This window comes from Mobula birostris, chromosome 16 (genome assembly GCF_030028105.1).
Source record: "Mobula birostris isolate sMobBir1 chromosome 16, sMobBir1.hap1, whole genome shotgun sequence".
NCBI lineage: Eukaryota > Metazoa > Chordata > Chondrichthyes > Myliobatiformes > Myliobatidae > Mobula > Mobula birostris.
Genome location: NC_092385.1, coordinates 17,020,127 through 17,164,305, shown reverse-complemented (window position 1 = coordinate 17,164,305; position 144,179 = coordinate 17,020,127). Strand labels below are relative to the sequence as shown.

Below are 144,179 nucleotides of genomic sequence, written 5' to 3'. Positions count from 1 at the left end.
AAAAAGTGGAGGAAAAGGATGTTAGAAATATATAATGTATCTAAATTCAGGGATTAGCTTTTTGGTATCATGCCAATGTCCTGTAGATACCAGATGGATATTGAATCAGGCTCTACTTATTATCTTACTATTTGCTGGATTCTAAATACTTCTAAGATATTTTTAAATTATTTCATTTTGCCTATATCTCACTGGAACTCATGTGTTCTACAGATGTACCATGGAGAGCATTCAAACCGGCTACATCACCCTCCGGTATGCGGGGGATCACAGCACAGGATTGAAACAAGCTGCAGTTTCATTATGGCCACCAGCCTCTGTAGTATCCGGGACATCTTCAAGGGGCGATGCTTCAAAAAAGCAGCATCCATCATTAAGGACATGCCTTGTTCACATTGCTACCGTCAGGAAGGAGGTACAGAACCTGAAGGCACACACTCAGTGATTCAGGAACAGCTCCTTTCCCTCTGCCGTCCTATTTCTAAATGGACATTGAACCCACAAACACTACCTCACTACTTTTTTATTTCTATTTTTGCATTACTTATTTAATTTAACTATTTAATATATATATTTACCGTAATTCACAGTTTTAAAATCAATTATTATGTACTGCAGACCTGGCTGGTGGCGTAGTGACATCAGTGCCGGACTTCAGAATGAAAGGTCCCGAGTTCAAATCCAGCCGGCTCCCCTGCATGTTTTCCATCCGTGCAGGGTTATGAGCTGGTGATCTCTTTGGAAACTCACCCAGCGGAAGGCAGTGGCAAACCACTGCCGTAACTTGCCTCGCACACGGTTGCCCACTAAGTCAGAGAGGTGTAGAGGGAAATCGCCCGCTAACTGGAGAAACTCCGGATGCGACATACCTTTTTTTTAAATTATGTACTGCATTGTACAGCTGCCAAAACAGTACAAATATCATGACATATGCCAGTGATATTAAACCTGATTCTGATTACTTAGCTTTACTTTGGGAGTATCATTTTGTCCTGTGATTTGTGATGTGAATTTGAATAACATGATTATTTCTTAACTTTCTATATAAACAACTTGGCTTTACGGGAAAATCGACCTGTTTATCCAGGACCAGTGCATCATTTAGTTCCCAGCTTCCCAAAGATAATCCATAATTGATCACATTTTCTATGCTGTTGTGGAAGTTAGAAATTTGCGGGATCAGTGAATCTACATCATTCTAACAAGAACTTGCACCGTTTTATATTGCAAAATCTTAGTGGGCACTTTATAGGAGCTTAAAATATTACAAAACACTTAATAGGAGTATTATCAGAGTATAAATAGGAGTATCAACTAAAAATTGATGGGTTTATAAACTATACTTTAAGACACATACCAAAAACGTGCTTAAGTAGATTTTAAGGCATGTCTTAAAGTTCAAGAGAGAAGTGGGGAAGTTTTGGGAAGTAATTTCAGAATTTTGGAATAACTGAAGACATTACTGTCAATAATGATTGTGGAGAATGTACAGAAATACAGAACAAGTATTTTTCCATTTTTAAGGGAGGCATATTGGAGTAGTGGTTAGGGCAATGCTGATATAGACCAGTGACAGGGGTTCATTTCCCGCCACTGTGTAAGGACTTTCTATCTTCTCCCCATGATCTTGTGGGTTCCCGCCAGGTACTCCGGTTTCCTGCCACACTCCAAGGGCCTATGCATTAGTAGGATATGAGTGTGGTTGGGTGGCGCAGGCTTGTTGGGCCAGAGGGGCCTCTAAATTTATATTCATTCACCATCTGTTCGCTTAAACTCTACAAGTCTTTGAAACTTCTCTGTATCCTCACAGCCCGGTGTGCCACATAGCTTTACAGTAACTCCAAACCTGTATATACTCTACTTGGATCTCTTATCCAGTTCATTTGTTATGGATTGTACACAGCTGGAAACCCCACCCAATCCCTGCAACACTGTGGTAGTCGGAATCCCACATGATTGAGTCCTGGGATGGCAGGACTTTTGTATGATGAAAGACTGGATCGACTAGGCTTGTACTCTGGAATTTAGAAGATTGAGGGGGGATCTGATTGAAACGTATAAAATTCTAAAGGGATTGGACAGGCTAGATGCAGGAAGATTGTTCCCGATGATGGGGAAGTCCAAAACGAGGGATCACCGTTTGAGGATAAAGGGGAAGCCTTTTAGGACCGAGATGAGGAAAAACTTCTTCACACAGAGAGTGGTGAATTTGTGGAATTCTCTGCCACAGGAAACAGTTGAGGCCAGTTCATTGGCTATATTTAAGAGGGAGTTAGATATGGCCCTTGTGGCTAAAGGGATCAGTGGGTATAGAGAGAAGGCAGGTACAGGGTTCTGAGTTGGATGATCAACCATGATCGCACTGAATGGCGGTGCAGGCTCGAAGGGCCGAATGGCGTACTCCTGCACCTATTTTCTATGTTTCTATGAAAATAAGATGAAGGTAATTCTTACTCTTTTCGGACAGTCCTTAATACAGGCTGGTTTATTACTGCGTAAACTAATTTTGTTGAGTGATATTTTACGTCAAAGGCCTTCTGAAGGTCTAAATCCATAATGTTAACCAGTTCGACCTGACCTATTCTGGTAGTTAAAACCTCAAATAGTTATAACAGATTTGTCACACATGAATTCCCTTGCATACATCTATGCTAACTGCCCAATCCTATTATTTTCTAAATACCTTGTTGCCACTTTCTCAATAATAGATTCAATATGCTCATATTAATTTCAGGTAATTGTTCCTTTTACATGCAACTCTTACAATTGTGTTTCTGTTTCTCATTAGCCTACTACACGCCCTTTCTTTATCGATGATGTGGATCTTTGCTGAATTATGAAAATTTCTCAACCTTCTGGTTGGCGGGGAGGTTGTTTGTTTCTTTCTGCTACGTCAGTTTTAACTTCTCTCTATACCGGGACTGAACTGCTTGTCCATTTTTTTTTTGGCTTAAAGGCATATACAGGTTTCCCAGTTTACAAACATACGAGAGAACTGTGGTATCAAGCTGCTGGCTGCTCTAGGCATCCTCTGCTGTCTGGGAACCTGGTTGGGGACTCCTTTTCCAGCTTTAAGTCAGAATCAGAATCAGGCTTATTATCACTGGGATGCGTTGTGAAATTTGTTAACTTAGGAGTTATGAATAGTTCACAGGTATGGAACTCTTCCATAACCTGGGGACAACCTGTATACTCCAAATTAAGCCATTTCATGCTTTGAACTTCCTTTGCTTTGTTTGGATTTAATCTGTTTTCGATTTGAACTAAATAATTAGGGATGTTCAAATAAAATTCTGTCATAATATAATTCTTGTTTCCTAAAAGCCTCTTAATTACCAGAACTTCAGTGAACTCTTTCACACTACACAATACTAGATCTAAAATAGCCTTTCTTGGATGAGTTCCTCTTCTCACTCTCTTCTCACTGCTGCCATCATGAAAAAGGTCCAGGAGCCTCAGGACTCTCACCACCAGGTTCAGGAACAGTTATCACCCCTCAACCATCAGGCTTTTGAACCAAAGGGGATAACTTCACTCACCCCCATCACTGAAATGTTCCCACAATCAATGGACTCAAGGACTCTTCATCTCATGCTCTTGATATTTAATGCTTATTTATTTATTTATTCATTCAGTCATTCACTCATTCATTCTTTTTATATTTGCACAGTTTATTGTCTTCTGCAGTCTGGTTGAACGCCCTAGTTGGGGACTCTTTCGTTGATTCTGTTATGGTTATTTTTCTATAGATTTATTGAGTACGTCTACAAGAAAATGTCTCTGAGGGTTTTATATGGTGACATAAATGTACCTTGATAATAAAATTACTTTGAACTTCGAACATACTGATCTGGAAAATTATCACTCCTTTATATTATTCCTAATTTGGTTTGCACCATCTTTATATGTAGTTTAAAGTCTTCCATGACTATTTGAATTATCATTGTTAATACAGTGTATAATATTGTGCCCTGCACTTTTACCACAGTTTGGGGGCCTTGAGACAAAATGATTGTTCTTCTATGTGACAATCACAACTGACCTACACTCTTTTCCAAGCGTTGCTGCATTTGGTTTATTGACATTTCTTACCCAGGATATTTTACCACTTGTCATCTTCTAATGATGAGCAGAAACCGGATATCTGACCTGGAAGCTGCCTGGGTTGCATGGCACTTAACTGCGTTCGATGAAGGTAGATGACTTGGCAGAGGTGCATGCTGATCAAGGGAGTAGCAACCTTTCGGTGGGTCCATGCATCAATCAAACTGGTCATTTCTGGGGCATTGAATTCCTGTGTAGCTTAGCATCCTGGTGGAATCAACAGCCCATGGTCCCTACTTCCATCTGTCCTCGTAATTCCAGTACAAGTCAACATTTGGAGAGCAAGACAAATGTGAAGATTATTATGCTGCTGTTTTGTAATTTCAACTGCACTTGATACTATAAAATTGGTCATTTCTTTGTTCTATTTATATAAAACTGAGTTTATAGTAATTATTTTTATCAGGGACAAATTTATTTCGACACTTACTTATAATCTTGCACTTAACTACTTGAAAAATAAAGCTTTCTAGTGTGTTATTTTGGATCTGCCAGCTTCCAATTTTAGTCCTAATGCAGAGTTAATTGGAAGCTATGAAGTTAATTATAATGGGTGTTGCCTGCTACTGTGCATAATATTAAAAGCTATAATTTAAAGATGAGTAGGCATGAAAGATAATATTCAGTGTAAGAATCCGAGTATATAACAATGGGTTATTTAAGCATTTAACCTGTTGGTTCATTTGGGAGACCCATGGAAGGCTAGAAAAGAAATTCTGGGAGCCCAGAGATGTTTTATTTGCATCATTGTCAGCCGCAGGTGAGGTTCCTACAGCCTGGAGGGTAGCAAGTGTTGTACTTTTATTCAAGAAGTGTGGCAAAGAAAATCTGAGGATCAATAAGTCTAACACCTTTGTTAGAGGATTCAGAGCAATAAGACAGTCATATGCCCAGTGGCCATGTTGTTAGATACACCAGTACGCCTTGTTAATACAAATATCTAATCAGCCAATCATGTGGCAGCAACTCAGTGCATAAAAGCATGCAGACATGGTCAAGAGGTTCAGTCATTGTTCAGACCAAACATCTGAATGGGGTTCTACGTGACTTTGATCGTGGGAGGATTGCTGGTGCCGGGTGCAGTGGTTTGAACATTTCAGAAACTGCTGATCTCCTGGGATTTTCACGCACAATGATCTCTAGAATTTACAGAGAATGGTGCAAGAAACATAAAACACCCTGTAAGCGGCAGTTCTGTGGGCAAAGTTACCTTGTTATTGAGAGGTCAGAGGAGAGTGACCAGACTGGTTCAAGCTGGCAGGAAGGCAATAGTAACTCAAATAACCACACATTACAACAGTGGTGTGCAGAAGAGCATCACTAAACGCACAACCTTGAAGTTGATGGGTTACAGCAGTAAAAGACCATGAACAGATGAAGTGATCACTGACTGTATATCTGGAAAGACAGGAGATGATGAGGGGTAGTCTGCATGGTTTTGTCCATGTGAGATCATGTCTTACAAAATTATAATGACATGACCAAGAAAGTCAATGAGACTAGGGTGGTAGACGTTATTTATATGAACATCAGTAAGGCCTTTGATAAGGTTCAGCATGATTGGCTGAAAGGCATGGAATCCAGTGGACAATGAAGAAGGTTAACAAAGATTACAGGAGTAGTTTAATCAGCTGAATACATGGGCTGAGGAATAGCAAATGGAGTTTAATTCAGGAAAGTGTGAGGTGTTGCTGTTGGAAGGTCAAATCCAAGTCGAACTTTCACAATAAATGACAGGGCCCCGAAGGCGTATTGTACAGCAGAGGGATCTTGGAGTGCAAGTGCATGGTTCCCTGAGTGTGGGGAGAAGGCTTTTGGCACACTGCCCTTCATAATTCAGGGCGTTGAGTATAGAAGCTGGGAAGTGATGACGCAGTTGTTCAGGATGCTGGTGAGGCCGCACTTGCGGTATTGTGTTTAGTTTTGTTATAGGAAAGATGCCATTAAACTGAAAAGAGTGAAGGTATACAAGGATGTTGCCAAGACTTGAGGAACTGAATTAGGGAGAGTTTGGAAGGGCAGGAACGTTATTCCTTAGAGCATAGGAGACTATGAGGTATCTCACAGAGGTTTATATAATTACGAGGGACTTAGACAGGGTGAACACACTAAGTCTTATTCCCCAGGTTGGGGGATTAAAAACTGCAGGGCACAAGTTTAAGGTGAGAGAGGAAAGATTTAATAGGAGCTTGAGGGGCAACTTTTTTTTACACAAACAGTGGTGTCTATGTAGAATGAGCTGCCAGAGTAAGTGGTTGAGGTAGGCACAATAACAATTTCTAAAAGGTGTTTGACAGTACATGGATTGGAAAGGTTTAAAAGGTTACTGGCCAAATGCCGGAAAATGGAACTAACTTGGATGGGGATCTCGCCATGGACCATTTGGGTCAGTTTCTGAGGTATATAACTCAATTTTCACTATACCATATACCAAACCAATTCCATATATTGAGCGTTATCCCCCATGTCACATTAAATACATCCCGTATGTTCCCCATGTCACAGTAAATATATGACTAGCATACATTTATTAATCTCAGATTTACAATAACTAATTGGTTTAATGTCAATTACCATTTGTGGTAGTTGCCTAGAATCTGCTGCCAGGGAAAGTGATGAAGCAGGTAACAACAGCAACTGCTGAAAGTCATTTTGACAAACCCTTGGATGGACGGGGATTGGGGTGATCTTGACCACAGACAGACAGATGTGCAGTTTAAATTGGTGTCACAGTTGGCACAGACACATTTTAGACCGAAGGACTTGTTCATGTACCGCACTGTTCCATGTTCTCCCCCATCCTGGACACCCTCACCAGTAGAGGTAGTGTCTTTCCATCCAAAGCGTTCCTCTTAATTTCTGAAAACTTCAGTAAAGACACTGTTCACTTCATTGGATCATCTGAATATGAAAAAATATCATTGAATTCCAAAGCAACACATAAAACGCCGGAGGAACGCAGCAAATCAGGCAGCATCCATGGAAACGAGTAAACAGTCGACGTTTCGGGCCGAGACCCCTCATCAGGACCAGAGAGGAAGGAGGAGGGAGTAAGAAGGTGAGGGGAGGGGAGGAAGTAGTACAAGGTGGCAGGTGATAGGTGAAACTGGGAGAGGGAGAGAGGGTGAAGTAAAAAGCTGTAAAGATGATTGTTGAAAGAGATAAAGGGCCGGAGAAGGGGGGACCTGATAGGAGAGGGTAGAAGACCACGGAAGAAAGGGAAGCTGGAGGAGGACCAGAGGCAGGGGATGGGCAGGTAAGGTGATAAGGTGAGGGAAACAGGAATGGGGAATGACGAAGGGGGCGGGGCAATTAATGGAAGTGTGCTTAAGACATTGCCTAATATCGTGTTAAATGAACTAGTGAAAGGATGTAAGTTTGATTTGGTGTTGTTTTTGTTACTGAACTTCATAATGTGCTTAATGCAGTACTATCATCAAACCATGACCTAATATGGGTTTGAATTTAACCTGCACTGATTTGTTTGAATTGACTAAAATACTTAGAACCTCAGAGAGACAATACTGATGTTCACAGGAGATGGAGGTGGTGCAGGTAAGTTCAAAATGACCAAAGAAGATCAAGGCAAAAAAATGAGATTACAGAAAAACAACGAATGAATGCCAAAATTGCAGAGGAAATGGTTTATTTATTTATAGGCACAGGCCTAACATGATAGTATGCCAACAGTTTATTTATAGTCAGAAAGCTGATAGCAAATGAAGAGATGATTGGGAACATTAATGATCCTCTTATCTGTACTTTCAGTCTAGAAGCCTCAGCTCCAATGTATGCCTTTATTGTCTCCCTTCTTCCATGTAAACTGAACAGCTTCTTTTCCTCCTTAAGTGAGAAGAAGTAAACCTTTGCTACATTCAAGTGCTTTGGAGCATATTTGAGTATACGTACAGTATATTTTACACTTCACACCTCCACTCACTGTAGGATCTTCACTGAAGACAGCTTGTATTGTTTTAAAAAAAAGCCAGCATTTTTTTTTGAGAGGATGTCCTATGGTTCAGCTCTCAGATTTAAGCCCCACACCTTTAATCCTTGATACCCACCCTCTATTTCCCTCTCTGACCTTTTAGTTCTTCTCAGTTGCCTATTACTTCCCCCCCGAGTCCCCTCCTCCTACGGTCCACTCTCCTTTCCTGTCAGATTATTTCCTCACCAGCCCTCGGCCTTTCCCCACCCACTTGGCTTCGCTTATCACCTTCCAGCTAGCCTCCTTCCCCTCCCCCCTACCTTTTTATTCTGGCACCTTCCCCCTTCTTACCCGGTACTGGCCTGAAAAGTCAACTATTTACTCTTTTCCATAGCTACTGCATGACCAGCTGGCTTCCTCCAGCATCTTGCGTGTGTTGCTTTGATTTTTTGTTGTTGTTGTCAGAATTGCACATTTTTGTTGTTTTTAAAATTTAGGGCATCGGCCTATATGAAACTTATTCCTTGGCACATAGCGATGATAAGTGATATATTCCAAGTTCCTCTCAATCTTATGGGAGTGTCATGGGGGAGGGGCAGCAAGGGGCAAAGGAATGGCATTGCTTTATTATGGTCACGTGTACCAAGATCCAGGGAAAAGCTTGTCTTGCATACTGTTCGTACAGATCAAATCATTACACAGTGCATTGAGCTAGAATAAGGTAAAAAAAATAATAATGCAGAATAAAGTATAAAAGCTATTGAAAAAAGTGCAGGGCAGGTAGATGATAAAGGGCAAAACCATAATGAGATGGATTGTGAGTCCAAGATGTCTTAATGTTCAAGGGTCTGCTAACTGTGGATAGAAACTATCCTTGATCTTGGTGGTATTGCCCGATGGGAGGGGATAGCATGTCCAGGATGGGTAGAGTCTTTGATTACGCTGGCTGCTTTACTGAGGCAGTGAGAAGTACAGACAGTCTATAGAGGGGAGACGTAACATGCTGAGCTGTGTCCATGACCATCTGCAATTTTTTGTGGTCACGTGCAAAGCAGCTGCCATACCAAGCTGCTATGCATCTAGACAGAGTGCTTTCTTTGGTGCATCAATAAAAATTGGTAAGAATCGGCAACAGGGATATGCCCAATTTCCTCAGCCTCCTGAGGGAAGCAGAGGTGTTGCTGAGCTCCTTGGCCTTGGCTCTCTATCCCTTTCCTGCTGTTATTTGAGATCTGGTCCACTACACTGGTATCATTTGCAAACTTGTAGATGGTGTGCACTCTGGGGACAAATGTCTAGAGTATATCTGGCAAGTGCTGGGTCAGGTTGCTGGCCAAGACTTTTACACTCCTTGATACCCTGGACCTCCGAGAGGACCACTACTTTGTCGTGGTTTGGAGGCTTGCATGCCTCAGTGACCGGGAGAGGAATATTGGCTGGAGTCAGGGCTTTATGCTTTGGCTCTTGGTAGAGTCACCCATGCTAAACACGTCAACAGGCAGAGAACAGACTAAGAGTGGTCCACCGGTCCTCCAGGCTAGGGGGTTCAGCTCAGGGCTGACAACCCTGACTGGTAAAACAAATTTATTACAGAAACAGCAACGAAGATTCCTTCTACATCTGAGTGCGACAGTTTTCCTGAGTCTCCACCCAGGTCTTGCAGGGCTGACAGTAGTGGAAACTGAGAGGAAGCTTCTGACGTGATGAAGGAAGCCCTGAACACTGCCAGAGACGGAGGACCTTCATTGCTGCCCTAAACACCAGCGGTGTAACAGGCAGGAAGTGATATCCTGGAGAAGGTGGGACACTATCAAATCTTCAAGTGTATCAACAGGAGAGATGTGGAGGTGATGTAGGTTCTCATGACAGTACCTAGGACTTGGTATTAAAAATAAGGGATAATCATTTAATATGGAGATAAGGGAATGTTATTTTTGAAAAGATCATGAGCCTTTAGAACATTTTCTCAGAGACAAGTGGAATCAGAGTCTATAAACGGGTAGAAAGATTCTTGATGTTAGACTTAAAATTTCACTGTGGGTAGACAGGACTTCATGGCTGAAGTCATAATGATTTCAGCCGTGATCCTATTAAATAGCAGAGTGGATCTGAGGAGCTGAATCGCCTCTCACTTTATATCTTCATATGTAACAAAAATTAATTAGCGGAAGGGTGGGGCAAGAGCTGGCAAGCAGTAGGTCATTCCTGGTAACACACATCAAAGCTGCTGGTGAACGCAGCAGGCCAGGCAGCATCTCTAGGAAGAGGTACAGTCGATGTTTCAGGCTGAGACCCTTTGTCAGGACTAACTGAAGGAAGAGTGAGTAAGAGATTTGAAAGTTGGAGGGGGAGGGGGAGATCCAAAGCAGGTCTTTCCTGGTGATGGGTGGGTTGGCAGGCAGAGTCAGGTTGGAGTGGGAAGGGTAGAGATCGTGATGGAGTGGGAGGTCACAGATGAAGGCGAGAAAGGGCTGCAGGTTATGGAATAAGATAAGAAAGGAAGTTGAGGAGTAGAACCAAATAAGGGGTGTCTGGGCAGATGGGAACAGTGGGGGAGGGGACACAGTGGGAGGAGTGGGCAGATGGAGCAGGAGGGGGAGAGTAAAGAAACTGGGTGATATGTGTCTGTGGTGGTTGAAGAGAGAAGTGTGTGCGAGGAGAGCTGGACAGATCAGAAGGGGGGAGAGAGAGAGAGAGAGAATGGGACAGAAGGGGAACAGTTTAATTCAAATTAAGTTTTTGGATTACCCAGGTAGAATGTGAAGTGCTGTTTCAGTTTGCATTTGGCTTCACCCTGGTAAAAGAGGAGACCAAGATCAGACGTGTGGGTGTGAGAATGAGAAGGGGAATTAAAATGGCTGGAAACCATGAGCTCCAGATGACAATTCCAGGCAGAGCACAGGTGCTCAGTTAAGTGCTTGCCAAACCGGCAATGTAGGACATGGAACACAGAACATTACAGCACAGTAGAGGCTCTTCAGCCACAATGTTGTTCCAACCCTTTAACCTACTGTGTGATCAGTCTAACCCCTCCCTCCCGCATAGCCCTCCAGTTTTCTATCATCCATGGACCCATCTAAGAGTTTCTTAATTATTCCCAATGTATCTGCCTCCACCAGGCCCTCCAACAGTGCGTTCCACATACCCACCACGCTCTACTACCTCTGACATCTCACCAATACTTCCCTCCAATCACCTTAAAATTATGGCCTCCCATACTCGCCATTACTGTAAAAGGAAAAAGGCGCTGGCTGCCATAAAGCACTAACCACAGAGACCATCTAGTTCTGGCTCGACCCCATCGACCCGCATCCAGATCATAGCCCTCCATACCCCTCGCATCCAGGTACTTATCCAAGCTTTGCTTAAATATTGCAATCAAACCCACTTCCACCACTCCTGCTGGCAGCTCATTCCACACTTGCACCACCCCCTGAGTGAAGACGTTCCCCCTCAGTTCTTCTTAAACATTTCACCCCCAACCTGCAACCTCCAGTTCTAGTCTCACCAACATGCTTGCATTTACCCTTCGTTATGTGCCATGTTGTATGACACAGGCAATCGTGGTCTTTCCAGGACCAGGATTGTCTTGCCATTTTTTCCCGACATAAATGGTTTACCATTGCCTTCTTCTGGGCAGTGTCTTTACAAGACAGGTGACCGTTCCCATTATGAATACTCTTCAGGGATTGGCTGCCTGGCGTCAGTGGTTATAACCAGGGCTTGTGATATGCACCAGTTGCTCATATGACCATCCACCACCTGGTCCCCTGAGATCACCTGACCCTGATCGGGGCAGGAGGGTAGTTAAGCGGGTGCTATACCTTGCCCTATGGTGACCTGCAGGCTAGTGGAGGGAAGGACCACCTTACACCTTATTTGGTAGAGATGTATCTCCACCCCACCATCCATAATCTATCTATACCCTTATAATCCTGTCTGCTCTGTCAATGCACCTTACCCTCTTTTACACCTCTATCAAGTCACATTTCATCGTCCTTCGTTCCAAAGAGAAAAGTTCTAACTTGCTCAACTTTTCCTCTTAAGACTTGTAGTGGTGGATTTCAGTGAGAACGTTCTTCTGAAGACATGGATGTTTCACACATCTTTCTTTATTTCGGGTACTTATTTACTTACTGTCCGTTACACCACTGGTGTTTAGGGCAGCAATGAAGATCCTCCATCTCTGGCGGTGTTCAGAGCTTCCTTCATTGTGTCAGCAGCTCCCTCTCGGTTTTGACTACCATCAGTCATGCAAGTCCCGGGTGGAGACTCAGGAATAACGTCACAGGGAAGGATTCTTCATTGCTGATTCTGTAACTATTTTGTTTTACCAGTCAGGGTTGTTAGCTCTGAACTGAAGCACCGAAGTTGGAGTAATTTAGGTTATTTGCTCCACAAATTTTGTGAGTAGATTTGGTACTCTGTTCCCTCTCTCCTCCTTCCTTCTGTGCCTTCCTCCATTTTTCTGGTAGTTTGTCTTGTTCTGCTCAATTTCACCATCAAACTGTGTTGTAAGACAATCTGCCCTCTGGCACCCTTGCCAGAGAGCAACAGGCTTGCAAAGTCAGAATTAGAAACACTGCATCTGCCGTTCCCTGTAGGTTATCTAGAACTTGAAAATATCAAACACAGAACTGCAGTGAGAACCAGAAGAAAGCAATCTGCAACTAACTTTTGTGTAATTGATAGTCATTTAATTAAGGATAGTGAGAGGGACTTCTTGAAGGTAAGAACACATTCTGCCATGCCCACCAAAAAGAGGACGTGAATCGGAGCATTAGACCTCAAAGTCACAGCGCTGTTTCGAAATCGGATTGCTTGCTAGTTAACAAATTAGGATGCACAGAAATCTTAGCATGATATTTACAGAATTCTTATATTCACAATAGTGTATAGTTAACAAAAAGCTCTGTGATGGGAGTATTAACACTGGTTAAAATATTCAAAATAAAAGGAACTTTTTAATCACTTCTCTGCTTAAAAATATTCCTATGACGTGTGTTTGTTGAGCATTTGTCATGATAAAAGTATTAGCACTGTTTTCCATTGTAGGCATGTTGCTGGCAGTCGAATTGACTATTGATTTGCTGAATGAGTAATACAGCAATTCCAAGCCTCAGCTGCAGGCCGTTCCGCTCAGTGAAATGGTCCTCAGACTCACCCAGATAATCCATTTTCTCATTACCGTTGCCTCCTTTCTTCCGCTGTCCAAGAAAAACCTTTGACTTAACCGCTTTGAGAATGCAAGTTAGTGCTGTTGTGCATCTTTTTACATTTTTACTTAACTCTGCATTTCCCGTCTATTTGCGATGTGAAGGAAGCTAATGTCTTTGGCAGCCACTATGTTTTTGTAGGCAGCACAGAAATGTAGTGGTTAGTGCATTGCTTCACAGGCCGAGCTTTTACCGACTGGGGTTCAATTCCCGCCACAGCCTGTAGGGAGTTTGGACCTTCTCCCCGTGGCTGTATGGGTTTCCTCCGGTTTTTCTCCTCATTCCGAAGATGTACGGGTTAAGGTTAGTGAGTTGTGGGCATGCTGTGTTGCTGCCAGAAACCTGGCGACACTTGCTTTTACTTGATGCAAATGCAGCATTCATTGTATATTACGACGTACACGTGACAAATAGAGCTAATCTTTAAATCCTTTCTAAACTCAGCAAGGCATAAATATGTATGTCAAGTGGATTGATTTTGAATGTTTTTCACACAATTGCTTGAAACAAAAATGCATGTAACTATCACATAAGAGATAGGAGCAAAATTAGGCCATTCAGTCCATCAATTCCATTCTGCCATTTCATCATGGCTGATCCCGTATCCCATTCAACCCACACACCTGCTCTCTCAACATATCCCTTGATTGAATTGAATTGACTTTATTACTTACATCCTTCATATACATGAGGAGTAAAAATCTTTATGTTACGTCTCTGTCTATATGTGCAATGTGCAAATTATAGTAATTTATGATAAATAGTATGTACATTTATAATAAATAGTATGTATTCTCATGATGCCCCATCATGAGGCATCGGGAGAAACAAAGGGGCAAGTTACACTGGCTCACACCTTGGGCATGGAAGGCAGGGGGAGTGCTCACATTGTCAGCTAAAGTCCTCGTATGATACTAAGCTGTTTGGTTAGTTCTGAATGGCTGTGTATGAATGTTCGTACAAGCTTGCTGGCTTGTTGGAAGGAGCCTGAGCTGCCACTGAGATCACAATGAATGGGGAAACAGTCTTAGCGTTGGTGCGGCAGTGCCCAGAAAGATTTCATTTTCCCTAACCCTTACAAATCCTTCCAAGCCTTGCTTGACTTGCGTTGTCTGTGCTGAGCGGTCTGCTCAACGTCCAGTACCCAATGGCAATCCCAAATCGTATTGCGATCTTTGCAAGGCCTCAGTTAGAATATCAGGATGGAATATTGTCTGAAACAACCTGAGGCACTCACTGAAAAGGCTGGGCGAAAATGGCAGCAGCTGTACTGGGAACGGGGTTGCCACAGTAAGTGGTGTTTATGATATTCTGCTGCACTGTTCCTGCAGGTTAGTCAGAGATAAAAAATCTGAACTGAGCAGAATGGTTATTACGAGGAAATCTGCAGATGCTGGAATTTCAAGCAACACACATAAAAGTTGCTGGTGAACGCAGCAGGCCAGGCAGCATCTCTAGGAAGAGGTACAGTCAACGTTTCGGGCTGAGACCCTTCGTCAGGACTAACTGAAAGAACAGATAGTATTTGAAAGTGGGAAGGGGAGGGGGAGATCCAAAATGATAGGAGGAGGAGGAGGGATGGAACCAAGAGCTGGACCATTGATTGGCAAAAGGGATATGAGAGGATAATGGGACGGGAGGCCGAGGGAGAAAGAAAAGGGGAGGGGTGAAGCCCAGAGGATGGGCAAGGAGTATAGTGAGAGGGACAGAGGGAGAAAAAGGAGAGAGAAAAAGAATATACATATTTTTATATATATATATATATATAAATAACGGATGGGGTACGAGGGGGAAGAGAGGCATTAACAGAAGTTAGAGAAGTCAATGTTCATGCTGTCAGGTTGGAGGCTACCCAGACAGAATATAAGGTGTTGTTCCTCCAACCTGAGTGTGGCTTCACCTTGACAGTAGTGGAGGCCGTGGACAGACATATCAGAATGGGAATGGAACGTGAATTAAAATGTGTGGCCACTGGGTGATCCTGCTTTCTCTGGCGGACAGAGTGTAGGCGTTCAGCGAAATGGTCTCCCAGTCTGCGCCGGGTCTCGCCAATATATATAAGGCTGCATCGGGAGCACTCGATGCAGTATATCACCCCAGCCAACTCACAGGTGAAGTGTCGCCTCACCTGGAAGGACTGTCTGGGGCCCTGAACGGTTATTAGTTCGAGCTACACAAAACAATGGCCAGCTCTCCCGGGAGCTGATGGGCAGACGAGCCTCCTCCAATATCATAGAGATTTCAGATAAGTTATGATATCATTAGGTTATGGGAGACAATTAATTTTTGTATGGGCATTTCTCAAATGTACCTATTCAGCCACTTTAGTAACCCAACCAGAACAAACATACCTTTGCAAACAATTATTCAACAACAGAAGCTGAGAGAGACTATAGAACTTAGTAAGTGTTAAAAAAAATTAATACTCAATCTGTTTTCTGTACTTGCTTTTGCAAGATACTGTCATTATCCTCTCCCTGATGTTAGGAAACATTTCTATTTTGAATATTCGTCAACTTACATTCAGTCCAATAGATGGCAGTGTGGCACAGTATTATGGAGTTCATGAACTGAACTCAATTCACATAAATATTGGCTCAAGGTAACTTCTTACATTTTGTTCTGGTTTCTATCCAACCTGGTTTTTTTTTGTGCTCTTAGATGGTTTAATACCCATTCCCTACTTCCAATAAAACGTATCTAAAATTCTACTGTCCATATCCTAACTCGCACCTGTTCCAGTTCACACATCTCCCAGCTCTCAATACCCCAGTCAGGCAAAATCCTGATTTTAAAATTCTCATGCTTGCTTACAATTCTGTTCAGAACCAAACTCTTCCACTTGTCTGTAATATCCAACCGCCACTAAACACCTCTCATTTTGTCATTTTAACTAGCTGCTCCATCATTGTCAGGAGTAAATTTAGGCCTCAAAGCCCAGACCCATGGAATTTGTTCCCTAAGGTTCCCTGCCTCTCCATCGCTTTCTCCTTCCTTAAGATGTTCTCCAAAACCAGTCATTTTGCACAATCTTTGTCTGTGAAGCACCTGCTCAAGTTGCTCCTTGACAAATTTTGTTTGGGAGATCTCAATATTTTAAATATTCTCTTTAAAAAGAAAACAACAGTACATTTAACAAATGTTAAAATATCAGTATTATTTTCTTTTAATATATAATTAGATGGATAACTTCCTCTGTAAATATGTGATTCTATTAATGTATTTTTATTTTTTATTTATTTAGAGATATTGCACAGTTACAGACCCTTCCCACCAAACGAGCCCACACCGACCAATTACACCCATGTGACCAATTAGCCTACTAACCCGTAGGGCCTTTGGAAAGTCGGAGGAAACCTGCGTACATGGTCATAGCGAGGACATGCAAATTTCTTGTGGGCAGCCCCGGAATTGAACCCGGGTTGTTGATGCTGTGTTAGTGTTACGCTAAATGCTACACTACTGTGAAAATTGCATGTTAACAGTTAAAACTTCTAAGTACTCACATTAATTCCATTGTGCGTCCTTTGTTAAAATCACCATTTATAAATTATGAATCACACTTGCATGACTGAGCTGTTCTATCTTTTACATAGCACCAAAGAAGCTATTTTAAAAAGCTCGAATCATCATTCCTTTTCGAATAGTAAATGTTATCACTATAATTCCTATTCCCGCAGAACATGGATAATAATCTGTCAACTTGGAAAACACTGGAGCAATTCAGTTTGAAGGTAGCAACAGAACTGATAAGATATAGGCAACAGGTGTCTAAAGCAGGGAAGAGGCATAACATATATGGATGGAAGTCTGAATAACACACACAAAATGCTGGAGGAACTCAGCAGATCAGGCAGCACCTATGAAAAGGAATGAAGAGTTGACATTTTAGGCCAAGACCCTTCATCAGGTCTCTTAATCTGATGGAGGGTCTCAGACCCCAATGTTGACTCTTTATTTCTTTTCTGTAGACGCTGCCTGACCTGCTGAATTCCTCCAGCATTTTGTACGTGTTACTCTGGATTTCCAGCATCTGCAAAATCTGTTGTGTTCAGAGGAAAGTCAGTGTTCTTTCTGATGTACCACGTTCAATTTGGGTTTGAATAGATAATCAAGGATACAAATAGTCTGGTCTAACTTAAGGACTTGGTGGAGAGAAAGCTGGAAGATCATTTTGGTTTTCCAAGCATAAGTTGTGAGTCATCTATGCAGAACAAAAAAAATCTGATATCATGTCCGCTATGGAAAAAAAGTGGGATGGTTGAGCCATGTGGACATTGACCTCTGTTCATAAATGATATCCCAAAGGGTCATCACACAGTAATAGGACAACTTGGCACAGCGGGCCCTTTCAGCCCAGTGGGCATGGACCAGCTCTCCGAAAGAGTGAGTCAGTTTGACCATTCAAATTCGCTCTGGCGGGTAATTATTGATTATAATTTAAGGCAATGTATTCCAGATTATTCCAACACACTGTGTACAAAAGCAACTCTCATCCCCATTTAAAAGTTGCTGGGGGAACGCAGCAGGCCAGGCAGCATCTCTAGGAAGAGGTACAGTCGACGTTTCAGGCTGAGACCCTTCGTCAGGACTAACTGAAGGAAGAGCTAGTAAGAGATTTGAAAGTGGGAGGGGGAGGGGGAGATCCAAAATGATAGGAGAAGACAGGAGGGGGAGGGATGGAGCCAAGAGCTGGACAAGTGATTGGCAAAAGGGATATGAGAGGATCATGGGACAGGAGGCCCAGGGAGAAAGACGGGGGGGGGGGAGGGGGGGAAACCCAGAGGATGGGCAAGGGGTATAGAGGAGTATAGTGAGAGGGACAGAGGGAGAAAAAGGAGAGAGAGAAAAAGAGTATATATATATTTAAATTACGGATGGGGTATGAGGGGAAGGAGGGGCATTAATGGAAGTTAGAGAAGTCAATGTTCATACCATCAGGTTGGAGGCTGCCCAGACGGAATATAAGGTGTTGTTCCTCCAACCTGAGTGTGGCTTCATCTTGACAGTAGAGGAGGCCGTGGATAGACATATCAGAATGGGAATGGGACGTCGAATTAAAATGTGTGGCCGCTGGGAATGTAAATGTGTGCCCGGCCTGCTGCATTCCCCCAGCAACTTTTATGTGCATTGCTTGAAATTCCAGCATCTGCAGATTTCCTCGTGTTTTTGTTCTCATCCCCATTTTGTTATTTCCAGTACTTTAAAACTGTCACTTAGTTAACTGTTTCCTTTGGTTCTCCTTTCACACGTCTTCTATATTTGATCATGACCTCCCTTTACTTCTCAGGGGATAAAGCTAGTCACCATGACCCATTAGAAGGATCTGAGAACTCTCCTCCCGTCCTTCTTCCACTCCTGCTTCTTTGATAACTTCGTTCAGTTCTGCCTGTTTCTTCATCCCTGCCATAACTGTTCGGAAGGCAAGAATTTTTACATTACAATTGGATGCAATTTGACCACAGAGGTTCAATCCGAGTAGTAGGCTGAAAGATCACATAGCTTTGTTATTTTCTGCTTCAGCTATTTAGTGCGATGAATACGACCAATATTCCAGCTATTTCTGGCTGGTATCTCATCACTTTCAGATATACATGATGCTGCTTCTGATATATCCTTCTCCACTCCTTATTGTTCCAGGAATGATCCCCTGGTGTGAGATGGTAGAACAAGGGATGTGCCAAGCCTTGAGGTGAGAGATGGTGTAGCGTACGTTCTTTTACCGATACTGATGGTCCATAGCATCGCACGGATGCCCGGTTTTGAGATGTCGAATCCATTTTGAGTCCATCCCATTTATCACTTTTGTTGTGTCAAGTAACATGATATACAGTAAGCAGGGTGTCCTCACAGTGTGAACACAGGGCTTTAGAAACATAGGAACATGGGAAACCTACCCTCATGTCAGTCTATTCACTTGCTACAAACCCATTGTGGCAGCTACATACTTCAGGACACTGAAGCCTGCTCAATTTGTGGGTGTGCTACCAAGCAACTCTTGGTGATGGATATCGATATCCCCCCATCTAGCCTGTGCGCTACATTCTGTCTGAATATAGCATTAATGGTGCAGTTGTGTGGCTTGCCAAGAATTTACTAATCTGAAGTCATATATTGTCAGATGGCAGGTTTCCTCCTCTGAAGAGCATTAGTGAACAAGAAGAGTTCTCGTGATGTTCCAGCGGTTTTCTTGGCCATCATTACTAAGGGTTTAAATTCTATGGTTGCGTTTGCAGGATTTGAGCTCAGTCTCTGTATCATTAATTCAGTTCTCTGGGTTATTAGCCTTGTAATCTAATCATTGTGCCATCACACTATCACTTCATCAGAGGCTTATTTCAATCCACAACCATCGGAGACATAGCAGAGTTACAAGTATGACATGAGGAATTGAAGTGTGAAAGCAGTAGTCATGATTACATTTTGTTGCATTATCCAGGCATATGTATCAAGTTCAAAGTCAAAGCAACACATTGCAAACCTTGGCCTGTGCCATATTTCAGGTGGAAGAGGAGCTACATAATCTTCAACACAACGGATTCTCAGTGAAATGCTTGAAAGTGAATGAGGTACCCCAGTTAGGATGGCTCCAGATGAAAGGTCTCGGCCTGTAGCATTGACTGTCCATTTCTTCTGTAGGTGCTGCCTGATCTGTTGTGTTTCCTCCAGCAGTTGGCATTTTTATTTGCGGAGGATTATATTGATAGATTTATATGAGAAAAAGATGCAAAGAAAATCAGATCATGTTGAACTACAGCATGAACTGTTTTAACTGTATGGTCTGTTTCTGTCCCATATGTGTGATTGTGTATGTAAGTGAAACTCTCCCTCAGAGGGCAAGAAGTGTGGTACATTTGTAGGTAACAACATTAATGAATCATGTGTGCAAGTAATATAATATCTTGTGGTTAACCTGTAACAGTTATACATCCATGTTCTGAAACTCCTGCGAACAACAGGAGATCATCACAGATTCCATCATGGGTGAAGCTTGGCTCACAGGACATCCAAAAACTCCGCCGTTCTGAAAGAAAAATCATGGACAATGCAACTCATAATAAGTCCTAATTTCTTGTTTTGAATGATTTTTTTTATATTGAAAATTGAAACAAAATTAAATGATTGGTTAATAGGCAGGAAATAAAGAGTAGGAACAAATTGGTTATTTTTACGTTGGCTCTCTGTTTCTGGCAGGATGTCACAGAATCAATGGCAGGCTATCAGCTATTTACCATCTATAAAAATAGATGAAAGGGCTGAGTGCATTGTTTCCACGTTTGCTGCTGATACAAAGCTAAGTAGGTATGAAAACTGGGAGGAGGATGCAAGGTCTGCGAAGGAAATAAGACAGGTTAAGTGAGTGGGCAAGAAGGCGGCTGGTAGAATATAATGTGAAATAATCCTGAATCTAATGCAGAAAACTCATAAACTATTCCGTCTGGGTAGCCTCCAACCTGATGGCATGAATATTGACTCCTCAAACTTCCGCTAATGCCCCACCTCCCCCTCAAACCCCATCCACTGTTTATTTATATACACACATTCTTTCTCTCTCTCTCCTTTTTCTCCCTCTGTCCCTCTGACTATACCCCTTGCCCATCCTCTGGGCTTTTCTCCCCCCTCCCCCTTTTCCTTCTCCCTGGGCCTCCTGTCCCATGATCCTCTCATATCCCTTTTGCCAATCACCTGTCCAGCTCTTGGCTCCATCCCTCCCCCTCCTGTCTTCTCCTATCATTTTGGATCCCCCCCTCCCACTTTCAAATCTCTTACTAGCTCTTCCTTCCGTTAGTCCTGACGAAGGGTCTCGGCCCGAAACGTCGATTGTACCTCTTCCTGGAGATGCTGCCTGGCCTGCTGCATTCACCAGCAACTTTTATGTGTGTTGCTTGAAATTCCAGCATCTGCAGATTTCCTTGTGTTTGCGTTTTTAAACTATTAGAAACCTTCCTAGGATGATGAAAAGCTAATAAACCCACGTGTACAGAAGGGTCTTGGAATAGAGCAGGGGTTTCCAACCTTTTTATGCCATGGACACCTCCCCATTAATCAAGGGGTTCGTGGACCCCAGGATGGAAACCCCTGGAATAGAAGTTTGTAAAAAAACAATAAATTGACGTGTGGGTACCACAGGGAAGTAAAATAATGTGTATTAGATATGCATTTAATTCTAAACTGTTTGGAATATATGCTGATGCTGTCCAGGACCCTTCATAAACCCTCACCCATCTACTTCTTGACATCTAATTGGAGACATCATAGATGAGGTACTTAATAAGGAGAGAGTGAGAAGAACTGGCCAATAAGAATTAGAGATTGTTTCAAATGGAACATTCTGAGGAGGGTTGACAGGATTGATATGATAAGGTTAAAATTTCTGGCAAGAGAGCCATGGGGTGGGGATGTGGGACCATGGTTTCAGAACAATGGAAAGGATATGAACAAGGGAACAAGGGAATGTGAATGAGAAATCTGTGAATCTTGGAATTTTCGATCCTGGAGGCTCGGCATATCTTGGTTCTGGAGGGTTGAGCGTATTTAGTGCTGAGATTGTCAGATTTTTGGTCACTAAATCAGCCAAGGAATTTGGGGATTGGGAGAGAATGTAAACTAGTAGATAAAAATCCATTATCTGTTTGATTGAGAAGGAGATTTATGAGTCAAGTAGCTAACTCTTGTATTTGTGTCTCGTAAGATCATAACACATAGGAGCAGAATTAGGCCATTTGGCTCATGAAGTCTGCTCCTCCGTTCCATCGTGGCTGATTTATTATCTCTCTCAACCCCATTCTTCAGCCTTCTTCCCGAGACCTTTGACACCCTTACTAATCAAGAACCTATCAACTTCCACTTTAAATATATCCAATGACTTGACCTCCACAGCCATCTGTGATAGCGAATTCCACATATTGGCCACCCACTGACTAAAGAAATTCCTGCTCCTCTCAGTTCGAAAAAGGACGTCCTCCTATTTTGATGCTGTGCCCTCTCGTCCTAGAGTCCCCCACTATTGGAAGCATCCTCTTCATGTCAAGCTTGTTATGGGACTTACACACTGACTGGAGTTATTCCCTGATCATAGGCAACCCTAACATGTACCGCCTGATAAATCAGAATCTGTAAGTAGCTGCTGTAATTTCTTCTACAGTTTATTATCAGCAACTGCTATGTGAGAAGTTCCAAAAATCTAGAGACCACCTGTGATCAGTGCAGGAGAGGAAATCAAGGATGTGGGTGAGATTCATTCAGAGTTAATTAGGAAAAGCAGAGGCATGGGGCTTTAATTCCAGCAGTAATCACAAAATACCCACTGCAAAAACTTGTAACTCTAAGAATCCTCTTAATCCACAATAACAAATGATATCACAGATAGTTCATCGAGACAGAGATGTCACATTATCCACCTTGCTACAGTGACATTGTAACCAGCCAAAGCACCTCAGATGTGGCTTTCATCTAATTTGGTGGGAGGTGTGAAGGGCTTGAGGCTACACTAGCAGTGCAGCAGGCGGGAAGATTTGTCTCAAATGTAGACGATAAATCCAGTGAGCAGAACAAACGCAGGCAATTCGGAGAGTATGGGAAGGATCAGCTGCATTTACTTTAATGCAAGGAGCCTGACGGGTAAGTCCGCTGAGCTCAGCACATGCAATTACGGTATCATTGTAATCGCCGCCATGTAGTGGTAAAGAGAAGGGCAGAACTGGCAATAAAAAGTTCTGGGGTGAAGAAGCTTCAGGTGTGGCAGAGGGAGATGCAAATGAATAGGAAGAACATTACAGTGGCGCTTAGAAAGGATTTTCTGGAGAGATCATCCAAGTCTATTTGCAAACAAGAGAAGGACAATCAGTTTGCTGGGACAGCGTTCATCCCAGTGGTCGGCAGGAATTAGAGAAACATTTATGCAAGCAAATCACGGCAAAGTATAAATGCAATGGGGTTGTAGTGGGAGGGGATTTTAACTTCCCCAGTATTAGCTTGATTGCCCCAGTGCAAAGAGTTTGGATGGGTTGGACTGTGTTAAGTGCATCAAAGAGAGTTTGGAGACAACATGTAGACAGTGCTACTACTAGAGATGTTGCTGTATGGGCTTCACCTTGGGAAATGAAATTGGGCAGAAGGGTCAAGTGTCAGTGAGGGATCATTTTGCAAATAGTGACCATAATTCTGGACAGTTCAAAGGTAATTGTGAAAAAGGACAAGGTTGTCCCTTAAGAGTGAAGGTCCTAAATTGTTGATATTAATACATAAGAGAGGTCCAGACACAAGTGGAATTGGAGCAGGCGCTTGTGGGTAAAGCAATGTTTGACAAGTGCAAGTCATTTAAAAGATACTTATTAAGCATTCAGGGATAGAATGTTCTGGGAAGGCTGAAAGAAAAGGTGTCAATATTAAGGAACTCCAGGTGGCAAAGGATACTGAATACACAAGAGACTACAGAATCTAGACTACAGAATTGTTATATTAATAGCAAAAGGATAGTGAAGGATAAAATTGGTCCCTTAGAGAATCAGAGTGGACGGCTATGTGCAGAGCCAAAAGAGATGGGGGAGATTTTGAACAATTTCCTTTCTTCGGTATTCACTAAGGAGAAGGATATTGAATTGTGTAAGGTAAAGGAACAAAGAAAGGTAGTTATGGAAAGTATGACGATTAATGAAGAGGAAGTACTGGTGCTTTTAAGGAATATAAAAGTGGATAAGTCTCCGGTTCTGGACAAGATATTCCCTAGGACCTTGAAGGAAGTTAGTGTGGAAATAGCAGGGGCTCTGACAGAAATATTTCAAATGTCATTAGAAATGGGGATGGTGCCGGAGGATTGGCGTATTGCTCATGTGGTTCCATTGTTTAAAAAGGGTTCTAAGAGTAAACCTAGCAATTATCAGCCTGTAAGTTTGATGTCAGTGGTGGGTAAATTGATTTAAAGTATTCTTAGAGATGGTATATATAATTATCTGGATAGACAGGTCTGATTAGGAACAGTCAACATGGATTTGTGCATGGAAGGTCATGTTTGACAAATCTTATTGAATTTTTTGATGAGGTTACTAGGAAAGTTGACGAGGGTAAAGCGGTGGATGTTGTCTATATGGACTTCAGTAAGGCCTTTGACAAGGTTCCACATGGAAAGTTAGTTAGGAAGGTTCAATCGTTAGGCATTAATATCGAAGTAGTAAAATGGATTCAGCAGTGGCTGGATGGGAGACGCCAGAGAGTAGTGGTGGATAACTGTGTGCCAGATTGGATGGTGACTAGTGGTGTGCCTCAGGGATCTGTATTGATCCAATGTTGTTTGTCATATACATTAATGATCTGGATGATGGGGTGGTAAATTGGATTAGTAAGTATGCAGATAGGTGGCGTTGTTTACAAAGCTTGCAGGGAGATTTAGGCCAGTTAGAAAAGTGGTCTGAAAGATGGCAGATGGAGTTTAATGCTGATAAATGTGAGGTGCTACATTTTGGTAGGATTAATCAAAATAGGACATACATGGTAAATGGTAGGGCATTGAAGAATGCAGTAGAACAGAGAGATCTAGGAACAATGGTGCATAGTTCCCTGAAGGTGGAATCTCATGCAGTTAGGGTGGTGAAGAAAGCTTTTGGTACGCTGGCCTTTATTAATCAGAGCATTGAGTATAGGAGCTGGGATGTAATGTTGAAATTGTATAAGGCATTAGTGAGGCCAAATTTGGAGTATTATGTACAGTTCTGGTCACCGAATTATAGGAAAGATGTCAATAAAATTGAGAGAGTACAGAGGAGGTTTACTAAAATGTTGCCTGGGTTTTATCTGCTAAGTTACAGAGAAAGGTTGAACAAGTTAGGTCTTTATTCTTTGGAGCATAGAAGGTTGAGGGGGGACTTGATAGAGGTATTTAAGATTATGAGGGGGATAGATAGAGATGACATGGATAGGCATTTTCCATTGAGAGTGGGGGAGATTCAAACAAGAGGACAGGAGTTGAGAATTAAAGGGCAAAAGTTTAGGGGTAACATGAGGGGAAACTTCTTTACTCAGAGAGTGATAGCTGTGTGGAACGAGCTTCCAGCAGAAGTGGTTGAGGCAGGTTTAATGTTGTTGTTTAAAGTTAAATTGGATAGATATATGGACAGGAAGGGAATGGATGGTTATGGGCTGAGTGCAGGTCGGTGGGACCAGGTGAGAGTAAGAGTTCGGCACCGACTAGAATGGCCGAGATGGCCTGTTTCCGTGCTGTAATTGTTATATGGTTATAGAATCAGAATCAGGTTTAACATCACTGGCATATGTTGTGAAATTTGTTAACTTTGCATCAGCAGTACAATGCAATACATCATAATAGAGAGAAAAAATACCTGTGAATAACAGTAAGTATATCTATTAAATAATTAAGTTCGATAAGTAGGGCAAAACGAAATAGAAATAAAAGAGTAGTGAGGTAGACTTCATGATGCTTATGCTGGAATCTGAATCAAAAGATAAATTCCTAGAAGTTCTCAGTGGGTCAAACAGCATCCGTGGAGGCAAAGAAACAGTAATAACTTGAGGAAGGCATGTCCGGGGTGACTGGGGTCTTTGATGATGGATGCCACCTTCTTGCAGAATGTCCTCAGTGGTGGAGAACGTTGTTCCCATGTTGGACCTGAATGAGTCCATAACCCTCTACAGCCCCTTGCTATCCTGTGCATTGAAGACTCCCTTCCAGGCTGTGATGCAACCAATCAGAATGCTCTTTGCTCTACACGGATAGAAATTTGTGAGAGTCTTTGGTGGCATACCAACCTCTGAAAACTGCTAATGAAGTAGAGTCACCGGCATGCCTTCTTCGTGATTACATCAACGTGCTGGCTCAGGATAGAGCCTCTGAGATGTTGATGCTCAAGAACTTGAAGTTGCTCACCCTTTCAAAGCATGCATAAAGGGCATTGAACTTACCAGGGAGAGCATCAATGGGCTCAGCCCCAGTACTCCCGACTCAGTGCTCCAGTTCAGGGGCTTTACCATCCGTCATCGACTGGATGGTCACATCTGATGAAGGCAGAGGCGTTTGCTTTGTGATTAACTCTTCACGGTACACAGATGTGGTGGTTCTGTCTCACTCCTGTTCTGTTGACCCGGAACATTTGGCAGGAAAGTGTGATCCATTCTACCTGCCAAGGTTCTCCACTGTGATCCTGGTAATGGTGTGTATTCTATCGCTGGCAGGTGTCAGGCTGGCACAGGAGGAGCTGATCATATGGTCAACAGTCACAACACAGTGCACCCTGATGCCTTCTCAATCATGGCAGGAGACTTCAACCAGGCTAACCTGAGGAAGTCTCTGACTAACTACCAATATGTCACATGCAGAACCAGAGGAGCAAACACACTCGATCACAGTTACACCACCATCAAGTACACTTACCATGCCGTCCCACACCCGTACTTTACCGAGTCCAGTCACCTAGCTGATGTACCACTCCTGGTACATAGGCAAAGACTCAGGACTACAGTACCAGTGGAAGGTCATGAAGGTCTGGTTAAGGGAGACAGAGGAGTGTTTACAGGACTGCTTTGAAATAGTGGGCTGGACTATATTCAAGGATTCACCTTCTGATATGAATGAGTATGCCACTGACTTCATCAAGACCTGTGTGGAGAGTTATATCTTTAAGAATATAACAGGTCTTCCTAACCAGAAGCCCTGGATGAACCAGGAGATTCACTGTTGGCTTAGGGCTAGATCTGTGGTGTTCAGAATCAGGATCAGAAGCAAGTTTAATATCACTGATATATGTCATGAAATTTGTTGCTTTGGGACAGCACTACAGTGCAATACATAAAAAACTATAAATTACAATAAGAAATATATAGAAAAATTGAATTAAATAAGTAGTGCAACAATAGAGCTTTATGGGAGAAGCCAGAGAATGGTAGTAGATGGTCGCCTCTCTGACTGGAGGCCTGTGACTAGTGGAGTGCCACAGGGATCGGTGCTGGGTCCATTGTTGTTTGTCATCTTTATCAACGATCTGGATGATAATGTAGTTACCTGGATAACAAATTTCATGACACCAAGTTTGAGGATGTAGGGGACAGCAAGGAGGGCTATCATTGTTTCCAGTGGGATCTGGACCGGCTGGAAAAATTGGCTGAAAGACGGCAGATGGAATTGAATGCAGACAAGTGCGAGGGGGAGGCATTGCACCTTGGTAGAACCAACCAGGGTAGGTCCTGTACACTGAAGAGTGTGGTAGAACAAAAGGGTTCAGGAGTACAGGTGCATAGTTAGTTGAAAGTGGCATCATATGTAGATAGGGTCATAAAGAAAGCTTTTGGCACATTAGCCTTCATAAATCAAAGTATTGAGTTTAGGAGATGGGATGTTACTGTATTTTGAAGTCGTATAAGACATTAGTGATACCTAATTTGGAGTATTGTGTGTAGTTTTGGTCACCTACCTACAGGAAGGATATAAATAAGATTGAAAGACTACAGAAAAAATTTACAAGAATTTACCTACCATGCACAAAGCCATGTTGACTCTCCCTAATAAGTCCCTGTCTATCCAAATACTTGTAGATCCTATCTCTTAGTACTCCTTCCAATAATTTACCTACTACCAACGTACTATAATTTCCGGGATTACTTTTAGAGCCTTTTTTAAATAACGGAACAACATGAGCTATCCTCCAATCCTCCGGCACCTCACCCGTAGATACCGACATTTTAAATATATCTGCCAGGGCTCCTGCAATTTCAACACTAGTCTCCTTCAAGGTCTGAGGGAATACCCTGTCAGTCCTGGGGATTTATCTACTCTGATTTGCCTCAAGATAGCAAACACCTCCTCCTCCTCAATCTGTATAGGTTCCATGACCTCACTACTTGTTTGCCTTATTTCCATTGACTCCATGCCAGTTTCCTTAGTAAATATAGACGCAAAAAACCCATTTAAGATCTCCCCCATTTCTTTTGGTTCCATACATAGTCGGCCACTCTGATCTTCAAGAGGACCAATTTTATCTGTTACTATCCTTTTGCTCTTAATATTCCTGTAGAAGCTCTTTGGATTATCCTTCACCCTGACTGCCAAAACAACCTCATGTCTTCTTTTAGCCCTCCTGATTTCTTTCTTAAGTAACTTTTTGCACTTTTTTATACTCCTCAAGCACCTTATTTGCTCCCTGTTTCCTAAACATGTCATATATCTCTCTCTTCTTCTTTATCAGAGTTCCAGTATCCCTTGAGAACAAAGGTTCCTTATTCTTATTCACTTTGCCTTTAATCCTGACAGGAACATACAAACTCGGCACTCTCAAAATTTCTCCTTTGAAGGCCTCCAACTTACCAATCACATCCTTGCCAGAGAACAACCTGTCCCAATCCACACTTTTTAGATCCTTTCTCATTTCTTCAAGTTTGGACTTTTTCCAGTTTAGAACCTCAACCCAAGGACCAGATCTATCTTTATCCATGATCAAGTTGAAACTAATGATGTTATGATCACTGGAACCAAAGTGTTCCCCTACACACACTGCCATCACCTGTCCTAACTCATTTCCTAATAGGAGATCTAATATTGCATCCTCTCTAGTTGGTACCTCTATATATTGATTTAGGAAACTTCCCTGAACACATTTTACAAACTCTAACCCATCCAGACCTTTAACAGTATGGGAATCCCAATTGATATGTGGCAAATAAAAATCCCCTACTATCACAACTTTATGTTTCTTGCAGTTGCCTGCTATCTCTCTGCAGATTTGCTCCTCCAATTCTCGCCGACTATTGGGTGATCTTTAATACAACCCCATTAATGTGGTCATACCTTTCCTGTTTTTCAGCTCCACCCATATAGCCTTGGTAAACAAGCCCTCTAATCTGTCCTGCCTGAGCACTGCTGTAACATTTTCCCTGACTAGCAATGCCACCCCCTCCACCCTTCATTCCTCTGCCTCTATCACTTCTGAAACATTGGAAACCTGGAACATTAAGCTGCCAGTCCTGCCCTTCCTGCAGCCAAGTTTCACTAATGGCTATAATGATGTAATTAGGTTAGGAATTTATTCCTTGGAACATAGAAGATTGAGACGAGATTTGATAGAGATTTACAAAATTATGAGGTGTATAGATAGGGTAAATGCAAGCATGCTTTTTCCACTGAGGTTGGGTGGGACTACAACCAGAGGTCATGGGTTAAAGGGTGAAAGGTGAAAAGCTTAAGAGGAAAATGAGGGGAAATTTCTTCACACAGAGGGTTGTGAGAGTGTGGTATGAGCTGCCAGAACAAGTGGTGCCCGTGAGCTCTATTTCAACGTTTAAGTGAAATTTGGATTGGTACATGGGTGGTAGAGATATGGAGGGCTATGGTCCCAGTGCGGGTCAATGGGAGAAGGCAGTTTAAATGATTCGGCATGGACTAGATGGGCTGAAGGGCCTGTTTCTGTCCTGTACTTTTCTAAGACTCTAAAAGTGAGGCAGTCTTTATGGGTCGGTTCTTTGTCCTTTCAGAAATCTGATGGTGGAGGGGTTGAGGCTGTTCCTAAAACATTGAGAATGCATCTTCAGGTTCCTGTACCTCCTCCCTGATGATAGCAATGAGAAGAGAACAAGTCCTGCATTCAACACTGGCAATCCAGCAACCAACAAGAAGTCCTACAAGAATCCTACAACCCATGGAGGACCATTGTGGAGATTGAAAACATATTCTGAGTGACAACAGACAGAATCAGATGTATAATAGTTTTATGTGCCATTACTGTCTAAACCCAACAGCATAAATTAAGGGCAGTGAATGAAAACTTAAAGGAAGTGACAAAGCCGGGAAATAGGACATTGAAGAAGGCCAATGCCATGCTTCCCTTCATTGGTCAGGAAATAGAATATAACATTTGTAACATCAGGCCACTGTATAACTGATGATTATGTTGGGGGAGCAGCATCAGCGCTGGTGATGCAAAAAGACTAAATAAACTCATCCTTGGCTACAACCCGGACTCTTCTGAGTGAGTGGTGGAGAGTCATAGTCATAGTCATACTTTATTGATCCTGGGGGAAAATAGTTTTCGTTACACTTGCACCATAAATAATAAATAGTAATAAAACCATAAATAGTTAAATAGTAATATGTAAATTAAGTTCAGGACCAGCCTATTGGGTCAGGGTGTCTGACCCTCCAAGGGAGGAGTTGTAAAGTTTGATGGCCACAGGCAGGAATGACTTCCTATGACGCTCTGTGTTGCATCTCGGTGGAATGAGTCTCTGGCTGAATGTACTCCTGTGCCCACCCAGTACATTATGTAGTGGATGGGAGACATTGTCCAAGATGGCATGCAACTTGCACAGCATCCTCTTTTCAGACACCACCGTGAGAGAGTCCAGTTCCATCCCCACAAATTCACTGGCCTTACGAATGAGTTTGTTGATTCTGTTGGTGTCTGCTACCCTCCGCCTGCTGCCCCAGCACACAACGCAACAGGAGGTCACTAAGCAAACTGTGATCCATTATGGACAATCTGGTACATCCTCTCCATGACCTACTGAATAAGCAGCGGAGCACCCTCTCCTATAGACTCATTCAGCTCCGCTGTCACAACAATCGTTAAAGAAAATCTTTCCTACCAAATGCAATAAGCATATACAACAGTTCATCTCTGTGCGACGGGAGAACACACACCATAGTACAATAGTCTCTGTTTTATTATTTTGTACATTACTATTGCATAATGGTAAATTATTATTGTGTATATTATTATTCTGTATTTTATTATTAGGTAAGTGCACACTGCTGAATGTGTTTTTAAATGTTGCTGCTATAACGAAAGAATTTCCCACTCGGGATTAATAAAGTCTTATTATTATTATTTATTAAATAAAACTGAGGTACTGAAAGAACCATACTCATAAGAGTAATAATAAAAGTATCAAATTTCTTTCTCACCCGGGAACCAGAAAGGAGAATCTGGGTATCCGAGGAGTTGACCCACAGCACATATCAAATTCACTTTAAAAGTACTGGAAATGTTCCACAGAACAAAGGAGCAGCGTTAACTTGGCTGTTCTCCCCCCATAGATGCTGACTGACCTAGTAAATGTTTTCTCTCCCAGAATTTTCTACTTTTGTTTCTGAAAATTTTTTTGCAGTACATGTACTTCGGTTCAATTGACGAAGTGAGTGTTCATCGGTTCTATTGAACTCACCGGACATTCTTACAAGCATTCAAAGACCGATATTAGATGTTATGGTGTGGTCTGGATATTACCGAATATTCTGCAACGCTTCTTTGGGTAACTAACAGACGTGGTTCGTCAAATGACCTTAGTGGAATCTCACTCACTATTTGCAGTGTGCCCGCTAACGTGCTGATCATGGCTGTAATTCCCGACCATCAAGAATCGGTATCTTGTTTCAATCGCTTGGCGTCACGAAGGCGCTAGTCTTTCAACACTGGGAGAACAAACAAAAGCTTTTAATTTTTTTTACACTTAGCAATACAGCCACCCAATAATATTAGATTTGGTTTTCTTTGATGGTTTTTTTTCCTACGATTTATTTTTTTTAATAGAGCAGTTTATTCTCAGCGAAGCTTTAAAACGAGAAACAAATCCGTTCCGGGGAGCAACACCAGCATGAAGACTGGCGTCCTTGCTTTATTTTCAAAGTTTTAAACTCGGTGTGATTCGATATTTCCGTGCGCGCGTGTGTTACAGCGCTGCAGGTATCTGCAGAAAGAGTGTGGCGAGCCTGCACCGGGGCAAATTCAAATTCACGCACGTAGCTTCAAAATGAATTTTCTTTTATTTAATCGCCAGCGTTTTCGTCCCAGCATCCCACGCAGAGTGCAATGTGAACGAGTTGTGATCACAACAGTTGCCAGAGTCTGTGAGCACAGCTCGCGTGGGGAATATGATGATGTCACCGGGCGACAACTTTTTCGTTTAGTTATGGCGGAGGTTAAGTTTTAGAAAGTTCCCTGGGCAAGCTCCGAATCTGCAGTGCTGCACGGTGAACGGCTGCTGAGAGATCGCCCAGTCCTGTCCTCGTCTTCAGAGGGCGACGGACGCGGGGCAATCGCCCAGAGGCAGAGTGAGTGCCATTTGTGGTTTGGGAAAGGGTTAAAGAGTTCCAATTTGTTGTTGTTGTTGTTGTTGTTGTTGCTGTTGCTGTGGGTCTGTCCCTTCCCGGGGTTTAGCGGCGGCACCAGGGCCCGAAGCGTTCAGCTTTCAGTCTCCTTTATGCTGGCATTGAGTATATATATTTTTGGCTTCCGCACGCTCCAGCCCCCCGAATTCCTAGGGAAAGGATTATTGACGTCAAGACATTTTTCCCCCGGCGGAATTCAAAGCGACCATTGCATTAGTGTAAAAATAGTGCGAGCATTTGAGAGGCTCTGGTGTTGGAGGGGTTCGGGAGAATTGCTTCTTTATGCAGCTTTCTCTCTCTCAAACTTGCAAAGTAAACCATGAGCGAACTTCCCACTTCGAAATAAATTCTGTTCTTTACACGAATTTTCCGGAGGTGGAAAGAGACTGGAATTAGTTTTATTTTGTAAGGCGGAGCGAATGCCTGGTTCCAGCGGAACAGATCGCTGTTTATAGCAGGGATACCGCCAGCGAACCAAGTTTACCCGTGCTTCGTTCGGCTAAAAATAACATCGACAAGTGACTCCGGTCAATGGTTGACGCTGTGTGGGGAGCCGGTAACGCTGGCTACGATGCGAGGTTTGTCGTTTCGGTGACTATAGAAGATTAATAAATCACACGTTGTGACTCCAAACATTTAATTACACCCGGGAAATTGTGAATTTTCTCTCAATTATTTAGGCAGGAGATGGCATGAGATTTCTAAAAGTGGAAACAGCCATTAAAGTTCCAGATGTACAGTTCTGTTTCGTGATTGATAATTTAGGATTTTATCGGTGTAAAGTTTGAGATATGAATGGAAATATTTAGAGGTTGTACGATGACATCCGTGGCAGTCAAAACTCTAACTGAAAATACAGTCAGATGTCACAGGACCCTTGGACCAAACCCAAGTGTTAGTATTACATTGTTCCCCCCCCCCTCCCATTTTGGAAGAATCATGACTATTTGGCGCTGAATCCATTTTGGTACCTTTTTAAAGGATGCTTTAAAATGGTGTGTTAATAATTGGTTATTAGCAGTTCGTTGTGGCGGAACAGCTGGTTGCAATCCCATATTTGTATAAATACTTTTTTTTAGTAGTTTGTAAAACTACTGCTGATGTAAAAAGTAGTATAAACTCTACTAGTTATGAATAGTAAAGAGGGAGGAATAAGTGGATAAATCTGGCGGCCTTGGACAGAGGAAAAATATACGAGTTTTTGAATAGCAGATGGTCTAAATATAGATCTTACAGCACTGACCTTACAGCGCCCTTAGTTACTCAGGAGAACCATACTGATAAGTCTTTTTCATGACTCGCCTGGGGGGTATCAGAGTAAAGTATGGTGTCATGTGACTAGCACATCTGACCATTCCAGATTTTGCCTGTAATGATCCCCAGAGGGAATTTTTCTAAATGGGGTGGGAATATTGTGTGTACACAAGACCTCCACTCTCCTTCCAACATGCTGTGCATGGAACTTGTATAAAAGCAGCAATTTATAAGTGGGACATTGTACTTGCGATCTGTATAAAGGCCAAACAATATTGGAGCCTCACAAAGAACGGTTCATCCCTGCAAACAAACTGGTGATGAATATTTTATGCAACAGTCTAAAAACACACCCACCAATCCAGTGCTATGCATTTTTAAATATGTATGCAAATGAAACTGTACAAAATAGTATTTCTTTATATAACCTTTTGACTAGGAGTTAAATAAATTTGCATTAACTAACTGTTAAATGAATAATGACAATAGCATTCACTGTTTGTGTTTGTGTAGCCTTGCCTGCAATTAAATAAAATCACATTGAATTAGACTCTTATCTGGGTACTAATGCATAAGCAAACACTGCTGGATCTTTAATGCAGGTTTCTTGGATTCGAGACAACCAATTAATTTCCTCACAATTCAAAAACTTAACCTAATGTTCAAAATTAATTTTTAGTTTAGTGGGCTACGTTGTTTGTCTCTGATGCAAAAGTTATTTGTAATCATGTGTTCTAGAGAGATTACAGTGGTAGTGAAAAAGATCTTTAGGATTCCCTCTAGAGAGCTGTTGTGCCCAAGTTACTGATTGCATTCAAACCTGAGATCAACGTGATTCTGTGTATTGAGCAATATGATGACAGGGCATAACATTTGAAGTAGATTGGCTGTGATTTTGGTGATTGAGGGGCTGATGGGCCCACTCCTGATAACAACCAAAATCTTTGATAATGGTCATCATGAGTTATAATCATCATTACGTGCTGTGTCGTATGACATCATCATTACGTGCTGTGCCCAATGACGTGGGTGATCATGGTCTTTGACAATGATGGTTCTGGGCAAATTTTTCTACAGAAGTGGTTTGCCCTTGCCCTCTTCTGGGCAGGGTCTTTACAAGACGGGTGACTCCAGCCATTATCAATCCTCTGCAGAGATTTTCTGCCTGGTGTCAGTGGTGGCATAACCAGGACTTGTGATGTGCACCAGCTGCTCATACGGCCGTCCACCACCTGCTCCCATGGCCTCACGAGACCCTGATAGGGGGGCTGAGCAGGTGCTACTCCTTGCCCAAGGGTGGCACAGACCTAGATTGGGAAAAAAAATAGGTTCTCAATCCGAGGTGCTGCCCAAGAACCCAAGAAGCTGGTTTTTGGACAGTCCCTTGGCATTTATAATGACTTGCTTTCACTTTAGTTCTGAGGAGGCTTCATAGATGGTGAAGGAGGTACCTGACAGGCAGATGGGTAGGTCGTTTATGAGTTGGTGTTCTCCACTAGCTGCCTTTGAAGGAACTTTATTGCCTTCTTGATACATGAACTCAAAGCTCTCAATGTCATTTCCAAATGTTCCTCCACAATTGTGATTATAGGCTATAGATGCCCAGAGCACTGCATTACTTCAAGACGGCTTGAGCATGTTCTTCAGAACTTCTCTCTGTTTGATAACCTTTTCATGATGGGGTAATGTGAGGGGATCCAGAAGTGCCCCTATTAACTGTTTGAAGAGAGACAGAGAGAGACATTTATCATTGATGGTTTGTTTGGAAAGGAGAGAGAGACAGAGTTATTTACCACCGATATGTTGCATTTGAAAAGAGAGAGAGAGAGAGAGAGAGACGAAGATTAATGGTTGGACTGTCACTTTAAGGCATTGGAAGTAACTTTGGATTTCTACTGAGTTTGGAGTTGGAGACAGCACCGAGCAGCTCGTAAGTTGCTATGGTGACCAAAGGCGGTGTTATTTAACGGACACTCGATGTTATGATTTTCAGCAGGTTGTTGATATTTCTTCAAGGACTTGTTGCCTGCTTGTGCATTTCCTTTACAGACAAAGGAAGGAGGGACTCTTTGAATGACAGGTGATGCTCAGCACAGAGAAATAAATGGGAGGTCAGATGATACAGAACTCAGACACATGATCTGGACACTGAATGAGCACTGTTGTGCCTGCAGAGAAAGTGAGTTCTGGAGGACCGATCAGGCGGATCGATCCAATTTGCTATTCCAGTGGTGAAGAAGGTGACTGGTGGGGAGTTGTCTAGGTGTTCACCCTTGCCGGGGTGATAGCTCCACCGCAGGAAAACCGGTCTCCCTGGTTAAAGTGACAGTCGGTGACTTGTAAAGGATTTCGAAGGACGACGAGGAGATCGACGGCATCAGCTTACCTGAAGACTCAACTCACTCTCTCTCTCTCTCCCCATCGCTATTCAACTAAATACCACGAACTGAACTTTACTTAACATCGTAAGACTATCTTTTTACCCCTAGACTTAAGGAAGCTTGGTTTTCATACATATATATTCCACACTTACTTTTATATATAATCATTGCTAACCTGTGTGATTTATTTACATTGATATTACTGTATTGCGTAGTTACTAATAAATATTAGTAGTTTATAGCAATACGGGACTCCAAAGTGTTTTCCATCTCTGCTGGTTTCTTTATCCCCATCACGGGGTACGTGACACTAGAATGTCTCAGGAGTTTGACCAAGGCTGCCCAGTATGGCCAGGTGAGTATACCCAGATGTTGAACTGGGAGAAGATGCTAACACTCATTTGTATCTTTTTCCAGTTGCAGGATCAATAGGATTTGCATTTTCTGGTGGTAGTTTTCTACTGCCTTTAGGTGCCCAGTGTTGGTAGCTCAGGTCTTGGCAACGTATGGAAGGGCAAAATGGAGAGAGAATGGTAAGTTTGAGACTTGGGAGACTCCATTGTTGGAATCTGAAGCGAAAAATTGAAGGACAGGAACACTGATACTCAGTAAACCTCGCGTTTTGTCCTAGGTTTGCAGTCTTGATTTTCAAGTACCCTTTCCTTCGATCAACCAAGAATGTGCTGACAACTGAAATCTTTATGGTCAGAGGGCAACAGTTGGTTGTGTATTGTGGAAACTGTGTGACTGCTGTCATTTCTTTTGTGCGCATGAGTCAATCATCGCCTGGATGTTGGTCTCTCAAACACGCACAAGTACAGACGTAGCTTGCATATTGCTGGCTGACTGCGGAGGTAGGGGTGGATTTTGTTCTGGGGTGTAGTTACTGTAAGCTGTATGCTTTCTCATGAACTCCGAAGACTAGCTCCATTCAGTCCGTAGTGTGTACCTGTAAAGGGAAACAGGTTAAAATTTCAGGGTAAAGGCCTTCACTACAACAGTTCTGATGAAATGACATACACGAAGTGCTGGAGGAACTCAGCAGGTCAGGCAAAACCTATGGAAATTAACAGTCAGCATTTTGAGCCGAGAGCCGCCTTCAGGACTGAAGAACAGTAATTCTGATTCTCTTTCCACAGTCATTGCCTGACCTGTTGAATGTTTCCAACATTTTTTTTTCCCTGTTTTTACTTCAGCATCTTTTTTTAATGAAGAATTTTTAATGATGTACAATTTTAAAACTCTGTTTAGTATTTCAAGATTGTTGTCATTTGTCAGTACACCAATGTATAGAAGAATGAAATGATTCTTAATCCAGATCTGATACAGTATAAGACAAAACAGAAAAAGCATAAAGAGCACAATAAAAAGATAAATATAAATACATAATATTAGTTTATATACATAGACTGATAGTATTTGCATATAGGCACAGGAGTGTCTGTACACAAGGTGATTCTGACAGGAAATTAACAAGTAGTGGTGGTGGGGTGGATTAATGGCTGGAGGTGGTGATCATTCTGTCAGTTTAGGGGAAGTAACTATTTTTGAGTCTGCTGGTCCTGGCGGCGATGAATGGCACCATTACTGGATCTTTCCCTAATCTTGCATCCCCTGAGATATCTGTGTGTTCTTTCAGTTCAAACCTCTTGAGCAACCATGATTAATCATTGCACAAATTGCTGTCAATCTTTCGTCTGAAAAGGCAATTTCGACCATGAAGGTCTTCTGTTTAAATATGTTCTTTAAGACTCTTTTGAAATCTATTTCCAGTCACCAATTTTGTGGCCATCTTTCCTAATAACAACTTATGTGGTGAGGTAGTAAATCCCATAAAGCAACTTGGCAGTGTTTTATTCACTGGTTGACAACCACAAATCCGGAATGATTGGGACCTGTGTAGTGCTGGATTAGTGATTTTACCAAGTCACAGGTGATTAGGTTGGGATTAAATAAATATCTTTCTTTGCTTTCCTAATGCACATTTTTTTTTTTGATTTGCTGTTAGCAAAGACCTGAAGCAACTTTTTGTTTTGTTTCTTGATAATCATAAGCTGGACGAGCCAATACTATACAAATTGCACATACTTTTCATAGACGCATCAGTGGCAAGTTTTTTCAGAACTAACTCTTTCTTGAAAGCATCCAGAGAATTGGCCTCCACTGCCTTCTGAGGCAGAGCATTCCACAGATCCACAACTCTCTGTGTGAAAAAATTTTTCCCCAACTCCATTCTAAATGGCCTACCCCTTATTCTTAAACTGTGGCCTCTGGTTCTGGACTCCCCCAACATCGGGAACATGTTTCCTGCCTCTAGCGTGTCCAATCCCTTAATAATCTTGTATGTTTCAATCAGATCCCCTCTTATCCTTCTAAATTCCAGTGTATGTAACCCCAGTCGCTCCAATCTTTCAACATATGACAGTCCCGCCATCCCGGGAATTAACCTTGTGAACCTACGCGGCATTCCCTCAATATCAAGAATGTCCTTCCTCAAATTTGGAGACCAAAACAGAAAAAAAATGCAGGTAATGTGAAATTAGGTGGGCGAATATTATGTCTGAGCCAGCGGTGGAACCGGATTACTGATTGCCAGATTCGAGGTGGTTGACCTGTACTAACTAACGCTTTTGTGGTTGACTAGTATTGTGATAGCGAGCACGTGCAGGGAATAAGCGCTCTCTGAACAAGGAAGCATCATCATCATCATTCTGTGCTGTGTCATGTGACATGTGATCATGATCTTTCTGTGACCATGATTCTTCTTGGCAAAATTTTCCGCAGAAGTGGTTTGCCATTGCCGCCTTCTGGGCGGTGCCTTTACAAGACAGGTGACCCCAGCCATTATCAATACTCTTCCAAGATTGTCTGCCTGGCGTCAGTTGTCGCATAACCAGGACTTGTGATATGCACTGGCTGCTCATACGACCATCCACCTCCTGCTCCCTGATCGGGGGGCTAAGCAGGTGCTACACCTTACCCAATATTGACCTGCAGGCTAGCGAGGAAAGGAGCGCCTTACACCCCTTTGGTAGAGATGTATCTCCACCCCACCACCGCACAGGCACGAGGTGGATGTCGTCGCCATGGCAGCGGTGGAATTTTGCAGGAAGGATGTTTAGTACAGTTTAAACTAAACTGTACTAAAGATCAATGCCCTCCAGAATATTGAATATTTGATTGTCTGCACATAGCTAGTACAAGTCTGTAGTAAACAATTTAGTGAATACTGTACCATGATGTCAAGACTTTTACATCTAATGGTATGTTGCCATGTAACAAGATATGATAAGGGAGTTGACCATCATTAGTCTTTACAGGGAGTACATTGGAAAATGTAGCATGTGATTATGATTCCTACCAAATTTCAGTGAAGTGTTTCGGCCCGAAACCTCAGCTGTTTATTAGTTTCCATAGTTGCTGGCTGACCTGTTGAGTTCCCTCAGCATTTTGTGTGTGTGGTTTTGGGTTTCCAGCATCTGCAGACTCTCTCGTGTCGGTAATAGAACTGGTTTTGTGAATATTGCTTTGTTCATTTTGGCGCATGGTGTGATATAGTTTTAGTGCTGCATTGTATATGATGTCACCCATTGACAGTTCAAAGGATATTGTGTATTTTATAGTAGTGTCAACCACCACTGTGATAAAAGTTTTGTTTTCAGGTTAAGTTCCTCCTTTCACTTTTTTTGGTGTCTAATTATCACACTTGATAAGGGTATTTTGAAGTAATTGTAAAATTTTAGGAGTAAACTTGCATTTTCATACATTCATCACCCTTCATAAGCTTCAGTTCACTCAACACACTACTTTTCATGCACTAATCTGCATTTAGTCATTTTCATCTATGAACTACAATGCTTTCTAAAAGTATTCAGCCCCAACCCTTTTCTCACATAAATGAGTACTACAAGGGATTTTCATCAATTAACTGAGAATTTTTATCTGTGAACCACAAGCTTCTTTTTTCACAGTAGAGGTCAAAAAAACAGGGAAAATTGAAAAGCATGAAAAACTAAAAATGCAATAACCGAAATGTCAGAAGTTCCAAAGTATTCATTCCCCCTTGCTCAGTACTTATTTGGACCACCTCTCGCAACTATTCCAGCCGGTAGTCTCTATTAGCTTTGCACAACGTGATGGAACAAGATCTGTCCGTTCCTCTTTGCAAAATTGCCTATGCTGTGACAGGTTAGTTGGGGAGTGGGTGCAGACAGCAATCTTGAGGTCTAGCCAAAGATGTTCGATTGGGTTAAGGTCAGGACTCAGGACCACTCAAGGACTTCGGGCTTCTTCATTTGAAGCCACCTCATGGTTGCTCTGGCAGTGAGCTTTGTGTCGTTGTTCTGCTGAAAGATGGACTTCCTCCCCAGTTTCAGCTTTCTAGCAGAGGCTAACAGGTTTTTATCCAAAGATCTCTCTGTATTTAGTAGCATTCACCTTCCCTTCGATCCTGACCAGGTTTCCAGTCCCTGCTACTGTAAAGCATCCCATAGCATGATGCTATCTCCACTATATTTTACAGTAGGGATGGTGTTATAACAAAATAACAATATAACCATATAACAATTACAGCACGGAAACAGGCCATCTCGGCCTTTCTAGTCCGGGCCGAACTCTTACCCTATCCTAGTCCCATTGACCAGCACTCAGCCCATAACCCTCCATTCCTTTCCTGTCCGTATATCTATCCAATTTAACTTTAAATGACAACATCGAACCTGCCTCAACCACTTCTGCTGGAAGCTCATTCCACATAGCTACCACTCTCTGAGTAAAGAAGTTCCCCCTCATGTTACCCCTAAACTTTTGTCCTTTAACTGGCAACTCATGTCCTCTTGTTTGAATCTCCCCCACTTTCAATGGAAAAAGCCTATCCACGTCAACTCTATCTATCCTCCTCATAATTTTAAATGCCTCTATCCAGTCCCCCCTCAACCTTCTACGCGCCAAAGAATAAAGACCCAACTTGTTCAACTTTTCTCTGTAACTGAGGAGTTGAAACCCAGGTAACATAACCCATAACAAAAGAAAGCTTTTGGTTTGCTGGCCTTTTACTAATCAGAGCATTGAGTATAGGAGTTGGGATGTAATGTTGAATTTGTATAAGGCGTTGGTAAGGCCAAATCTGGAGCATTGTGTACAGTTCTGGTCACTGAATTATAGGAAAGATGTCAATAAAATTGAGACAGTACAGAGGAGGTTTACTAAAATGTTGCCTGGGTTTCACCTCCTAAGTTACAGAGAAAGGTTGAACAAGTTAGGTCTTTATTCTTTGGAGCGTAGATGGTTGAGGGGAGACTTGATAGAGGTGTTTAAAATTATGAGAGGGATTGATAGAGTTGACGTGGTTAGACTTTTTCTATTGAGAGTGGGGAAGATTCAAACAAGAGGGCATGGGTTGAGAATTAGAGGACAAAAGTTTAGGGGTAACATGAGGGGGAACTTCTTTAATCAGAGAGTGATAGCTGTGTGGAATGAGCTTCCAGCAGAAGTGGTTGAGGCAGGTTCTATGTTGTCATTTAAAGTTAAATTGGATAGATATATGGACAGGAAAGGAATGGAGGGTTATGGGCTGAGTTCAGGTCGGTGGGAATAGGATAGGGTAAGAGTTCGGCACGGACTAGAAGGGCTGAGATGGCCTGTTTCCATGCTGTAATTGTTATATGGTTAACATTCTAGTAAATATCTGTACTCTCTCCTATAATTCAGTGACCAGAACTGTACACAATAATCCAAATTTGGCCTTACCAATGCCTTGTACAATTTCAACATTACATCCCAACGCCTATACTCAATGCTCTGATTTATAAAGGCCAGCATACCAACAGCTTTCTTCACCACCCTAACCACATGAGATTCCACCTTCAGGGAGCTATGCACCATTATTCCTAGATCCCTCTGTTCTACTGCATCCTTCAATGCCCTACCATTTACCATGTATCTCCTATTTTGATTAGTCCTACCAAAATGTAGCACCTCACATTTATCAGCATTAAACTCCATCTGCCATCTTTCAGCCCACTCTTTTAACTGGCCTAAATCTTTCTGCAAGCTTTGAAAACCTACTTCATTATCCACAACTCCACCTATCTTAGTATCATCTGCATACTTACTAATCCAATTTACGACCCCATCATCCAGATCATTAATAACTTGTGTTACCTGGCTGATGCGCAGTATTAGATTTATGCCACGGGTACCGCTTCGTGTTGAGGTCAAAAAGTTCCACTTTAGTCTCATTCGACCGCAAGACCTTCTTCCACATCTCTACAGTATCTTCTAAGTGATGCTTTGGAATTTCTTTACAGGCAAGGATGTACCTTTTTTTTAGCTAGGTCTTCTTTCTTGCCATTCCTCCATAAATACCCTTTTTGTGCAAGGCTTTAGAGACTGTGGAGCCATGAATCTCATCTCCATTTGCAGCCACTGACTTCTGCAGCTCATTCAGAGTGACTGCTGGCATCACAGTAGCCTTGATTACAAGTGCCAATCTTCTCCAGTGAGTAAGTTTATAAGGGTTGTCTGACCTGGGCAGCATGGCTGTAGTTTCATATTTTTCCCACTTTTATATGATGCACTATACTGAGCTGCGGGGTATATTCAATGTCTTTGAAATGGTGTTGTATCGTTCCCCAGATTTGTGCTTCATTTTTCTGACTTGTCTTGAATGCTCTTTTGTCTTAATTTTGGTTTGGTCTGTTGAAAATCTACCATACTGTTGGACCTTACAGAGAGGAGAGTATTTATTCGTATGAATTTTTTGAAAATAGGTGATCCTCCAATTTTCTACATCAACAGTTTGGGTGAGTTGGTAAGGTATGGTAATATGTATATTGCACCTGAGGACAGTTAGGCTACTAATTACAAAAGGGATAAATACTTTTTCAGCTTCACAATTTTGGTTTTGATTTTTAGTAAATTGTTGAGGTTTTGGAAATTTTCTTTTGATTTGACATAATGCACAATGTTTTGCAGATCAGCTCAAAAATCCTCCTTCAATATATTTTAGAAAATGAGACAGTAAAATGTGAAAGTAGTTGTGGGGATTGAATACTTCTTCAAGGCACTGTGCAGTGGCTAACCGGCCACAAATTTTAGAATTAAAAATGTTTCTTCCCGTATTTAGATTTATTTTTCTTCACTGTTATCTATCTCTAACTTGCATTAATCCTCAAAACTCAAATTTCTCTAGCTTTAGATTTTTCCCCATCTCCTCCTCTGTCATTCACTTGTGGTGGCCAGATCTTCAGCTTCTTAGACCATAAGTTCAGGAATTCCTTCCTTAAGTAATTTTGTTTCTCTATGTCCTCTATCTTCTGCCCAGACTCTTCAAACTGCCTTTGTCCAAGATTCTCTGTTTCCATTTTTGTTTGGTTATCAATATCTGCCTGGGTACAGTTCTATGAAGTCCCTTGGAATGTTTTACTGTATTAATGTTGCTTAACAGAGGTTTTTGTTGAACTTGTGCACGTTGCAACTGCTCTTGTTTCAGCATTGTTTTTTTTAAAAAAAGCAACAAGCTAATTTGTGTATGTTAATGTTTTATAAATGTGTTCATGCACATAGAGGGAATGTTGGGGACTGGAAAGGGATACAGTATATTTGTAACCAATAGAAGCTTGCATTGCAAGATTGAACTTTTACATGTTCCCCTTTTGCCATTGTATTTAGGGGGTGTGAGTGAGTGTGTGTGTCCATACAAAAATGAATGAGATGAGCTGCTGCAGTCAGCAAAGTTTGTTGGCCAGGCTGCACTAAAACATTCCAAATGGCCCCTTGTGAAAGTTGTGAAGATTGTGCAGTTTTTCGGCAGTTGACGGCAGAGGAAGTTCCCATGGTGATGTGTGATTTAGGAAGCTTGAATATGGCCTCCTCTTTTACGGTTTTCACGTGTGAAGTACACTTAAGTTGCAATTTCTTAAAATTTCAGTTTCTCAACTTTTTCTTGTACTATTCTATTTACTTGCAGGCTGAATCTGACCTTGAGATAATTTGCACTTTGAGATTGAAATTAAGAGCGTATCACTTCAGCACTGAAATGTAGAACACAGTGTAGTTGATGTTTATTCTAATGAAGAAGTATTATTATTTTGTGTGTTGTACAGATCATGGGTTTATAGTTTTTAATTATATTGATGGAAGTTTGATGGAGGTACAGTACCCCCTGGCAGTGGGTTTGACCAGAAATCATTTATTTTAGCCAATTCACTAGGATGAAATACTTTTTGGAAAATGAGAATTTTCTTCACCATTTTCATTGTCTGGAATGTACTTCCCAAATGAATAATGGAAGCAAATTCTGTAGGTACTCTCAAAATTAATTGAAGAGGACTGGCTTTTAGGTCAGGTGGGGGGGGGGTGTGGTTTATGGGGCAGAAGGAATGAATGGATGTGTGACCATATTGACCTCTCTTTAAAAGACCTGCTGGAGCTTTGAGCCAGAACTAGTCAGTAGTACAATAGGACACATTTTCTTGTGTGACAAATGGCTACATTTACAATGCAAACCACTTCTGAGGGCCATTCGTATGAAATATGTTTTATTTTATCTGCACTTCAATATGAATTAAGTTTCAGTATTTGTGGTTATTTTCCTAAATTTAAATGTATGTTGAGGTTTGGAAAGAAAATGTTTTAAGAATGAGTAACACACCTCAAAGTTGCTGGTGAATGCAGCAGGCCAGGCAGCATCTCTAGGAAGAGGTACAGTCGACGTTTCAGGCCGAGACCCTTCGTCAGGGCTAACTGAAGGAAGAGCTAGCTGCCTGGCCTGCTGCGTTCACCAGCAACTTTGATGTGTGTTGCTTGAATTTCCAGCATCTGCAGAATTCCTCGTGTTTGCGTTGAAAATGAGTATCTTGGCTCCCAAGATCCTCTAACCTTGTATGCAACATTAATTTGTTTAGTTTTGTTAAGTCAGATGACTGACCACATTCTTTGTTATTGTGACAAACTTCCAAACCAGACTTCAGATAAATAACCCAAACTTGTGAATTTCTGTGTTTTTGATATGCTGCATAGATAGTCTCCACAAATACCTTTGTCTTATCAACATACAGGTATGTTTTCTAAACTTAGCCCAGCAAATTAAGCTAAGATTGTCAGAAGGGTTAGAGAGATCAAAATTAGTAAAGGCACCCTCCTGGAAATGCCCAACTACAATAAATCAACTTTTCCCAGCAGTGGGGGAATATGATCATCTTTACTCATCCCTATGCCTCCCGAGAGACTTTGGGTTGGACATGTGTGTAGTTTTTCCACGTGACTATCCTGAATGCATATTTTAGAAGTAAATTTGAGTAGTAGGTTACTTGATCAATAAGTTATGCTGCTGCAAATATTTCTGCTAGAAGATCAGCATGATATTTTTGGCTAATCAGTCCCCGAGATGCTTGAATACTACTTTCATCACTTCTGCAGCCCTGATGTTGCCTAACTTGGCACTAATTTTGCTTCAAACCTAAAACTTCCCCATACCGTTCATGACAGCCTTTGTTAATATCCTGTTTCTAGTGCGATAACATCTTGCAAGCTGCTCCGTGGGACAAAAATTGAGACCGCTCCAAAATAGTTTTCATCAGGAAAATTACCAACCAAGATGATGTAGGCTTTAAGAACCTCTTCAGGGGAAAAGAGAGGTGCAAGGTTGTTTAGGAAGATAATTCCCAAGTAAGATCGAGAAGCTAAATAAGACACATACTCGGAGAAAATGCATACTGACATATTGGTTCCTGTTGTGGCACATTCGAATGAACTCTGTGAAGACATAATGCCATGTGCATTTTGCTTCTGTCTTTTCGAGAGCCTCATGACCCATCTGCTGGCCACTTGTGTCAGTCAGTACTTTGTTAATTAAAGGCATTTCTTTGTGTAGTGCTGGAAGGAGAATTTGGGTATGGCTTCCTCTGGTAATTTAGATTTTATTATCTGTCTCTCCTTCAATGGGGCCTCCACTTGACAATCTCCCTTCAACCCCCTTAAGCAGTAGCAACACTCACTCCATTCCCCTCCACCCCTAATTTGTGCCAACCTCTCGAAGCATGCTAATCCAGTGAGACCAGCACCCCCACTACAGTGAACAGTACCTATCAACCACACACTTCCACCTCACTGGCTATACATAGCAAACCTTCCCACCTTTCTTCACACCCCCCCCCCCCCCAGCCCCACCAAACAACCAGCTACGTACTCAGAACTCGTAGCAGTTAGTCGCTGACTCCTACTATAGCGGCTCCTGGAAACACAAACCACAATGGCTAGGATCCAATCACAAACAAGAGAAAGTCTGCAGATGCTGGCAGTCCGAGCAACACACACACACACACACACACACACACACACACACACACACACACACACACACACACACACACACACACACACACACACACACACACACACACACACACACACACACAAAATGGTGGAGGGACACAGCAGGCCAGGCAGCAACTTTATAAAAGAGTACAGTTGAAGTTTCGGGCCGAGACCCTTCGGCAGGTCTGGAGAAAAAAAGATGAGTAGATTTAAAAGGTGGGTGGAGGGGAGATAGAAACACCAGGTGATGGGTGAAATTGGGAGGGGGAGAGATGAAGTAAAGAGCTGGAGAAGAATTGGGATCTCCCAGTGGCCATCCATTTTAATTCCACTTCCCATTCCCATTCCCATATGTCAATCCATGGCCTCCTCTACTGTTGTGATGAGGCCTCACTCAGGTTGGAGGACCAACACCTATCATCTGTTTATTCTGTCTGAGAAGCCTCCAACCTGATAGCATGAACATTGATTTCTTGAACTTCTGGTAAAGCCCCCCCTCCCCCACCATTCCCCATCCTCTTTTCCCTCTCTCATCTTACTCTCACCTTATCTTCTTGCCTGCCCATCACCTCCTCCTGGTGCTCTTCCCCCACCTCTTCTTTCTTCCATGGCCTTCTCTCCTCTCCTATCAGAATCTGTCCCCCCCTTCTCCAGCCCTGTATCTCTTTCATCAATCAACTTCCCAGTGCTTTACTTCACTCCTCCCCCTCCCAGTTTCACCTTTCACCTTGTGTTTCTCCCTCCCCTCCCCCCAGCTTCTAACTCAGGTGACTCCTCATCTTTTTTTCTCCAGTCTTGATGAAGGGTCTCGGCCCAAGACGCCGACTGTGCTCTTTTCCATGGGTGCTGCCTGGCCTGCTGAGTTCCTCCACCATTTTGCGTGTGATGCAAAGCTGCTGAGAGACGGAGTGAGGGAATTAATATTGTGTGGCCCGCTCCCAAATAACTCAGTTTCAAGTTGAAAAGGGTATGTTCGATCCTCTATTACAGAACCAGCAAAGACCAACGATCAGAAATAGCAATCACGAAATTAGCGATATTAAGGAAGTTTGCAAAATTAGTGATATTAAGGAAGTTTGCAAAATTAACGATAGAAACAGAGATAGCACTCTACAAGATGTTCGTCCCCGGCTCCGTCTGTCTCTAACTAAACTGTTGGCACAAAGGGGAACTAGGCGACAACACTCATGCACTTCAACCACACCCAAACCCACGTGACAAGTTACTGTAACCTGAATAAATGCACAACACAGAATACAGTACAGACTGGCAGAAAATAGCTACGCGGCTCCTGCACTTAGCCTTGGATTTTTTTTTCTCTCCCAACTCTGTTCTCTATTCTCCACATCTCCCCCCACCACCAGAAGCTAAATCTGGCCACAGACCCAGGCTTCTGGATTTCCTTCACCTGAGATTAGAAAACCTTTCCTTGCATGAAGTTAATCCAGTAGCACAAGACACCTATGGTGCGGTGAGCTCCTCAATCTGCCAGCAGTGGTCCCGCACAAAATGCTTCTGGGCATGTCGTGTACCAACCGACTCGTGTGCTTTTGCAGGCTTTGATCAATTATTCAGGGGTTTCTGGTGTTGAAGGTTATGGGGACGACCTGGGCTCCAGAGGGATGTGAATGTACTGACGTCTGCATTGTTGTTCACCAGACAGTTGCAGGGCACCAGACAAAGGGATTTTGCAACTTGGGTAAAGCAGCTGAGTTTTTTTATGAGTTTAAGATTTTAGGTGACAGAGCATGGTAGCAATTAGAAGAGGAAAAAACACATTGGAATAGGTACGTGGAAGGTGCAAGGACATGGTTCTGTTGAGGTTGGAATCATAATCCTGATGAGTATACAAATAGTCTGGTTTGAACTGATAAAGTGAGGAGAAGATTGGAGTTTGTAATGACAGCTGGTCAATCAAAGGGAAAATTTTGGTTTATTTACGAATGGATATCAGCAAATATTCTAACCACAGTATCAGTGGTAGAATCAACAAAGCTAAATATACCAGTCAGTTGTTTACAGCTGATCCACACAGATCTATGGATTAAATGGTATCCTGCAACTTCACTCATTTATTCACAAGCAGTTCAAACCCTGAATCCTCTTTGGGCCTTTTGAGCAATTCTCCAGCTTCCTTTTCTAGGCCTCACTTCAAAGAGATCTGATTTTTCTTGCAACCTTCTCCACCTACCCACAAACATCCTATTGTCCACTCTGGTTATAGACATCACATTTAAACTTCCTTTTGTTTTTCTGGTTGCATTCACTGCCAACTTTTTTAACCTGCAGGTTATAGATTTAAAAACTTGGGTTTTATAAAAAATAAAGTTCTTGATTGTTATAGAACGTTCTGTATTCTGAAAGGGATCTGTTCTGGGACTCCTGCTCTTTGTGATTTTTATAAATGGCTTGGATGAGGAAGTGGAAGGGTGGGTTAGGAGGTTTGCAGCTGACATGAGGTTTGGTGTAGTTGTGGACAGTGTGGAGGGTTGTTGTAGATGGATGGCACAGGACATTGACAGGATGCACAGCTGAGCGCACTTGGAAGGTCGAATTTAAAGACTGAATACAGGGTTAATGGTAGGATTCTTTTTTAAAATATTTTTTATTTTACTTAATACAAACAAACGAAAAAAACAGCACGTCCACAAAAACCACAACCATAACAAAATCAAATTAAATATTGAGCAGCAAAAGGGAGAAAAATATGAAGGCAAAAGTAAACATACGCAGCAGAGGTGCACCCCACCAAAAAACCTCAGTCCTCGCCCCGTAAGAAAGTCCAATACAGGGCCCCATATCCTTTCAAAGATGTCCCCTCTGTCCTCATTACATAGTCTCAGTCTCTCCAAATGTAAAGTATTTGCCCCGTTCTCTCAGCCACAGATTGCGTGTAGGCACAGAGTCCATTTTCCACATTTTCAGGATTAACTTCTTAGCTATCACCATTCCAAACAATGGTAGAATTCTTAACAGTGTGGAGGAACAGAGGTATCTTGGAGGTTCACATTCATAGTTCCCTCAATGTTGCGGCACAAGTTGATAGGGCTGTTAGGAAGGTGTTTGGTGTGTTGGCATTCATTAGTTGGGGGATTGAATTCAAGAGACGTGAGGTAATGTTGCATCTCTGTAAAGCCCTGGTTAGACTGTGCTTGGAGTATTGTGTTCAGCTCTGGTTGTCTCAATATAGGAAGGATGTGGAAACTTTAGAGAGTGTGCAGAGATGCTGGCTGGACCAGGGAGCATGTCTTTTCAGGATACATTGAGCGTGCTGGGGCTTTTCTTTTTGACGTAGTGACATTATAGAAGTGTACAAGATAAGAGGCATAGATCATGTGGACAGCCAGAGACTTTATCCCAGAAATGGCTTATACCAGAGGACATAATTTTAATGTGATTAGAGGAAAGGTGTGGGCACGTGGCCAAGTGGTTAAGGCATTGGTCTAGCAACCTGAAGGTCATGAGTTTGAGCCCCAGCCGAGGCAGCATGTTGTGTCCTTGAGCAAGGCACTTAATCACACATTGCTCTGCGGTGACACTGGTGCCAAGCTGTATGGGTCCTAATGCCCTTCCCTTGGACAACATCAGTGTCATGGAGATAGGAGACCTGCAGCATTGGCAACTGCCGGTCTTCCATACAACCTTGCCCAGGCCTGCACCCTGGAGAGTGAAGACTTTCCAGGTGCAGATCCATGGTCTCGCAAGACTAACGGATGCCTTTATTTAGAGGAAGGGTAGGTTTTTTTTTACACAGATTGATGGGTGCGTGGAAGGTACTGCCGGGGGTGGTAGTAAGGAAATTAAGGATTATGGGGGAAAAAGGCAGGTAGGCGGAGATGAGTCCGTGGTCAGATCAGCCATGATCTTATCGAGTGGTGGAGCAGGCTCGACGGGCCAGATGGCCTACTCCTGCTCTGATTTCTTAATGTTTCTTATGTAGATCCAGGATACATTAGGAGCATTAAGAAATACTTACACATGGATGATAGAAAAATGGAACTCTGTGTAGGAGGGAAGGGTTAGATTGATCTTGGAGTAGTGTAAAAGGTCTGCGCAATATTGTGGGCCAAAGGGCCTGTACTGGGCAGTAATGCTCTATGTTAATTTTAAAATAATTTAGTAATTGATTTGCAGCTTGAGGTAAATATCGAGGTCTTTATAAATTTGGAGCTTTAAAGGCAATTTATCAGGTATTTAGGGTGATTATTCATTAGTGGAAAATAGTTACATGAAGCAAATATTAATAGTTCACAAAACTAGACAGACAGTGAAGTTCAGATCCCTTCATATAAAACTTGTTGATGCAGCTACACAGAGCTCTTATTCACTAGCTTTCTAGCCATACGAAAATATATTTAGCCACATAAAGGCCAGTGTTAGTAATTTGCAAATTGGAGAATGGCCAGAGCAATCGCTGCATTAGATTAACTGAATACCCTGCAGAGCTCTGCTGAGAACTGACTTGGCTCCTGTTAAGTTCTAATGACATCAACTGAAAATAGAATGGTTTAAAGTCTGCATTGAACCCTGAAGGAGCTCTGCTGGGCAGATTGAAAAGCTGATTGTTTGGTACAGTTGCTTTGCTGTCCACTTAATTACAGGTGCCTTTGGATTGTCTGATATTTTATTCCAAGTTTTAAGTCCAGTTTGTTTTAAAAGAAATGGTCTTTGCCAGCTCCCTACTTTGACCTCCGCTAAAATGGGCATAAGTTTTTAAAGTTTAAAAATACTAATTCCATGGCTGACTCCATCACTGTTGTAGTGATTGACTTATTGAGGTACAGCGTGGAATAGCCCTGCCGGCCCTTCGAGCTGCGCCACCCCGTAACCCCCAGTTTAATCCTGGCCTAATCACGGGACAATTTGCAACGACCAATTAACCTACCAACCAGTACGTGTTTGGACTGTGGGAGGAAACTCATGCGGTCACGGGCGGAACCTACAAACTCCTTACAGGCAGCTGCGGGAATTGAACCCGGGTCGCTGGAACTGTAAAGCGCTGTGCTAATCACTACGCTACCATACCACCCCATGGTGGTGAAGCACCGAGCAGAGCTTGGAGAGCAGTTCCCCTAACTACAGGTACTGTATAAGGAAGGGGGCAAGTGTCTTAACGGGTACTTTTGTTGATACTGATAGACCATTAAGCTTCTACATATCTGCCCAATGGTTCATAGCATTCCTTGTTTACTTGAATGCCTGTGAACTGTGACAAGTATTCAGTTATTCATGGACAGTATTAAACCATTGGTATTTCAGAAGTCTGAAATAACTTGACCCGTGTAATCCCCATAATGCTTGTTCGAAGGTCTTGATAGGCATGTTTCTTTCTAGAATTAAACAAAGATGAAGTGTTGGGGATGCTCCTGCTTTAAGCATTGTATCATGGAAGTGGTTCCTCACCATCAGTGTAGGGTCTAACATCTGAGAACCAGCAGCTTGCAGTATGTCAAATTATACACACAAGATACTGCAGATGCTGGAAATCATAGAACCATAGAACATTACAGCACAGAAACAGGCCTTTTGGCCCTTCTTGGCTGTGCCGAACCATTTTTCTGCCTAGTCTCACTGACCTGCACCTGGAAATCTTGAGTGTTGCTTATGTCAGACAATCTCAAACAATCTATTGAAGTTGCTGTAGCATTGAACTAGGATTTTGAAAATAACTTGGAAATTGTGTAGCTGAGGTGGTTGATGGTTGGGTTGAGTTGTTCTCCAATCTTGGTGGTTCATTTGCAAATATTTGTAAACAGACATGTAGACCTCGGTTCTTTTTATAAATGCGGGCAAAATTCCAGACCGTAGTGCATAGAGTTCGCTGTGCAACCAATCAGCAACGAGGACCCACCCCTCAACATCACAATTGAGTTTCCGTTATGACCAATCAGCTGATTGATGTATATAAAGGCCAAGCATTTGGACACGCCGCAGATTACCAGCACACTGACGATGTCTCCTTGCACAGTGACAGAACGTTTGCAAATGAACTGTCACGATCACAGAGCAGCCCAACTCAACCAAACTGGGATTTCTTCTGGGATTTGTTTTTTTTTTAAACACTTTACCAGCCATGATTATTTTCCTTTCCTTCATCCCACATTGCATCTCCAAAATACATCAATTTCTGCTGGGGACCATCATACCAAAAGAATAGATAAGCTTTATTCTGCCTATGAGTGAATAGCTGGTTCTCTTTGTCTGGGATTTTGAGGCATCTTCTGTAGGATTTGTCAAATTCCAGTGCAGTTTATTGTCATTCAGTCATATACATGTACGTATACTGCTAAATGAACCAATGTTCTGGACCAAGGTACACAGAACAGTACATATAACATACAGACTCAGCTGGAGACACAGACACACACAGTAAGATGTATTTATGACACTGGTTAAAAAAATAAACAGTATAACGCTTCTGGTACTTCATATGTGACGAGACCTGGATGGTGGCAGGGAGTTCAGTAGTCTCGTGGTCTGAGGGAAGAAACTGTTTCCCGCCCTAGCAGTTCTTGTCTTAATACTGTGGTACCTCCTGTCTGAAGCTAGGGGGTCAAAGAGATGATGGGAGGGATTATTGATAATGTTCTGGCCCTCTGAATGCAGTGCTGCTGATAAACATCTCAAATATGTGAAAGAGAGACCCTGATAATCCTCTCAGCTGTCCTCGCAGTCCTTTGTGGGGATTTGTGGTCAGATGCCTCGCAATTTCCGTGCTAGATGGCCAGTATGCTCCTGATGGTGCTCTTGTAAAAATTAGTTAGTATGGGAATCAATCCTCAATTGAATCAGTTCTCCTCCTCACAGCTTTTACAGCGGTAAATGGCATGACGAGAACCAATATTCTTTGGATACTTATTAAATATTCACAGTGACATTCTTTAACTTGATCAAATTTAATATTCTGTTGCAGTTACAGACTCGTAGACTATAGAAACAGGCCCTTTGGCCCAACATGTCTGTGCTGACCATCCAGTGTATATATCTATGTTGATCCCATTGACCCACACTTGTCCACACTGTACTGCACCTCAGCAATTCAGGTATGCATTCAGGTGCCTCTTAATCTTGTAAGAATACCTGCTGTCCACCAAGTTCTTGGGCAGTGCATTGCAGCTTCCAACCACTTTATAAGTTGAAGTATTTTTTTCTATCTAAACCAGGTGTTAATTACCTAGGGTCCCAGGACCCCTCAGGTAATGGTAAGGCTCCATGGTGTTAAAAACATTGGGAACCTCTGACCTAAACCTTATTCCGTATAAACCTCTGCATGCTTCTCCCACGTTAGTCATCTGATTACTTCAGTGCACCTTCTTTCTCTGTTGATTTTGGTCTCCCAGAGGCAGTTTCCAGTCACCACCAAAGTGGGCTATAAGATTATTTCAAACAGCTACCACTCTGTCTGTCTGAGATAATCTTTGAATATATTTTTCACTGATATTGGTGCTCATTCCCTAGATCTACGTTTATGTCTTGATTTAAAATGGTTTTGCTATATAGCATAAACTGTTCAGGAACAGCTTCTTTCCTGCCGCCGTCCGATTCCTAAATGGACATTGAACCCATGAACACTACCTCACTTCTTAAAATATTATTTTTGTTTTTGCACTGTTTTAAATTTATTATCATGTATGGCATTGCACTGCTGTCATTAAGTTAACAAATTTCGCGATGTATGCCAGTGATATTAAACCCGATTCTGAAGTTTTGTTCCAAAGTGTGGATACAATGCCTTCAAAGTTTACAGTAAGCTTTACTATCAAAGTACACAAATGTCACCATATACAACCATGAGATTAATTTACTCAGCAAATCTATAGAATAGTAACTATAACAGGATCAACCAGAGTGCAGAAGACAAAAAAAGCAGTACAAACGCAAATATAAATAAATAGCAATAAGTAATGGGAACTTGAGATAAAGAGTCCTTAAGGTGAGATCATTGGTTGTGGGAACATCTCAGTAGATGGGCAAATGAATGTAGTTATCCCCTTTTGTTCAAGAGCCTGATGGTTAAGGGGTAGTAACCGTTCTTGAACCTGGTGGTGCAAGTCCTGAGGTTCTTGTACCTTCTACCTGATGGTAGCAGTGAGAAAAGAGCATGGCCTGGGTGGTGAGGATCTTTGATGATGGATGCTGCTTTTCTACAGCAGCATTTCATGCAGTTGTGCTCAATGGTACCCATGACGTACTGGGCCAAATCCACCACCTTTTGTTGGAATTTCCATTCAAAGGCATTGGTGTTCCCATACCAGGCCACAATGCAGCCAGTCAGTACATTCTCCATTACACATCGATAGAAGCTTGTCAAAGTTTTAATATCATGCTGAATCTCCACAAACTCGTAAGGTAGAAGAAGCACTGCTGTGCAGTGGTTTCACTGTGAATTAGTTTGAATTTCATTATTGAAAACTATAGTTTATATGGACACCATTTTGTACAGACCCTGTCAATTTAGCAGTGACCCAAATTCCAACATTTAATATCTTTGGCATTTTCAAGAGCAGACATGTAATACAACCTTGAATTTGTTACAGTTGGCTCTTTTGACATTGTTTTAAAACAGTTTGCACAGGATAATTATCATGATCTGAAACTACATGTAGACAAGCTTAACGTACATTTCAATGTATCATTCTTTGATGTGAGAGCACTTTACCGTAAAACCTTGCATATTTACCCAAGATACCTGTATTTTGGTTAGTGAATTCAGTGCTTCTATAAATAAGATATTTATTTGTAGGAGGAGGTGCTGGCGGTGGGTAATGTTAACACAGCAACACACATCAAAGTTGCTGGTGAATGCAGCAGGCCAGGCAGCATCTGTAGGAAGAGGTGCAGTCGACGTTTCAGGCCGAGACCCTTCGTCAGGACTAACTGAAGGAAGAGTGAGTAAGGGATTTGAAAGTTGGAGGGGGAGGGGGAGATCCAAAATGATAGGAGAAGACAGGAGGGGGAGGGATGGAGCCAAGAGCTGGACAGGTGATAGGCAAAAGGGATACGAGAGGATCATGGGACAGGAGGTCCAGGAAGAAAGACGGGGGGGGGGGGGACCCAGAGGATGGGCAAGGGGTATATTCAGAGGGACAGAGGGAGAAAAAGGAGAGTGAGAGAAAGAATGTGTGTATAAAAATAAGTAACAGATGGGGTATGAATGTTAACACAGTCCTGGAGTCAGGTTATATAATTAGTTTCATTTTATCTGTAGCGCAGTAATTGTAAGACAAATTGAAACTTTTACAGTTTGTTTATGAATATTTAACAATGTCTAATTGGGGTAGGCACATTTTATTTCTAAATAAAATGCAACCTTGTTACAAGGATTTCATCAGTGATTTTTTTTGCAGTAATGTAAATTTGTGGTGATTTGTGCTACATGTGTAAATTTTGAAAGAAACCAAGGTTGCTATTAATAGTGAAATTATTTGCTCCGGTTTCAGCAAAACCTAAATGTATTTTTCACATGTAAATGTTTTTCCCTGATGATGGGTCTCTGCCTGAAACGTGGACGATTTATTCCTCTCCATAGATGCTGCCTGACCAACTGAGTTCCTCCAGTATACTGTGTGTGTTGCTCTAGATTTCCAACATTTGCAGAATCTCTTGTGGTTATGTATTCTTTTACAATACAGTGTTTAAGATTGTTACAGATAATAAAACAACGTTCTTTATGTTAAATGTCACATAAAATAGTGATACAAAAGTGAGTCAGAAGTGTAAGAGCGGAACATGTTTAATATTTCATTATGCCTTTGGAATTTTTACTAATTATGGAAGGTAGGCTGTGGTGGCCATTTTATGTGGTGGCATATCTCATTGGACAATTTATTTCATCAGAATCAGGTTTTTGTCATGAAATTTGTTGTTTTGTGACAATACAGAGCAAGACATAAAAAAAATTCTATAAATCAATAAAAATTAAATAGTGCAGGAAGGGAATGTTGAGGTGGTATTCATGGACTGTTCAGATATATGATGGCAGAGGGGAAGAAGCTGTCCCCAAAACATTGAGTGTGGGTCTTTAGGCTCCTGTACCTCCTCCCTGAAGGTGGTAATGAGAATTCACCCATTAGCTTTTGAGATTGGGATTGTCGGGCAGTCAACTATTCTAGCTTGGTTAAATGAAACTATCTGCACCATGTTAAACCAATCTGTTTCACTAAAATAATTCTGCAAATGCTTTTAATATGGAATCAGGTAATAGTCAAACAGCATCTCAGAGTAACATTTCTAGTTGCATACCTTTCATGAGAACTGGGAAAGGATAGAGGTGAAGCAGGGAAAGGGAGATAGACGGGGGACGGGGGAGCTGAAGGGCTGTGATAGGTGAAGGGCAGGAGAGATGGAATAGCTAAGATGGTGATGGAGAAATGAAAGTAGGTGCTAGGCATCCAAAAGAAGGGAGAAAACTCTACAAATGATAGAGATAATAAACGGGGTTGTCACCTCAAACTTTGAGTTAGCTATCACTATGAGTTTTCCATCCTATTCCTAATTTGACTCTGTTTCAAAGTAAATTTATTATTGAAGAGCATATATGTCCCCATATGCCACCTTTGCAGTTCGCTTACTCGTGGGCATACTCAGTAAATCTAATAACCATAATAGAATCAATGGAAGACTGTGCCCAACACAGGTGTGACCAGTGTGCAAAAGACAACAAAATGCAAATACGAAAGAAAAAACTGAAATAGTGATGATAAATAAATAAGCATTAAATGCAGAGAACATGAGATGAAAAGTCTTTGAAAGTGAGTCCATAGGTTGTGGGAACAATTCAGTGATGGGACAGTTGAAGTTATCCCCGCTGGTTCAAGAGTCTGATGGTTGAGGGGTAATAACTGCTTCTGAACCTGGTGGTTAAGTCCTGAGGTTCCCGTTGCCACCTCCTTGATGGCACAGCAAAACGAGGGTATGACCTTGGTATTGGGGTCTCAGATGGTGAATGCTGCTTCCCTGTGACAACAGTCCATTGAGACGAGCTCAGTGGTGGGGAGAGCTCTACCGCTGATGGACTGGGCCGTATCTGTTACTCTTTGTCGGATTTTCCATTCGAGAGCACTGGTGTTTCCATACCAGGCTGTGATGCAGTCAGTCCATATACTTTTTACCAGCTATCCTGATGGATACAGCCTGACCTGCAATGTACTTCCATTTATTTTTGATTTGTTTCAGATTTCCACCATTTATAATATTTTGCGTTTGGAATTTATTAAAGTGTTTCCTGAAAAGTCACCTAGAATAGAACCAGCGCAATTTAAAGAAAAACACTTGTACGTTTCAATTGTATTTCAGAAATGTAAACACATAACGACATCATTTCCTCCTGGCCTTTTTGAGCATTGAATTTTGCTGGGGTACTAGTGTTGCTGTGTGGGACGAGCCAAGTAGTAGAGAGGGAAGTATTGGATTTTTTTTCAGTCCTCTCTTTGGTCGTCATCTAGCTGTGTACATTTGTTAGTGTGATCAGTATACTGTTGTCATTTGCTTGAGAAAATGTGGTCGGGGTGAGGAAGAGTATCAGTTTGGATGTTATGCACCCCCATCATAAATAAATAACTCACAATATCTAATCTTGCTGCAGGGTCAGGGCCACTGTGTATGAAATATTCCCTCTTATTGATATTTTGTCAGTCTCTCCCCCAGGGTAAGAGAACCTAAAACTAGAGGGCATGGGTTTAGGTGAGCAGGTACGATTTAAAAGGGCATATTTTTTGTACAGAAGGGGTGGTGAGCAAATGGAATAAGCTACCAGAGGAAATTGTAGAGGCAGGAGCAATTAAACCAGCTGAAACACGAGGAATTCTGCAGATGCTGGAAATTCAAGCAACACACATCAAATTTGCTGGTGAACGCAGCAGGCCAGGCAGCATCTCTAGGAAGAGGTACAGTCGACGTTTCGGGTCAAGACCCTTCGTCAGGGCTAACTGAAAGAAGAGTTAGTAAGAGATTTCCTCCCGCTCCCACTTTCAAATCTCTTACTAACTCTTCCTTCAGTTAGTCCTGATGAAGGGTCTCGGCCGGAAATGTCGACTGTACCTCTTCCTAGAGATGCTGCCTGGCCTGCTGCGTTCACCAGCAAATTTGATGTGTGTTGCTTAAACCAGCTGAAAGACATTTGGATAGGTAGATGGATATGAAGGGTTTAGAGCAGGGGTCCACAAACCCCTTACTTAATGGTATTGATCCATGACATGGAAAAAAAAGGTTGGGAACCACTGGTTTAGAGGGATTTGGGCCAACACAGGCAAGTGGGACTAGGTTAGATATCCATCTTGGTCGGCATGGACTAGTTGAGTCAATGAACCCATTTCCATGAAGCACAAGGCTATGATTCTCAGAAGAAGGCCAAAGAAGTATTTTGGTTTTGTTCGTGACCCTGACGACAGCTGCCTTTGCTGCATCATGCAGGCTGCTGTCGACTTGCATTTTATTTAGACTGTTGTCGGCGTTTAAGCAACGTTTAGATAAGCAGCAAGGAATTATATGGAAGTGTTTTGTAAGGTCCTGCAGGAGATGATTATCACAACTGAAAACATGCTGAAGTGGAGGTAACGTTAGTGCAGCTGGGTTGAAATACTAAACCAGGGTGCTGTCCTGAAGACCGGCAGCATAACGGGCAGTAGATAAGCTCATACTAAACAGGGAGTATAACGAGAAATGCATTAGAAATGTATTATTGATATGGTATATGGAATCGAGTTTTCTAGGGATTTGTGATGGGACCTCAGCATTGCACTTAGTATATTAATGAGCTGGATGAAGATATTGATGTATCCAGGTTTGCAGATGACATTTATTTAGAAGGCACAGCAAGCTTTGTGGATGGGAGTGTAAAATTCGGCAGATCTACGGTAAGGTAAGGATTTTCTCGTGCCTTTCATGCCCTTGGTACGTAACAGCCATTGATTTGTGTTGTAATTTGGTCTCTTGCAACATAGAAAATATGACAGTCACTTGCACACAAGAGGTTCCTATAATAAACAGTGGGATAATAACCAGATAATTTGTTTTAATCTTGTTGGTTGAGAGATAAATGAGGGATAATATTTAACCTAGCAAGGATACTATGAATAACTTGTCTGTCCTTTGAACAGAATGAGTTCTCTATCATCATGGAACATAGAAAACCTACAGCACAGTACAGGCCCTTCGGCCCACAAAGCTGTGCTGAACATGCCCGTACCTTAGAAATTACCTGGGGTATCATCTGGAATCAGGTTTATTATCACCGACATATGTTGTGAAATCTGTTGTTTTGTGGCAGCAGTTATGTGCAAGACTTCAGATCTTGTATGTCACAAGGTGATGGTGAAATGGAGGGGGGGAGGGATGAAGTAAAGAGCTGAGAAGTCGATTGGTGAAAGAGATACAGGGCTGGAGAAGGAGGAATCTGATAGGAGATGACAGAGGCTATGGAAGAAAGAAGAGGGGAGCACCAGAGGGAGGTGGTAGGCAGGTGAGCGAGACAAATGGGAATGGGGAATGGTGAAGGAGGGGGTGAGAGTCATTACTGGAAGTTTGAGGAATCGATATTCATGCCATCAGGTTGGAGGCTACCCAGATGGAATATAAGGTGTTGTTCCTCAAACCTGAGTGTGGCCTCATTGCAGCAGTAGAGCAGGCCATGGATTGACATATGGGAATGGGAAGTGGAATTAAAATGGGTGGCCACTGGGAGATCCAGATCCTTCTGGCGGATGGAGCGTAGGTGCTCAGAGAAGCAGTCTCCCAGTGTACGTCAGATCTCACTGATATACAGGAGGCCACACTGGGAGCACCAGGCACAGTTTACGACCCCAACAGACTCACAGGTGAAGTGTCACCTTGCCTCGAAGGACTGTTTGGGGTCCTGAACGGTAGCGAGGGAGAAGGTGTAGGAGCAGGTGTAGCACTTGTTCCGCATAGGGAGTGATCCCTGCAGAAAGTTTGGGGGAGGGAAGGTGTGCTTGGTGGTGTGATTCCACCAAGATGGGAGTGATGCCTTGAAAAGGTGCCATCATCATTAACGACCCTCGTCACCCAGGGCATGCCCTCTTCTCATTGCAACCATCAGGAAGGAGATACAGGACCCTGAAGGAACATACTCAACAATTCAGGAGCAGCTTCCGTCCCTCTGCCATCCGATTCCTGAGTGGACATGGAACCTCACTACTTTTTCACTACCTATATAAATTAACTGTATATATCCTAGACTGTTCAGAGATCTGATGGTAGAAGAGAAGAAGCTGTTCCTAAAGCATTGAGTGTGGGTGTTCAGCTTCTGTACCACCTCCTCGATGGTGGCAATGAGAAGATGGCCTGGGCGTTGAGGGTCCTTGATGATGGATGCTGCCGTCTTGAGCCACCTCCTTTTGAAGATGCCCTCGATTGTGGGGAGGGTTGTGGCCATGTTGGAGCTTGGTGTGTCTCCAACCCTCCACAGCCTCTTTTAATCCTGCACACTGGAGCTTCCATAACAGGCGGTGATGCGACCGGTCAGAATGATCCCCACCGTACATCCGCAGAAATTTGTGAAAGTCTGTGGTGACATTCCAAACCTCCTCAAGTTCCTTATGAGGAGAGCAACTTCTCTGATTGCATCCATGTGCTGTGCCCAAGACCTTGAAGCTGCTCACACTTTCCACTGCTGACCCCTCGACGACGACCGGTTTGTGTCCTCCCAATTCCCCCTTCCTGAAGTCCTTGGTCTTGCTCATGTTGAGTGTGTGAGACCATTGTTAAAGACACGCATTCCGCCAGACAATCTATCTCACTCTGGGCTACCACCTTATTTATTTTATGGTTCCATCTGAAAGTGCACCTTGGCAGTGCAGCACTTCCTGCGTAATGCAGTAAATGCCTAGATCTTACTTGTGTGTCTCTGAAATTCAATTTGTTTCTACGACGTTCAGATGTGTGAATGCTAGAGATGACATTGAAAACGGGGGTGGGGGGTATCTTACCTTAGATGTGAGATGGACATCAGAAAAGTTTCCAAATGGGGAAAGACTAGGCGTCATGGAAGAGCAAAGAAACTTGTGCATTTGCATAAGGTTCAGTAAAATCTAGATCCCCTGCACAATTTGTGATTCAAATTGGTGTTGGGATTTTGGTCTTTCCATCTGTGGGTTGGGTTTCAAAATATCATGATGTTTCATTTGTGCCAAGTTTTGCTTTGAATCCCAGTTAGAGTACTGCGTTGAGTTTTGTGCAAAGATCCCATGGGGGAGGGGCGCAGGCAGAGGCCATGGCAAAATAAAATGCAGCCTTGCTGCAGTGATAACCTGTTTTACAAGTTTAAATTATGAGAGCAAGTTGCATGACTCCAGTTACCAATTCCCGTGAGTTTAGAAGTTTGAGTTTAATATTATAGTTGCACTCAAATGCATAAGGATTTTATACTGTATTCCCTCTCACAGTGTAGTTCTCAACACTGAGCTCGAATCTTCAGAAAAGGGGTAGGCCAATTGAAAGTGAAATCACAAATACTTTTCTACACAGAGAGACTTAGAACATAGAAATTTATGGCACATTACAGGCCCTTCGGCCCACAATTTTCTTCTGACCATGTAACCAACTGTAGAGACTGCCTAAAATTTCTGCCTAGACCTGGACATCTGGTTGAACTCCCCAAGCAAACATGGCTTGTTAGTCAATTTAAAATCACCAAGATATGATCAATATAATTTTGTGCTAGTTAATAATATCCACAGGTCGTGATGCAAAGAAAGACGAAATGGGGTTGATCTATATCTTGATGAGTGCTGAAACCTACTCAAACATTTGATCACTTTAAGTTCCTTTATATCAGGGGTTCCCATCCTAGGGTCCACTGATCCCTTGGTTAGTGGTAGTTGTCCACGACATAACTAAGGTTGGAAACCCTTGCTTTGTATGAACTGGGTTTACCCGAAACATTTCAGAAACGATCAGGCAAGGCTCATAAAGATTATGTTATTTAAAATTCTGCATTGAATGTGTGGGTCATTTTCGGTCAGTCTAGAACGGAGGGCTCATTCCCCTGTCACTTAACCTTTTTGTTCTGCATAATGTGGACTCGGAAACACTGATGATTAGCTGGTAATAGACTTCATTCTGATGAGCACCGTTATAGAAATCACAGAAGTGTTCATACCATTGTGGCGTCACGGTAGCATAGTGGTTAGTGTGACGCTATTACAGCTCGGAACATTGGAGTTCATTTCCAGCGTTATCTGTAAGGAGTCTGTCGTCCTCGCAGTGGAACATGTGGGTTTTCTCCGGGTTCTCCAGTTTCCTCCCACAAGACCCCTGGTTAGCAGCCTAATTGGTGGTTGTAAATTGTCCTGTGATTGGACTGGGGTTAAGTTGGTGAGTTGCTGGGTGGTGCGGCTGGAAGGGTCTGTTCTGCGCTGTTTCTCAATAAATGGGCACTCTTGCTGAATCATCGAGTATACCTTTTCCTTTCATTGTAATCGGTGCCTACTTAATGCTTCAGGGGCTAATTACGTTTCAGGATGCATTTGAAAGCTGACATCTATTGTCCATCCTTAACGACTCTTGAGAAGTTTTTGGGGTGAACCAGTACTTTGAATTGGTTCAGTCCTTCTGGTGAAGGTGCTCCCATGAATCTGTTGGGCAGAGGATTCGGTTAAAATGACAATGAAAGCACAGGGATAGATGAGCAAGTCAGGACTGTGTGTGACTGAAGGAGACCGTGTAAGGCCAGGGGTTCCCAACTTTTTTTATGCCATGGACCCTGCCATTAACTGGGGAGTCCATGAACCCCAGGTTGGGAAACCCTGACATAGACGGTGATGTTTATGTGCACTTGCAGCTCTTGTTTTCCTTGGTGGTAGAGTGTAGGTATGGGAGATAGTGTTGGAATAGATAAGGTGATTAGTTGTTGGTGCATTTTTAGATGGTGGACACTGCAGCCAGTGTGCATTGATGGTGGAATGAATGAATATTGAAGGTGGTGTATGGTGAAATAATTAAGCGAGCTGCTTTGTGCTGGGTGCTTCTTGAGTGCTATAGGAACGGCACTTGATTAATTGACACTCCATCTCAATAATTTGTACATTATTAATGGTGGTAAGAGGCGAGTTCCTCCAGTAGGACCACAACCTTGTCGTTGGGTTTGGAGGCTTGCGTGCCTCAATGACCCAGAGAGCTGTGTTGTCTGGAGTCAGTCGAGGCTTTATACTCTGGCTCTTGGTAGGGTCACCCATGCCAAACGGGTCATAGGGTGGGGGCCAGGCTGGTCCTCCGGGTTTGGGGGTTCAGCTCAGGGCTAACAACCCTGAATGGTAAAACAAAATTGTTATGGAAACTGTCATGAAGAATCTTTCTACATCTGAGTGTGGCAATATTCCTGAATCTCCACATGACTGACAGTCATGAAAGCCTACTGACATGAGGGGGAGGAGAAGATGGCGGTGCGACGCAGTGCGCTTGGCCGCTCCAAAATGATATCGGTATTTGTTAAGTAGGGGCCGTGCACAATCCTGATTTGATGGAGACAGACGTGAGAAGCATGGAGGAACATCTGGAGAAACTTCTGAAATGCCTACTTCGCTGCCACTGCTACTGTGCGATCGAGAATCTCCGGAGGGGAAGGCCCCAAATCCTCAGCTTTGCCTATTGCCTATTGCTGGGGCCAGGGTCGAAGCTCTCGGCAGAGTTGGTGCTTGGTGTCAGAGGCTCGAAGTTTTCGGAAGAACTCAAGAGTCGGCTGTGGTTGGGTGCTTCCAGGGTGCTGCATCGGCAAGTTTGCGGCGCTGGAGGTTCATGGCAGGGAGAGTTTCTCCCTTCGACCGTCTGCATGAGATGATGGGACTTCCGAGAGACTTTGAGACTTTTTTTTTTTACCGTGCCCATGGCCTGTTTTTTTTAATCAAATTATGGTATTGCTTTGCACTGTTGTCACTATATTTTATAATTATGTGGTTTTTGTCTGTTTTTTTAGTCTTGGTTTGTCTTATGTTTCTGTGATATCCTACTGGAGGAACATTGTATCCTTTTTTTAATGCATGCATTACTATATGACAATAAAATAGGACTGCGTGTCCTCATAATCTAATCTAATCTAAAAAAATGATGAAGGAAGTCCTGAGCACCACCAGAGATGAAGGACCTTCATTGCTTCCCTAAACTCCAGAGGTGTAATGGGCAGTAAGTAATAACAAGGTGAGTTACTTGCTGCAGGATCTGCTCGTGTGCTCACAGTATTTAAATTGCTGATCTAGTTGAGTTTCTGGCCAATGGTGACCCACAGGGTATTAATGGTAGAAGGAAGTTAGTATACTAAAATGTCGAGGGTAGATAGTGACCTGTTCTGGGGGGAGATTTGTTATTCTCTAACACGTTTGCGGTATGGAGGTTACTTGTTATTTACCGACCCATGCTGAGTGTTGTCCAGGACTTGTTCCGTAGAGACATAGAATACTTGATTTGTTGAGGAGCTACAAATGAAACTGAACATCCTCAATTCTGACCTTACAACAGGAGCAAGGATATTGTTGATGAAGCTGAAAATAAATGGTGAGGACCAGTGTATGTACACTTCATAATTCCCCAAAATTGATCTGGACTACGCAGTAACTACCCTGATGAATTCTGGTGATGTCATAGGGCTGGAATGATTGACCTCAAGCAACTTCAATCATCTTCCTTCATGCAAGATAAGCATTGGAATGTTTTCCCTTTGATACCTTTTGCCTTCAGCTTACTACTGGGCCTTGATTTCACTCTTGGTCAAATGCTGCCATGCTGTCAAGTCCATTTACTGGAATTAAGGAATTAGAGCATTAGAATATTGGAAAGTTTCTGACAAGAACAGCCCATTCAGCCCAACAAAGCTTGCCAAATTCCTATTCATATATTCATCTGTGTGGGCCTTATAAAGTAGTCCAGGGCTAAGTGTTGGTGGAATAGGTTTAGGCATCAGTGATCAAATTATTGGTAAGAAAGTGTAACTTGATGACACAGTCCTCCTTTGGTGATTAATGATAGACTATTTATTAATGAACCGGATTGGAAATGTGAACAGGGCGTGCCTGGGCAATTTTCCTTATCGTTGCATAGTCCCAGTGTTGGAGTTGAATTGGCTCAAGTCGGAGCAGGTGGATTCATATTTGCATCGTTGAATATTGTATGTTACTTATTAGATCTGCACTTGAGGTTGAATGTACAGTTAGTTCACTGTGCATACAGTTTGCATCACTTCTTAAATATTCCTCTTCTAATTTTTTCACCAGTGTTGTTCCTCCTCTTCATGTTCCCAGAAGGAGGAATGTGCACAGTTGGTAATCTTTTCCAATGTATTGCCCAAATTGTCCTTTCTTGTAATGGCATGCTATTTATGGTGGAAAATATCAGAACTAAACCCAGTACTCTCTCCACTAAATACTTCCATGCACATTCCCACAGGAGTTCTGATGCTCTTCTGCTGTCTAGAGTAAAGGAGCAGAACTAAATATTTGTTCTTGCCTTGGCACTGTTCAGTTTAGTTAGCAATACTTGCCAGTACTAAATGCCTGTGAGAGGATCGGCTTACAGTCTCGCTTGCTGAAATTGGTTTGACTCCGTTGAAGTCGGTGTGGCTGAACTTGTAGAGGTATGAATTGTAAACAGCTATATACACAGACAAGTTTAGCACTGGCATACAGTGAAGAATTTCTCCTCTGATTGTCTCATACGAGGTGCCCAGCTAGAGGTGTTTGACATCTGCTTTCCTGCCTGCCACAATCCTTCATAAACATAGAAACATAAGAAAATAGGTGCAGGAGTAGGCCATTCGGCCCTTCGAGCCTGCACCGCCATTTATTATGATCATGGCTGATCATCCAACTCAGAACCCCGCCCCAGCCTTCCCTCCATACCCCCTGACCCCCGTAGCCACAAGGGCCATATCTAACTCCCTCTTAAATATAGCCAATGAACTGGCCTCAACTGTTTCCTGTGGCAGAGAATTCCACAGATTCACCACTCTCTGTGTGAAGAAGTTTTTCCTAATCTCGGTCCTAAAAGGCTTCCCCTCTATCCTCAAACTGTGGCCCCTCGTTCTGGACTTCCCCAACATCGGGAGCAATCTTCCTGCATCTAGCCTGTCCAATCCTTTTAGGATCTTATACGTTTCAATCAGATCCCCCCTCAATCTTCTAAATTCCAACGAGTACAAGCCCAGTTCATCCAGTCTTTCTTCATATGAAAGTCTTGCCATCCCAGGAATCAATCTGGTGAACCTTCTTTGTACTCCCTCTATGGCAAGGATGTCTTTCCTCAGATTAGGGGACCAAAACTGCACACAATACTCCAGGTGTGGTCTCACCAAGGCCTTGTACAACTGCAGTAGTACCTCCCTGCTCCTGTACTCGAATCCTCTCGCTATAAATGCCAGCATACCATTCGCCTTTTTCACCGCCTGCTGTACCTGCATGCCCACTTTCAATGACTGGTGTATAATGACACCCAGGTCTCGTTGCACCTCCCCTTTTCCTAATCGGCCACCATTCAGATAATAATCTGTTTTCCTATTTTTGCCACCAAAGTGGATAACTTCACATTTATCCACATTAAATTGCATCTGCCATGAATTTGCCCACTCACCCAACCTATCCAAGTCACCCTGCATCCTCTTAGCATCCTCCTCACAGCTAACACTGCCACCCAGCTTCGTGTCATCCGCAAACTTGGAGATGCTGCATTTTATTCCCTCATCCAAGTCATTAATATATATTGTAAACAACTGGGGTCCCAGCACTGAGCCTTGCGGTACCCCACTGGTCACCGCCTGCCATTCTGAAAAGGTCTGGTTTATTCCCACTCTTTGCTTCCTGTCTGCTAACCAGTTCTCCACCCACACCAATACCTTACCCCCAATACCGTGTGCTTTAAGTTTGCACACTAATCTCCTGTGTGGGACCTTGTCAAAAGCCTTTTGAAAATCCAAATATACCACATCCACTGGTTCTCCCCTATCCACTCTACTAGTTACATCCTCAAAAAATTCTATGAGATTCGTCAGACATGATTTTCCTTTCACAAATCCATGCTGACTTTGTCCAATCATTTCACCGCTTTCCAAATGTGCTGTTATCACATCCTTGATAACTGACTCCAGCAGTTTCCCCACCACCGACGTTAGGCTAACCGGTCTATAATTCCCCGGTTTCTCTCTCCCTCCTTTTTTAAAAAGTGGAGTTACATTAGCCACCCTCCAATCCTCAGGAACTAGTCCAGAATCTTAACGAGTTTTGAAAAATTATCACTAATGCATCCACTATGGCTACTTCCTTAAGCACTCTAGGATGCAGACCATCTGGCCCTGGGGATTTATCTGCCTTCAATCCCTTCAATTTACCTAACACCACTTCCCTACTAACATGTATTTCGCTCAGTTCCTCCATCTCACTGGACCCTCTGTCCCCTACTATTTCTGGAAGATTATTTATGTCCTCCTTAGTGAAGACAGAACCAAAGTAATTATTCAATTGGTCTGCCATGTCCTTGCTCCCCATAATCAATTCACCTGTTTCTGTCTGCAGGGGACCTACATTTGTCTTTACCAGTCTTTTCCTTTTTACATATCTATAAAAGCTTTTACAGTCCGTTTTTATGTTCCCTGCCAGTTTTCTCTCATAATCTTTTTTCCCCTTCCTAATAAATGTGGCTATTCCACTGTGAAGAGCATCTCAGCTATTTGTCTTTGACCAGTGCCCACAATAATACATTTTCCAGTCACATGCAATAAGCAGGAACCAAAAGGGGCATGGAAAAAACAAGATTTTTTTAAAACACAGCAAGAGAGTGCACTGCCAGAGGGATTAGTGGAGGCAGATTCAATTGTCACTTTCAAAAGGAGCTGAGTAAGTATCCAAAAGGAAGGAATTTGAAGGGCTGTGGGGTGACAATCTGTTCTTATTCTGCATGGAGTGTATTGATTTATGTACTGAGATGTGGCGCGGAATAAGCAGTGGCGGGAATTGAATGCAGGTCGTTGGTACTCGGAAGTGATGCGCTAACCACTACGCCACTGTGCTGCTTTCCAACCAGCCAAGTGGGCCCCTTTTATGCTGTAACCACCACTCTGTCATTATGCCCTCAACTTCCGAGCCCAGAGAGCTGAACAATATTGTAACTATTCACCCTCTGAGACCGGTGGGAAGTGAATTGGAATCTGCATGACCTATGCACGGTGCAAACCGTTTACAAGGGTGTCAAAGAGATGAAACTTCAGTGCAGGCAGTTTAGAAGACTGTTGTGCCATTCAGAGTAATATTGCAGTATATCTTGTGACATTCCTGTAGAACAGGGGTTCCCAACCTTTTTCATGCCATGAAGCCTTACCATTAACTGAAGGGGTCTGTGGACCCCATGTTGGGAACCCCTGGGAATGTACTTCTGAGGATGTGCTGCACTATGACAGGAGTTGCTTCTGCATTAAAGCAAAGTGATGTAGTTTTTGGCATTGAGATGGATAATTTCTTTCAATATAATGGCTGGCACTGATTCATTGGATATGTTAGTGTCTAGATAGATACTTATTATTGATCTCAAAGGACATTACAATGTTTTTGTTTTGGGTAGTTGGCAGGCACAGATAGAGAAAATCTTTTCTATTTGATATAGTTTCCTTATTTCATCTTTCCCCGAACATACTGGTGCCAAGAGTGCAAGCACCCTCACTTTAGTCAATACTATTTGGTTTGGTGCCACATCTTCTCACGAAAAACGAAAACTGTCAAGTCAACAGGAAAAAAAGTTGGCAGTCTACCATCATGGCAGGACTTGAATGTGTCCGGGAAAAAAGAAGCAGGCAGGAAAGTGGTTGCAGATGCCTCTCGCCCTGCAAGCTGCCTTTCCCGAAGGCTCCCTTCTGAGAAGTGCTGTAGGGCTGTTAAAACAAAGACTTCATGCCATGTTATAAGCTTCTTTCTTCAAGCAATTGACCTGATCAATCATTCTAGTTATCCCTCCACCCTCTATTACTCAGGCTGTGTCCACACGAGACCGGATAAATCCGTAACCAAAGTGATTTCTCTTCGTTTTGACCTTCCGTCCACACTGAAATGGCGTTTTCCTCCCCCCGAAAATGGAGCTTTTCTAAAACACTCTCCAGAGTGTTTAAATCTGAAAACGTCAGTTGGCCGTTGTGTGTACGGAGTAACCGGCTAATTTTAAAACCGCTGTCATGACGTTCCGGAACAAATGGTGGCGGCAGCCCGGCATTTCATTGTTTTCTTGAACGCGACCTCCAACACCACAACAATATCGGACAATAGATGTGTAACAGCCTAATGTAACATTGTATGGAAATACAAGATAATACTGATGCAGACATGTTTTATACATTTAACAAGGTGCTTTATTAATGTGTTGCTTGTGCAAACATTCAATAGATGCAATTGTCACTTTTGCCCAGTAACTCGTTTTATTGCACATGTTAAACACAGCAAAGTAATACACAAAGATATAGCAAAAGTAAAGGCAAACAAATGAGGTAACAGCAAATTTCACTTTTGCCCAGTAACAAGCCTTATTGCATTTAGTTGTAGCTGTCCCTTTCATCGGTGAAGAGACTATGGCTGTAGGAAATGTTTCTGGACAAACGCGCACCAAGTCTTTCATTTGGCAATTTCCTTTTAAGTTTTTCTAGTCTGTAACTAGACAAACAGGCACCAAGTATACTGTTTCCTCTTCGCTTGTTTTCTGTAGATGTGTCCTGCGCATGTCCAGTAGGAGGAGATTTGCCCAAATACCCATTTTAATGTGGAAGGAGGTATTTTCAAAAACGCCTGGTGTAGACGCCTATCGTTCTTACGCGAAACCGGCGTTTTCAAAATTATCCGGTCTAGTGTAGACGTAGCCTCAGTCACTGCACTGTAAGACCTCAAACCACTTTTGTATAATACTGTTACATGCTTGTATTTATATTCAATAGAAATCCTCTAAGTTTTAAGTGTGTTTAAGAATGTTGTTTGGATTTAAATGTGTATCACTGAGAATAAATGAGTTGTGTTTGTTAGCTGGAAGCATCTTCTCCTTGTTGGGGGGGAGGGGGTGGGGTTGCACCACTCAAATGGTGGGTATTGGCAGGTAAACTCGCCGTGGAGAATGAACAGGGAAGCACACTGGTCTTTGAAGATTGGGAGTTAGAGTATAATCTTCCTTTAGTGAGGGTACTTGTGACTCTTTATATTCGACAGGGATTTTAGTCTTCGTGTGAGTTTAGAACTCTGTAGTCAGCAAACCCAACACCATCACAGTACAGACGCAGGCACATCTGTACTCGAATCTTTCTACAGATGCACAGCAGACAGGATCTGAACAAGCTGCATCTCTGCTTGGTATGGAAATGGCACTGCGGCAGACAGGAAGGCAAAACTGCCCAACGCGTCCCCAGCGCCACGCTACCCGCTGTCAAGGACATATATACAGAAAAGTGCCAGTAACGTCGTGAAGGATTGCACCCACCCTGCTCATGGACTGTTTGTCCCACTCCCTTCGGGGAGGAGAAAATATAGCATCCACACCAGTAACAGCAGTCTCAAAACCAGTTACTTACCCCCAAGGCTGATCAGGATTTCCACTCACTAACCCACCTCCCCCCACACACACCCCCAACCACCAATACTTTATTATTTCCTGTCAGACATCTCATGTTCAGACACTCCTGTGCCTAGCGTCACTTTATGGCCATTTAATCAGTCTATGGATATAAGCTATCTTATCTTTAAATTTATTGTCTTTTTTATTATTATAGTGCTCTTTATTGTATTTTTTTTGTGCAGGAGTAACAATTATTTTATTCTCCTTCACACTTGTGTACTTGAATGGACATTAAACAGTCTTGAAATTCCTAATTCATGTGAATATATATGGTGAATAAAGTTGATACTTGATTTTTTTTTCCCCCTCCATACCCCCTTCCCCTCCATTCCCCCCTCACTCTTCTCATTCCCCTCCATCCCTCATTCCCTCACCACCCAGCAACCCCCAATTTAAACTCCTCTTGCGCTCCCAGTACCCGGCTTTTCTAAGACTAGCCAAATCATGCAACAATTTACAATGAGCAATTAACCTACGTCTTTGGACTGTGGGAGGAAACTGGAGCACCTGGAGGAAACCCACGTGGTCACAGGGAGAACGTAGAAACTCCTTGCAGGCAGCGGCGGGAATTGAACCCTGGTTGTTGGTACGGTAAAGCGTTGTGCTAACCGCTACACTACCGTGCCGCCCCAGTTATTTTTTTCAAGATTGACCTGTTTAAGTAAATTCTCTACAATGCTTGGAATCTGTGTAAGCTGTTAGAAGAACTTAATCAGATGTCACAGATGTTCAAGGATGGTGAACACTGCCGCAGTTGTGCTATTGTTCCCTGGATTTTGAAGTGTGAAGTAATGACTGATGTGAAAGTTACGCCTGGTTGGCTTTACTGATTTTAAAAAGATATATATATTTGGCAGCTAGATCAAAAATGCTGAGGTACTGGGAAAACAGAATTTAAACAGACTGTTGTTACAGAGTCCAGATCAAGTTGTTGAATTTTGAAGTGCATGTTATACTTGAACCTTCAGTTTGGATCTTATTTTGAAATTGTAAGCCAAGAAGCCATTTTTGTTACTATAAAATCCACCTCTGAGGAAGCAAATAGTTGAATTTATTCTTCTGGTTCCAATTGAAACTAAATGAAATTTATAAGCACTAGTTTTGTTCTTGCACCTGTACATCAAACTTAATCGTTATTGATGTGATGCTTGTTGACATTCGAATACTGTAGCAATGTTGAATTGTGCTGTGATCTGTATTTGCTTTGTTTACAGGTCACCTGTGCGCCTGACCAAAATGGAGTACAATTTGGGTTTCTGGAAGTCCATCAGTAACGGCTTCAGTGCGCAAGATGTGTTCCACGACGTCGCGACAAGTGTCTCTCCCACTTTCACGCACCATTTTGCGTATCGCCGGGAATCGGAGGAGGGCAAGCTGGCGGATGCTTACAAAGCAGGAGGCACCATTCGGGTTTACTTGCCAAACAAGCAGCGCACTGTGGTAAGTTCATGTTCCGTGTCTGGCCAGCTGAACAAGGGTCACGTTTGGAATTTTAAATGATCTGCAAAAGGGATTTGTGATCAGTATAATTTTATGTACACTCAATGGATTGTTATCAGTTTCGAACGTTGCACTTGGTACTTTGGAGGAATTAAAATATGGTCATGCAGCTTAAGATGTCTGGTGTAAGATTTGGCATGAATGCTGACTTCATAACTTGCTGGGAAATACTCAGTTAGCCTGGCAGCATCAGTGGAAAGAGGAAGAGAGACAACATTTGAGGTCAAAGTCTTTTCATTATTACTGAGAAATGTTGGGGAAAAGCACCAAGATTTCTTTCTTTATTTAGCTATACCATGTGGAGAGGCTGTTCCAGCCTTTGAGCCACGTCGCCCCCGCAACCCCTGACAAACCCAAGTAACCCTAACCCAAGCACAGGACAATTCACAATGACCAGTCAACCTAGCTGGTATGTCTTTGGACTGTGAAAGAAAAATGGAGGTCCTGGAGAAAGCCCATGCATTGCACCGGGGTGGGGGACACTTACAGAGACTCCTTACAGAACAGTGCCAGAATTGAACTCCCTACTCTGGGATGTAAGGAATGAAAGGGGAGGTCTGTGACAGGGTGGAACCAGGAGTGGATGATTGGCCCCAAGAGGCATGGAGCTGGGTGAAGGAGTGAAGAGGTGATAGAGGTTAGAGCGCAACAAAAAATGATCTCTGGGGAAGATGTAAATGGGAAGAGGCGAATGAAATTGCCAGAAAAGAGAGAGGAAAAAATTAGTAGTGGGGTATTCCATCCCATTCTGCGGTAGAAATAACAGACAGAAATGTTAGAATGTGGGCTGTAAATTTATGTCTGATTACGTAATTCTTGAACAACTTTGAAGGCAGTCTTAAGGAAAACTTGCATCACCAAGAGATTTTTCTAACAAAAGATTTATGCCTTTAAAAGAAGAAGTTGGGAAGATTCAATTTTAATGAGTGATTAACAATAGTTGGATTTTCTTTTAATGTAATTAAATGTATCTATGATCAGCAATTCTTCATTGGTGAAATTACTTTTGTCTTTTTTCATTGAAGGATCTCCTAAGAATCTATATTGCGAACAGGCTTGCTTTAAAGTACACGGCTGTTTCTGTCTTCAGAACAGCACAGCAGAAGTGAAATTAATCTAATTCTCAGTGTAATTGATGTTCAATTAACCTTCCAATTCACATTTAGGAAACCAAAACCCACTCATCTAGAAAATCTAAATTCAAATATCAAACATCTGGCATTTGTACATTTAGGAGGTCCGAATTACACAAAGGTATTACTGTCGTTCCAAGTTGTGCACTCCTAGAGCAACTGTCTCATTACGAAACTAAGGGTAGAAATTGATTCTTTCACAATAATCTGCTTTCCTGGAGTCTGATTATATCTCAACAGTTCAATCATGTGATTGTGATAAAAATAAGTAAAGTTGAATGGCTATGTTGTGTTTTTCTTAAAAGCCTTCTAGATTAAACAAAAACAAACTAAGACCATAAGACATAGGTGTGGAATTAGGCCATTCGGGCCATCAATATGCTCTGACATTCCATAATATGATCCATTTCCCTCTCAACCCTTTCTCTCACCTTTTCCCTGAATAAATACGAGCTTTATACTCGAGTCATGTACTTACTGTCCATAACACAGCTGGTGTTTAGGGCAGCAATGAAGGTCCTCCGTCTCTGGCGGTGTTCAGGGCTTCCTTCATCGTGTCGGTAGCTTCCCCTCGGTTTTCACTACTGTCAGTCATGCAAGTCCCGGGTGGAGACTCAGGAATACCGCCACACTCAGATGTAGAAGGATTCTTCATTGCTGTTTCCGTAGCAGTTTTGTGTGACCAGTCAGTGTTGTTAGCCCTTGGCTGGTAGGACTGGTAGAACGCTCAGACTCTGGCCTCCACTCTTTGATCTGTTTGGCATGGGTGACCCCCGCACGAGCCAAAGCATAAAGCCCTGACTCCAGCCAGCATCGCTCTCCTGGGTCAATGAGGCACACAAGCCTCCAAACCCAAAGTTGTCATCTTGGAGGACTCAAGTAATGTACTTGGGGTAGAAGGCGTTGAGGGTAGACTGTAGCTGGGGTGTACTGTTGCCTCCCTCAGTTCAGAACTCGGGACATCTTACTTTATAATTTGCTACTGAGCCTGGGATGTGAACAGGATATGGATAGTACTGGATATAGACTTGCAGTTTGGTTGAATGTTACTCATAAAAATATTGGTCTGGAGTTTTGTGGTCAGTAATGAAGCTGATCTTGAAGAAGTTTGGTCACAAAGTATGTAGCACTCGATTTTTGTTTTATTGTCTTCCACTTTTCTGAAACTGGTGGTTACTAGGTTGTCAGTGGTACCCCCGAATCATAACAGCACTTGGTAAACCAATTAGCAAATCATATTAAAGCATCTTCATGAACAGCAAACAAGGAAAGAACATGCACAATTTTTAGCTAATCTTTTTAGCATTTATGAAGCATTAGATGGGGTTATAAAATACTGGGTTGGAAATAAAAGCAGAAAACATTGGAAATACTCAGCAGGTCAGGCAGCATCTTTGGGGAGAGGGGAAAAAGAGTGGAGACCTATGACCTGTCATTCAGACAGCTGGGAATGCTCAGCAATTTGGGCAAAATCTATCGATCACAATTTTAACTTTGTTCTACTCTCAAAGAAAGGTACATGTAATTCGTATGTATAATTAAATCACATTTTAAGTTAAAAGTATACTTCAAAATCAGATAAAAAGAATGCAGAACTATGCATATCTAAACAGGAGATTCTGCAGATGCTGGAAATCCGGACTGACACACTCAGAAATGCTGGAGGAACTCTGCAGGTCAGGCAGCGTCTATGGAAATGCATAATCAGGTGATGTTTCTGTCAAGACTGCACTTCAGGACTGGAAAAGCACCAGAGTAAAAAGGTGGGAGGAGAGAAAGGAGGACTAGCTAGAAGATGATAGGAATATCCGTGGTATCTCTGTGTCTGACCACCATGTTATTGCATTTGTCACATTGATAGCTAGGAGGGCCATTTTGTTGAAGTGGAAGGATACATCAGCACCCACTTTGTCACAATGGTTCAAGTGATGCTATGTCTTAGTCTGGAGAAAATTAGAAGTCGAACCTTTGAACCTTTATTTCATTTTGAGAAAAGATGGGGTTCATTTGCTCGTTATTATCATTTGAGTTAATTGATAAGATTTCCTCCACGATCTAATTGTAAATTTTTGGTATTTTTTTTTCTTGCTGGCGGTTTGATGTTTATCTTTAGAAGCTTTTTGTATGACGCATGGCTCCGGGTTGTACACCTAATGGGTTCTTTCCTCCCACTTTTTCTGCTTAGTAGTGTTTTTTTTTGTCATCACCAAAATTTTTCATTCCTTAAAATAATGTTTTTTTTTCCCTTGAGACATTGTAAGTGTTGTTTACTTCGATGTACTCATGTTATTTTTGAATAATATAATAATAATAATAATAAAAAGATTTAGAAAGAAAGAAGATAGGAGAAGCCAGGTGGATGGAAAAGCTAAAGGACTGCAGAAGAAGGAATCTGATAGGAGAGGAGAGTGGACCATGGGAGAAAGAGAAGGAAGAGAGGCCCGATGGGGACGTGATAGGCATGTGAGGAGAAGAGGTAGAAACCAGAGTAAGGAATAGAAGAAGTGGGAATGGGGAAGGTAATTTTTTTTTTACCAGAAGGAGAAATTTAAAAAAATCCTATTTCTCTTCCCTCTTCTATTCCCCACTCTGGCCTCTTACCTCATCTTCTCACCTGCCAATCACATCTCCTGGTGCTTCTTCTCTATCTCTTTCTCCCATGGTCCACACTCCTTTCCTGTTAGACTCCTCCTTCTGTAGCCCTTACCTTTCCCATCCACCTGGCCTCCCTTATCACCTCTTAGCTATCCCACTCCCCCACCCCCACCCCCTACTTTTCTAGTTCTGCAGAACAATCTCGGCTGAAACGTTGACTGTCTTATTGAACAGACCTGCTGAGTTCCTCCAGCATTTTGTGTGCATTGCTTTGTATTTGTAACCTGTTACCCTTGCTCTCTGTTCCTGCAGGTGAATGTACGGCCAGGTATGACCGTACAGGATAGCCTCAAAAAGGCTTTGAAAGTCCGAGGCCTTCAGCCCGATTGCTGTTCAGTCTTCAGGCTTCCCCAAGGATGGTAAGGAGGCCTGTCTCTTCTGTTACCATGAATAATGGCTGAATTACTTGTAATGTTCTCTAATGGAGTCAAATTTACTTTATACTCTGAGTAAATTATTGATAACTCATTAAAGATGACATTGTTTATTTCTAATCTTGTTCTTCCTGTAATGATATTGTTCTTGATGCCAGCATGAGTGATCTAACAGACTATGGTAAATAAAAAGCTGGACGTATCAAATAGCTCTGCAAATGTTTTGCCATGATTTCCTCTGTGACACACTACAGAAACATACTTGTCTATGAAAAAGTGTGTGTGAGGAGCTTGTTATAGCTGGGGATGGCGTGGGTTTATGAGGGATAAGCTCCCACTACCTATGAATTACTCCCAGTGATGTGTGTCTCAGATAGCATCTGACAATCAGGTCCAGCTCCTGGCCTTTACGTGTTCAACGGATCCATTTCTGCTGACAGCAGAAGGGGCAAAGGCATGTTACTGGTGCCTTTAAAACCAGTCACTTCGGGCAGATGGGTGTCATCAGCTGTGGTTGGCAACTTGTCTAGAAGGGAAACTGATCTCAAACCTCCGCTGCCTTGCAGCTCTCCCCACTCATGGGGAAGGCTTTGGACGAAACCCCAAGGAGAACTCTGGAGCTGGAGTCCCTAAGGCAGTTCAATGTTGAGCTCAATGCTGACTGGCAGCTCCCGCGATGCCAGTAATGCCAAACTGTATTGGTCTCTGCCATACCTTTTGGAATCATCATCTGCATGGGCATGGGGAGCCTACTGCATGGGTAGCAACTTCTGGATTTCCTCACTTGCAGACCCCAATCAGCATCTCCTCCACCTTCTCCATCAGCATTGGTGCACCACAGGGATGTGTGCTTAGCCCTCTGCTCTACTCGCTTTACACCTAGGACTGTGTGACTAAGCACCACTCCAACCCCATTTTCAGGTTTGTCAATGACACACACCACTGTTGTGGGCCATATCAGAGGGGTTGATGAATTGGCTTGCAGGAGGGAGATTGGAAATTTGGCTGAAGTGGTGTAATAACAACAACCTCTCACTCAATGTCAGCAAGACCAAGGAACTAATTATAGACTTCAAGAGAAGGAAACCAGAGGTCTGTAAGCCAGTCCTTATCAGAGGTGGAGAGGGTTAGCAACTTTAAATTTCTTGGAGTTACTATTACAGAGGACCTGCGGAGATTTGGCACGTCATCAAAAAACTTTTTGACAAACTTCTATAGATGTGTAGTGGAGAGTGTATTGATTGGCTGCACCATAGCCTGGTATGGAAATGTCAATGGCTTTGAATGGAAAATCTTACAAAAAGGTAGTCAATTCTGCCCAGTCCATCACAGGTCAAGTCCTCCCAACCATTGACCACATCTACATGAAACATTCTCATACAAACGCAGCATCCATCATCAGAGATCCTCACCACCCAGGCCAAGCTCTTTTCTCACTGCCGCCATCAGGTTGAAGTTACACGTGCCTCAGGACTGGCACCACCAGGGTCAGGAGCACCTACTACCCCACAATCATCAGGCCCTTGAACAAAATGGGCTAACTGCACTCACTTGCTCATCCAATGAGACATTCCCACGACCAATGATCTCACTTTAAGGACTCTTCACCTCATTATCTCATGTTCTCACTACTTATTGCTGTTTGTTTATATTTGCATTTGCACAGCTCGTTGTTTCTGGTTGACCTTTCATTGACCCTGTATTAGTTACTATTCTACGGATGTGCTGAGTATGCCTCGCAGGAAACTGAATCTCGAGGTTGAATGTGGTGACACGTACGCCATCTGGTAATCAATTTAATTCCCATCTTGCTCTCCATATCGTACTGTCCTGGCTTGTGCATCACGAAGGCAGCTAGGATGCAACATCTATGGTCGACACCAGTCATCGGAATGTGAGTTCTACACGGTCTTCATTGTTGGTAAAAGTCATGATGCATTTGGAAGTCCAGGCCAGATATAAATTTAATTCAATAGAACTTCTTGAACACCGATAGGGCACTGATTCTTTTGGGGAATTGGAAAATCTGGTGGAAGTGCAGCATTGCACAAAAAGGAAAGGGTGGTTTTGTGTTCTTTGCTTCAATTTCAATATAACTGTGCACTGGCATCTACACAGCTGAGTGGAACATACCTTAAAAACAGGAAAAAATAATTCAATTAATTACTGCATCATCAGAATACTCCCAGTCGTCAGCAAAGTGATAGAAAGGGTTAATCCGCGCTTTCTCATCAGCCACATACTCATTGCATTCCAGGACCAGTCAACTGGTCTTGGTTCAAATATGGACAATGGAACTCATTGCCACTAGTGGGATGAAAGTGACTTGTTCCTGAGACCAAGTAGTAAAACTGAATCTGGTGGGAAACTGACTGCGAGCTGGAACCATACTGGGCAATTTGAAGGTCATTGTGTTGTTGTAGGTCAGTCGGCTTAGCTCTCGACCAGAAGTGAAGGAGATTCCGCGGCATTCTGGCCAATCATCTTCAGCTGTCTCACCAATGACCACCCTTCTATCATGTAGACAGGATTAAGGACTGCAAACATGAGAAATTCTGCCGATGCTGGAAATCCAAAGTAACACACACAAGATGCTTGAGGAACTCATCAGGCCTAAGGATTGGACAATATTCCATGCTATCTGCAACCCTTCAGAGAACAAAGCAATCTGCACTTCCACCACCTATGACATTAAATATGTCAATTTTATATAAGAGATGAGTAAATTTTAATATAGCATAATTTGCATAAAAGATCCAAATTGGATAAGCTATAGAGTCTCTTATGCAAACAGCTTGCAGTTGATCAGTCCAAGGGTGCTTTTATCTCTGAGCCAAACCCCAAAGGTAAATGCCAAAGATTTTTTTTTTGCTGAAGTCTGCCCAGCACGAGCATAGGCATTCTCTGATTGCTTTGGACGCTGTCATTGAGTAGGGTAATTGCTTGTGCGATCAAAATGAACAGCTCATGAAGTCGAGTACAGAGCCTCCAATGAGCAGGGCTTCAAGAGACTGCAGAAGGTTGTAGACTTGGGCAGCTCCATCACAGGCACAAGCCTGTCCTCCATCGAGGACGTCTTCCAGGAGGTGGCGCCTCAGGAAGGCCGCATCCGTCGTGAAGGACCTTCACGTGCCCTCTTCTCATTGCTGCCGTTGGGGAGGAGGTAGAAGAATCTGTAGATGCACACTCAACATTTTAGGAACAGCTTCTTCTCATCCTCCTGAACGTTCCAGGAACTTTACCTCACTATTCCCTTTTCTTGCACTATTATTTATATTTGTGATTTATGATTAATTTTATGTCTCTGCACTCTGCTGCTGTCACGAAACAGCAAATTTCGTATCATAATGTACACCAGCAAAAATAAACCTAATCCTGATTCAGTGGAGAAATATTGAGCCATTTAAATAAATTAGTGCAGAACAAGATCTGCCTCCAGATTAAATATAATTTGCAGCCGGGTTCTTCTGGAGATGCTTGTCTGCTTCTATTTTGGTGATACAAGTGCTGATGGATGTAATAAAATAAAAGACCTGGTCACTGTTCCAGTGTACTTTAAAGAAATTTGTAATGATTGGTGAAGGTAACTGCTGCAATAGATCGAGTCATTTTCCAGTGCAATATGAAGCTCTAGGCAATGTATAGATGAGCAAAGGAATTTTATGTTATTGGTTACATAAGATATTTGTGCCAGCCAATAAAATAACATTTAACAATACAGAAAAAAGCAAATGTATTCTTTTATTGGATCATTGACAGGCCATTCTTGCTGACTGGAATTACTTTTTAAGAATATGTTTACCATCTTCTTGTTTCCTATTCTATCATTGAAATACCCAATGGAACAAGGATCATTGAAATATTTCCAAGTAAATAGACACATCCTGATGGAATAATTTGATGCTTTGAGCTACTTTACTGCATCAAAGAGACATAGTGTAATTTTTCTAGTGCCCGAGATTCAGAGGAGCAATTTTAAAAGGAGGCAGAGCGAAGCTGTGTTCCAGCACCGAAGATTCCTTTGAAGAGAAATAATTGAAAGCTTTTAGTGCTCAAACTGAAAATAAACATGACAGAAATTATGAATGTTGTGAAGTATGTTCCATTAATAGTTCTCCTTTTTCTTCTTGGGCCCTTTGCTCCCAGTGGAGCGTGGGTAATTGATGATCTCCCACCTCCATTGTTGGCATTCATCAATGATTCTATAATCCGTTGTATTCGCGATTGGTCTGTACAGCTTCACCTGAGCCCGGTTGGCCAGCCTTGCCCATTTCCACCTCTCACAATGGGGGCATAGGGTTGGACTTTGAGAAGCATTAATAGTTCCAGTATGACATTTCAGTGTTAACAATATGGAAGAGTGGATTGAAATAGGCAGAGGTTACACAGATTTTTAAATGATGTGGAATTTACAGACGGTAATGAATCCTGGGAAGCTGGAAGAAAATGGAAACGGCTTAGAAGAGAGAAGTGGGGGGAAATACCATTCTGAGGTGTAGCTGCTTCAGGCGTTCATTATACTCCTCACATTTGCAGAATCACAGCCCATTTTCTATAGGAGCTTGTGCAGCAGTGCATTTCATATTCTGGTTTTATTGAAACAAAGAGGGCAAACGGCGATTAAGCAAGCTGTTCTCAAATATCTATGCAGGAGAGGTTCTACCATTTGCCACTGGACTTGAGATAATGACACAAAGTACAACATCAAAGCCTTATGGAAATATAGCAAGATCCCACGGAAATATGACAAGTCATGAGGGAAGTGCAAACCAAATTTCCATCATCTGCATTGTATATTTGGTTAACTGGTAGACATGCCAGATTCAGTATATTCTGGATAACCTGGATCCTTCTATTTTGGTCTGTTATGTTAAGTAACTGTTACGGTTTGTAGCGTGTGGCCTATCGGATTGTATGTTTGTATTTGCAATTAGTTGCTCATTTTGCGTTTTGGACATGAAAAGAACAAATGGAAGTAGCAATTAATATTACAAAGTACGGATGGGCTGAATGGCCTCACTTTGTGATGTAAGAGAAAGGCGAATGAATTCAGAATGGAGGTAATTTGGTTTTGACTATTATGTTTGTGTTGTCGCCAAGAAAATGCAAAAAAAATTGAAATATCTTGTACTTAAAGAGAGGCTGCAATTCAGATCAATGCAAATTAGTTATTTGTATAATCTGATATGATTCAGCCAGAAGATTCTTCCTTTCAGATTAATCTACAGTGCATTAAGTTGTGAAGCAGAAAGTGGGAATGAGATACTTGGGTGGGATGGGGTGGGATGGGGTGGGGTCGTAGGAGGATAAGCCCGGAGGAGCAGACCACAGCTAACAGATTCCGAATTCGCTAAGAAGGTGAATTTGGAACGGGATAACTCTTGAGCAGTGAATATATAACAGCAACATCGACTGAAATATAGACACAATTCCAGTCCATTACAATTCAGTTAAAATCAAGGAGGTGTGAATACTCCGGTCAAATCCAAGGAGTATGACGGTGCACGAACCAATTTCTTGGTGGATTTGACTATCTTATTCTCAAAGTGCAATCTGTAAATTGATATATAATTAAAAACAGATTTTGAAAAAACATAATTTTACCACAAGTTTTGTGATTTTTTTAAAACCAAAAACCTTTGACAATAGGTAGTAGGATTGCTGCCTGCTCACTAAGGGTACGTCCACACTATGCCGGATAATTTTGAAAACGAAGCTTTTTCTCTTCGTTTTGCCCTCCCGTCCACACTGAGCCGGCGTTTTCAGCCCCCGAAAACGGAGATTTTCGAAAACACTCTCCAGAGTGAATAAATCTGAAAACGCTTAATATCTGGCGTAGTGTGTACGGGGTAAACGGAGAGATTTAAAAACGTTGTCATGACAACACCACAACTACAATGCTTTTTTCTGCTTCTGCTTGGTACTGCGCAAGCTGTTATAACGCGCAGTCGGTGTGAACGGTGTGAGAGTTAAATTGTAAAGTGAGCTTTTTTGACTATTTGAAAATGCTGTCATGACGTGCCGGAACAGATGTTCGTTGCTTTCTTGAACGCCACCACCCTTCAATTTCAGAACAGATGGCAACGAGACTGAAGCCAGAAGAGTTATGTACTCACCAAATACTTTGACCCATAGCTTACTGAATAAATAAGTATACTCACTTCGCCCTGTTTTCTGTCCTCGCTTGTATGAAGGTGGTTTACCTATTTATGCAAGTACTTCTCTGACAATAGACGTGTAACAGCCTAATGTAACATTGTATGGAAATACAAGATAATGCTGATGCAGACGTTTTATACATTTAACAAGGTGCTTTATTAATGCAACAAAGTTGGTCAGTTTTTCAATGTTTGTCATCAGTCGGGTCATACTGTCCGTGAACTCCCTGTCGGTTGCCTCCATACGCTCCAGTATTTGTTTTTTTTATAAGTTTTAAGTCCTCCTGCGCGAGAGCCAAGAGCAATTCCTTTGTAGTTTCTCTAGCCTGTAACTGGACAAACGTGCACTAAGTATACCGTTTCCTCTCCGCTTGTTTTCCTGTGTGTCCTGCGCATGCCCAGTAGGAGGAGATTCGCCCAAATATCCGCCTAATGTGGACAGAGATATTTTGAAAAACGCTTAGTGTGGACGCCTGTTGTTTTTACTTGAAACCAGTGTTTTCAAAATTATCTGGCGTAGTGTGGACGTAGCCTAATAGTGACCTCTCAGAGGTATTGGCAGTGATTAACTCTTTTACAGAGTTAGCAGTGATTAATTTCCTATACAATTCCATCATCACCATCATCTGGTGCTGTGCCCAGTTTGAGTGTTGACTGCCATGGCCCACACACTCCTGTTTCAGGTCAAGTGGATCAATTCATTGGTATTCATTTCCAGTTCTCTGGTTACTGTCTCCATCAGTATTTGTCTTTGTCTTCCTCTTGCTTTCTTCCCTTCGATCTTTCCCATAATTACCGTGCATTCTAACACCTCTTTCCTAATCACATGTCCAATGAAGTTACGTTGCCTTTTCATGATCTCATACATTATTTCTCTTTCTGTGTTTGCTCTGTTCATGACATCCTCGTTAGATATTCATTTTGTCCATGATGTTCTTTGCATCCTCCTCAAAAACCACATCTCTGCTGCTTCAATTCATTTCCTCATGTTACTAGATATTGTCCAATATTCTGAGCCATATAACATAACTGGATAAACGTAACATTTCAGTACTCTGAGGCGGGTTGTCATGCCTAGTTTAGTATTGGTCAGTATATTCTTCATTCTCGTAAAGGTGTCTTTTGCCATCCCTATTCTTCTTTTGATGTCCAAGTCATACCTGCCATCTGATGTCACCCAGCTTCCTAAGTAGCAAAAGTTTTGTACTTGTTTTATGTCTTCCCCATTTATTCTCAGTCTGCAGATAGGATTCTCCTTCTTTTTGGATATCACCATACATTCTGTCTTTTTGCAATTGATAGGTAGACCCATTTTTTCATTTTCTCCAACAATTATATAACAATTCCATAGCTTTTCAAATGACCCCTGTGCAGCCTCCATCGTCTCTGTGATCCTGTGTTTGAAACTGGGTAATGCTGTACTGTTCTTATTTGTTTTATTCAATGATTTGTCTTGTGTGTGAGTGGGGGGGAGCACGCGCGTGTGTGTTATTGTAAGCCCCTTGCCTTGGAAAGGATTGGTTTTTAGTGCTGCCGCCTCATTGGTGTGTAAAGCTTTAAAGCTGAACTTCAGAACTTCTCCTGTAAGTAACGAGAACATGGACACAAGCTTCCTATATCCATATACTCCCTTTAAGTGTTTTTTTATTTGAAATAAAAATGTATTAGATTCCTGACAGATGAGACATTTGAAGTTTTTTTTCTCCAGAAGGGGACTGGGTAAACTCACTAGCAGATATAGGAACGCTGCCAGTTTGCATTCTCTTTAAGCTCGATAACAGAAAGTGAGTTGCAGAGTTTTGCTGCTGAATGATAGGGGAACATTTATGCTGGAGGCAGTCTCCTTATGGCCACCTTGCCGATCTCCCAAAAACTATACAGCTGAGAAACATCACCAAGATTTTCATGTCAATCACGTATGAAATGAAATGTTGCCAGTCCACGCAAAGATTGGTCATCGGGTGTTCAGTCTGCATGGGTGACGTCTTCACAGTGCTGGGTTTGCCAGGAACGCTAACTGATGAACTCTGTGGGAATCAGACAATTGGGTTTAATATGCAGTGGTCCCATGATATTGAAGCATTACTGTACAGCTCCACAGAATGGTGATCCCTTCTGTGAGCCCTAGGTGACAGGCGTTTCCTCGTAAGAGGCAGGTATTGCCCAAGGTGGCAGGGTGGCAGTATGCCTGTAAGGTGCTCCTCTCGGCGAGCTGGCAGTGCATGTTTGGGCAAAGTGTAGCACCGCTTAGCCCCTCCCCCACCGATCAGGATCACATGAAGTCATGGGAGCAAGTGGTGGATGGTCGTATGAACGTCTGGTGCACATCACAAGTCCTGGCTATGCCACCACTGATGCCAGGCAGACAATCTCTGAAGAGTGCTGTTAATGGCTGGAGTCACCCGTCTCGTAAGGACGCTGCCCAGCAGAAGGCAATGGCAAACCACTTCTGTAGAAAAATTTGCCCAGACCAATCATGGTCATGGAAAGACTCTGATCCCCCATGTCATACAACACGGCACGTCACAATGGTGATTGCTAGAAGGAGAGCCATTGGTCTGAATGGGATGTTTTCAGGAAACAGATTTTGCAGATTTGGGCAGAAGTCAGCTATGCTGCTGTTGCCACTGATTGTGTTAGAGAAGAAAAATAACTTGAAAATTTTCAACACTTTTGTTAATATCTTTTGCACAATCTGTAGCTCAAAGTACCGCATTGATTGGACCACGGATGCAACTTCCTTGATTGGTGAAGAGTTGCTGGTTGAAGTCCTGGATCATCTGCCCTTAACTACTCACAACTTTGTAAGTGTTTTGGGTTGGTTCTTGGTGCCAAACGATAAACGTTTTTCACAGTGTGACTATTGTAAGCCTGTATCATTTTATCTTATTCAAAGGTTCGGAAAACCTTTCTGAAGTTGGCGTTCTGTGATATCTGTCAGAAATTCTTATTGAATGGGTTCCGGTGTCAGACCTGTGGTTACAAGTTTCATGAGCATTGCAGCACCAAAATCCCCACCATGTGTATTGACTGGAATAATGTCAGGTACTTCCAAAAACCTTTTGTCATGTGTGTTTAAATGACTGAAGCTTTTGTGTGATCAATATTACTGTTATGATTCTATACGTTGTGCTGATGGTGTGTGGCTTCTGCATAAGTTCTCCAGGCTGGTAAGAAATATGAATATTGTAGATTCTGACTTTTAACTCCTGCCTTCAGAAAAAAATTGACGGTAGAGCGGGTAACTTGTAATCCATCTATTTATATATCTACTTATTGATTAATTGAATTTAAAGGGAACATTAGAGGGGGCTTCTTCACACAGAGAGTGGTGGGAGTGTGGAATGAGCTGCCAGATGAAGTGGTAAAAGCGGGCTCACTTTTAACATTTAAGAAAAACTTGGACAGGTACATGGATGAGAGGTGTATGGAGGGATACGGTCCAAGTGTAGGTCAGTGGGACGAGGCAGAAAAATGGTTCGGCACAGCCAAGAAGGGCCAAAGGGCCTGTTTCTGTGCTGTAATGTTCTATGGCTCTATGAAATGCACAGTAGGCCCTTCTGGCACTTCAAGCCGCAGCACCCAACAATCTCCCAGTTTGATCTGAGCCTAATCACGGGACACTTTACAATGACTAATTAACCTACCAGCTGGTTTATCTTTTGGACTGTGGGAGGAAACCAGAGTACTTGGAGGAAAGCCATGCAGCCCCCAGGGAAAATGTACAAACTTCAGTGGTGGGAATTGAACCCGGGTCACTCTACTGTAAAGCATTGCACTAACCACTCTGTGACTGTGCTGCCCCCATATCTGTCTCAGAGTTCTGGGTTTCAGTGACATTGCTGAGCTGATTTCAGTGATGGTTGTGTGGGGTTTTGTTAAGCCTGTAATTCGTACACCATGAAGGCTGTAGTTCTTTTGCCACCACCACCTCACGATGGGGAAGTTTGTTTTTTTTTTCGTTATTTTTAGTTGCGTGATGAGTATCGTAATTAATACCCTGTGTATTATAATTGTCAGCTCATTTCTTTTGTCTGTGTTCCGTTAGAGCTTATCAAGCTGGTACGCCCTACTCCAGATTGTTCTCGTCCTCTAACAGTGATGGAGTTGTACCATCTATTACTCAAATGACCACGCGGCGGGTTCGGGAGTCTCTGTCACGACTTCCTGAGAGGTGAGTTGGAAGCGCTGAACAGAGAGAAATTTCCATCGTTTCTTGAATTATTTAACCGTTGACGCTGTGCTTTCCCCCCCTTGTTTTCAGCTTGCAGTATAGGTATTCCAGTTCTCATGCCTTCAACTGTCCCATGCCTTTCCCATCTACAGAAGGACAGCTCTGCCAGCGACAAAGATCGTCATCTACCCCCAATGTTCACATGTCCAGCACCAACATGCCAATTGATAACAATATTATTGAGGTAAGATGATGCGTGCCTCAGTCTTTAAGGCATTTTTAGGTCAATTTCATATTCATGTTACATAAAGTGAAAACTAGTTTCTCTATGAGTAACTAGTTAAAATAGGTTATAGTGAATTCTTAACGTATAATATGCTTTGCTGTTAGTGTGGCGGGGTGGAGCTACGTCTCTACCAAAGGAACTGTAAGGTGCTCCTTCCCTCTGCTAGCCAGTAGGTCACCCTTGGGCAAGGTGTAGCACCTGCTTAGCCCCCGATCAGGGTCACATGAAGCCATGGGAGCAGATGGTGCATGGTCATATGAGAAGCTGGTGCATATTAGATTAGATTAGATTATGAGGACACGCGGTCCTCCTTTATTGTCATTTAATAATGCATATACCTGGTTATGCGACTTCTGACTCCCGGCAAACAATCTCTGAAGAGTATTGATAATGGCTGGGGTCACCCGTCTTGTAAAGACACTGCCCAGAAGAAAGCAATGACAAACTAATTCTCTAGATAATTTTTCCAAGAACAATGATGGTCATGGAAAGATCATGATTGCCTATGTCATATGACACAGCACATAATGAATTGACAAATATTGTTTCAGAATAGTTGATTTAGAACAGATTGGCATTATTTTCTTGTAATTGAGTTGGAAAAATTGGTTGACTTAGAGGAGCTTTGGTTAGGCTGGCATGTTGTAAGATTTAAAGCTGCTACAGCCAGATTTCATTTGGTGCATTTCACCCAAAAATATTGATTTACTAATTTGACAAATTCATCTGCAACAGTTTGAAATAGAATAATCTGATTCCTGTTTTGAATGAAAGTATCTTATTTTTAACTTAAACAAAACAATGCATTATTTATTCCAATTCATTAACTATTAATAGATATTCAGAAATAATATATTTTGTTTTACAGGATGCAATACGAAGTCACACTCCAAGAAGTAAGTTGCTTATTGTTTTCTATACATATGGGATATATACATCCTGATTTCCAGCAAGATGAGGGGACAAAGCAGCCTGTGTCAGCTTGTTGCTAGGAGACATGATATAGACAAATGGTTTTTTTCATTTCCTCTCCCTGTTGGGCAAGCATCATACAATATGCCATCATTATTATTTTAAATAATTGCGGTATTTATTGGCGGTTAATTGAAATAACATTCTCATTTAATATTACATAATTTGTAGCACTTATTTAAGATTGTTCACACATTTTAATTTTGGTGGGGCCAATATAAAACTCAAATGGAAGCCCTTCTGTATCTAGTTGTCTCCAAACCAATCTACCAAGAAAAGGTTCAAAGGTTCACCTTATTGTCAAAGAATTCATGTACAATACAACTCTGATATTTGTTTTCTCCAGATAGCCATGAAATGCACTTGGTTAAAGTTTCTATTTTCAAGTTGTGTGTAGGAGTCATGGACCTATTTTTGATCTATTATATTTTGCTTTGGGTATTTTTATTACAGGTTATGGTAATTTGTCATGTGGGTTTGGGCATGGTAGAAGTACGTGAGTATAGTCACGTATTCCCCCTTTGTGTCGTTAGTTAGATAGAGACTTAATATGGACTTGGATTTTTTTTTTTCTGTTGACCGCTTATTTCACTTAGTATGCTAATTCTCTTATTGCTAATTCTGCTAGTTTTGCTAATATTATATAAGATCGTTTGTCTTTGCTGGTTTCGTAATAGAATATTTAAGGTACTTTTTTCAACTTGGAACTTGGTTATTTGGAAGCAAGTCATACACTGTCGAATCCCTCACTTAGTCTTTAAGAAGTTTTGATTTATTTTTCAAGTAACCGCTCTATTGTGTATTAGCATGCAATCCCTGTAATTACACACTTGATTTATCCAGTGAATTTGGAGGCAGATTGTGTATGACCAAGTCTTAAGAATTTAACTGAATGTAAAAGAGGCAGCTTGCCAGTGCAGAGAGTTTGAGCTTTTTCGTGTTTTCCAATTGGGAGACACCCAACTGTTGGAACATTAGATTGGATCCAAGTAAAGTGAGCCCCACTGCACAATTTACATACTCGTTGAAACTTGCAAATAATTTTCATATGATGCTCATTCAACATTCGAATGGAGGTTTTCAAATGCTCAGTCCTCCAGCATTTTGTGTGTGTTTCGTATGATGCTTGTGTGGATTTCCCAGTATTATAGATTGTCAATGCAAATGCAAAGTAAATTAATTAAAGTTTTTCAAAAATTGAAGCCCAACTATAATATTAAACTTTTTTTTTTACCCAGCTCCTTCATCAGCATTGTCAAATAGTCCACCCAGCTTAAGCCCAACACGTGACTCTAAACAGAAGTCTCCCGTTCAAGCTCACCGAGACAGAAGACCGTCAGCAACATCTGAAGGAACAAAGAAGATAGTAAGTACAAGTAAACGGAGGAGCCCAAAGAATGACTGTATACTTCCTGAGAATCCACACAACTCTTCTTAGAAAGTTCCTCAGGGTCAAGGCTTAGCTTAGATATTTGTGGTCCGCTGTATATGTACATCACTTGGCAGTATGAAGCATAGAATAGAACATTGGTTATTAGTTGAACACTTTATCAGACCTTTAAAAAAACATTTCCATAGTATATCCCATAATCTGTCGTTCAATATTTAAAAATTTATTTTCTAGTGTTTCATCAGCAGACAGTGCATGCATCCTTTTATTCACCCTGCTTAACTGGAGTGAGTGTGTTTTATACAGTACCGTGCAAGAATCTTACGCACGTTTATATAGCTAGGATGCCTCAGTGATTTTATGTATTGCACTGGTCTGGTGCCGTAAAAAAAAACAGAAACAAATTTCATAATGTATTGAGTGATAAACTTGCTTCTGATGCGGGTTTCTATTGTAGACTGAGTGGGAAGGGGGCAGAAAGAGGGGAATCATTGCGGTCAAAACGTTCTATTTTAACTTCATCGTTCCACAGGACTTGTTTCCAAAATGCATCAGGCTTTTTTAGATGCTCCTTTGAAGCTTTTGAATAGAGCTATTTGGCCACAATGAGAAAAGGTATGTTTGGAGAAAAAAGGGTGCAGAATTTCATGAAAAGAACCCCTCTCCAACTGTTAAGCACAGGGGTGGATCGATCATGCTTTGGGCTTGTGTTGCAGCCAGTGGCACGGGGAACATTTAATGGTAGAGGGAAGAATGAATTCAATTAAATACCAGCTAATTCTGGAAGCAAACATCTTACCATCTGTAAAAAAAAAGCCGCGGAAGATGAAAAGAGGATGGCTTCAACAACAGGATGATGATCCTAAACACACCTCAAAATCCACAATGGACCACCTCAAGAGATGCAAGCTGAAGGTTTTGCCGTGGCCCTCACAGTCCCCTGACCTAAACATCATTGGGAATCGGTGGATAGACCTCAAAAGAGCAGTGCATGCAAGACGGCCCAAGAATCTCACAGAACTGGAAGCCTTTTGCAAGGAAGAATGGGCGAAAATCCCCCAAACAAGAATTCAAAGACTCTTAGCTGACTATAAAAAGCATTTACAAGCTGTGATACTTGCCAAAGGGGGTGTTACTAAGTACTGACCATGCAGGGTGCCCAGACTTTTGCTTCGGGCCCTTTTCATTTTTTATTAGTTTGAAACTGTAAAAGATGGAAATAAAAAAAATGTTCTTGTTTAAAATATTAAAGAAATGTGACATCTTTAACTTCAGGCCTTTTGGAAATCAGTTCATCTATTACTTGCTTAGCTATTCACAATAACAGAAATTTTGACCAGGGTGCCCAGACTTCTGCATGCTACTGCGCAAGGCTTTTACACAGTGCTGTAGTTCGCATTATTTGTGTTACTTAAAATATTCCTTGATTATTCATCTGGCAAAAGGAGTATTTGGCACTTGAATTTACAATTAAGTAACTGACACAGTTGGGTGGGAAATTGTTTTTAAGCTATTAAAAACCACAGGGATATTGTTAATTTAGTGTACTGTTTTAAATCCTCCTCTTGTGGAGGGCTGAAGTGAATACAGGCCAGGGCAAGTGTTCCTCACTCTACCAGAAATTTCCGGAAAACCCAGACAGATGTTCAGTCTGACTTCTGTACAAAGGACGAGAAAACATAGCGAAAACAGTTTTCACATATTGGCAACCTGCTCTTTCACACATTGGCAACCTGCTCTCTCAGCCTGTGAGTTTGATTCAGAGTGGCTGGTGGAATGGGGGTAGAAGAGGAATAGTGGGAGTGGATGTCAGGGGAGGAGGGAGTGAGATCATCAAAGATGATGAAAAATGAGAAAAAATACTAAAATACAGGTGAAGTAATATACCCTTTTGAGCCTTTTCCCATATGATGATATGTCATCCTAAAGTTTAATTTATTAAGCAGAAGAAGCTATTCTTTTATTGATTGTAATACAGTGCCAAATAGGCCCTTCTGGCCCTTCGAGCTGGGCTACCCAATTTAACCCTAGCCTAATCACGGGAGGATTTACAATGAAGAATCAACCTACCAACCTCGGACTTTGGACTTTGGGAGGAAACTGGAGCTCCCGGGGGAAACCCACGCAGCAATAGGGAGAACAAACAAATTCCTTACAGTCAGTGTGGGAATTGAACCTGGGTCGCTGGTACCGGAAAGTGTTCTGCTGTCCACTACCCTACCGTTCTCGTACTCACACTCGCCCTTGCCCAGCGGTGGACTTGGTGCTAACCAAAATCGAAAATCGAAGCTGCTTTTCTTTCCCTTAATTCAGAGAATGCTGAACTCAGTTCAGCTCTCTCACTCCGGTCAAGGTTATTTGAATGAGCAGATTGGAGTGTGGATCTGAATGTGTCTTCCAGCACCTCAGGAAGAATTGAGGTTTAAATGTAATCCAACAAATGTGATATTTTAGGCCTATCCATCAGGCAGATGTGAATGTTGACTGACCAACATTCTAAAATGAATATTTTTCACATCTTAAACTATAATTTATAGAATTGGTTTGAACACTGCATTCTGTGTTACAGCGACCTCGAGTTCAACGGGATTCCAGTTACTACTGGGAAATAAAAGGCGAGGAAGTTGTATTATTGAAGAGAATAGGTTCTGGGTCATTTGGAACTGTATTTAAAGGAAAATGGCATGGTAAGAAGCTGATTATCTTCCTATATTCCAATTGTCATTTAATTGTAGTGTAATTTCTTTCTTAGTTCTTTGATTATGCTGTCTGCTTTACTGAGGCATCATCCTGCCTTGTGTTCAATTGTTGGATCTCCAAATGAATCTTTAAACTATTGTTTATATAATAAATGTTACTGTATAGAACAATTACTACCCCTCAACCATTAGGTTCTTGAACCAAAGGGGATAATTTCACTCATCCCACCATTGAAATGTTCCCACAACCTATGCACGCACTTTCAAGGACTCTTCATCTCACGCTCTTGATATTTATTGCTTATTTATTTATGTATTATTATTTCTTTATTTTTGTATTTGCACAGTTTGTTGTCTTTTGCACAATCGTTGAATGCCCAAGTTGTGTGGTCTTTCTTTGATTCTGTTATGGTTATTATTCTATAGAGTTATTGAGTATGCCTACAAGAAGATGATCTCCGGGGTTGTGTATGGTGACATACAGTATATGTAATTTGATAATAAATTTACTTTGAACTTTGATGTATCTCAAGAAGTAAACTTTTCTGACCTGAGGTTTGGAGCTTTTTATCGCTAAAAGACTTCCATTGTTCTGCGCAGAATTCATTCAATCCTTTTGTTTCATTGTATTCTGTGTTTATTGTGTGAAGGATGTTTGTTTTAGGAAATAACACCATACCTAATTTAGCCACATCTAGTCAGGTGAAACCTAGCCACGTGCAGAACACAATTTGCTTTTGTCTCCATTTCCAAGCTGGTAAAAATTCACTATAAAGCCTTTGTTCCGTAAACCAGCCTCTGAGTTATGAGAGGCTTCCACAGGGCGAACGAGATGGGCATGGAGGTTGATAAGTTGGCAATGTCGATATTAGTTAATTGATGGGAGATCCGAGTTTTCTTTGGGCAAGTCAAAGTGCAATGTGACTGTGAAACTCTCTGCCTAGGAGCTGAGGAATGCAGACTCTTGTCACATTTAAAAGGTATGTGATGAACTCCCGAACAGCTGTGATCTACAGGGCCGCGGACCACGAGCGTAGAAGTAAATAGCTCAGTTTCTCACCGTACGGATGTGGCTGACTGAATGGTTTCTCCGTGTGCTGTGAATTTCCACGTTTCCCTGGGTTTGGATTTTCGTACAGCTCAGTCTTGAAATGTGAGCTCTTTGGTACGGCTGGAATTATTGTCCTTTTAATATTACTGCTGCCTCTTTGCCTTCAACCTTTCTTCAGAAAGAAAGGAAGGAAATTGGAGGGCATGGCCTGTTGTGGAATTTAACTGTAGCACCTAACTTCGGATGGTGATAGTGAGATCTGGAATACTGCTCACTGCTCAGCAAGGGGAGGAAATGATGGAAGCATTGTAGAAAAATATTAATTTGAAAGGAATTAAACAGATTTCCTCATTTTCAGAACTGAATTGATTTAATTGGGAATATTAGACCAAGTTTCATTTAAATATGATATTAGCCCAGAGCAAGTAGGCTCTAGTAGTTGATGCCATGTTTAACTCTTCACATGTCTGAGATTTAAATACCAGCTGTTGGGTAATGATCTTGGTTGGAATATTGTCACATGCAGAACTCTACTGTGTCCTGTGGCATTTGCGTTCCCTGTTGGCTTTTAGAATTGGAAATCTGAAGCTACCAAACTAAAATTTAAATCAATATTTTGGCATTTGTAGAGGTGTTACAAAGCCAGTATTTAACGTTCTGCTCAATTCCCTGCTGCAAATGTAATAAGTAACAGATGTCTGCGTTGACTGTTCATACAGAGCCCTGCTTATGGACGCCTGGAGAGAATATGGCTTGGAATTGCAGCACTGACCACATGAGGGGGCGTTGCAGATTGTGGGTGAATTGGCCTGCCTTCTGACTGCTCATTCATACCGCTGATGATAACGAATAGTTTGTTTAGTCTGATTAGCTGAGGAAGTTTGCAAAATCTGCTGTATTGGAAATAGAGCAGCTTTGACTTGCACACAGCTTTACTTAAATGTGAAAATTGAAAACAGGTTCCCAGCTGGACATAGGATTGAAACTTGCATCACCTCCTCATTCCAGCATTTCAGCTTTACAGCTATATTTGTGCTTTGGGATGACTTAGCGGTTTCCAAAAGCCCCAAGTGTTGTGTATTTCATACTTAAGTAATATTTGAGTAATATTGTAAATACATTGATTCAGCATTCTCTGTTTGTTTATATAATTCATGACTCATTATATGTAAAGGTATGTGAATGGCATACGTTAAAACGCCACCTCGTCATACGTATATGCCTCACTAAAGTAAAAACGAAAAGTAGACGTGTTATTCCCGGCTCCATGTTTTTCTTTTGATTAGCTTTGGAGTTACAAAACACAACAGTGGATTGAGTAAGTTTTAAAACAAACACAAGACGACTACTTATCCATTGAAACGCAGCAGAACGTTTGAGTTTTTTTTTAAAAAGCGCAGCATGATTTCTTCACGAGCAGAGAAATGATCAGGTTTTTAAAAAAAGCAGAGCATTTTGTCTCTTTGGAAGAGGGACAGAGAAAGTCGAGTTTTTAAAAAAAGGCAGAAAATGGAGGAAATTCACGGGTTTATAAACTGTGAGTACCAGGTGTTAATTACCATAATTAAAATAATTATAAATAATTATTACTATTACAAATGTCACTTCCATAGGAGTTACCTTTTCTCCAGTACAAGTTCCTAGTTGAATATCTGCAAACTTCATTTCAGTATCTTTGAAATGCTATTCAAACTCATTTGGTGAAATGACTGAAACTGCTGAGCCAGTGTCCAATTCCATTTTAATTAGTTTGCTGTGCACTTCTGGTGTAAGCCATATTGCTGATCTCTTGTTAGTTTTCACACGGTAAATCTTAAGGCTACTCAGTCCCATCACTCTCATCAAATTTTTCATCAACAGCATGCAGATTAGTGCTCTTTTTTTAAACTGCAAATTGTCTTTTTAATCTTTTTCTCTTCTATGTGCAGTCCTTTTATTTTTGAATACCCAACATTCTCTTTGTATGTCTCCTACTTGGTTGCATTTTCTGCAAGATGCACCTTTAAACCTGTGGAAATGACATTCGTAATAGTGAAGTACAACAACCAGCAAACCACATTGAGCTTGTATGTGGTAAAAACAGGATTGTGAGGCGGGGCATGATTGGCTGAAGCAACTACAACTTGATTGGAGATCCATCTACTATTTGCATACACATCCCTTGCAATAGAGTCAACTCAAAGTGAATTAAGAAAGGTACTGGATGATGCCACAGCAGTGTTCAATGATAGCACTGGAAAACTCAAAACATATCAAAGTTAAAATAGTGTTAAATGAAAATGCCACACCCAAATTTTACAAAGCCCATCTGTTTCCTTATACAATCTGTGATAAAGTAGACAGTGAACTAGATCGCATGGAGGCTGAAAGAATTCTTTCCAAGGTTGAGTGGAGTCAATGGGCAATGCCAGTGGTCCCGATAGTCACAAAGGATGGGTCTGTCAGGGTCTGTGGTGATCGTAAGGTCACCATCAACCCGGTACTGAACTTAGATCAATACCCTCTGCCCAGGATGGAGGATACCTTTGGAAGCCTTTCTGGAGGGAAGCACTTCAGCAAAATGGACTTGGCTGAGAACTACTTACAGATGGAGATGGAAGAAGAGCCTGAAGTTTTTCTCACTATAAGCATTCACAAATGGCTCTCACCATAATAGGCCTGTGCACCTGCTCTCTGGCAGAAAGCTATGGACCAGGAGCTGCAACGCTGCCCAGGCACTCAGTGTTACCAGGATGGCATCATTGTTACCGGTGAGAATAATAAGGGACATCTCCAAACTCTCAAGACAGTGTTAAAAAGATGCTGGGCTCTGAGCACTTTAAAACAAGCATCACTTACTGTGGTCAGGCTATTGACTCACAAAGATTATATGAGTGGGCTGAGAACTCCAAGCAGTGGTGGATGCCCCAAGGCCAAAGGATGTGTCATAGTTGTGGTCCTTTTTAGGATTTGTCAATTACTATAACAGATCCCTGCCAAGCCTGGCTACTGTGCTCCACCCCCTGAACTAATCAGGACAGATATGGAAGAATTGGTAATGGACAAAGCAGTGTGAGCTGGCTTTCCGAAAGACAAATGAAGTGGTCATTCAGACACTGTACTCGCGTATCATGATCCACATCACCCAGTGAAGCTTGCCTGTGATGATGCCTTGCCTTATGGTACAGTGTAGGTGCAATCATGTCACAGTTATGAGCGATGGAAGTGAATGCCCTATAATCTTTGCGTCACATTCCCTTACTGCTGCAGAGAAAAACTGTGCACAGATTGACAGAGAGATCTTGAGTCTGGATCGGTGTGCAGAACATTTCAACCACCCTTTGCATGGGAAAGAGTTTACCTTTGGAAACCCCCACCCCGCCAGGTTTTCTTGGGCTGCATAAGTCTAGGGGAAATAAATTCTGGTCCCCCCCCAAACCTGTGAGATTGGGACAGCTCTCCCACCCTAAACTCCAATTTGTGTGGATGCTGTGTAATTTACTACCTTGTTACAACTCAGTACGATTAAAGGAATTATATTTATGAATCTTAACTTAGTTAAAGGGTTAGTAAAGAAAAGAAAAAAAAACCAGAAAGGGCCCTTTATAATTAAACAGTCAAATGTGCACAAGCTGGAGCTCAACTCTTCCAGAAGTCATATTTACCAGTCCTCTGTGTTCCCCGTCACCTTGCTCCATTGAATCGTGGTCCCCCACCGGGTGGAATCCTACGACCGGTTCTCTCCGGTGTCTTCTCTGTCATCTTGTATGTTACAATGAAGATGAACATTTGGAGATGCAGTTTATCGAGAGCATTGTATGAAGGCAGTCCATTATCTACACAAGGTGGCTGTGCTGCTTTTGTTCATTTACAGTCAGTCAAAAAAGAAAACAGCAGCAGAGCACGCGTGGCTGTAAAGAGAAGCCCCAGTGACAAATGAAGAAACAAAATTGGCAAACTTTATCACCCCCCCCAACACAAATTTAATCCAAAGTATTTGGCTGTCAAGCTTTTTAAAACTTTCTAAATTATTTTTAAAAATTGCCAACTGAGATACAAGGGTTAAAAAAATCTACTTAACAAACAATGAGGATGATTTTAAAAAGTCTTGAAAAGATTTTAATGATTCTTTGAATTAGTAAGATGAGGGAATAACTTTTAAAATATTTTTTAAAAATTCATTTTTGGTACTAATGCATCAGTGGAAAGAGCAAGATTTATTCCCTATTACAGTATTACAGCCCTTCAGAAAGTGGAGTTGAAACACCTTTATGAGTTTCTACTTATCTACAGGTGAACACAGTGTTCTCCACCAGGGAGTTCTAGGAATGAACTCACGATGACAAAGGAACAGTGTTAAGTGTTGTATATTTTATATTTAAGGACTGTTTGAATAATCGTGTGTGTGTGTGTGTGTGTGTGTGTGTGTGTGTATTTATGTGTGCATGAAATCATTCTTGTATTCTTCTCTGAATAATTCATTACGAGTTTTATGTATAAATACGTGAATTGCATAAGTCATTGTGCTTCCGCGTGATACATGCACAGCCCATTTAATGTAAACACCAAGTTAAACCTACATTTCCTTTGAATTAGTTTAATGTTTTGAACTTACAGAACGTGACAGTGAAGATGGTGTGCGACATGGAGATAACTTGCAGAGGGCGGTGTTCTGTGCACCTTTGTGCTACCTGTGGTGGAGCTCTTTGGTTTGGGAGGCTATTAGAATAGTCTGGATAATTAATCGTGGTTCACGTTGATGATGGTGCAGATGGTAGCCACACTGGTGCAATAGTGAAGATAATTTAGAATAGTTTTACCATTATTGGGATTCTCTTGAAAACAAAGGTGAAAGAATCAGGAATAGGACATTCTCCCCCTTGGGCCTACCTTGCCATTTATGATCATGACTTATCTTTTATCTGGGCATGACACTTCTCTGCTTACCACGTATGCCACGAATAACTTAATATCATAATTACTGATCTCTTGAACTTGCTCAGCAACTCATGTTCCACAGCCATCTTGGCGCTCTTTGGAATCCAAAGATTCACTGTCATCCAGGTAAAGAAGTTCCTACCTTTCTTCATCTTGAATGACTGTATTTGGAGAGCGTGATCCCTGATTCCAGACTGCCCGTCTAGCCATGCATCTGTTCTCTTACCTGCTTTGTATTCCGTGTTGCTCGTTTTTTCTGGTAACCAGTCACATCAGTTAGCGTGAAGGGAATAAGTTCCGAGTTCGTGCTTGGTTTGTAGCTGGGGCTCGGCAGATGTATCTTTTGCTGACTGCTGAATAACACTCGGTAATGTTCAGCTGCGGTTAGCTTACGCATGGCTACGCTGAAGTTGCACCGCATCAAGATCACGTGTTTGCTAATTACCAAAAAAGGATTCGACCTTTGGAATAAGCTTTATTGGAGCTGGGGGCACGTTGTGCAAATACTGTAGGGTTGCAGGCATTGGCAATTGTTCTGGCTTTGCCACTGCACAGGGGAAACATCAACTTTGCATCGAACCTGTCTAGCCCCGCAAGAATTTTGCATGTTTTGTTGAGATCATCACTCGTTTTGTTTTTAAACTCTGGAACGTAAAGTCCTTGTATGCTTAATCTCCCATAGAGAAGTTTGTTTGAACTCTTTTTGCACTCGTCCTGTTACATGCAAGAGTTCTTGTTTGGACTTCCCAGAACTGTACATGACAGTCCATTTGTGGTTTCACCAGGGCCCTATATAGAAATATTAAATATACAGGAAAACATTCTGCTGCCTCTTCGGACGCGGTCTCCCTCCGCAAGCACTGGGCAGTTAGCCCAAGTCAGCACTCCTTCACTGAACTTCACGTTCAGTACAGAGTCAAAGTGCAACTTGCAAAGTTGTGTCAAACCACTGATAGCAACATTTTGGTTTTGCGTCCAAATAAGCAAGAACAGAGATGCTTTTATTTTCGGAGGACAGGTAGTTGTGCCTTTTCTCTGCACCTTGTTTTCTATCTGCAGCTTCTGCTGATTTTGCGATGATGTTTGAGTATTTTTATTAGTTGCTCTATTGACTAAGTGATGGTAAGTCCATGATTGCCTTCGTCATACGACATAGCACATAATGAACGAACGATGGCTAGATGACAACCGCAGGAAAGATATTTGTTTTCTGCTAAAGTCTGCCCTTCGTAATAACAAAGTTTTTTCTTAAGAAAGGAGGGGGAAAAAAGTGTTTCTAATGTTATGTTAAGATCAGCAATTCTTTATTTTGGACTTGGCACAGAAAATACCACAGCAGTCCAAAGAATAAGAGTGTTTGTGGTGGTTCTCTTGACAATTTGCTCACACCCTTCAAGGGATCTAAAACAGAGGAGCATCTGGAAGGCGCTAAGAAAGATCTATTTTTAAACTAACTTTTCTTATCCTTGAAGATTCAAATGATAGGATGGTTTAAAGAAATAATTACAGATTCTGTTTCACATTCTTTATGTTGCATACCTCTCACTCCTTTAGCCATATTAAACCTAATCTAATCTAATATTAATCTAATCTAATATTACTGATTTTTTTTCTTTTTGGAGTACTGTGCTTCAGAGAGAGAGACAGTGTGGAACTTTGAGCCACAACACCCAGCAATCCCCCAATTTAACCCTAGCCTAATCACGACACAATCTACAATGACCAATTAACCTACCCACTGGTATGTCCTTGAACTGTGGGAGGAAACTGGAGCACCCGGAGGAAACCCACGCGGTTATGGGGAGAACGTGCAAACTCCTTACAGGCAGTGACGGGAATTGAACCCGTGTCGCTGGTACTGTAAAGCGTTGTGCTAACCACTACACTACCATGCTTCCCCATATGGCAACAAGTACAAAGTCTAACGATTTAAAAAAATTAACAGCCAGTTCTCCAGTTTACTATTTTTTTCATTAGAGAAGTTAAAAACTTTGTAGGAGATTTTAATAACAAGATGTTAATTGAATAAAGTGTTTTGAACCAAAATTAATTTGTATAGTCTGCATTTGTTTATTTTACAATGCGCTTACACTTAATGGTGTCATTGCCTTTGTAAGGCAGCTTTTTGATTATGGAACAATGTGTAGCTGCACTTTGTTTAACATTTATAACCTCAGGTTAAATAACATGCAGGATAACCTATTGTTTATGTACGTTATCTGCTTATTCCCAGTAATTGTTTTATAGCCACAGTCAAAGATGTAGCTGCCTTACTTTTCGTTGCGTTTTTGTGTTCCTAAATCTGTCAGAAGCACTAATTTGCTATGTCAGTGGAGAGTATAGATTCTTTAGAACTCTACAGTACAGACAAAGGCCCTTTGGCCCTTCTAGTCAGTGCCTAATATTTATGAGTATCTCCTGATGTACTGCACACCAAGAACTTGTATGGAAAGGAGGCCACAAGACACAGACCATAGCCGTCGCTGACTGACCCTTCAGCTGCGTGACTGGTTGTGATTTTGACATTTCAGGTGATGTAGCTGTGAAGATTCTAAAGGTGACGGATCCAACGCCAGAACAACTCCAGGCTTTTCGGAATGAAGTTCAGGTCCTGAGGTAAGAAAACGTAGACGTTTACAGCTGAGGTCATGGGCAACATTCCATTTAAATGATATTGCCAGAAACAAAGGCTACACTTTTAGGTCATTGGTATTTAGGGGATATTGGCAGTGTTGAATAGTCCTCTTTTTACTAGTACAAGAAGGAACATGGTCATTTGTTCAAAACACCACAAATATTACAAGTGAGTGACAATGATGAAGTGATAATTCTGGGTGACATAGTTTGCAAGATTGAAGTAGGAATACTGGTTAATGATTTTGGACACGGTAATTGTGGAACATTTCAGGGCCTTGCCTTTAAGTAGTGGGGAAGTTGAATTGAGGATGAGCCAACCGAATTGCCACAAAAACCACCATCGCAACCAAACCTTGCATTTACACGAAGCCTTCAGCGTAATAAGACGATCTCGAGCACTTGGAGTGATTAAGCTGCAAGAGGCTACGTTAAAACAACTAACCAAAAGCTGACTTGAAGTGGTTGGTTTTAATTGATATCTTGGGAGAAAGGGGTTGTCTTGGGAGTGAATTACAGAGTTAGTGTCTAGACATCTGATGGTATGTATGCCAGTGTTCAAAAAATGCATTACAGGTTGGAAATGGAGGAATAGTGTAAGATAAAGGAGGGTGCAAGGTTAAAGAAACACCACAGGCACTTCAAATGCTTTTCCATAACACCTTATCATAAATGCTGTCCTCATATGTCACGCTGTTAATATTGGCCAGATATATGCAGTAAATAGATGAGACATTAGAAGTGTTGATGTACCGAGGGACCCAGGGCTACAAATCCAAAGCTCCCTGAAAATGGGGTCGTAGGTGAAGAGGGCAGTGACAAAGGTCACAAAGTTTGCTTGCCTTTGCCAGTTCTGGTGCAGATTATTGAGTGCAAATCTGGTTCGCACGCCTTACAAAAGATGTGGTGGTGCTAGAAACAGAGCAGAAGAGATTACTTGGGATTTTGGCTTGATTGGTAGGTGGTGGGGTAGGGGGGTGCTTTAATTCAAGGGTGAGATTGGATAAACTGAGATTGTTCTCACTGGAATGTAGAAGGCTGAAAGGGGACTTCATAGAAGTTTATAAAGTTATGGTAGGCAGAGATAGGATAGTCACAGTCTTTTTCCAAGGAGATAGGTGGCCAAATCTAGAGGACAAAGGTGTGAAAGAGGTGAAATCTGTAAAGGAGATGTGCGGGGGAGGTTTCTCACACATGGATTGGTTGGTGTATGGAACAAACTGCCAGACGGGAGGATAGAGAAAATTACAAGCACAGCATTTAAAAAGCAATTGAATAGGTGCTTGGAGAGGAAGAGAATAGAGGGGTACGGGCCAAATGCAGGGAATGGGAACTGTACGATGGAGAGCTTTCTGACTGGCTGCATCACCGTCTGGTACGGAGGGGCCTCTGCACGGGATTGGAACAAGCTGCAGAAAGTCGTAAACTCAGCCGGCTCCATTGCGGGCACCCTGCTCTCCGGCATCCAGGGCACCTTCCAAAGGTGCCGCCTCAGAAAGGCGGCATCCATCATTTTAAAAACCCCCACCACCCAGGACATGCCCTCTCCTCATGGCTACCATCAAGGTGAAGGTACAGGAGCCCGAGAGACACTCAGTAATTCCAGGAACAGCTTCTTCCCCTCCGCCATCAGATTTATGAATGGACAATTTTTGCATTTCTTAGTTAATTTATTTTTTTAATATGCACTTAATGTAATTCAGATTTTCTTTTTACTATTATGCATTGTAACGCACTGCTACCGCAAAACAACAAAATTCACGGCATATGCCAGTGATAGTAAACCCGATTCTGATTCTAGCATTGTCAAATATCTTGTTTAGGATGGATGAGTTTTTGTGCTGAAAGGCCTATTTCTGTGATGTATAACTTCATAACTTTATGACTATTACTTAGTCCTGTCCTGTTTTCCTCTCTCCTCCCCCCATGCTTTTAGTCAAAATATTTGAGTGTCTAAAATTCCTTCATTTTGCCATTGTTGAGGAGCTTGGCTGAGGAAACAATGGTGTTAAATTACCGTCTGCGGTACTATGAAGCCTCCAAATCAGAATCCCATTCAGTTTAAAACTCTGTTTTAAAGGAATGTTTTTGAATAAACCTGTGGAATAAATTCAGATCTGGCGTAGTGCCATTGTAGGTGAATTATGTTTCTGAAGTGCTTTGAGATGTGCTTCAACATTAAATGTACTTTGCAAACTCTAAAGGGTACTGATGGCTCACTTTTCTGAGTCCAGTCAGTAGATAGAAAGGCTGTTAAAGTTTCAGTCTCTGCATTAGTTTAGCTGATGTTATCTTGAGTTACTGTAGGATTCATTGGTCAGAGTGGCAAATTCTTGGCCCAAGTTTTAAAAAGTTTAAAAAAATCTCCTAAAAGGAAGTCCGAATGTGTGTGTGTGTGTATTTGAAGGAAACCAAGTTTGCATGCAAGTATGATAATTTGAGCGAAGTGCAGGGGCTTCCTCATCCGTTGAACCTGGCAAACAGTAATCCTTAATGGACAGTGAGTGGTGGGAACTTGGCAAAAAAAAAGTTTAAAATTGTATATTTCCTGTTAAATTGCTGTTTTGTTTTTTTCTGATGTAACCTGTTCTATTTGATACAGGAAAACACGGCATGTAAACATCTTACTGTTCATGGGCTACATGACAAAGTTTAACCTGGCCATTGTCACCCAGTGGTGTGAAGGCAGCAGCCTCTACCAACACTTGCACGTCCAGGAGGTCAAGCTGGAGATGTTTCAACTGATTGACATTGCCCGTCAGGCAGCCCAAGGGATGGAGTGAGTGCTGCTTTGTAAAATTACTTTTGTGACTGCAGATTAGAGTACCAAGTTCACAGTCGTGTAAATAAAAACAAACAAAAAAAACACTCATTTGGCCTGTAGAAGGAGAAAGAGAGTTCACAGTTTGTTTAAAGGCCCTTTGTCAGAAAGGGGAGGGAGAGTCCTGAAGAAGGGTCTCGGCCCAAAATGTCAACTGTTTATTCACTTCCATTGATGCTGCCGTGACCTGCTGAGTTCCTCCAGCATTGTGTGTGTGTGTGTATTGCGTTGGGAGAGAATACTAGTTGTTTTACAAGCTGCCGAAAGGGTGGAGGAGGGATGGATAGGACAAAGGAAATATCTCTATAAGGTGAGGACAAGGCTGCCGTGAGATAAGATGTACAACAGTTGGGGGCAGTTACGGACAGATAAGCTGAAGGTTAAAAAATATGAGATAAACACAGATTACTGGGGGCAACAATACAAAAAAAAGATGTATAAGTTGCAAAATACAGAGCTGTTGTACGTTCCCAGTATGTCAGGCTGTGCCAATGATGAGAGAAAAATTCCGCTAAATCTTGGATGGACAGGCCAGTTCTGATACAGACAATTGATTCTGTAATTGTTTATTTTAGATTTCCAGCATTTGTAGCTGTTATTTTAAATTTTAATTTGCTGCCATGTAGTTAAAACATTTAGCTCTTTAAAGGACGAATATTATTTGCTCCGAGTTCTCCCTCTCCTTAAGCGACAACATTTCCATTTGCATTTAACGATACTAAGTGAGTTTGATCAGAACAGACAGCAAGAACTTGAGATCCTGCAGATGCTGGAAATCCAAGGCAACACGTACAAAATTCTGGAGGTACTCAGCAGGCCAGGCAACATCTATGGAAATGAACAAACAGTTGACATTCAGGGCCGCAAACACAAGGAATTCTGCAGATGCTGGAAAATCAAGCAACACACATCAAAGTTGCTGGTGAACGCAGCAGGCCAGGCAGCATCTCTAGGAAGAGGTACAGTCGACGTTTTAGGCCGAGACCCTTCGTCAGGACTAACTGAAGGAAGAGTTAGTAAGAGATTTGAAAGGGGGAGGGGGAGGGAGAGATCCAAAATGATAGGAGAAGACAGGAGGGGGAGGGATGGAGCCAAGAGCTGGACAATTGATTGGCAAAAGGGATATGAGAGGATCATGGGACAGGAGGCCTAGGGAGAAGGAGAAGGGGGGGGGGGAAAACCCAGAGGATGGGCCGAGGGGTATAGTGAGAGGGACAGAGGGAAAAAAAGGAGAGAGAGAAAAAGAATGTGTATATAAATAAATAACAGATGGGATACGAGGGGGAGGTGGGGCATTAGCGGAAGTTAGAGAAGTCAATGTTCATGCCATCAGGTTGGAAGCTTCTGAGACGGAATATAAGATGTTGTTCCTCCAACCTGAGTGTGGCTTCATCTTTACAATAGAGGAGGCCGTGGATAGACATATCAGAATGGGAATGGGACTGGGACGTGGAATTAAAATGTGTGGCTACTGGGAGATCCTGCTAATCCTCTCATATCCCTTTTGCCAATCAACTGTCCAGCTCTTGGCTCCATCCCCCCCCCTCCTGTCTTCTCCTATCATTTTGGATCTCCCCCTCCCCCTTTCAAATCTCTTAGTAGCTCTTCCTTCAGTTAGTCCTGATGAAGGGTCTTGGCCCGAAATGTCGACTGTACCTCTTCCTACAGATGCTGCCTGGCCTGCTGCGTTCACCAGCAACTTTGATGTGTGTTGCTTGCCATTCAGGGCCGAGAGCCTTTGTCAGGATGAAAATATATTGATGTGCTTGAGATTTCTATCTAAGGTCTGGATTCTGATTCAACGCTGTTAGTTGCTTTAGTGGCTGGATTATAATGGTTGGAATATTTAGAGCCAGTTCTTTTGAATTGAGAGGTTCACGAGAGCTCACAGCTGTTGGTTTGACCAATAGGAGCACAGGAATGAGCTGGCTATGTTTGTGAGTCCACCGTGAATCTATATGGTGGACCAAATGGATCTCCTTTTCTTTGCCAGCATATACTGGAGACTAATACTTCAAACTGTGAATTACTTTCCCAGATTCCGGACATGTATATTCAGAAGTAAAAACTGTCTCCAGAACATTTGCTGTTTTTGCTGTTAATTTCACATGGTTTCTAAAGTCCCTGTTAAATTATATTTGCTCCACATTACAAGTTCACACACAGATCCTGGACTACAACAGCCCAGTAATTCCATGAGGCAGGCACCTATGAATTCCTTGATCCACTCAGATGTATATTTTTTTGGAGTCAAATCTATGTAACATGGAAGCACTCGACATAGATAAATGGAAATTGGTGAGCTATTCTTGTCTGAAACTGAAGCTTGCAGTCTGGAAAGCAGCAGGGGAGTAAGGAACGGTGCCCAGTTCAGCCGCTTTAACTGTTACCATGCTGGATTCAGCTACGACTCGTTCTTTTTTCCTGGCAGTTTATAATGCAGGCGAACTCATAGAGACGGCCAAAGAACTTAAGAGATGATGAGGCTAAGGGAGAGAAGAAGATGGCATAATTTCATAAGTCCTGCAATAAGGGAAAAGGGGATTAAAAAGTGTCCGTGGTAGGCATTGTACCAAGGAGTTTACTTGTCTGGAAAGAATGGTGCCCATTGGAAACTCATTTAGCACAGATTGAATTTGAACCTCAGTTGAGAATGACTAACAAAGTAAATTTATTGTCCAAGTACGTGCTATATGTTACCATATACTACCCTGAGATTTATCTTCTTGCAGGCATTCACGGTAGACCAAATAAACACAATAGTATGAATGAAAAACTATAAACACTGACACCACCAACGTGTAAATGAAGACAATGAAGACAGACTGTGCAAATACAAAAAAAAACTTTTAATCTCAGGAAGTCTGCAGATGCTGGTAATCCGAAGCAACACACCCAAAATGCTGGCTGGTGGTGTGGTGGTGTCGTGGCATCTGCACTGCACTTCGAGCTGAGCGGTCCTGGGTTTGAATCCGGCCGGCTGCTTGCATGCTTTCCATCCGTGCTGGGTTGGAGCGTCGAGCTAGCAACTCGGTCTTGTAAAAAACAGACAAACTGCTGAAGAAACAGCCAGGTTGCCACCCAAAGCGCAGAGAGAAATGACACTCCCAAAATGCTGGAGGGCCTCAGCAAGACAGGCAGTATTTATGGAAATGAATAGATGATGCCTGAACTGCTGAGTTTCTCCAGCATTTTGTATGTAATAATAATTTATTTCAGTCATTTGGTCAGGGCATACATATTCAGACATATTATCTGCACTTCTGTAACAATTAATATGAAAGACACATTTGGAATTAGATCAATTACTTTTTAGAAAGAAAAGAAACAGCCTGGGAGTTGAGCAGAATAACCTGATTGTGGTTTGCTTTTTTTTTGACAGTTATTTACATGCAAAGAATATTATCCACAGAGACATGAAGTCAAACAGTATCCTTTTTTTTTATTTGATCTTTAACATTTGGTGCTGCAGCAAGATGATATAGAACAGAAGTAAAGGCCGTTGCCAAGTATGAGTTTTCCCATCACAGGCTTACTTAAAAGAAATGGAATTTGTATCCCCACAGCCACACGGGTCAGTTTATTTTGTTTGCAGCCCAAGCTCCTTGCCGTCTGCTGCTTTCACACTGATATATCTTCTCACTTAACCACTGATTCTAAAAACCATATGGACTTGTTGCGTGCCTAGATCTTGTGTTGTTACGTAGCAACCCTGTGCAGTTAGATGTCCCCCCATAAGACCACAAGACATGGAGCAGAATTAGGTCATTTGGCCCATCGATCGTGGCTGAATTATTTTCCCTCTCAATCCCATTCTCCTACCTTCTCCCCATGAAGTACTCTCATCCTTATTAATAGACTCTTAATATCTTGCCAACGACTGAAGTCAAGCTAACTGACCCACAATTTCCTGCCTTTTGCCTCCCTCCCTTTTTAAAACAATTGCATTCTCCAATCCTCTGGAACCATTCCAGATTCTAGTGATTCTTGGATGATGCCTTCACAATCTCTTCAGCCACCTTTTTCCCAAGCACCTTCATGTTAGGAATAGCAACGACACTCACTTCTGCCCCCTGACAATTGAATTTCTGATATGCTGCTGGTGAAGACTGATTCAACTTACTTGAGTTCATCTGCTATTTGGTCCTATTATTACCTCTCCAGCATCATTTTCCAGCGGCCCACTCTTGCCTCCTCTTTTACTCTTTATATATCTGGGAAAAAAAACACCTTTTGGTATCCTCTGTTATATTACCTTAATCTTTTCCCTTATTGCTGAATTTGGTCGTCTTCTGCTGGTTTTAAAAGATTCCCAATCCACCAGTATCTACTAGGTCGCTGTTCTCCTTGGCCTTTACACTATCTTTGATTCTCTTGTTGGCTATGGTTGCGTCTTCGCCCTTTTAGAATGCTGCTGCTTCTTTGGGAGGAACCGATCCTGCCAATTCTGAAATTACTCCCAGAAACTCCAACCATTGCTGCTGTATCTCTGTTCCTGGTCACTTAATGCCCGCAAGTTGATAGGGATACAGCTGGGAGGGGTTTCTCACCTTCAGGGCAATAGGTCACTGATATGGGTTTTAGAATTAGTCTTCTGGACTGAAAGCAGAATGGGCTTCCATGAACGTTTTGTTTTTGTGTTAACTTTGGGGTGATCTGGAGTACTGTATAAGCGTAGAAATACTTGTGAAATGTGGTCATGGCTATATTATAGAAAAGGCTGCAGCAAATGTGCTCCTGGCAGACACCATTGTGATAATGACCAGACAATGGCGCTTGAAGGATAAATATTGGCTTGGATATCAGAGTAAGTCATTCCATTCTCCTTCCAGATAGAATATTTATTGTTTTACTGAGATGCAGCTCCTGGAGTGGTGCCTTGAAGCTGCATAATGGTATCAATCTGGGCGCCTGAGCTAACGTCTGTGAAGAGAGCCCCGAAACACAGCCTTGGGGAGGTGAAAGTGCATCTCTGATGGAGAGGTAGACGGCGAGTAAGTGGAATGATTGTAACATCAGTAAAAAGCAGATGTAAGCATTCACCATCGAATGTTTGCTACACCAGGCAATAACGTCGTAACGGATATTTTGTATCGTTGCTGCTTTCCTGCACTAGCCATCCTGTATTTCCCTTGATTCCTTCCATATTTAAAAATCTAAAAAACTCTCCCATGAATACATACCATGAGGAGTATAGATAGGGTAAATGCAAGCAGGCTTTTTCCACTGAATTCTAAAATGTAAACCCAGAGGTCATAGGTTAAGGATGAAAGGTGAAAAGTGTAAGGGGAAGGTGAGGGGAAACCTCTTCATTCAGAAGGCTGTGAAAGTGTGGAACGAGCTGCCAACACAAGTGGTGCATGCGAGCTGGATTTCAATGTTTAAGAGAAGTCTGGATAGGTACATGGATAGTAGGGGTATGGAGAGCTATGGGCCCAGTGCTGGTCGATGGGAGTGGGCAGTTTAAATGGTTTGCCACAGACCAGATGGGCTGAAGGGCCTGTTTCTGTGCTGTATTTCTCTGACTCTGACTCTGAGCCTACATGACACCTTTGGGTAATGAATTCAAAGACTCGTTAATCCCTTTCGCTCATCTCAGACTTGATTGCAGATCCCTAGATCCAGATACCTCAACCAGAGGAAACCCTGTAAGAACTGATTTCAGTTGTTGTGCGACTACAGAGAGGTTGATTACAATATTGGACAATGACTGATGAAATATATAAGTAAAGTTTTGGGGACGGTTTGACTGCATATTCTTGCTAATGTTGATGTGGATATCAGAGATCAATAACTAGGCAGCGTAGATTATGTTCATCAGGAGAAACATAGAAAACCTACAGCACAATACAGGCCCTTCGGCCCACAATGCTGTGCCGAACATGTACGTACTTAGAAATTACCTAGGGTTACCCATACCCCTCTATTTTTCTAAGCTCCATGTACTTACCCAGGAGTCTCTTAAAAGACCCTATCGCTTCTGCCTCCCCCACTGTTCCGGCAGCCCATTCCATGCACTCACCACTCTCTGGGTTCTTTTGAAAAAAAACTTGCCCTGACATCTTCTCTGTACCTATTTCCAAGCACCTTAAAACTGTGCCCTCTTGTGCTAGCCATTTCAGCCCTGGGAAAAAGCCTCTGACCATCCACCCGATCAATGTCTCTCATCATCTTGTACACATCTATCAGGTCACCTCTCATCCTCCGTCGCTCCAAGAAGAAAAGGCCATTCAACCTATTCTCGTAAGGCATGCTCCCCAATCCAGGCAACGTCCTTGTAGATCTCCTCTGCACCCTTTCTATGGTTTCCACATCCTTCCTGTAGTGAGGTGACCAGGACTGGGCACAGTACTTCAAGTGGGGTCTGACCAGGATCTTATATAGCTGTAACATTACCTCTGGGCTCCTAAACTCAATCCCACAGTTGATGAAGGCTAATGTGCTGTATGCCTTAAAGGGTTTTGAAAAAGGACTTTTCCTTGTTAGAAAGTAATTGAAGCACCTTGAGCAAGTGCCTGGGAGGGCCATGTAGAAATGGTTGGTAATGTTGTCAATTCCTATTGGTGCAGGTGGTCGATGGGAGAATCAGAGTGAGTTTCATGGTCGGGTGAGGGAGAATGGTAAGGGGAATGGGAACAATGGGAATGCTTTAAGAGTCATCACAGGACTCAAATGGACAAAATGGCTCCCTGTTTTGTAAGGAAATATGAACTAACATAAATAAGTGGCTGGGGTTAATCTGAAGCCCTTTTTTATTGGCAAGAGTGGACTTGATGGACAGAGTGGATTTAATATTGTTGTGATTATTCATGATTTCTTATAATGTCTCAAAATTAATCTATCAAATATGTTCTGTCTAAGGTGCACATGTAAAACATGAATTTATTTTGGACTAAATTTTAATGAAGGACAAAGGCAAAGTTTTCAAAATCCAACAGATATGTTAAAAGGTGCATGTATCTTGTGGAAAAAATAATACTTTACGCTGTGTAGTTAGTAGGAAAACCTTAACTATTTCTGAGTATTTAGATTTGAATTAATTGTTTTTTTTTAAGCAGTAATCTTCCTCTATTGAGAAACATTATCCTTAATGAGTGCTCAGATATATTTCTTCACGAAGGCCTCACTGTGAAGATCGGAGATTTTGGTTTAGCAACTGTGAAATCGCGATGGAGTGGCTCTCAACAAGTAGGGCAGCCAACAGGATCTATTCTTTGGATGGTGAGGATTTAGTAGCTTGGTTGTTTGATGGCTAGCTTAATTGTGTTAGTTAAATTAAGTATGACCTTACACTTGTTAAGGAGCCATGATTCAAAGGATATGTCAAATAGATCTTACCATCAGGTACTTTAATGCAGCCCCTTTAATCTAGACATGTAAGACTTCTTTGCTTCAAATTGTTGCCTACTAAGCAATAAAATTCTAGTTGTCTCTTGTTAATAATACATAATTAATGCAATCTAAAATGTTCTACTTGTGGTCCCAGAGCAATTCCAAAGTACTCACCAAACAACCTTCTACTGAACCGTTCTTCAAACTTGGCATTAAACTTCTGTAGTTACAATCCTGTATGCTTACAAATTATTAGAGAAAATGTCTGAATGAATTCTTTATTATTCTCTAATTTCTTCTGACATCTGACTCTCTGTACTGGAATAACTAGAAATAAAACCAAGTGTAATCTCCAAAATAATTTATTAATTGCCTTCTTCCCCAGATAACCTGCACCAGATATTACCTTCGGTCTTGTCACCTCTCGATCCGTAGCTTCCAGATGGCTATGGATCAAGAAGTGTGAATGCTGGACCAGTCCTGCTCGGACACAAGCTAGGGCCTGATCAACCCAGGCTGGGTTGTCTGGGCAGGAGTGTCTGATGTTGAGAGATCCGAAACACCAGATGACCTGAGGTTACATCGCTGACGATGTGTTCCAGTGCATCCTGGAACGTATCTCTCAGCAGCAGAATTTAATCACTTTCAGTTTTGAACCTACTTGTCTGAAACATTAATCAACATCTGGTCCAGTTAGGTTATGGTCAAACAGGCAAGAAAGCAGTACTCCTGCCTTCTGGCCTGTGTTCAGCCTTGACAAGGTGAAAATTCATTCAGGGGTTCCTTGCGCATTGCTGCATTTGACTGAAAAGCTAGAGCAGGGTATTGCATTTCACTTCCGTCTTATTAAATGTTTTTTTTTCCCTCAAAATTATTTTCAAATATCTTTTATTGTTAAGGTACACATTGACATTAGTGTCAAAACTTGGAAAAATCGTTGGTAATTGAGATGTAGCTGAGCAGAAATGGAACATACCGTGGTCAGCCTAATTGTTTTTTGCTATTTGACACTTCTTATTGCTAGCCATAAGCAATTCTGATGTTGCGTTACTTAATGTTCTGAAAAGCTGATTTATGGTGTAGACAAATGTAGAATGCATTAGAAAGAGTGCAATTGATTCTAAAGTGGGACAATGAAAGCAGATTAAACGGTTGAGCGATCGTATCCAGATTCTTTCATACTCCTTGTATCCACATTCCCTTCAAATGGAATAATGTAGACATCTTTAGGAATACCGTGCAAATAGCCTTCTACTCTTCTAAAAAGTATGAAATGTTTCATTTTGATAGGAGGCATAAGGAGGCCGCTTATTTCTCAGAAGGTAAGTAACTAAATGGGGTATTGGAGCTGTAAGATTTGACATACATTGCTTTAACTTTTGCAAATTGTTAAGGCCACATAGCTTGCAAGTACTGAGATTGAATTTCAGAGAAATGGGTACAGAGATCTGTCCGGGGTTGCTTTTGTTATGTACCCAATATGAAACTGAATTTTAGATAACAGTATTTATTGGGCATTTACCATAAGCGACTGAAAATAAATTTCTAACACCATACTAACAAAGCAGGAAAGTTATTTTATTAAAATTTGATTAAACTTATTTTAATTTTATATCTGACCTTGGTTGGTTCACATTTGGAGTACGGACTGAACGTACGCTGTAGGTCATTCCAAAGACGAGTGATATCGGGGCTCTATGGAGAACCATTCAGAAAAGATAATTGCAGTAGTTGCACAGATGAAGCACTCGGGAAAGGTAGAGGAGACTGGGCTTTCCTCCAGAAACGAGAAGGGCAAGAACGAACCTGCTGATAATCTGTGAGAGAAGTTAACCAGAACAGATAATTTAGGGCTGTGGAAGTCTCTGTCATATTGACTGATTAAATCATGTACTCCTTTCTGTAATACTTCAAGTTATGTTCAGTTCTTGGTATCTGTAGCCCTTGGCCTTCTGTTCAAATGAGAAAGGAGCTCAATTCATCGGTAGTCTATCACCCTTCCTCACTTGGAAAAGATATGACGTGTCTTTTTATGGTTCCAAATCCATCTAAAGTTTCATGATTTTTGTACAATTCATGTGAAAGGGTTTTTGGAATTTCTGTATTTTCTAAAACTTGATTTTTTTTTAATAATTAAAGAGTAAGAGTGTGTGGTCCAGCCTCTGCTTGTATAATTTATGATGTGGACCCATTTCTAGGCACCAGAGGTCATCCGAATGGAGGAAGTTAATCCGTACAGTTTTCAATCGGATGTCTATTCGTATGGCATTGTGCTGTTTGAACTAATGACAGGAGAGCTACCGTACTCACACATAAACAACCGAGATCAGGTAAGCCATTTTTTCAAATCACCTTCAGTGTTTAAAACAAGAAATTAGTATAACTATGCCACACTCCTTCTGTTCCTGACGGTCTTTCTCTGCCTGTTGTCTCATGTTACTGGGAGAGGAAAACAAGTCCTGCACTGCTGGTAATGATCATGCATACTGAGAAGATGCAGAGTGATTTATTTGTTAATAATATTTACTTTTTCCTCCTCTTTGTGGGACAACCACCTACATTTTGTGGTACATTTGCTATAGATTTTGTTCCTTTTATGCTGAGGGTGCAGAGTTTTACTGGTGCCAAAAGCCTTCAGGTGGTTTTCTTTATATGTGTGAGCTACAGATGGTGGAGAGCTGATCCTGATTTCTTACAAAACTGGAGCTTTGACTTTAGAGGGGATAAAAGGTCCAGGAACTGTACACGGGCATTGAGGCCAGTTGTAGACAAATGCTGCTCTGATTGAAACCACTTAATCTGCACAGGCTGAGAAACGATGCCGATAATCCTCAAATCATGGTTTAGGAATGCATCTGGCATTTTATCCCGTGGAAATTCATCTGCTTCACACATTCAATTTCATGGTGTTGTGAAGTTTGTTGATTTCCAGACCGTGGTTTTGAAATGACATAATTGCAATATATAAGACATAGGAGTAGATTGTTCGGCCCATCGAGTCTGCTCTTGCCATTTGATCGTGGCTGATCTGTTTTCCCTCTCAACGGCATTCCCCTGCCTTCTCCTCCTAACCTTTAGTGCTGTTACTGTACGTCACAAGATGGCAACGTGCGTAGTCGCAATGGCCTCTCTGGCTCTAATCACTGGTGAAATTTCTTATCTTGCTTGTCTTTTCTACAATTGAAAAATACTGCTGATCATGAAGAGCGCTACAATCTTCAAATCTGCCTTGATAGTGAGCGGGATGATGAAGGTGCTGTGCGGTTAAGGCTTAATGCATGAAGCAGGCCCTGCTCTGCGCCACGATGTCGGAAGTGTTGTGCAAGGACGCAGAACTATCCTAAGCACACCGGTATTCAAGCGAGACTTGAAGCCGATGCCTGCAGGCCCATGTTCCCGGTGATTCTACTCGCTAGCGTCCGGTCACCAGGAAGTAAGCTGGATTACCTGTGTCTGCGTTTGAACCAGTAGGAAATGAGTGACTGTTGCACATTCATCCTGACAGAAACATGGCTTCAGGACGCATCTCCAGACTCGGGCTTCTAGCTAGAAGGCCTAATCTCCTTTCAGGCAGACAGAAATGCTGTGACCTCCCACAAGGCCTGTGGAGGCGATCTGTGTGTCTCCGTCAAACAGAACTTGTGTGTGAGCACCTCAGTAGTAATGACCCAGTGTTCATTGCAGAGTTTTTAATGGTGAAGTGCAGGCCCTTCTATTTACCCAGGGAGTTCACTGCCATTGTGATTATTACTGTTAACATCAACCCCCCCCCCCCCCACGCTTGTGCTGGGGAAGCACTGCAGGAGTTCTACAGCGTAATCTGTGACCTCGAGGCCTCTCACCCCGATAGTGTCTCCATTGTTGCTGCTGACTTCAACCATGCCAACTTAAAAACAGTCCTGCCGAAGTTCTACCAGCATGTCAACTTCGCAACCAGAGGAGAGAAGATATTGGACCTGGTCTCTGCCAACGTTTGTGCAGCCTGCAATGCTGCCCCCCCCCCCCCCCACCCTCACCTCAGACACTCGGACCACATCCCTGCATACAGACCACTGGTTAAGCAAGCCAAGCCAGTTTACAGGGAGATCAGGACCAGGCCAGAAGGTGCCACCTCAATGTTGCGGAACCATTTCGAAAGCACGGACTGGAGCATATTCAGGGAGACTGCTACCTACGATCATCACCCAACATTGATGAATATGCGGGACTGGTGACTGGCTACGTAGTAAAATGCATTGAGGATGTTACCATGATTAAACACTACACTGCCAGGGCAAATAGAAAGCATGGCTGACTGCAGAGGTTCATGTACTGCTTAGGGATCGGTGCGCTGTTTTCAGATCGAGGATGGGACGGTGCGAGGGCAAGCAAGAGTTGCGTTCTCACGTGCCATCAGGAAGGCAAAGTGAGGGTACTCACAGAAAAATCACAGGCACCTTTGTGACACCAGAGACACACGGCACATCTGGCAAGGTATGCAAAGCATAACAGGTTACAGGTTCACTCTGTGTGCCAATGACAGCAACACCTCCTTTCCTGATGGGCTGAATGCCTTCTGTGCACGATTTGGCACAATGAGTGATGTGACATCGAGGAAAACCCCCTCTCCCCCTGAGGAACAGGCACTCTGTCTGGTCGCAGCTGAGGAGAGGAGGTTCCTAGCCAGGGTGAACCCACCCAAGCTGCGAGGCCAGGTAACGTACCTGGTCGGGTGCGCAGGGATTGTGCGACCCAGCTTAAAGAGGTCCTCATGGACATCTTTAACATCTCTTTGCGACAGTCCACTGTCCCTGCAAGCTTCAAGACAGCCACCGTCAGTCTGGTGCCCAAGAGAACGATGGTAACTTGGCTTAAAAGAGACGCTGGAAAATGACGCAGTAGAGGAAGCAATGGAAGACAAGGAAATGGTGGAAGAACTAAATAAGTACTTTGCATCTTTCTTCACTGTGGAAGACCGTAGCATTATGGTGGAAGTTCAAGAGTGTCAGAGGGCAGAAGTGAGTGTAATTGCTATTACTAGGTAGAAGGTGCTTTGGAAGCTGAGTGGTGTCATAACAACAACCTCTTGCTCAATGTCAGCAAGACCAAGGAGCTGATTATTAACTCCAGGAGGAGGAAACCAAGATGTCCATGAGCCAGCCCTCATCGGAGGATCAGAGGTGGGGAGGGTCAACAACTTTAAATTCCTCAGTTAGTATTTCAGGGGATCTGTCCTGGGCCCAGCACGCAAGTGCAATTTCGAAGAAAGCATAGCAGTGCCTCTTCTTTCTTAGGAGTTTGCGAAGATTTGGCATGACATCTGACACTCTGACAATTTTCTGTAGGTGTGTGGCGGAGAGTATATTGACTGGCTGCATCACAGTCTGGTATGGAAACACCAATGCCCTTGAACGGGAAATCCCATAAAACTCAGTCTGTCACGGGTAACGCCCTCCCATCATGGAGCAAACCTGTTGGAATTCTTTGAGGAAATAACAAGCAGGACAGACAAAGGAGAATTGGTGGATGTTGTGTACTTGGATTTTCAGAAGGCCTTTGGCAAGATGAGTTTGCTTATCAAGATAAGATCCCATGGTATCACAGGAAAGGTACTAGCATGGATAGAGGAATGGCTGATTGGTTGGAGGCAAAGAGTGGGAATAAGGGAGCCTTTTCTGATTGGCTGACAGTGATTGATGTTCCGCAGGGGTCAGTGCTGGGACTGCTCCTTTTTACATTATGTCAATAATTTGGATGAAGAAATTGGCTTTTGGACAAACTTATGGATGATACAACGATAAGTAGAGGGGCAGGTAGTACTGAGGAATCAGGGAGGCTGCAGAAAGGCTTGGACAGATTAGGAGAATGGCAAAGAAGTGGCAGATGGAACACAGTATCGGAAAATGTATGGTAATGCATTTTGGTAGAACGAACAGAAGTGTAGACTATTTTCTAAAAGGGCAGAAAATGGAAAAATCTAAGGCGCAAAGGAACTTGGGACTTCTTGTGCACGATTCCCTAAAGATTAACTTGCAGGTTGAGTCAGTGGTGATGAAGGCAAATGCAGTGATACAACTCATTTAGGATATAAATGCAAGGATGTAATGCTGAGATTTCATAAAGCACTGGTGAGGCCTCACTTGGAGTATTGTGAGCAGTTTTGGGCCCTTTATCTGAGAAAGGGTGTGCTGACATTGGAGAAGGTTCAGACGAGGTTCATGAGAATGAAAGGGTTATCATTTGAGGAGCGTTTGGCTCTGGGTCTGTACTTGTTCGAATTTAGAAGAATGGAGAGTGGGGAATCTCACTGAAAACTATTGAATGTTGAAAGGTCTAGATAGAGGATGAGGATGCTGAGGATGTTCTACGAGTCTGTGGTGGCCAGTGCTATCATGTTTGCTGTTGTGTGCTGGGGCAGCAGGCTGAGGGTAGCAGACGCCAACAGAATCAACAAACTCATTCGTAAGGCCAGTGATGTTGTGGGGATGGAACGACTCTCTGACGGTGGTGTCTGAAAAGAGAATGCTGTCCAAGTTGCATGCCATCTTGGTCAATGTCTCCCATTCACTACATAATGTACTGGGTGGGCACAGGAGTACATTCGGCCAGAGACTCATTCCACTGAGATGCAACATAGACGTCATAGGAAGTCATTCCTGCCTGTGGCCATCAAACTTTACAACTCCTCCCTTGGAGGGTCAGACACCCTGAGCCAATAGGCTGGTCCTGGACTTATTTCATAATTTATTGGCATAATTTACATATTACTATTTAACTATTTATGGTTCTATTACTATTTATTATTTATGGTGCAACTGTAACGAAAACCAATTTCCCCCGGGATCAATAAAGTATGACTATGATTATAGAGTGGATGTGGAGAGGATGTCTCCTACAGTGGGGGTGTCTAGGACTGGAAGGCACAGCCCCAGAATAGAGAGACATAAATTTAGAATGGAGATGAGGCGGAATTTCTTTAGCAATCTGTGCAGTTCATTGCCACAAGTAGCTATGGATTCCAGGTCATTGGACATGTTAATACTTTATTCTTTATTGTCGCCAAACAATAAAGGCAGAAGTTGATGGTTTCTTCATTAATCAGGGCATGAAAGATGATGGAGAGAAGGCAGGAGAATGGGGTTGAATGGCAAAATGAATCAGCCATGATGAAATGGTGGAGCAGACACAATGGGCTGAATGGCCTAATTCTGCTCCTAAGTCTTATGGCCTAAAAAGATTACTGCCCATTGCAATGACCTCAACAGTCATGAGTGTTTGGTAATGGATCGTATTAAATCCCACCTTCCAGCTACATTAGACCCTTTCCAGTTTGTCTACCGCTCTAACCAGTCCACTGATGATGCCATAGGCTTGGCCCTGCACTCCGTCCTGTCCCACCTGGAAAACAGTGCCTCATGCACCTTGTTGTAGTTCATACATTTAAGCTCATGCCATCATTCCAAATAAACTGATTCCTAAGCTCTGGAACCTGGGCCTTAGCAGTCAGATCTGCAGCTGGATCTTCAACTTCCTCACAGACAGGACCCAGGCTGTAAAAATAGGGGACAAGCTCTCCTCTACAATCACTCTGAGCACTGGTGCCCCACAAGGCTGTGTACTCAGCCCCCTGCTGTACTCACTGTACACCCATGATTGTGTAGCCAAGTTTCCACCGAATTCAATATATAAGTTTGCTGATGACACCACAATTGTAGGCCGTATCTCAGGTAATGTTGAGTTCGAGTACAGAGAGGAAATTAAGAACCTGGTGGCATGGTGCGAAGACGATAACCTATCCCTCAATGTCAGCAAGACGAAGGAATTGGTTGTTGGCTTCAGAAGGAGTAGTGGACCGCACGACCCAACTTACATCGGTGGTGCGCAAGTGGAACAGGTCAAAAGCTTTAAGTTCCTCGGGGTTAATATCACAAATGACCTGACTTGGTCCAACCAAGCAGAGTTCACCGCCAAGAAGGCCCACCAGCGCCTTTACTTCCTGAGGAAGCTAAGGAAATTTGGCCTGTCCCCTAAAACCCTCACTAATTTTTATAGATGCACCGTAGAAAGCATTCTTCTAGGGTGCATCACAACCTGGTATGGAAGGTGTCTAGTCCAAGACCGGAAGAAGCTGCAGAAGATCGTGAACACAGCCCAGCACATCACACAAACCAATCTTCCGTCCTTGGACTAACTTTGCACTGCACGCTGTCGGAGCAGTGCTGCCAGGATAATCAAGGACACAACCCACCCAGCCAACACACTTTTCGTCCGTCTTCCCTCCGGGAGAAGGCTCAGGAGCTTGAAGACTCGTACGGCCAGATTTGAAAACAGCTTCTTTCCAATTGTCATAAGACTGCTGAACGGATCCTGACCCGGATCTGGGCCGTACCCTCCAAATATCCGCACCTGCCTCTCGGTTTTTTTGCACTACCTTACTTTCCCTTTTCTATTTATGATTTATCATTTAAATTTTTAATATTTACTATTGATTTGTACTCCAGGGAGCACGAAGAGCAGAATCAAATATCGCTGTGATGATTGTATGTTCTAGTATCAATTGTTTGGCGACAATAAAGTAAAGTAACGTGATCATCCCTCAGGGACTGGTGGGTGAACTGTCCTTGTTGGGACTCAGCGTCCCTCTCTATAACTGGATCTTGAACTTCTTTATGGAAAGATCCCAGTCAGACCAAATTGGCGGCAACATCTCAAGCTCCACCAGGCTGCTGCTCCCAGTGTTGTGTGTTCAGTCCACTGCTGCTGACTCAGACTGCACTGTCAGATCCAGCTCAAAGCACATCATCAGGTTGGCTGATGATACATCAGCAACAATGACGAGTCGGCATACGGAGAGGAGGTAGAGAGGCTTGTCACAAAAGCGATGATTGTGGAATTCAGGAGGGCGCAGGTCGGCCACTCTCCATTACATGTCAGTGGCTCAGCCATGGAGACAGTGAAGAGCACAAAGTTCCTCGGTGTGCACATAACCGACGACCTACCCTGGACCCACAACACCTCATTAGTCAAGTAGGCACAGCAGTGTTTACACTTCCTGAGGAGATTGAGGTACGCAAGACTCCCCTCCCCCATTCTAACAACTTTATACAGGAACACCATCGAGAGAGCCGTGTCTGGCTGCATCTTTGTGCGGTACGGAAGCTGCAGGGCATCGGACCACAGGACCTCTACAAAGGACAGTAAAAACTGCCAAGAGGATTGCCAGGGTCTCTTCCCCCCCCCCCCCACCCACTATTTACCAGGAGCGAAGGACCGGAAGCATTGTGAGGATCCCCACCACCCATCCCACAATCTCTTTTACCCACTAGCATCAGGAAGGAGGTAAAGGGGCATCGGGACCAGGACTGCCAGACTGGGTAACAGCTTTTTCCCCTCAGGCTGAGAGACTAATGAGTACCCCACCACCACCGAGGTCTTGTCACTGGGATAGCGAGCTGTTTATTGTTTACTCGTGCTGCACACTTTGAATTATGTTCTATTAACTTGCTTGCAGTAGTACATTGCTTTATGTGCTGTGTGTGGTATGTATTGTGGTCCAGAGGAACATTATTTCATTTGATTGTATATATGTAGTCAGATGACAATAAACTTGAACGTGAAACTGTTGCCTTGTGTTCTGGACTCCAGGTAAATGTCATTATTGCTCTGGAATTAATCCTGCCCTTGCATACTTCCGCGTGGAATTCCAGATAATACAGGTTACACTAATGTGGGAACTTTATCCTTATGACATTTTATCATGTTAAGCTGCAGAAGGATTAATTCAGTTAAATTGTGATTTCTATATCATTCTCTTGCTTTAATAACTCTTTCCAAATGAATATTAGTAAATTATTGTGATGAACTGTATCAGTGATTACTGAGTGTCTTATTTCATTGACATTGAAAAGAAAAAGAAAGACATTTAATTATTGAAGTGATCCATCTGAAAGTTTGCTCTTCTCCCCTACCCTGTTGGAATAAAGCCGTTTGTTGTTTGCCACTTAGTGCCACTTCTGCTGGTGAACTGGAAATTAGTTTTGTTTAATTTATTTAGAGGTACAGCCCTTAGAGCTGCCTCAACACCCGCCCCCCCCCCCCCAACGGTTCAACCCTAGTCTAATCACAGGACAATTTATAGTGACCAGTTAACCTATCAACCGGAATGTCCTTAGACTGTGGAAATAAACCAGAGCAACCCCACACATTCCACCCTTCTGTTCATTTAAAGATTTTATCAGGAAACATCTTCCTTTCATTTTAATAATCGTTCTGCATTTGTTTCTGCTCTAGTAAAACATGCCAGCAAAGTTTACATTTGTCTTTGTGATCTAGATTATTTTCATGGTGGGCCGAGGGTTTTTAACACCCGACCTCAGCAAGCTCTACAAAAATTGCCCAAAAGCAATGAAGAGACTTGTAGCGAACTGTGTAAACAGGAACAAGGATGACAGACCTCTCTTTCCTCAGGTAAGGGAGAGAACTTACTTTGACATACTGAGCAAATGTTCACTGCCCAGACATATTTTTATTTCCAGGCAAGTATTCAAATGAATTAAATGGAGATAAGAGTCCAAAAGGTCAGAGTAAAACATCCTTAACACTGGCTGCACACATAAAAATTGCTGGTGAACGCAGCAGGCCAGGCAGCATCAATAGTTAGAGGTACAGTCGACGTTTCGGGCCAAGACCCTGCGTCAGGCGCTGCTGCGTTCACCAGCATTTTTTATGTGTGTTGCTTGAAATTCCAGCATCTGCAGATTTCCTCGTGTTTGTATTAACACTGGCTGTCCTGATCGCTGTCTTCCAGGTCCAGCAGAACTCTTTCTTTGAAGAGACAGGAATTGTCAGTATTTTATGAGCACATTACTTAAGCTAACATTTAATATAACTGCATTCTGAAGGCATATTTCTATATTCTCATATTTCCCCAACTTTGTTACAAGGAAAAATTGTAAAGTTGTGCTATTTTCCGTTCCAACAACTGAGGCACACACCCATAAAAGTAATAGAACTCTGGAGAATGAGGGGCAAGTGTCATCAGTAGTTATTATGGGGATGAAATTATCCAGTGACATTTATTATAATAATTGGATAATAATGTCTAATTATTCATACTGATTGGTAAATTCTGGCCAACGAGACTATAGCTTAGATAGGCTTCTTGGCTGGCAGAAACGAGTTGGTGTCTGTGCTATGTAATGCCATTAATAAAGGACCAACATGGCTGCAGTCCAGATTTCTGACACTGTGCCATGGCTAAAGAGAATGCACAGATCTCTGCGCCCTCCTTCCTAGCTTTCCTTTGTATCCTGTGGTAAAATTCCACTTGGCACAGTGGCACATCCACCATAATGTTTATTTAAAACACCCCACAATTTCTTTTTAATTTCTTCATTCCCTGGATTAGCTCCTCTTTGGCAAATACTGATGTTAATTACTTAAGACCTCACCCATTTTCTCTGGCTCCGTTCACGAATTCCTTCCATTATACTTGAGTGGGCCAATTCTTTGCGTACCTACCTTTTTGCTGTAATATATCGATAAAATGCCACGGGATTCTCTTTAGTCATACTTGACCGAGGACACTTCATTGCCCTTTTCAAATCCCCTAATTCTTTGTTAAAGTTCTTTCCTCTTTCCTTTATTTTCAAGGGCCTTGTCTGATTTCAGTTTTCTAAACCTGACAAATGCTTCCTTTTTCTGTTTGATTAAAACCTGCAGAATCTCTTGTCGTCCAAGATCCTGAACCTTGCTACCCCGTCTTTCATCCTTGCAGGAACACGTTGGTCCTGAACTCTAACCAGCCGGCCTTTAAAAGACTCCTTCATGTTAGATGCAGTTTTAGCTGTCAATCTATATCCTCCAATTTCTGCCCAATGCTGAAGTAAATAGACTTCTAGTGTAGGAGTTTCATCCATGATGGGGAAGATTGTACCCGATGATGAAACTGGACGAGTCTACTGCCCTCTGCACAGAAGCCTCCTTGCCAGGCTGTGATAGAACTGGTCAGAATGGTTTTCATCAATAAATCTATAGAAGTTACCAAATCTCCTCAAACTCCTAGTGAAGTAGAGCTGCTGGTGTATCACCTTTGCGATAGCATCAGTATGTTGAGCTCAGAACAGATCCTCCAAGATACTCTGACCATTTTACACTTTACCTGTGCTAAATCTATTCCAATCCTCTTATAAATGAATATTTTGGCTTGATTTAAAAGTAAAGTGAATGAAAAATAGAGAGCTTTACAGATGAATGCAATTAACTTTTTAGTACACGACTCCTATTGGTTTATGGTAGTCCCTTGGATTAAATGATAGACTGTTTTAATAATCCAAAGACGTAGGAGTGTGTTCATCTAGAATAGACGCGACCTGCCTTTATTTTGCAATTAACAACATCCAGACGTGATGTATGTTCAGGACTTTTGTAATTGGATTTTTATTGAATAGCCAAGTGGATTAAGGACCTTGAACTATTCTATCATGAAAGGTTTCTTGAACAATTCTTGAACTTCCGGTAATTACGCCGCCTCCTTTCCCTCACCCCTTCTTTTCTTACCTGCCCATCACTGTCCTCTGGTGCCCGTCCCTTCCCTTTCTTCCATGGGCTTCTGTCCTCTCCTATCAAATTATTCCTTCTCCATTCCTTTATCTCTTCCATCAATCAACTTCCCAGCTCCTTACTTCACCCCTCCCCCTCTCCCGGTTTCACCTATCACCTGCCACCTTGTACTTCTCCCTTCCCTCCCCCCACCTTATTCTGACTTATTCTCCCTTCCTTTCCAGTCCTGATGAAGGGTTTCAGCCCGAAACTTTAACTGTTTATTCCCACCCATAGATGCCACCTGGCCCACTGAGCTCCTCCTGCACATTGTGTGTGTTGCTGTTGACCTGCAGTACCTCTAGTGTCTGCAATAATTATGTCATTGGGGATTGATAGAACAGATCACTTCTGGCTATAACTTCATCTAATTTGTCAATATTTAAGTTTAAATTGTATAAAATGCTTGCAACTAGGTTACCAAATGAGTGTAACAGCCCACACAAAGCTGGAATTCAGTATCAATGGAGGGAAATGGACAGTTGACATTTCAGATCAGGACTGAAAAGTAGAGGGGAGATGGCTAATGTTAAAAACAAGAAGGGAAGGGGGAGGAACAAGAGCTTGTGAGTGGTGGAAGGAGAGTGGAAATGGTGCTGGTAGGTGGAAGTGACAAAGGAATCTGATAGGAGAGGACGGTTGAGGATGGAATTTGGGGGCAAAGGTGGACAGGGCAGATGAAAGTAGGGCAAGAGTGTGTGGATGATGGTGGAGGAGGGGAAAGAGGGTGATTGTGGACTGGGTAGATCTGGAAGAGGTTAAAGGGACAGAGGGAGAGCACTTTACTGGAAATTGGAGAACTCAGTGCTCATACCACTGTATTGTTGACTGCCTAGATGGTAAACAAGGTTATATTGCTCTAGTTTACATTTAATCTCTCGTGTCAACAAATGAGTGCTGTTAATCTTCTGTTCTGACATTTTTACAGATTTTATCTTCTGTTGAATTATTACAACATTCATTACCCAAAATCCATCGCAGTGCTTCAGAACCTTCTCTACATCGAGCTGCACACACGGAGGACTTGAATCCTTTAACCCTAACGTCAACAAGATTAGTTGCTTGCTAACGATCTTCAGTCAAGAACAATGCAGAAAGCTGTGCCTTTTTTTTGGTGGCGTAGGCAACTGCCTAATTTGCAGCATCTGATCACAAGCAATCAAACCTGACTGCTGCTACTGATCAGATTTAAGGTTGTAACTAATAAGGTAACAGTCGCTCCATTTCACAAGATATATGGATGCCTGGCAAATTTCACGAAGCCTTCTCCAGAAATTCTCAAACGATTGACTCAACATCAACTTTGCTGTGGCAGTTGTCTCATTTGCCTTCCATGCTTATCTCAGGCTTCAGACTCTATACTGGCACAAATTAGCTGAAAATATGAAGGGTACATGTCAACAAGAACAATATAACCTGCTACTGGATGATCCAAGCAACATCTTTAACAAAGACATCATTTCTGCAAAAAAAAAAAGTACCTGTTTAAAGGAGTTAGTAAGTGCAGAGGACAATGGTGAACTACTCTGGTGAACTATGATGCAATACAAGTCTTGAAGTGATCATAAATAATTAGGTTTGTTTTTGTTTTGCTAATGAGTGGAGATAACTTGGTGTTCCATTTGGATACCTGAACATTTGTTGCCAGACCCGTGTCTTTTAATAAGTTAAAGGTTTGCAAATAGTTCTGTACAAATTGCAATGTTTTTGGTTTTACAATTCAGAATATTAGGTAACCGTTAAATTCTGTAATTATTTTCTGCTGCATCAAAATCCCAAACAAGTTTAGATGATTATTGAGGTACTATTAAACAAAATCCAGTAGAAACAGGAAGATATTACATTTGTTTGCATTTGCTTCCCTTTTAAAATGAGGTTGAAAATTGTTATCCCATGTTCAACAAAACCACTTTTTAAAAAATATAATCTGCTCCTCTAAATTTCTATGTGATTTTTTTTTCCTCCCACCTGTACTCTTCCCTTCCCCCCCCAAAAAAAACCACACAGATCTTACCTCTTGATTTCTTGGTATTCATTCTAGGACAGTGTAAGGAAGGAGGTATTAGCAGAACTGGTTCAATTAGAGATAGTTAGCTAATTGACAGATTAAAGATTTTCTTTTAAAGAGAAGCTAAACAGTTTGTATCATAAGAAAAGCAGGATATTTGTTAAATAGGGTTTAATAAAATACTGAGGCAGAAGTAAACAGTTTATGTACCAAAGTAAAGAGAGGCTCAAATACAGTATTGTTATTCCAGGATTTGATATAGCTATTACTGTGAGATAGCTGCACGATGGACATGATTGGTAATTAAATATTTGAAGTTGTTTCTTTGGAAATGAAAAATTAGACTAATCTTATTGATCCAAAATACTCATAAAACACTAATAAAGATGTAGGGAAGGGGAAACAAGTCAGTGGAAACTCAGGTTATAAATAGGGAATTAAAGAGAATTTGAAATGCCTACTGGTCCTTTGCCAGCACCAATGCAGTGGTAGAATAGTTCAGAGCTTAGAAAAGTATGTAGCAAAAACAGAGCTGTTTGGTTAAAGACTGGTTAAAGACTATACCATGGTGAAAAGATGACAAGGATTAATTTACTACCATCTGAATTTGAGCTTACTGTATTCAGAGCTGTACCTGGAAGAACAATTCTGGGTCCAGCTAGACAACTTTACTAGATTTAGAAATGTATCAAACTTTTTTTGTAATTGAACAATAATGGAATATTTAAAATGATGAATACAGTATAATGAACTTCAAATTTAGGTATGTAAAGGAGGAATTTAATTAGTGGTTTTAAACTACAATATCCTGAAACTGCAAAAGTACAGTAAAAGTGCAATTGCTTCTTTTTATTACAATCCAAAGAGCAAATATACTTCTCTAGGAAACTTTTATTCAAAGTAGTACTACTATACAAAGGAGAAATCAAGCAGCTGTAAATACTGAACTTTACCCAATATCTGGCGAGTACAATAAAACCAATGCTGCATTTGAGGATAATTTCATAACCAGTTTCAGTTTGATAGACTTTTAAATATCATTTGAGGAAACATCAGAACCAGGAAGTGTTGGGGGGAGGGAGATAACATTCTAATACTGATGTTTCACCATTTGAGTTTGCACTTTGTAAAATATATAAAAAGGATTTTATGTTGTAACAGTAAATCAGTGTGATTAATGACTAATCCTGACATAACAATTCTTTAACACAATGCTATCCTATGATTAAGGCTACAGTTTACATATTTAATGCATGAACTTCAGGTTGCACCTTTATACAACAAAATACACATCCCACCACCAGATAAAGCAAGCTTGGCTTTCGAGTAAGTTAGTATTTATGGAAACTGGTCGGAACATTTGCTGAGGTTTTACCCCTTGCCTAAATCAGAATGGCAAAGTGGGCTTAGTGATTGTCTGTTATACAAAGGGCTGCCTATCACAGCAAAGTAGTCCACGTAGCAATTGGAGAGAACTGCTAATGGAACTAATTGTGAATATAACTGTATTTGCATTCATGTGATAGGGTACTTTAATTTCCTAATTATAAGTTTTAAACCACAGCTTCAACATGATTACACTTTCCGAACCACTTTCAGACTTGACTCCTACCCTGGAATTTGATCTGCACTTTGCAACTAGGGTAACATAATTTCCTAGATTTATTAAAACCAATTTGAAGCATAAATATTGATCTTTCATCGAACTTAATACAGGACAACATTCTTGTATGTTGTTAGTACTTTAGTTTCAACAACCATAGCCAAATTAATATTTTTCCAAGCTTCTATTATTAACTTAAAAGAAAATTTAAAAATTGCTTCCAAGTTTGGGAGCTTTCTTATGATTTATAGTACTATACATGTTTTCTTCAATACTTCAAAGAATTATTAGAAATATTATCTATAATTTCAGCTACCATGTGCAGTCATGCTAAAATGTACTTTTTGGCTACACAGCAACTTGATTTGAAATAAGATAGGTTCCCACATATGAATGTCTATTTCACGACAGCCAGGAAAAGTGTTAATAATGTTAAATCACTTCAAACCTCTCATTGCAGTTTCTGATGGCTGATTAAAAAAATCATGTTTCAAAAAAAAAAACACTAGCCTGACAACAGCAGACCTATCTGCTCCTTTGGTCAAAAATATTTCGTAGAGGGAAACAGGTTTATTACACTGCCACCAAGTATTAACTTGGACACAGAAGATAGTAATCTCAGAGTGGGAAAACAAAGGCAAACTGAATCAATCTGAGATTATTCTGGTACTCGCCTGGAGCCAGTTCAAAATCACTAACATACAGACTATCAATCCAAGAAATGGGTGAAGAAAGTCATTCTGTAATGAAAATATTCTTCAGCTTCTGTTATGGATGAGCTACTAAAGAGTGCTTTCCTTTGTTACCATGTATACAGCATTAAGGTAATTCACTATGGGTAATATTGCAACAATTTCCTTTTAAAATTACAGCTGGAAGAAATTTACTACCAAAGATTATGACACTATATTGGGTGGCATATTCTCTGATGAAAAACTTCAAATCCATAAATAAGTTTACAATTAAATACAGTAAATTCTACAAAATACCATTTTGATTCAACTAGTTTCATTATTCCATTTGTTTCCATTATAACAACTTTAGTTCAAACATAATTTTGAACCAAGCTCCCATGGTTATTGAATCAGTTGTAGTTTCAGGAAAAGCAGCTATAATTTGGTTTGTAATCACCTTACAACATACAGAAACAGGCTGATCAGACTAGCTCTCACTGGATACAGTGTTCTCGTCCGCTCCTGAAAGATGCATGAAAAGATCACCAAGCTCTGCCACTTCATCTTCTCCTGCATGCTGGGAAACATCCCTGTGCTCCCGCTCTTCAATGAAATCCCACAGTCGCACTGCGTGAAGGAACTGCAGGTTTAAAAAAAAATAAACACAAACAGCATTACTTGGTATTTTTTGTTCAAATTGTTCTCCAATATAGAAGAAAGGCTATGAAATAACTTGTTGTAAACATTATGTAAGGACTTTTCTAACTTTACTTTTTCCCCAAGGACTAAGTTTACAAAGTACTCAGGATCTGATTTACAAACTCTCTGGTGTATCGATGGTTTGTAAGTGGACTAACCCACACAGAAGGTGGTCATTCTGATTTATCTGATCTTTGGTACGCTCAGCTAGATGGTTCCAAGTTAGTTACAACCTAGTTCCTTTGGGGGCATTCAAAAAACATAATTTGGAGCCGCTTTGGCTCCTCATCCCTATTTCATCATTCAACAAGATCTCCTTTATCTCAGAGTTTCTGCTCTATAACCATTCGATTCCTCTAATTTCCAGAAATCTATTGCTCCCTCTGAATGCAATCAATGATGGAAATTTGTTACCCAAAAGGACTTTGGCTCAAAAATTAATTGTTCCATCTCCCCATTTCAGTCCAGAGTATCTATCTTTTATTTAGAAACAGTCACCTGCAGTTCTGGGCTCTTTGCTTCGTTTCAGAAACTAAGTTTTTAATAACGAAATCATTATTCCAAACTCTAGGGAAGAGGCGAGCCTGTTCAGCCCCTCTAATGATAAACGCACTAAACCTTGGCTGCACTCTTAGTAACTACTTTTTTTTGAAAAGACTGTGGATCTGCTTTCACTTTTGCTCTGTATAATTAGTAAGGCATCACTAGTATTTTACTCATCCTCTCTGCAATAAAGGGAAACAGTATTTGCTTTTCTAACTGACTTTTCAATTTACATGTTAGATTTCAGTGACTCCCAATAACACTTTCCAATCTGTCATCGTTTTAAAACAATAGCATTTCTGTTTTTCACAACTTAGTGGATACCTGAAGTTTTCCACATTATACCACATCTGCCTCGCTGTTGCCCACCCACTTGGCTTGTCTACATCCTCATGGCTACCTATATTCACACTTAATGTGCTGCTGCCAGCAAACTTGGAATGTTAGATTTGGTCCACTTGGTTGAATCAGTTGAGGCTCAAGCACCAATGCCATCCATCATACCTCACTAAGCACACAACAGCAATCTGAAAAGGACCCACTGATTTGTCTTGTATGTTAATCAACTACTATCCATTAACTGTAAACTTAAGATTCATCAGATGATTTTTATAAAATTAACTCAGAACTGCTAACATTTATAAAAACAAACTTAGTTGCTATCGAGATGATTTACCCTCACGTTGCCTTCAGAACTGAGCTGTTTTCTTGGCTGTTCAGGTTTTGCCAGTGTTCCATCAGGGTAAGCGTGAAGGTAAAGGCACTTGCCACCAAACGGACAGGATCCTTTCCCCTTGTCAAAGTACTTACAAGCTTTCTTACTGGTAATAGACAGTAGAGAAGAATTAGAAAGCACACTCAATTATTTTGTATTGGTATTCTTGTTTTTCAAAAACAGCCTTCATGATTGAACTGTTGTTCACAACTCCAGATTAGTCAACGACGGTAATGTAGCCGTTAGCGTGGCGCTATTACAGCTTGGAGCACTGGAGTTCAATTTCGACATCGTCCTCCCTGTGGAATGTGTGGTTCTCCTCCCACAGTCCAAAGATGGACGGGTTAGTAGGTTGACTGGTCATTGTAAATTGTCTCATGATTAAGCTAGGGTTAAACCGGGGGTGCTGGATGGTGTGGCTGTAAGGGCCTATTTCATGCTGTATCTCAAGAAATAAATAAATTAGCCATTTACAATCCTTAATCTATCAATGTAAACCACTGGGTACATCTAGAAAAACTTTTTATACTGTTTGGTGTAAATGCATCCATATATTTGGGTGCTAAGTTTTAGTATAATTTTCTGACCCCCTGCAATGTTTTTGACAGAAATAATTTCTATCTCGTAGTTGAATTATGATAAATGTTTACTTGGCTGAATTAAGAAGAACCATTTGTGGAAAATATTGTTCCCTCATAAACTTGATTAATTTGGGTTTTACAATAAAGGATGCTAAAGGGCTCATTTTTTTAAAAAAAGTGGAGCTGCAATTTTGCTCCACCCACTGTTTATTCATGAAACAAAATGTGAATAAGCAGAAATAAGGTGTGTACCAAAGTATATAATCAAATCAGTTAAGCTTACAGTTCTTCATAATGATATAAGAACATTCTTAAATGACCTCAAATCAAATACTTACTGAAACAGGGATATCAATGGTTTAGATTTTGGGCCACAGTTAATGTAAAGTACAGTGAAAATCAACTGAACAATTTGAGATGGTTAAGAGCCATTTCAGTTTGCATTCTCATAAAAATCTGTTTCTATGCAATTTTGTGTGTATCCTTCACTCACTAAAATAATTTTTACTACACAAATTAAACTTAATGAATTAATGGAACTTTTAAGATTTCACTCGTTATCTCAAGCATAACATATTCCTGATTTCCTTGAATTCTTGATTTCTTTGATTTCTTTTCTGACAGAAAGCAAACTCTTTGGAGCAGATACATATGCAGTATAAAATTTAAATGTAGCAACCTTATCCTCTATGGGATATTTCAATTTAGATCTTACATTTGGTGTACTCTCCTAGTTTTTTGTCAATAACATTTTTCCACATCTGTTTATAGACCAGCTATGATAGAGGCACCCCTCATACCCTGATGGCTGCTCTACAAATTACCTTTGATACAGTATTGGTATCAAGAAGTTTTCAAGAAGGAGAAAAAAAAAACGCTGGCGGGTTTTAATTCTCAATTAGATGCAACAGTTGAAATAAAATTTAAAAATTCTACAGCTGGGGCTCTCAACCTCTTTTATGCTATGGACCCCTATCATTAACTGAGAGGTCCATGGAGCCCAGGTTGGGAACCCCTGTTCTAGAGAATAGATATGTAGCAACACTTCGGATTTTAGGTGTTCTTTTTTTTTTGCAGAAGAAAGCGAGAAGTTGTTGTGTACTTACTGATGATTAAAATAGTGAATATATTTAGGAGGGGGCAGTTAATACATTAATATTTAGCAAAATCTTTGAACAATCTTTCAAGGTTACAAATCAAGTCTCTAACAAATGGACTAAATTGAAGAAGGAAACTCAAAGGAATGATAAATCTTTCAAGAACCTCAGTCAAGGTACACCACAGCCACCTCTGCTTTTTTCTGTTCAGAGTAGCTCCATTATTAACTGCCCTGATGGGGTACTAAGTTTAGCAAAAAATAAAAAGGCATTGTTGAAGGGTTGTTATTTGCTGTGCAGACACTGGAATGTCACTTATTGTAAGAAAACTGCAATTTCAGTTGGATGTTTGAAAAAACAACTGATTCCAAGTTGATTAAAACCTAATTTTCTTCTGTTAAACTGGAATTGATACAACAGAAAGCTAAATGCTCATCTTCCTAGTTAAAGAAATGTGAAGTTTTGCCAAATATTCCAATGGCCAGAAACATTTAACTTAGGCAAACTATAAACAATTTAATGCAAATTTAACTTTAAATTATTTCAATTTTATTATACTATATATAAATTATACACACATACATTTACATAGGCCATCTACTTCAGCAATAGTTTAGTAACCAACTACATGAAACAAGAACTCCTTACCCCATTCCCTGCTTGAATGCTTCAATGAGTTGCTCTTTTTCCTCCTTTTCCTCTACCCAGTAAGCACTTGGGATCACAAATTCAGATATCACTCTACACTCAGGGCAGGACCTATGATAAATTAAGTAGAACACTGGCATGTAACCATTAATAAATACTTTATTTATAAGAAACCTATTTGCATGACTCAAGGAACTTCTATATTCAAACCTAAAGGAGATTTTCAATATCTAATTATACAGATCTATAACCATGATGCAAGATTTGACTCGAGGAGAGATTGTAAGGGCTCTATGAGTAACTTTGATTTATTAGATAGATAGAATCCTTGCTATTTGAAACAGAACTAAATACAATTACACAGTTATCTTGAATTTACTCCATTTATGAAACCAAGAAGATGAAACCCTTAAGAATTTCTTGGCTTTCTTGGCAACTAAAAATATTTTTATTAGAAGAGACAGGGAAAAGATGAAATCTGTATTTCCTGGGGGGGGGGGGGGAGAACAAAGTTTGGTAGCCTGACATAGAAGATCATTAGAATATTTCAGCATGGTACAGGTCCTTTGGCCCACAATGTTGTACTGACACTTTAACCTCCTCTAAGAGCAATTTAGCCCAGCCCTCCTCCATAACCTTCCCTTATTCCATCATCCATACCATTCAAGTTTCTTAAATGACCCTAATGTATCTCCTACCATCACCCCATCTAGCATTCAATGCATCTAGCACTCTCTGTAAAGAACTTGCCTCTGACATTCTCCCTATACTCTCCTCCAATCCTGTCACCTAGTATTAGTCATTTCTGCCCTGGGGAAAAGACTCTGGCTATCCACTCAATCCATGCCTTTTATCATCTTGTGCACCTCTATCTAGTCACCTCTCATCCTCCTCCGCTCCTAAGAGAAAGGCACAAGATCATTCAACCCATCTTCATAAGACAAGCCCTTCTCATCCAGGCAGCATCCCAGTAAATCTCCTCTGTACTACCTCTAAAGCTTCTACATCCTTCACGTAACACGATGGCCACAACTGAACACAATATTCCAAATGTGGTCTAACCAATGCTTTATAGAGTTGCAACATTACCTCATGGCTCTTAAACTCAATTTTCCTACTAATGAAAGCCCACACACTATATGCCTTCTTAACCACCCTATCAACTTCTGTGGTAACTTTGTGGAATCTATGGATATGTACCCCATGTTCATAAATTCTTCATATGTATCCCTCTATTCTGCCAAGAATCATGTTATTAACACTGTATTCTGCCTTCAGATTTGACCTTCCAAAGCAAATCATTCCACACTTTGAACTCCATCTGTCACTTTTCAGCCCAGCTCTGCATTGTATCAATGTTCCACTGTAACCTACAACAACGTGTCCACAACTCCACCAACCTTTGTATCATCTGCAAAGTAACCCACCCCTCCACTTCCTTATCCAAGTCATTGATAAAAACCATAAAGAACAGGGGTCCCAGAACATATCCTTGAGGAGCATCACTGGTCACTGATCTCCAGGCAGAACATCACACACAAAATGCTGGAGGAACTCAGCCGGCCAAGCAGAATCTACGGAAATGAGTAGGCTGAGACCCTTCATCAGGGCAAAACATCGACTGTTTTACTCTTTTCCATAGATGCTGCCTGGTCTGCTGAGTGTGTTGCTTTGGATTTCCAGCAGCTGCAGATTTTCTTGTGTCCATGCTCTGCACCCACTCTAAAGCTTCTACATTCTTTTCATAATGAGGTGGCAAGAACTGAACACAATATTCCATGTGTGGTCTAACCAGAGTCTTACTGAGTTGCAACGTTACCTTGTGGCTCTTGAACTCAATCCCCCTAATGAAAGCCCACACACTATAAATAAAGCAAGGATGATTTTTTAAAAAATATTTATACCAGGACTTCCCCCTAAACACACACAACAAATACTTAAAAAATAGTAAACTGTGATTTGTTCAAGGTAATCTCCCCACTTCACTCACTAAATCTTCACCTTACTGATCCATTCATTTGCTCTAGACAGCAATGTTTATAGGTGTACCAGTGTTGAAAATTGCCTCTTAGCAATCCATAAAAGCCAGTTACACACTCACTTGATTATTTTATTCTCAAACTGCTTTGCACATCTCCACTGTCGAATGCAGGACAGACAATATGGGTGAATACAGTCAGAAAGAATTCCAAATCTTCTCTCAGATGGTATCACTTTCTCATAGACTATCTCCATACAAATATTACAGACTTTATCTTGACTCTTTTGTATAGCGAAGGCTTTCTCCATGTCTTGTTCAAATGCAATGAGACACATCTGATTGCAACAGAAACACAACTGTCAGCAACAGGTCACATTCAGCATATTGGATAAACCGACAGCGGTATTGAGTGACTAGGTAGTGGGTTTTCTGCACTTCATAAAAGTTAATTCAGGAAAGTTCTCTTAAGACTCAGTTAATCAAGATGCAATGTCAGTTTACTTGTAGTAAAGTTTTGAAAAGATATCAGTGAACAGGGAACAATCTAAATGAAGAAAGACGAGGAAGTGCTGATCTCAGTACCAACTCACTCACTTATCAATCACCTAATATACTCTGTATTGCAAGTCTATTAGAATTGTTCAATTATAGTCTTTTGAAAGCCTTCTACACTTCAACTACAGGATATAAAAACATAAACAAAATTTAAGATGTCAGCTTTGGCACAGTGATGTACTCTCATATCTGCTCAAAAAATCGTGAGCTAGAATTTGCATATTTGAGGTTTTAATCTTGGATCACATGGATCTGTTCTGCTGAATGATAAATGCAGACCACACCCACCCCCTTCTTTGTGGGTGTAAAGTATGACATTCCACTGTTTTAACATGAGCAGCAAAATTCAGATATTTTAGGCAAAGTTATGCTTCACCAAAAATCTCTTTAAAAAAATCTATTCATCTCTCTACCGTAACTGGAATTTTTGCTGCACTTGGGATTGTTGCCATGCTTTCTTAAATCAGATTTACATTTCAAAAGTATTTCATTAGTCATTAAATGCTTTGGAATATTCCAAAATGTGACATTTTTTCTCTCTCAATTTGTAATAAAGCAGAACTCTTACGATTTAGTATGATGTTTCACAATTTGCAGTTTTCATAACAGTTCAGCTCTTAGCAAGAAATTATAAAACTGAAAGTAACCCAAAATATGCCATAGGCATCACCTGGACACAGCACGTTTTATATTAATAGTGATCAGAAACATCAAAATCTGTGTAGTTGTAAAAACAATCATTCTAAGAGACCATTATTTAATAAGAAAAATGCCACTTTCAGCATCTTAAATGCAATTTTATTAAAACCACACTTTGAAGTGAGACTTAAATAGTTTTAGTTCATAAAGCTTCAAAGCATATTAAACTTACACGTGATTTAAGGATTGATTAAAGTACGAAGGTAGCAAGAACTAAAACGAGCTACTGAGTCTGTAAGATTAAACAGTACATCCTTTCAGGTCACTGAAAGGCACATTGCTTTGACATATACTTGCCTGCTCATGTGCTTTACGTTGCTCGAGGTCAGTTGGATGCAGTACTTTAAGTTCACATACTTCACACACATCTCCATGAAGGTACAAACAGCTGTCGCCATAATGACATTCACCCGCTAGTGCAAAAGGGCACAGCTGCTGTGCATAATCACTGCAATCTGCTACTTCTGAAACACTCAGTCCCCTGCGAACTGCGTCCAAATATGACGGTGGCCTCACTTCAACATCTTCATCAGCAAAAGCTGCCGAGTCAGGGAAGTGCGGCGTAGTCTTCGTAGTGTTGCAGTAAGACGGTGGGAAAGGAAACAATTTAGATTTTTCTGCTGTTCGGTTGCAAAGGTCTAAAGAGGAGAATAAGAACCCCCCAAAAAAATTGTAGTGTGAAATGCATTTACAAGTTGAAGTGATCATGTATAACAGACATTGAAGAATATAGAAACAATCTCTACTGTTAAGGTTTCCTCTCTAGTCCTTCTAATTAATCTTTCAAATAAAGTACACATAGAAGATGAAAGCCAGATCAATGAATTCTGCACAGTATCAGACAAGGAGATGAATTGAACAAACAGGTAAACTGAGAGCAATGCAAGAACGACTGCAATTTAAAAACAAGAGATTATCTGTGGGAACTTGATGCAATTAACATTCAGTTTAAGTGACATGTATATGTAAACAAGAACATCCATCATATGGAGAACATGACAGAACAAATCCAAAAGCCAGTTCCATTGTTGACTTCAAGCACAGTGGATACAGCACATGTTCATCTGTTGTAAGTAAATCAGAAATCTTTCCAAGCAGATAGAACTTATTTTACTGAATGCAATTACAAATGTAACTGAAAATAATTTTTTACCCTGCTTTCATAGGTTGGGGCATGAAAGATGATTAAAAACTGAAGTAGCACAACAAACAAAAATGTTCAAAATATCAGTTTCACATTCAGTATTCATAGCCAATTACAAACAGAAACAATTTTATAGAGTTATAGAAAATGAGCAGATAGCATTAGTATGAATTCCTTCAATGCCAGGGTTTCACATTTAAAATTGATGGTGAATTATGAACAGAAGCAATTTTATAGAATTATACAAAATGAGCGGATGGCACAAGTACGAATTGCTTTTCTGTTGCTCCCACTTCCTCTTGTAGGCCCTGCCTTCTAAAATGGTAGCAAAACTCTGGGAATAAACTGATGGAAAATAAAACAAAAAGCATAATGGCCAAGCTGTGGGATGGAATAAAGTTCTCATACTGAACGAAAACAAAATGCTTCCTTATAATCTACCTTACAAAGTCACACCGACCCACTCAAGTGAATAAAAAGTCTGCAGCAAAGAAGCAACATCATTCATGGTGCCTTGTCAGACACTTTTCTATCTAGTGACTAATAATGTCAGCAAACACTTTCAGTTGCACATTGAAAAATCAACGTTGATGAAAAAAACGAACTCTAGCTCACTCTAGTGGATAGAAATAAATCTTGCAACAACCAAAGAGCATAATAGTTTAAGATTTTGTAACAGTTGAAGGTGGCTTCACGTACAAATGTATCTTACAGTCAAAATAGGTTTTGCTTTATATTTTCAACCTCTGAAGCACTTAAAAGAAGTTACATCACACATTAAGTTCTCACAGAGAAAGAAACCTGTGCCTCTGGAACCACTGGTTAATCCCAATTCTGCTGCACAGTCTGCAGTAACTATACACTGAAAGATCATCCAAATTACCCTGATGCATTGCCATGCAGATGAATTACTATTTTTACTCATGAATGGTCAAATACTCTTGTCCTATTCATTTAAACCTACCGGGATAATCTAGCTTTTTATCCCCTCCCCCACCCACCTTTATTCATTTGGCAACTGCATAACACCTTATAAAGTATTAAAAAGGCCAAGCACTTTAGAATAAATACAGGACACCACACCTGGACATTCGCTTGAATAAAGAGAAAAATTTGTAAAGAAATTCTTAGAGAAGAGAGGTAGAGAGATGGAAAGTTTTAAAAAGGCAATTGTGGACCCTACATCCCAAAGATTGATATTCAAATTTTATGGTAAAGATATTGTAGAAGATGTTTAATAGTCCAAACTCTACGTTCTTTGTGGGTTACAGAACTGACATTGCTTATAGAGAAGGGGAGAGAGAGAGCAGTAGAGGGACTTAAACCGTGAAAGTGAGAAATTTAAAGTTAAGGCATTGGTGGTCAAGGTAGTTAAGTGTTCAGAGGTGTTGGGTAACTTGAACAATGCAACTTACATTGTGGGCAGCAACTTGTGATAAGTTCAAGTTTATGAAATAAAAACAGAAGGTGGGAGAGTTTGGAGAAATCAAGTCTGGGTACGACAAAAGGGAAAAATGAGAATATCGCGTACACTGAGATATGGTTAAAGGGAAGTAGTTTTATCCAGTAGGCTGCAGGTGGAGGATAAAATGTTGGAAGCTCAGTTGAGGACTAATTACAACAGCAAGGTCACAAATACAGACGGTGTGCTGGGAGAGGAATGGGATTAGCTGCAAGGGAGCAGAGTACACGGCAAACTTAATGCTTCCCAGTGATTAAATGGAGAAAATTTTCATTTATCTACCTTCAGCTGTCAGGCAACCATTTGCCAGGTCAGGAGGATACATGGCGGGAAGACACAGTGGGTAAAAAACTTGCTTATGGATAATTTTGTACATCATGACGGAAGGAGGGGTGGACTGCTGAAAACCTAATCTCAGAAAAGGGTTTGGAAGAAGATTCTAAAATAAAGGGGTGAAATATATGAAACAGCTTTGCCGAGGTGAAACAGGATAACCCAGCATCATTGGATCCCTGCAGCATTCTCAAATTTCAGCCTTCACATCAAAAGGAAAAATAAAACTCATTTCATTTATCTCCTTTTGAGGGATAGTTAGTTTAAGTACATTTCTCAAATCGCTCTGGTTCAAAAGTACTCAAGTTTAAACATCTACATGACGGATACTGAGCTGCAGTTTTGGCACACCTCGGTCTTTCAGCTCCAGTGTCTTCCTTTTACATCTTCCAGATTCAGTGGCTCTGACGGGCACAGTCTGTTCTGCAGTGGGAGATTCAGCAACTGCATCGTGAACGACGGGTGTACAGGAGACTCGCGAGATCACTGGCCCCACTGCTCTACATCCAGGTGGTTTCACGTGATCATATCTTATTAATAGAGAACAACTGTAGTTAGTCACCATCAACACACCGCGCCAATTGCCCAGAAGCAACTCATCATTTTAATTGTAGCCCATATCACCACTGGGACAAAAGGCAGAATTTTTAAACTACACGCAAACACAGCCACTATGGCTTTTACTCTTCACAATGGAGGCACAGTGGGAAACAGTCACTTTTAATAGCCAGGTTTTCATCAGTCTCTGCAATCCAGCTGTCCCTTCAGATCAGGCAACCCAAAAGCTTTACATCTCTGCGGTCACTTGTTGGAGAGGTTGATAGCAGAGGAATCTTTTGGAAAAGTTTTATAAATCAGAAGAGCAGGGAAACCTTGGGCAGCTGTGACTCATACTTACTTCGGGACCCTGATAATGACCTGTTCTGAACGTAGTCAAAACGATTAGCACAGCCTATGTGATAACACTGGACCCAACTTTACATTTGCTGGTGAGGCCACTCTGACATGGCTACAGGGAGAAAAAGAACTGGAATCCCCCAATTGGACTTTAACTCACATTTACTGTATACTGGAGCATGTAAGGAGCACAGTCAGTTCTACACGATCGCAATACACAATCTCATAATGCAAATATACAGGAACTTTCTGAATGCATTCTGGTCTTGCTGCTGAGGTGCTGTTACTCCCGAGAATATGGCTGTTATTAATACGAATAAAAGGAAACACCAAAAGGTATGAACCTAACTCTAAAACTCAACCAAACATTAATCATAAGGGCCTAATCTACCAACAGCAAACAGTAAAAGATTAAGATTAAATCACTTGGAAGGGAAAAGAGCAAGGAAGAAGCAGAAAGGAAGATCTTGGGAACACGATAAATTTTTTACTTTCTTTTCAATTTACAAAAGGGAAATATATCTGATTTGGTTACTACTGCTCAAAGTTGTATAAACCAACAATTCTCTTCTGAAAATAATTTTGTACTACTGGATTAAAAACCAAAATGACAAAAACATACCGGCAATGGTCTCCATAGGCACACTGTCCCTTCTGATAGAATTTACAGATTGTCGATGGCTTGCTTGTAGACAAGTCATGGGAAAACATACAGCGGCTTCCTTCACGGCATACACCGTGCATAAAATATCTAAACACAAATATTTAATGGGATTTAGAAGTTTTCTTTATTAAAGATATAAAAGACATTTTGATCTCAAATTAATTATACGCAATACTGTACAGAATTATCCGAGAAATGAAAGAACAAAGTTCAAAACTACTCTGCAAATAAAGAAATCAATAAAATGTTATGGCAATATGACACAATAATTGCTGCTGCACTTTGCAACTTACAAGAGCATTCATATGCAGGAAAAAATGTCACCTCCAATTTAAGTCATTTCACCTCTTGTAATTCCTGTCTCAAACTTCTCATATAGACCCCCAAGAATTCAAGAGAGTTTAATGTCATTTCCAGTACACAAGTGTAAAGAACAACAAAACAATTGTCACTGCCGAACTGATGCAGCACAAAAAAACACAATAATAAAAAAGCACAGTAAATATAAATACATAGGATAGCTTATACACATAGATTGATTGTATGTCCATAAAGTGATGCTAGGTTCAGGTGTGTCTGTACACAAGGTGACTCTGACAGGAAATAATAAAGTAGTGGTGATGGGGTGGGTTAGTGGGTGGAGGTGTTGATCAGCCCTTCCTGATGGAAGTGGAGCAAACAGTCCAAACAGCAAAGGTGCCAGTAACATCACGAAGAATCCCACACACCTTGCGCACGGACTGTTTGATTCCTTAAATCCGTGCGCAAGGTGTGTGGGATTCTTCGTGATGTTACTGGCACCTTTCTGCATATGGTAATGGTTCATTATAAAGGGTTCATTTACAACTCAATAAACAGTTTGTAGTCAGACTTAAAATAGAATGCGAGGACTCTTTATCAGCTACAAACTGTTATGGAAATGTTGGTGTTAAAGTTGCAATTGAGATCTTAATCTTATTGTGGCTTAATCCAAAGATTCATAATCACAAATTAATGGTTTGCAATCAAAACCTTTTGATTTCAATGGGAACCACACTTGTAGTGATGGAGACAGCACGGGAGTTAGGGGTTTAGAGACGGGGATGTTAGAGGTCAGGACAGTAAAGTAAGTGTCGGGGCAGAAGCCAGTGTTCGGGGCAAGATAGTGCTGAGCTGTGAGGGTCAAGGTCTAAAGCTTGGCGAGTCCAGAGGTAGAAGCCCTGAAAAGTTGAAGACCAAAGTCAGTGAGTCCAAAGATAGATGCTGAAAGGCCTAGTCTGCAAGTCCGGGCCAGGAACTGAAGGTCGGAGGCCTGAGGTATACAAATCTGAGAGATCAGGGCCAAGGATTGCAGGCCTGGAGGCAGCCTGTCCTGAGGTTGGAGGCGTGTCTGTATGTGTGAGGATTGGAGGTGGGAGGGTGTCTGCTGAACAAAGAGGGAATACAATGCTGGTGCCACTATGTATCAACACTGGCATGCTGCGCCCAGCACGTCCTTGGGTATGTTGGCTGTTACCACGATGTGTCTTACTGTATGTTTCAATGCAAGAGTGATAACTAAAACTGAATCTGACTGCAAAAAGTATACAATACAGACTTTGCACAAGTGGAACACCTTCACAAATAGAACAGGAACAAATCCTTCAACCCACAATGTTTGCGATCCATATGAAACGAATCCGTTCTGTCTGTACATGATATCGCTCCATCTTCATTTGCCTATCCAGAAGCCTCTTAACCACCACTTTTTTTCCCACTCTCACCGGGGCAACATATTCAAGATATTCCATTCTGAGTACGAAATTTCCATTAAACTTTTCTCCCTTGTTTCCTCTCACCTACACCTTTGCCCTCTGGTATTTGACATTTCTCCCCTATCTCACCTTTCATAACTTTATAAACCCATATCAGTTGTCTCTTCAGCCTCTGACACTCAGAGAAAACAACCCAACGTCTCCTTAAAGCAGCGTCCTGGTAAACTAATTCTGCACCCTCTTTAAAGCTTTCACACCCTTCCTGTAATGAGGAGACCAGAACCACACACAATGCTCCAAGTGGGGTCCAACAAAAGTTTTAGACTGCTACAAAAGTTCTACAGAATGATGCCATCACAAGAACTCATTACCTTTAGACATGAGTAGAATTTGGTCATTTGGCCTAATTCTGCTTCGTCCAACCATGAGATACTACACTGGATAAAGTACACAGAACTAAACTGACCAGCAGTCATTTGTACTATGACGCAGCGAAAGTTAGGGAGCAATTGGGATGTCATCAAGTCAGCCGAGAGTCTAAAAACTTGCAAAACTCACAAACGAGAGTGAAAATTGAGACTGGAAGATAAGGTAACGTAGGATGTATAGCTCAGATACTGGTCCACTTGAACTGTCTTCTTTCATCCCTCAGCCAAACCATCTATTCCCTTTTCCCTCACATGCTCACCTAACTTCTTTTTAGATGCACCTGTCCTATTCACTTCAACCATTCCCTGTGGCAGAGAGTCTCACACTATTAGCACTCTTTGAGTATTTTATGCAGTCTCTCCATACTTCTTTTTGACTGGAACTATACATGCAACTCAACCGAGGTTCAATAGGTACATTCCTACTTTTAGCATAAGTTCTCCACGACCCAACTCTTTACCAAAATCCAGTGCTTCGCTTGTGTATGTGTTTTTTTAAATAGCTTTGCTCACCCAAGGTAAAATCTTTAGTATGAAGCCTTGGGAGACCGAAAGCAATAGTCAAGTTTATTGTTATTTAACCATATACATGTAAATAACATATATAACTATATAATGTATATAGAAATGAGACGTTTCTTTGAGCCACGGTATAGAGCACAGTAGTACACATGATAACTTATGAAGGTAAGGATAAAATCTACAGATGAATCACACATAGCTAACAAACTAAAGTGCATTAGTATTAACGGAACAGATTAACCAGTGACACTTCCAATTCGATGCGGGAGTTCAGAAGCCTAATGGTCTGGAGGAAGAAACCGTTTCTCATCCTATCCGTTCTTGTCTTTATGCATCGGTGTCTCCTGCCTGATGGTAGAAAGTAAAAGAGGATGCCGGATGGAAGGCCGGGATCCTTAATAACACTAAGGGCCCTGCATGCACAGCGCTCTTGATAAGTGTCCGATGAGAGACCCCATGATCTTCTCAGCTGTTCTCACAGTCCTTTGTAGGACGTCTGATCCGATGCTCGACTGCTCCCATACCAGATGGAGATGCAACTTGTCCGTGCACTCGCAATTGCGCTCCTGTAAAACACAGTTAAGATGGTGGGGGCGGGGGGAGGCCTTTCTTGCCTCGATCTTCTTAGGAAGTGGAGGCACAGCTGTGCCTTCTTGTTCAGGGAGGTGACACTAAGGGACCAAGTGAGGTCATCCGTGATGCGAACTCTGAGGAACTTGGTGCACTTAACTCTAATAGGTCACCAGACTGAGAAACAGAATGTGATTTGAACATCAACAGTTTTGAAAAGCTTAAGTTCACAAATGATGCAGTGTTCGTAAGCATCTAAGATCGCGAAGTGCTTCAACGAAGATTGAAGCACAAGAGGATTGCCATGAGGGCAGGGGCAGGCGATGTCAAAGTAGAAACCTATAGACTGAACTGGATCAGAGAGCTGAACTTGCGGGTTTTGTTTTTGGGCACAGCCTCAATGCAAGTTTGTAATGCCAAATAAGACCCGAGAACTCATTCAGTAAACATCCTCGTAAACAAATCCACAGAAGAATTTATCATTTCCAGCAGGCGGCAGACAAAAAAAAACACTGAATATTCACGATGGAAGGAAATGCCTCAGAGTCAAGGCACAGGGTCACGGTAATCTGCGGGGCAAACTGAACCCGGGTGGGAGAGAAGTCCTGGCTCCGGGCCTCCGTGCTGACAGCAGCGCCCGATACCCCCGCTTCCTGCACCCTCACCCTAAAGGCCCCGGCCAGGCTCAAAGCCCTCAAACCCGACAGCCCCAAGATTAAGAGGCTCAGTACCTGCACGTCACCTGCTTGGTGCTCATCATCCCGCCGCCAGTCCCACATCCCCTTCCTTCCCTCCCTCCGGCCTACCCAGACCTATTTCCTGTCCGTCCGTCTCAGCGGCACGGACCCACCGCAGCCCGGACCAGCGGTTCCGGCCGGCGCTCAGCAGCGCCCCCTTCAGCAGCGGAGGGTGGCTTTGAGGCGACGTTTGCCGGTGCTTGTTTATTTCGTAACCAGGAAGTAAAGGGCAACCGGCGTCACACATCTGGGCTACGGGGTCGCGCTGGCTGACCGGCCGGGCAAGTTTCCTGGCGACAGAGTGGGCCGGCCACGTCCGAGGTCCTTCCCTGG

General features: G+C 41.7%; 2 protein-coding genes and 1 long non-coding RNA gene across 6 annotated transcripts in view; 2 read left to right on the top strand and 1 right to left on the bottom strand.

Annotated features, from left to right (window-relative positions):
* The window catches only part of LOC140210838 (uncharacterized), a 4,810-nt gene extending 3,845 nt beyond the window's left edge, over positions 1–965 (top strand). The window contains exon 2 of the long non-coding RNA XR_011889307.1: positions 214–965. This is a non-coding gene — a long non-coding RNA (uncharacterized lncRNA). The remainder of the gene's footprint in view (positions 1–213) is intronic.
* Positions 966–32,030: 31,065 nt separating this feature from the next.
* On the top strand, positions 32,031–127,667 carry raf1b (Raf-1 proto-oncogene, serine/threonine kinase b). 4 transcript variants are annotated; one of them, XM_072280342.1, is made up of 17 exons: positions 32,031–32,296; positions 72,093–72,318; positions 76,419–76,525; positions 85,400–85,502; positions 85,595–85,743; positions 86,747–86,872; positions 86,963–87,116; positions 88,027–88,054; positions 89,369–89,496; positions 92,090–92,207; positions 100,719–100,803; positions 103,424–103,600; positions 107,025–107,071; positions 110,745–110,863; positions 113,173–113,304; positions 121,286–121,420; positions 124,482–127,667. In XM_072280342.1, the coding sequence occupies exons 2-17, from the start codon at positions 72,115–72,117 to the stop codon at positions 124,620–124,622; spliced, it is 1,953 nt and encodes a 650-aa protein (XP_072136443.1). In that variant the 5' UTR covers positions 32,031–32,296; positions 72,093–72,114; the 3' UTR covers positions 124,623–127,667. The 4 variants fall into 4 exon arrangements, with proteins under 4 accessions (XP_072136443.1, XP_072136441.1, XP_072136442.1 ...); XM_072280340.1 differs by lacking the exon at positions 32,031–32,296 and adding an exon at positions 32,593–32,931; XM_072280341.1 differs by lacking the exon at positions 32,031–32,296 and adding an exon at positions 36,469–36,521.
* On the bottom strand, positions 126,320–143,943 carry mkrn2 (makorin, ring finger protein, 2). Its single transcript, XM_072280344.1, has 8 exons — positions 143,841–143,943; positions 139,815–139,943; positions 138,647–138,825; positions 135,654–135,994; positions 134,223–134,437; positions 132,122–132,232; positions 129,757–129,901; positions 126,320–128,478 (listed from the first exon to the last, which is right to left on the bottom strand). Exons 1-8 carry the CDS (start codon positions 143,867–143,869, stop codon positions 128,326–128,328), a joined length of 1,302 nt encoding a protein of 433 aa, XP_072136445.1. The 5' UTR covers positions 143,870–143,943; the 3' UTR covers positions 126,320–128,325.
* Positions 143,944–144,179: the final 236 nt, after the last annotated feature.

What these genes read in the sequence shown, in the direction of transcription:
- raf1b (XM_072280340.1), top strand. Translation starts at nt 32,885, where the DNA reads ATGGTTGACGCTGTGTGGGGAGCCGGTAACGCTGGCTACGATGCGAG. An exon ending in AACGCTGGCTACGATGCGAG is followed by an intron (nt 32,932 to 72,092) that starts GTTTGTCGTTTC and finishes CTTTGTTTACAG; the next exon opens with GTCACCTGTGCGCCTGACCA. An exon ending in ATTGACTGGAATAATGTCAG is followed by an intron (nt 85,744 to 86,746) that starts GTACTTCCAAAA and finishes GTGTTCCGTTAG; the next exon opens with AGCTTATCAAGCTGGTACGC.
- mkrn2 (XM_072280344.1), bottom strand. Translation starts at nt 143,869, where the DNA reads ATGATGAGCACCAAGCAGGTGACGTGCAG. An exon ending in GCCTATGGAGACCATTGCCG is followed by an intron (nt 138,826 to 139,814) that starts GTATGTTTTTGT and finishes TCTATTAATAAG; the next exon opens with ATATGATCACGTGAAACCAC. An exon ending in GTTCTGAAGGCAACGTGAGG is followed by an intron (nt 128,479 to 129,756) that starts GTAAATCATCTC and finishes TTAAACCTGCAG; the next exon opens with TTCCTTCACGCAGTGCGACT.